Source organism: Musca autumnalis, unplaced genomic scaffold (genome assembly GCF_047663935.1).
Source record: "Musca autumnalis isolate F117 unplaced genomic scaffold, ASM4766393v1 scaffold_5, whole genome shotgun sequence".
In the NCBI taxonomy this organism is placed as follows: Eukaryota; Metazoa; Arthropoda; class Insecta; order Diptera; family Muscidae; genus Musca; species Musca autumnalis.
Window position 1 is genome coordinate 160,043,652 of NW_027412088.1, and position 144,179 is coordinate 160,187,830.

Sequence of the window (144,179 nt, forward strand, 5' to 3'; positions counted from 1 at the left end):
TGCTCATCCGGTGAGACTGGATAGCATTCACACTGATGAAGTTTCGCAAGCAGTCCACAAATACAAAGTTAATGCTTACTTACTTACTTAGTTGGCCCATTACAGAACATTTGTTCCATAGACCGAACTAAGAAAAGATCTCCATTCCTCTCTGTTTTTCGCTTGACTTTTTTGGAATAACGCGCCTTTCCATTTCTTCATCCACTTGTGTGCTCCATCGAAGCTTAGGCCTGCCGATTCTGCGTGCACCGCCATGTGGCATGTATTCATACGCCTTTTTAGCGGGTTCATCATCGCTCATTCTCATGATATGGCCTAGCCAACGCAATCGTTGCACCTCGATACGTTTAACTACATTCATGTCTTTGTATAGCTTATATAGCTCGTGGTTCGTACGACGTCGATATTCACCGTCAACGCAAATCGGCCCGTAGATCTTTCGAAGAATTTTCCTCTCAAACACACCAAGCACTGCCTTATCTGCTTGCGCAAGTACCCATGCTTCGGAGCCATACATTAGCACGGGTAGTATCAGCGTTTTGTATAGTGTTATTTTTGTTTGACGAGATGTGGCTTTGTTTTTAAATTGCTTACTTAATCCATAGTAGCATCTGTTGGCCAATACAATTCTTCTTCTTATTTCACAACTGATGTTGTTTGTTGTGTTTATGGCAGTGCCGAGGTAGACGAAGTCTTTAACTACCTCAAAATTATAGGTACCAACTTCTACGGTTGGTCCGAGCTCTATGGACGCTTTGCGCGTCGACACCATCAATTTGGTCTTTTCGCCGTTTACCGCCAGACCCACTTTCGCAGATTCTGCTTCGACCTTCCTAAAGGTATCAGTTACTTCCTTTACTGATCGTCCCATGATGTCTATGTCATCAGCATAGGCAAGTAACATGTGGCTATTGGTGTAAATTGTGCCATTTCTTTTGACATTTGCATCTCGTATTACCTTTTCCAGCAAAATGTTGAATAGGTCACACGAAAGGCTGTCTCCTTGTCTGAAACCTCTTTTGGTACAAAATTCTTCGGAGAGGTTCTTTCCAATTTTAACTGAGGACCTAGTATCAGTTAGAGTCATCTTACAAAGCCGGATGTGCTTTGCGGGAATACCAAATTCAGACATTGCATGGAATACCTTTGATCGGAGGGGACTGTCGAATGCTGCTTTATAATCGACAAAAAGATGAAATGTGTCGATCTGCATCTCTTGGGTCTTCTCTAGGATTTGCCGCAGGGTAAATATCTGGTCAATGGTGGACTTGCCAGGTCTAAAGCCACATTGGTATAGTCCAATTATCTCGTTGACCATAGGCTTTATTCGTTCGCACAGTATCCCCGACACTATCTTATAGGCAATAGGGAGTAGACTTATGCCCCTATAGTTGGAGCATACAGTCTTATCTCCTTTCTTATGGACGGGACATAGGATGCTCAGGTTCCAATCGTCGGGTACGCGTTCTTCCTTCCAGATGGTGCTAACTAGCTGATGCATACACCTTATCAGCGCGTCGCCTCCGGTTTTAAACAGCTCGGCTGGTAAGCCATCGGCTCCTGCTGCTTTATTATTCTTCAGCCGGTTGATTGCTGTTTTTACTTCATCTTGGCCGGGTGGTATACATTCTATACCATCTTCTGGGATTGGATCTGCGGTATCATCGTCTTCGCCACTATTGGATACCAGCAGATTGGAGAAATGTTCCTTCCATATCCTGAGCACGCTGTCTGTATCTGTTACCAGATTACCTTGCTGGTCTCTACAGGAGGATGTGCCTGTACCAAAGCCATCTGTTTGATGTTTCACTCTTTGGTAGAATTTTCGGACTTCATTCTGGCTCCTGTACATCTCGATTTTTTCACACTCCCGCTTTTCCATTTCTCTCTTTTTCTTGCGGAAAAGACGTTTCTCTTCTCTCCTTTTCTCCCGATATCTCTCTCGTGCGCTACGCGTTGCTACTGATTGTAAAGTAGCTCTATATGCCGCATTTTTATCTTCGGTAGCAGCACGACACTCCTGGTCATACCATGAATTCCTTTGTGGAGGTCTCTGGAATCCAAGTATGGATTTTGCGGCTGTTTGCATGGAGTGGGCAATATTTTGCCATTGTGTTGTTATGTTATCGGGACAAGGAGTGCTCGCGTTAAGCAATTGGGCTAGTTGAGTGGAATATGCTGTGGCTATCTGTTGTGTTTGCAGCCTATCGATGTCCAACTTCCGCGTTGTGTCTGTTCGTGCTTTATTTGCAACGTTTAGACGGGTACGTACCTTTGCTGCAACAAGATAGTGGTCCGAATCAATGTTTGCGCCTCGGAACGATCGTACATCCAACACGCTCGATGAATGTCTTCCATCTATCACAACATGATCAATTTGATTTCTTGTTTTCTGATCTGGACATAGCCAGGTGCCCTTATGAATATCGAGATGATTAAATCTGGTACTGCTAACTACCATGTTTTTTGCAGCTACAAAGTCTATCAGCCTCATACCATTGTCAGATGTTTCACTGTGGAGACTGAATTTCCCGACTGTTGGGCCAAAGATATTCTCCTTTCCAATTTTGGCATTAAAATCGCCTAGAATGATTTTAATGTCATGGGCAGGGCAACGGTCATATGTTTCTTCTAAGCGCTCGTAAAATATATCTTTGGTCTGTTCGTCCTTTTCTTCAGTGGGAGCATGAGCGCAAATAAAGCTGATGTTGAAGAATTTAGCTTTTATTCGAATTGCAGCAAGTCTTTCATTCACTGGGGTGAAGCTGGATACCAGATGTTTTAGTCTCCGACTAACTACGAATCCGCAACCAAACTCATGCTTTACGTCATGGCAGCTATAATACAGTGCGTCACCTTTAGGTGTTGTTGTGACGCCTTTCCCAATCCATCGTATTTCCTGTATGGCAGTAATATCGGCCTTGTACTTTTCAAGTACGTCTGCCAATGCGAAGACTGCACCTTCTCTATAAAGAGTGCGAACATTCCAGGTGCAGATTCGCAGATCATGGTCCTTAAAACGTTTGCGGGGTTCGTCAACTTTAGAGGGGTTTGTTTTTCTTTTCTTTCGTTTTTTCATAGTAGGCTGTTTTTTTTCTAGGAGAGGGTTACTAACCCGACGCCCAAACCCAAGTTTTTAACGTTCTTATGGGTGAACGCGCGGCACATGTTAGCTCACTACCTTTAACGGGTGTTAAAGGCAGTTCCCCAGGTGACACCACGGGGAGGTCAGTGTCCACTTGAGATGAAAGAGGGACCAAGATAAATCCTGGGCTTTGCCATGTTAAAACCGGTCAGGACCGTTCCTTGGTATCTTCCATCCCCTACGTCACCCAAAGTTAATGCAGTATTCGGAAAAAAGCCGCCATCCATCCCACCAGAAGAATGTCACAAATATGATCCGGACAATGCATCCGCTTCAATTCGTATTAGGCCCGGTTACCGCACGACACGCTGCTTTTGTTGAACTGCCCAGTTAAACCCACTCACTTGTCACCTGATTTTTTATGGACATCAAGTATATCAAGTTCCAAGATGGTCTATATGGGACAACACCTGTAATTTTATGGCAATTCGAAGATCGTTTTGAAAATTTTAACAACATTTCAAAAAATCCTTCCTTGAACGACTAAAATGCCTGGTAGTCACCATAAACATTGAAATGAATGACTCCCAAAATTAGATCAAAATCCAACATGTTAATGCCTTCTGCTACCTCTTCCACAAAAGCCCAACACTTGTGCACTTTAATTCATGTTGAAGACATTTCTCGTATCGCGTTGAAACTTCCGAAATGTTCCCATATATAGGGCCCTCCTTCATACACCTCAAAGAAAGAACACTTTTCGGACAATCTTCAGTATCCATTCAATTGTTCTACTAAATATGTTCGATTAACGGCAACTCTGCCCATGAACGACATTCAATCGAAAGATATTGAAAATTTGAATATTTGTTGCAATGACATTGAGTACTTGGTTTCATTGGTTTATCAGTCTGTCTGTCTGTCTCACTGTCTACTATGGGGCTTAGTGGCCTAAGATTCAGCTTTAATGCAAAAAAGAGAAAAAAAAAAACGAAGAAACTGCAGAGCACACAAATCATCAAATAGTTTTCAATGACATTTAGCAATTGTTCATCTGAACGAATGCCTTCAACATTTGCAGTGACTTAAGTAACTTAAAATCTGATGCCATCAATACACTTTAGTCAAGTCGGTAATGTCGAAAAATTCATCAGCGCTTTGCTTGCCAAAGACTACCAAGAAGAAGTAGACGGAAGAATGAAAGCCTTTTTGGCCACAAAACCTCTGCTGTCATCATCAACTGAAAACATCGATACCATTGACTCAAAGGCTTTTAAATTTGAAGTCTTGATTGTTGGCGGATTTTTCTCCTTTTTTTTCTTACAAGCATCAATTAGAAAAAATAAATGAAAAATGAAAAGCCAATAAGAAGAGAAAAAAAAAACATTTTTCTTAAACTTTGCCTCTATTGTTTCCTGACTGGCATGTCTTTCATTTTTTTTTTTGGTTTTCGTTAATCGAAAATTAGATTTTAGATAATGTTTGTTGGTAATGTTTTAACGACTGCAAAGACATTATATTTGAAGATGACGCCAAGTTGAAATTTTTCATTGGAAAGAGAATACAAGTTTTGGACGGACTGAGCGAGCTTATAAGAAATTACGACCACCCAGTAGTTGATTGTGAGAAAAGTTGTAAGAAAATTTGGAAATGATGTTTTATGCCTTTCAAAATAGGATAGGGATATATGTATTAGCTGCAATAGATTTTGATGTAATGTAGAGCTTGTAAGGTATTGGAATGCTCTACAGGATGTCAAATAAAGGATGCTTTACTTACTAAGTTGGCTCTCTACAGAACATTTGTCCTATAAGTCGAATTAAGAAGATATTTCCATTCCTCTCTATTTGTTGTTTTATTTCTCCAATTTAGAATACCGCGCTTTTCGCTCACTACTTCCTCTTGTCTGCTTCATTGAAGCCTAAGGTTTTATAAGCCTTTTCAGTGGGTTTATCATCGCTCATTCTTATGACATGGCCTAGCCAACGCAATCTTTGTATCTCTATACATATAACTATACCGATGCCGTTGTATTGGCAGGTTCAGCTCGTGGTTCATACGACGTCGATATTAACCGTCAACGCAGATTGACTTGTAGATCTTTCGAAGAAATTTTCTCTCAAACACACCAAGCTCTGCCTTAGCTGCTTGTGCAAGTACCTAGGCTTCGGAATTATACATTAGCACGGGTAGTATTAGTGTTTTGTAAAGCGTTTTTTTTTTGTTTGACAAGATGTGGCTTTGTTTTTACCTGCTTACTTAAGCCAAAGTAGAATATGTTAGCCAGTAGCAGTATTCTTCTTATTTCGCCATTGATGAAGTTTGTTGTTTTTATATCGGTGCCGAGGTAGACGAAGTCTTTTAATACCTCAAAATTATAGGAATCAACTTCCAATACAATTTCCAATAAAATTCTTCTTATTTCAAAACTGGTGTTGTTTGCTGCGTTTATGACATGCCGGGGTAGACGAAGTCTTTCAATGCCTCAAAATTTTAAGAAACAGCTTCCGCAGTTGGTCCGAGCTCTATGGACCCTTTGCGCGTCGACACCATCAACTTTGTTAATTGGCCGTTTACTGCCAGACCCACTTTAGCAGATTCTCCTTCAACCTTCTGGAAAGTATCAATTACTTCCCTTACTGATCGTCCCATGATGTCAATATCGTCAGCGTAAGAAAGTAACACTGCATATCTGCAACATTCTCCGGCAGAATGTTGAATAGGCAACACGAAAGGCTGTCTCCTTGTCTGAAACCTCTTTTGGCATTAAACACTTCGTAGAGGTTCTTTCCTATTTTAACTGAGGGCCGGGTATTACTTAGAGTCGTATTACAAAGCCGGATGAGCTTTGTGGGGATTCTAAATTCAAATATTGCTAGGAATACCTTTGAACGACAAAAAGGTGGTAGGTATCGATCTACATCTCATGGTTCCCCTCCTGGATTTGCCACAGGGTAAATATGTGGTCAATGGTGGATTTGTCAGGTCTAAAACCGCATTGGTATGACCCATATTTCGTTGGCCATAGGCCTTAGTTTGCAATGATATGCACGCCCACCTTGTATGCTAAAGGTCGTGGGTTCGATTCCCCGGCCAGGCAACATCAAACATTTTTCAGCGGTGGCAAAATACCCCTCAGTAATGTTGGCGACATTTCCAGAGTATTTCAGCCAAAGTGGTGTCTCTACAAAGTGCTGTCTTAAGACACGCCGTTCGGACTCGACTATAAACTGTAGGTCCCATATCATTGAGCTAATATGAATAGGGGTGCACTCATTGATATGAGGGAAGCCTCCCTTGTCCCTTCAGGGATGTTTGTGGAACAATTATAAATATAGGCTTTAGTCGTTCGCACAACATCCCTGACAGGCACTATCTTATAAGCAATATGAAGCATACTTGTGCCCTTGTAGTTTGAGCACACAAACTTACCTCCCTTCTTGTGGACGGGACGCAGATGGTACATACATCTTGTGCTGCTTTATTATTCTTTACCTCATCTTGGGCGGGCGGTATACATTCAATACCATATTCTAGGATTGGATCTGCGGTATCTTCGTCGTCTTGCTAGTGTTGGAGACCAGCAGTTCGAAAAAATGCTCCTTCTATACCCTGAGCACACTATCAGTAATCAAATTAACTTGCTGATCTCTACAGGGGGATTTTTTCGAATTCCCGATTTTCCATTTCTCTCATTTTCCTGGGAAAAAGACGTTTCTCCTCTCTCTCTTTTTATCCCGATATCACTCTCGTGCGCTACGCGTTGCTACTGATTGCAGACTAGCCCTGTATGCCGCATTTTTCCTCTTCGGTAGCAGCACGATACTTCTGGTCATACCATGGGTTCCTTGGTGAATGTCTCTGGTATCCAAGTATGGATTTGAGACTGTTTGCATGGAGTGGGCAATACCTTACCTTTGTGCTGATATGTTATCGGGACGAGGAGTGCTTTGGTTAAGCATTATTTGTGAATGCAGCTTACCGACGTCCCATTTCCGTGTTGTGTCTTTTTGGGTATGTACCTTTGCTACAGCAAGGTGGTGGTCCGAGTCTTTGTTTTCTCTTCGAAACGATCGTACATCCAGCATGCTCGATGAATGTCTTCCATCTATCATAACGTGTTCAATTTGATTTTTTTTTCTGGCCTGGAGACAGAAATGCGCCCTTATGAATGTCGAGAAACTTAAATCAGCCTCATACCATTGTCAGATGTTTCACTGTGGAGACTGAATTTCCCGACTCTTTCTTCTAGGCGCTAGTCAAATTAATCGTTGGTCTGTTCGTCCTTGTCTTCGGTGGGGGCATGTGTTGATGTTGAAAAATTTAGCTTTTATGAGAATTGCGGCAATTATTTCATCTACTGGGGTGAAACTGGAGATCAGACTTTTTAACCTCCGACCAACTACAAATCCGGAACCAAACTCATGCTTTTTGTCATGCCGGCTATAATAGAGTGCGTCACCTTTAGATGTTGTTGTAACGCCATTTCGAATCCATCGAATTTCCTGTATGACAGTAATGTAAGCCTTGTCCTTTTCTAGATCCTCTGCCAATGCGAAAACTGCACTTATAAAGAGGGCGAACATTCTAGGCACAGGTTCGCAGGTCATGGTCCTTAAAACATTAACGGGGTCAAGTTTGGAGGGGTTTTTATACCCTCCACCACAATATGGAGTGTAAAATTAAATTTGTCATTCCGTTTGTAACTCATCGAAATATTCGTCGGAGACTCTATAAAGTATAAGTATATATTCTTGATCGGCATAAAATTTTAAGTCGATATAACCATGCCCGTATGTGCGTCCATCGGTCCGTCTGTTGAAATCAAGATACAATTGAAAATGGGCAATGATATGGGACCTACAGTTTATCGCCGAGTCCAAACGGCGTGTCCTAAAACACCACATGTAGAGAAGTTTTACATAGCAGAAATGTCGCTAACATTACTGAGGGGTATTTTGCCACCGTTGAAAATTTGATGTTTCCTAACCGGGGAATCGAACCCACGGCCTTCTGCGTGCAAGGTGGGTGTGCATACCATTATACCACGGAGGATTGTTCTTATTCACTTCAATACAGTTTGAGGTGGAGGGTATAAAATGTTCGGGTCGGCCGAACTTAACGCCGTTCTTACTTGTTAACGTTTTCACTGGTATGTTAGCTCGCTACTTTTAGTGGATGCTAAAGGCAGCTCCCCATGTGACACCTTGGGTGGTCAGTGTCCACTTGAGATGAAAGAGGAGCCAACATAAATCCTGGGCTTTGTCATTCCAAAGCCGGTCAAGACCGGTGCTTGCTATATTTCATCCCCTATGGTGCCCGGATACTTTAAGTAAACATAATTGATATGAGAGAGGTGAAAACACTATTTCATATTAATTCTCCGCAGTAGTTAAGAACTCACGTTAAGGCATTTCATCAAACATATCATCTTTAAAAAAAAATTTCTTTGATCTCTTTTGCTCCTTTGTAGTCAATATTTCTTTGTGAAATCCCCTAAAAAATCATCCAGCATCAAAATGATCCACCATTATTTATTTAATTTAAGCTTCTCTTATCCATTTGTATCCAATTTTCTTTGTCAGATGCATATCCCTAACAAATATCCTCGTTCATCTAACACAATAACTTACCTTAGACCTTGATAAAGCATAACATGGAAGCGTATCATGCAAACACGTACAAACACAAAAGAGCATATGAATGGCTATTGATTGTATCCAAAGAGAGTGTGTGGCAAATGTGCAAGAAAAGAAACACCAAAATCCAAGGTTGTATTTTTGGGGATATCGATTTGCATAGCATCTACTATATTTTTATATTGACCCACAAGCGGAATAAGGTGAGTCTGACTGCCACGTCTTAGCATTGTTTCAACGTAATGTAGTGTCAAATTGTACTGCATTTACTACTCGTTATTTTTACTGCTGTTGTTGTTGTTGATTGTGACTGCTTTGTCTTTTCCTGTGAATTTGAGTTCCATTTTGTCGTCACTTTGTTCTGTTCTTTGCATTGGATGAACCTTCTGTCGTATTTATGCAACCGTCATGCGACAAAGGACGACAAAGTTTACTTTTTCCACGTAATAGTGTCAAATATATTTCACATTTTGCATTTCACATTTTGGCGGTTGTTGTTTTGTTTTTGCATTCCTCGTAAATGCTCTGTTCACCAGTTGTAGCTGATAGGGTAGCGGAGCTCAGTACATCTTATGTTGTCAATGCATCCCATTTAGTCCTTTCTACTTGTTCTGCTATTGTTGCGGCTTTAGTTTTGTTAGTTCATTCACAATTTCAAGTGAATATTTATTTTTGTCGATAACATTCGGTAAATACTCTTATGGGTATTCGTAAACACCTCTTATTTTTGCTTCATTTCTTCGCATTCAAAAGTAAGGAATATGTGTGCCATTTCATAAGAGAGTTTCTGGAATTGGCAGAAATTATCGAAATATTACAATTTATAAAAGTAATCGGAAGTGGTAATCTTTAAATCAGAACCGAACCAGAAACAAAGAGAAAACGATTTACAGTAGGTAGCTTACGATCGCCCACAACTTTTATTGGAAAGGAGGTGACGACTCCGTGGTTTCCCTAGTCAAACACCTATGCAGTGAAGAAAATTAAACCCGCTGAAAGGCATCAAGATTAAGCCAGCACGATCTTGATTATGGCATTACTGTTCTACAATTTGGAATTGATGAACCCTGGGCTGACGGCTGTGGTATTCTGGAACCTGAGTAAGTCGGGGTGGAACCTTACAGAAATGGCTTCCAGGCTAATGCCACAGTTGCCTCCGTCCCGTTAAAACATGGCAAGTCTCAAGGTACGTTAAATGCTCGTACCATTAATTTGGCAGTGTAGGTTTGGATGCACATTCCCGATTAACACGGATCTGGCTCTGAACGGGAGATTTCATAAGGGTCTCCCGTCAACCCTCGCATGGACCTAGAAATAGGGACCCATGGGATCTTCGCGTGACTGCACATTTTACGGGCGGAGATAGCGGCTTTGAGTTGGGGTCAAGAAACACAAACATGGCAGAAACACAAGGAGTAAACATTGGAGTCGATGAAACCCCAATGGCAAGCTGCTCCGACTTGAGAGCGGAAAATCTGCAGGAAGTATAGATTCCCCACTTAAAAGAAGTATGAAAACTATAAAATCGTCGTGTGGCAGTAATGAAAATGGAAAAGAGCCAAAAAAGTCACCTTTGGATGAAAATATGAGAAAACTTGGATCAAAAATATCGCAGCTGGTCCATTTTCTAAAATCAAAGTCAAACATCCATAAAGATATCACCTCAATGACCCGAGAACTACAGGCCTTATTTGTTAAAGTTGCCGATTATTGGAATAAAGTCCCTGAAAAGTGTCACATTACTCAGATAGTGAACCAGGAGGCCCAAACGGAAGCTTGGATAAAGCCACAAAACCTGGGAACCCCAATTACTTCAGCGCTAAAAAGAGGGCCTAAAACCCAGAGCCGAAAGGAGAACAGGACCAAACAGAAGAAAGAAGCCATTCAAAAGAAAAACGAGGAGCAAACAAGGAAAGTTATGCCTGAAGTTGGCCACAAACATATTGGAGACCAGGTTACCGAAGCAACAGAACCCACCTGGAGAAAAGTACTTCCGAAAGCTAAACGGAGAATGAAACCCAGCAAACCGGATGCCTTGATATACTTAAGCAGGTGAAAAGTGAACCAAAATTGGCTGTTGTTGGAGAAAACCTCAAGAACATACGAAAAACAGCGACTGGGGAGTTAATACTGGAACTAAATAAGCCATCGCATCATAAAACACATGAATTCAGAGATGCAATTAAGAAGAAGAGCGGCGGAAGTCCGATCGCTGACACATGAATTGCTTCTAGAAATAAAAGACATAGACGAGGTGTCTACTAAAGAGGATGTGCTCGATGCAGTTAAAGAAGTTTCTGAGAAATTTAGAAATTTAGCTAGAACTCGGTTCTAGCAAAACTTATTCTGGAAGAAGCGAAATTACGTATTGGATGCGCTGATTGTCAAACACGCGTAAAAATTCAAAAAGATGCTAAAGGTGCCTGAGCAATGGTCATCCGGCTGCAAAATGCGGAAGCGAACACGACAACTCAGGGGTCTGTTTCCGATGTGGGGGATCTGGCCATAAGAGGTCTACATGTTCCAATACCCCATGCTGCATGTTGTGTAAAAACACAAAAGCAAATCCGAAGCACGTAACAGGGTCAAAGGTATGTACCCAATATCAGCAGGCTGTGCGTCAACTCAAAACCTCACTATGAGACTGATGCAGTTAAATATGAATCACTGTAAAGCTGCACAAGATCTATTAAGGCAAACAGTCCAAGAACTAAGTGTAGACCTGGTAATAATTAGTGAGCAATATAGAAATATTGAGTCGGAGTGCTGGTCAAGCGATATCACTGGAACATCTGCAATTTAGTCTTTAAAGAACGCAATGCAAAATATACTAAGAGACAGGGTTTGTTCGTAGCAGGTGTGGCAATATACAGCTGCTACATTCCACCGAGGTATGATATTGAGCAGTATGGCAGAATATTGGATAAACTAACCAATGATGCTTCAAAATGGAACAAGGTCTTATAGCTGGCGACTTCAATGAGTGGGCAACGGAATGGAGGTGTAATAGAACAAACGAAAGGGGGCGAATACTACTGGAATAATTTGCCCGAATATATGTAATACTACTGAACTCACGAAATAGCCCGACATTAAGTCGAAATGGTGGAAGTTCAGTGCTTGATGTTGCTTTTGCCAGTACTAGTATGTATATATAGTCGCCTTTCTTGGCAAATTTCAGAAGCATACACACACAGCGACCATTGTGCAATACTAATGAGTCTAAGTGAATCTGCACCGATAAGTACTCGTGAACAAAATCCAACGGGTTGGAAGAGAACCCCCTTTAATAGAGAGATATTTAAACGGTCAATGGAAAGTATCGAGGAAATGGCACAAGAACTTGTCTCGCAAATAATCCAATCGTGCAACGCATCGATGAAAAGAGAAAACGGGGTTCAAATAAATCCCCAGTGTATTGGTGGAATGATGAAAAAGCCGAGATACGCAAAGACGGTAAACGAGCCAGAAGACGATTTGTAAGAACCCGCAATAGAGCTGAAAATTATTTACATCACCATATCCCCAATGAGAATTAAAAGAAACTCAAAGCTGCAGTACGCCGTAGCAAACGGAATTGTTTTCTGCGCATTTGTGACGAGCTTGAAAACCAGCCATACGGTCTACCTTATAAACTAGTCACAAAAAAGCTAAACATTTTCAAAAACCACGCACCTACAGAAGCTACAACGTTGAAAGATTTAGTAAATCATATTTTTCCACGCCAAAAGGTAACATCCTGTGAAACATTCGACCCCAGTGGATGCTTCACATTTCCACCTGTTACACTAAAGAAGATACAAATAGCCGCGTCAAAATTCGAGGACACAAAGGTTCCTGGTATAGACTGCATTCCTAACGCTGCAGTTAAAGAAGTTGTTGAATGCTGTGGTGATCAACTGCTACAGCTGTACAACTCCTGCCTGCGATATGGATATTTTCCATCAATATGGAAAAGGCAACCGTTAGTGCTATTACGTAAAGATACACCATCATCATATCGGTATGATCGATATATTTGGAAAACTTTTGGAGAGCGTAATACGAAATAGACTACAAGACCATGTTGAAGCTACGGAGGGCTTATGAAAAAGACAATTTGGGCTCAGGAAGAAAAGATCAACGGTGTAGGCTATAAAAGCGGTCTTTGTAAGAGCCGCAATATATGTTCAAAGTTGGAAGAAGGGTACAAAGGAATATTGTGTGGTTGTAACCCTCGATGTCAAAAATGCGTTCAATACAGCAAACTGGGAAAACATTGTGAAGGCCCTCATTGGCCTCAACGTCCCTCCCTACCTAGTAGCTGTAATAAAAGACTATTTTCTAAAAAGGGCTTTAATATACGATACAGGCGAAGGAGTCAAAGTACACAAAGTCACAGGAGGAGTACCACAGGGATCGGCTCTGGGACCGCTGTTGTGGAACATTATGTATGATGGAGTTTTGAGAATAAACCTACCATAAAGGTCAAATATTATCGGTTTTGCTGATGATATAGCTCTGGTGATAGTTGCAAAGACCATAGAAGAGGCGAAAACAGTGTCAGAAGCCACAATTCAAGTCGTAAAGTAATGGCTTAACTCATCTGGACTGCAATTAACAACATAAAACCGAAGCCATCCTCATAACAAGCCGCAAATATATGTAGTACATTGAAATACAAATATGTAACTGCATAATAAGAACAGCAGAAAGTCTATAATACTTGGGAGTTATGATAGATAACCGTCTATCCTTCAAGCAACATCTCGACTATATAAAGCTCAAGTCGAGTAAAAAGTGTGCAGCGCTATGTCAAATACGAGGGGATCTAAATATCTAAGGAGAAAGATGTTAGCAAAATCTTTGAGACACAAATCGTTCCTAGAGAAGATAAGTTCGGTGTATAGGCTTCTGGCACTTCGTGTGTATTGTGCGCACAGAACGGTATCCGATGATGCTGTATTTCTTATTGCAGCAATGACGCCGATCGACCTGTTGGCAAAACAGGCGAAACAAACGTTCGAATTACGTGGATCAACATTCAATGAAAGTGACATGGAGGCAGTCACAAGTCAAACCATGGTGGAGTGGCACACAAGGTGGTCGACATAAACAAAAGGCAGGTGGACGCAAAAACTAATTCTAAATGTTGAAACTTGGTGCAACAGATTTAAACTTCTACTTAACCCAATTCTTAAGTGGACACGGATGTTTGAGTTCATATCTATTTCGCTTGGGACTCGATAGCTCCCTTTCTGTCCGAAATGTGCAGAAGATATAGAGGATCCCAAACATGTGTTATTTGTGTGTCCTAGATTTAATGAGGAAAGAATGAACTTGGAGTGGCAAATTGGATGTTCAATAAGTGAAGAAAACATAATCCAGTTAATGGTGGAGTCACCGCAAAATTGGAATTATGTATGTGCATGTATTAAATCCATAATTTTGGAATTAAAGCGGCAAGATGCAATTAGAAGAACAATGTAAATTCTAGATGGATTCACTAGTACCGGTCCAACCCTACGAAGAAATGCTTTCATACGGCGCTACCATATGGATGGTGGAACGATGAAATGGGGTTATTTTGGCGTGTTAAAGTCTCGCACTCCTGGCAAATCAGGTAACCAGAGTCTTTCGATGATTTTTTCCCCAACGAAAAAAAAGATGGCAGTTCATATTTATATTGGATAATCTTAAACTCATGACCTACATTGGAAAATTATTTCGAAGGTGGGAACTGGTGGGCATCATGACTAAAACCTTAGGTCAAATTTAAGTATATGAACGAATTGGCATTACAAAATACACTAAGAAAACATATAGGTAACTGTAAAATGTAAAATGTTCCGACTTTTGGGGCTATTCTTAAGAACTCGTTCGAATGAAACAATAAATAATATATTTTTAAAAAGTTCTATGTCAGATGTTTTATTAAATATTTAACAATTTCATTTTTGGCCAATGGCTTGCGACCATTGTGCGTCGTAACTAGGGCCATTGTGACCATTGTGCGTCATAACTAGGGCCGCATACATAACATGTTGCCAAAAACTTAAAAACAATACCATCAGAGTTCTTAAACTACACTCATTCCAAATTTTGTGTGGGAGGTACCCGAAAGAGTGTTGCGATGTAGTCAACATTCAGACATCATCCGAGTCTGTAAGAAACAATACGATGTACAACGTTTGGACCAATAAGGTGTTTCCCGTCGAGAGTCTAGTTTGTACCGGCAGGTTTTTAGAGGTTTTGGGCCATTTTCTCAGATTGTATGGACGTGGCCACGAAAAAATTGCGCTATAGTGACAGGGCCCGCAAGAAGAATTTGTTGCAAAAATATTCAAAGTGATCCGAAACAAGCTGTTGAACTGTACTTTTCCAAATTTTATGTGGGAAGTACAAGAAAGATTATACCGATTTAGTCCGTATTCAAACCGGATGTATGCCTGGAAGTAATATTACCATATGTAAAGGAATGACCACTTCGATTACTACCTTCGACAGTTATCGACGCGCAATTTTAACGAAAATGCTTGAACTTTTATGGGAGGCTTTCTTAGAACTAAAACTAAGTATGGACAAAATTTTACGATACCCCAAATTTCAACAAAATTAGTTGATCGGTTCGTGCGCCAGCCAGACTGACGGACGGACATGACAAAATCGACTCCAAATTATCTAAAACAGATTTCGTCAAAGCGCCTCATTTCGATGAGGCACAAGTTCGGTGGTATTACTGTGTATAAACCCTCCTTAGCCTAAAGGCTGAGGGTATAAAAACGTAGTATTTCCAAAATTGAAAAGGAGAATATATTTTGTCCGACATTCGGGTAATTCTATATACACAATGAAATAATATTTATATTATAGACGTGGCAACTGCAAAATACTACTATGCACCTGATTTAAAAATTTCGACATTTTAAGGTCACGTGGGTGTCACCGGTTAAAATAAATAATGTGATCAGATTGTGTTAGATCGAAAACATTCATCAAGCGTCCTGGATCAAACAGGGAACCATTCTAATATAGCAAACAAAGTACGAACAGGCACAACACGGAAGTTGGAAATTGGGAAGCTGCAAAAAATATAGCCATAGCGTATACAACTCATTTGTCTAATAAATGCACTTTTGGTTCCCCCGCAAACGATAACGCCCGAATTTCAGTGGCTGAAATTTAGTTTCAATAAAATTTATGGTGTGGGGTATAAAAAGCTCGGCCTAGCTATTTGCATGGGCTGGGTAATACTTTACCACATGCTTTAATATTAAATCGGCACACGAAATCGAGCAATAGGGTAGGTTCATAATTTGGTCCCTTCGTTCAATAGGTTCCGAAGCTTTGTTGCAACATTGTGTTAATCCGAGTCAATGCCTACTCCTCGAATATATAGGAAAAGCCACATTTCAATGTCACAGCATCTCATTGTGTTTTTTTAATAAATGACTCATATATATTGTCATATTTTATTCTAAGCTCTATCACTCTCATTATGAAAATTACGAAAATTAATAAAAAAGGAGGACAAACTATACAATACATGTGTTTATAAATTGCACACACAGATGAATTGATCCGTAAGCTCCCAGCAAACCAAAATTCGGATGTATGAATTTTTTGCATAATTTGGGAAGAATCTTCAGACTGCAAAAAATCATTTTTATCTTCGTAAGGACATTTTTTCCAAGTAGCATCAGAATTTCGTACCGATTTCGGACAGTTTGGTTTGCTATGCTAATAATATTGCTCCCGTACTTTTGTGAGTATTTAGAGACACACACACATGACTTGGCTGTGCATACAAAGATAGTAAAATTTTTTGATACACTTCACTTTGTTAATGTTTACTTCACTTCCTTTTATGTGCATTACTGCTTTCTTGGTAACACAAAGTCACATGAAAAATTCACGTGACACAAAGCAACACACATATACTACCTACCATAAGTGAAAATGAACTACTATTAGATATTCATTTGCTTTTTTCTCTTCGAAAGATTCATAAGCATAAATGTTGTCATATTAGTATATATGTGTTTAGAATGTTGTACAATTTACAATAAATGTACGCAAATGAAAAACAAATGTAGAACACAGAGTAAAGTAAAATGTTTTAGAAACAATCGAAGTGTTGTTTTTGCAAAACCTGAAAGAGTGACTGATATTGGGAACAGCTCACTATGAATGTCGACAATCTCCTGCCAACAGTGTACAACGGACGTGCATTGTTGAATTGGTTGTATAGTTGGTTGGTTGGGTGCCTGGATGACTGGATGTTTGGTTGGCACTCCTGTTGTTTTCTTGTTACCCTGGCTGTGTTTGTAGTGCACATTTTTCACAACCATCATTTACAAAATGTTTTGCATACAAAACAAGGATATTGTATTTGGCCGGATATTTACTGTGGTATGTTAAAATGAATTTCGCTTTGATGCTCAAATTGTTTGATTATATGAAAATAGTACATTTTCTGCGTACCCACAATTCCACATTACAGGAAAACCAACAAGAAAATGTCAACACGTTGGTGTCGTAGAGGATGAAAGATATCAAAGAACGGTCTTGGCCGACTTTTACATGCCAAAACCGAAAAATTCGTCTTAGTCCCTCTCAAGCGAACGACCTCCTCGCGGTGTCACCTAGGGAACTTCCGTTAAAACCCCTTAAAGGTAGTAAGCCAACACGTGTCGCGTGTTCACCCATAAGAACGAAAACATAGGTTATGCGTCGGTTGTAACCCACTATAAAACATCCTAATATGAACAAGTAAAAAGTAGTTAAGTACGGCGTGGCCGAAATTTTTATACCCTCTACCATAAAATAGTGTAAATTAAAATGGAATTGTTTCCTTTTACAATTTTAGGTGGAAAAAATTTTCGACCTCGGATATCCCAAATGCCTAAATTATCTAATCTAAACCAGTAAGGAAAGGATCAAAGTCAGGCGGGGCCGACTATATGATACCCTACACCACTGTGAATATGTAAAATATAGATCGGAGCTATATCCAGATCTTAACCGAATTCGACATAATTTGGCACATTTATTTCCAGACCGAATTCAGTCACACATTCCAAACATCATTAAAATCGGGTTTATATAGCGTGTTTGGTGTAGAAAATACGCGAAATCGGCCGAAAATATATATGGGAGCTATATCCAAATCTGAACCGATTTCGATATAATTTGAGACACTTGTTTTTAGACCGAATTCAGTCAAACATTCCAAATTTCCTCAACATCTAACGTATATAGCGTTTTTGGTGCAGCAAATACGTGAAATCGGGCGAAAATATATATGGGAGCTATATCCAAATCTGAACCGATTTCAATATAATTTGGCACACTTATTTGTCGACCAATTTCAGCCACACATTCAAAACTTCATCAAAATTGGACGTATAAGATTGTTTGGTGCTGCAAATACGTGAAATCGGCCGAAAATATATATCCAAATCTGAACCGATTTTCACCAAAAGCAATAGCGTTCTTCCTATGGCTAAAAAAATTTTAGTCCCCAATTTTCAGCTGAGTCGGACAAAAAATGCGACCTGTACGTTGCGAAAAAATACATGGACATACGGACGGACGGACATACATAAATTGACTCAGAAAGTGCTAATATGTATATCCCCAAAAGGAACTATGGGTCTATTTCGTTTCCTTTTGTATGTTACATACAAATGTACAAAGACATAATACCCCTTACCACAGTGTGGTGTAGGGTATAAAAATGTTTTCAGGTGTAAGGTACCACCTACGGGGCTATATTTAAGTGTGAACCTATATTTACAATTTTTGGTGTAGAAGTTTTATATCGGGAAAATCGGGAGGTACCTGAACAGTTCAAATGTCAAATTACAGATTGTTCGATTTTTGGTGGAGGAGTTTCGTGACCACAAAGAGCCTTGAGTGTCAAATTACAGCTAGTTCGGTTAAAAATTGTACCAAACCCCCAAAATAGCAAAACATGGACTTATGTTGACGATTTTTAGTGGAGAAGTTTCGTGACCACTGAGAACCTCAAATGTAAAATTACAGCTAGTTGGTTAAAAATTGTAGCAAAAATATTCAAAATACCGAAAAACGGGAGGTACGGTTACGATCTATGCCTATAATTTTTGGAATATAAGTTGGTGATCACTAGGAACCCTCAATGTCAAATTATAACTAATAAGGTTTGAAAATTTTACTAAAAACGTCAAAATGCCTGAAATCGGGCGGTACCGTAATATTGGGGGGTACACCAAAACGTGGACCGATATAGCCCATCGTCGAACTTGACCTGCCTGCAAACAAAAGACGCATCTTCCCGAAATTTTAGCGTCCTAACTCCATTTTTGTGGATGCTAGAGTGATTACAACAGAGGGACGGACGTGCATAGATCGACTCAGAATTTTAACCTGATCTAGTAGATATATGGTAAATAACAAAAATGTTTTGCAATCGATGAATCCGAGTTTCACCCTTTCAGAATTCGCGAACTGTTTAAATATTCTATAAAGTATGACTACAATTCTTTAAAATGGAGTGTTTTAGGAGGGATCCCATAATATCGACCATTAAAATTAATTTTCGTGGAAGCTGTGTTGGCATCAATGTAGAAAAATGGGTAAAAATGGGTTGAAGCCCACAAGTTTTTTTATGTTCCCATGCGATTTCTGGCTTAACCTTACATTTTATAGACCTATTACCAAAGAATTAATCACAGAATACTCCATGGGCAATAAGATAGCTGTGTATGATTTTTCGATATATCCACTGCATCCACCTAAAACTGATGCTGACATTTTGAAGCCGGAATTTCCGGGTTTTTTGATTTTTTTTAATAATCCGGACGCGCAAGAAGATAATTTTCCAAACTCATAACACAATTATAGAACTCGTGATTTTACGTCGTTTGGTGCATATCTCATGAGTGTGCTTCTTACAGCATCCTAGTAATTGGAGTCGAAAGGCCAAAATTTCATGCGTGAATTTTCTTACAAAACATATTTTTTGCGTGTAAAATTTACAACTGTCATTCAATTTCCTTTGAAACCCGCGTGAATTTAGTTTTTTTACGCGACGGTTCTATTGAAGCCTTCCGCGATCGAATTCATCTACTAAAGCCGCGGATATAGATACCTTGAAAATCGGAAAATCAGCAAAAATATATTTTGACAAATACGCGTACTAAACCGCGATTTTCTTTAAAATTTTTTACATAAATGGAATCCTTTACTCGCGATTATAATATTTGCGAAAACACGTGTCATAAAAAACAGAGATACGCGAGTAATATGGGTATTTCGCCAAAAATTGAATGTGGAGGCACATCCGCGGTTTTTGAAGAATCTATTTGAAATAGGTGTATATTGACGTATTTTTGATGGGCGCTGATGAAACCGGATGCGCATCAAAATCGTATGCACATTGCGCGACTTTTACCAACTTTAAGGTTTTTTGCAGTGCATGATGCAACTAGCAGCACACAATGGCCGCTGACTGAAACATCGAAATATGCATAAATATTGAAAGTGATTGATTCGCTTTATCCAAAATCGGATGCGCATCAACCGACTTTAACTAACTCGCGAGTTACAGGCTTTTTAATTTTCATAACTTTTAAATGATAGTAATTTCAATATTACTCTTAATTTCCTATCCTTATAAGTAATCGCAGTAAGCAGTTAAGCTTTCACGATGGTAAACCATATATTTTGATAAAGTTTTAGCAGAATACTTTAATTTGTGTATTAGATTTTAGCGAAATAGTTGGATAACTTTCAAATATTTTTTTCTAATTTTTCGAAACAAACCAAAAAATATATTTGTAACAATATTTTCCAACAATGAGTTGTTTCTCTTTTGTTGTTGTTATAATATTCAATTTATAAAGCCAATGTTTATAATTTTGGTTTCACATTTTTTTACGCGTTGTCTAGTTTCTGTACGTATTTTTAATTTAGTTTTTAGAGGTTTATACGGACTCTGAGTTAGTATAATTTGAATTTATTGCCAGATTTTTTTAATTTTTTTGATTTTCCGCGAAAATAAAAACACATTTTGGAAATTTTGGTCCATCTACGGATGGATATCAAATGCTGTTACTGATATATGCTTACATTTTCTAAATACAAAAAATAAGAAATTTTAAAATATTTTTTCTTTTTAAGAGGATAAAAACCGCTATAACTTTTGCGCGCATAGGCAAATTTCGTGAACGCGAGCAGATTTGAAACCAGATTGTTTTCCTTTAACTCTATACCAAAAATCGTAGATGTGCTCGCGAAAATTTTTTTTTAATTTTTTTCAAATGGAATTGCAAAGGATTTTTGTTATTTGCCATATACTCTATAGGGTCGCAAATTAATGGTTCAATGCGTTACAAACGGAAAAACAAATTTAACATACCCTCCATATTATGGTGGTGAATCCCTCACTGAATGTTTGGAGGGAGAGAGAAAAGGTGCAAGTTATGCACTGACAGATGTTCTTGCAAAGTTATAAAGTACCGCCAAACAGGCAATGCGATGGATTGGGAAATACGCCACAACAACACGTATAGGTCTTATTTGGGTCTATGTCCTCACGGAAGATGAGGACGAATAGAACAAAGATAGAATTTACGACCGCTTAGAAAAAATATATGACAGGTGATAGGAAATTCATCACAATGAAACATCTTACAATCCCACGGCGGCCGATTATATGCACCGGATTGAATCGGAGGAATCTTCGATCAGTGCCCAGCAAAATTTGAAGGTAGGGGTTCCATGCGATGGCATCTTTTGCATTGATTTAAACGAAGTCGTGAAAGATCCGATCTTTTTATTAGCATTTGAACCAATGCAAAGGAAGTCGTGAAAGATCCGATCTTTTCATCAGCACTTGAACCCATGCAAAGGAACTCCTGAAATATCCGATATTTTCATCAGCATTTGAACCCATTCCATCGATCCTATAGAGATGAATTTAGTGTTTTTATTTATACACATTTTTCTAAATCACAATCACAACCAACGTTGTTAAAACTCTCGTCATAATGATAATGTCATTGCAAAGGGTTGGTGAAAATGATATGCCAAAGCATTGGTGGAAATGACATGCCAAAGCATTGGTGAAAATGACATATCAAAGCATTGGTGTAAATGACATGCTTTGGATCCAGAAATGAATAGCAGCTTTTGGGGTCCACGCTCATATAAAATTCATCGATGAAGATGCTAAAAAGATGAAATGCCAGATCACTTGCACCCATGATTGAATGGCATCTTTGGCATCGAACATTTTGCTGGGTGACCATCACCTTCAAATTATGTGTTGGTGTTCGTATTTTTTCGCCATGAGAGGGACAATATATCTCGGTAAGCCTATTCCGAGCTCTTTTGGTCTGCAACGCGATCGAGAAGAACACCGGGATCCCCGTGGATCTGTTCAATTCGCTAAATCCGCATCCATCATATGTCATCTTTGGTGAGGACTCCAGGACTACTGCGAAAGGTGCTACATTACTGGTTGCTGCACTAAGAGCATCTCCCAGCGTGTCTCCAACTTCGTTGTCGGAATCATCGTCGTATTCCGAATACGAAAACCCCCGCAATCGCCCCAACAACAAGCACTAGAGCATCTCCCAGCGTGACTCCAAATTCGTTGTCGTCGGAATACGGGACACCCCCGCAGTTGCATTGTTCTCTGGAACGAAGTCAGCGAAATCGTGGCCTTATCATTCAATGCGATCCAGGATCCACCTTAGCTTGCAACATTGAGATGGTTACAACGTTTTGCGGACGGATTGTACAAGAAGTAGAGGAGGACTTGCCTTTATTATACACCAGTATGTCCAATACAGACCTACCACTCTTGAGCTTGACACTAGTGACCCATTCATGAAATGTATGGGGATAGCAGTGCCTTGCGTTATATGCCCGACATTAGTTCGCTTTTGGAGGGCAATAACCGTCAGGTGCTAGGGGACTTCAATGATCATCATGAGCTTTGGTATTCAGCCCTTGGCAATGAGCAGAAGGGGTCAGGAATGGCAGAGAAAATTGATAGCTTGACATTTTGCACGGTAAAAGAAGACGCTCCTACGTGGATAAGAGGAGATTGCTAAGGCTCGCCAAACATTGCAATTGTGGCACCCGGTCTGATAAATATCATGTCCTGGCAACCGGAGAATTGTCTGGGACACAATCACTGCTCGCAACATACCTTCTGGTCGAATACCGAAAATCAGTCAAATTCTCCCACCAGATGCGACGGGATAAGGAAATAAGCGTGATGAGCTTCGTTGTATGGATCCTAAAGACTTAAGAGTTAGGAAACTTTCGTTGTAGTCAAGAGACTAGTAGGCAAGTATAAGCGACCATCTGAAGCATTGCAACATTGGTAGAGGATTGAGTAAATTGTGGGTAACGGTTAAATCTCTCTCGAATTCGTGAAATAATGGTGATAGAACGGTTGTTACTTTCAACGGCGTTATAGTAAGAGATCCTAAGAAGTGCGCATGTTGATAGGGCAAATAGGAGTGTGCTACTCCGTGGAAGAGTCCTCCCAGTCGAGAAGGTACCACCAACATTTACGATAAGCGATGTTGTAGACGTTATGCAGCAGTTTCCCAGTTGCCCAGTTTTAGCATGGATTCCAGAAAATGCATAGCATCACAATTGTATTGAACTTCATATCTACACATACCAGTGGAGGACTGAAACCGAACAGTTATGGTGGCTGTTGAGCTATCGAAGACATTCGATACCGTCAACCGTGCCAAGCTGTCAGAGGTTTTAGAGAAGACTTCGCAGTCCAAGACCAGTAGAGTGAAAAATAGAGTTTTTGTTTAACTGTTTAACCTCTAGCTCTCTGATATTCCACACCCTCCCGGATGATGTACGATTTAGGCCTCGGGTCCTATCGTCGATAACATATGTGATATTTAATCTCTACATAACTGAGTTAAGGCACTTATTTCGTCACACCACCACACTGTTCACCAACTGGACGGCTTAAAACTAGGCTCCCCCAGAACATTTTGGTTGATGGTGCATTAATTGCGACCATTAACTACCCTTAGATATTGGGTGAAACGTTGGAAAGCATGTATAATTCGTCCTCCCAAGCCACAGGTTGCTGGCAAAGAAACCTTGTTGACCTCTTATTAAGTAATTGGTCGCTTTGTGAAAAGCTAAGCGGCACCATTGTGGTATGCAAACCTTTGCGCTTAAAACTTGCCAGAATGCCAACCCGAGGACTGCAACAGGGTGCCTCCTCATGACACCAGTGGTCCAGCTTCCTGAGGAGACGAAGATTTTACCGTTACCACAACACAACAAGATGTTGCCGACGCCGTGAACATCCCTGTCACGATCTTGTGGACAGGCTTCCCTCACCCAGGCACGTCAGGAAAGATTTTCATTATCTGGGGAGATATGTCCAAAGTTTTGAGCGAGAACCTCTAGTTCATCGAGCCTATCAGGCAGGCTTGATTTGTCTGCCCAAATTTATGACATGATACCCAACACATGACCGTGGACCGCACGACAAGCTGCATTTGTTTAGCTGCTTAGCTAAACCACACACCTGTCTCCGGATTCTTTATGGACGAAGCCAGTTCAGTATAAAATAAAAGGAACCAAGTCGAACGAACATATTTGTCTTGCTTCAGTAACAACATTTTACAACGCAATGTGGCAAATATTGACTCGGATCACTTCCATGAGGCAGCAAGTACGTACATACCTAATTATAGAGAAAGGGAAAAGCGGGAATGTGAAAAAATCCAAATGTACAGGAGCCAGAATGAAGACCGAAGCCTTCCCAGTTTGAAAGGACATTTATATTTTTCGTTTTCATTCCCACTGTTAATATAAAAGTGTTAATAATGAATATCTGAATTTTTTGGATTGTATGTTCGCTTGCTCAGCTTCTTCTTTCTTCTCTGTTTTTTTTCATGCAAATGACACAAAAACAAGCTCAAAGGATTGAACGAAAAAAATGGAGCACGTTTTATCAGGTAATGTCCTGTGTAAGAATATATTGGTGTTTATTTGTGAAACATTCAAATTGTATATAAGTTCCGATATTTTGCCTTCCTGCCATTTCCATGGCCATTCTCAGTGGCATGGCAGAAATAGACACCGAGAACACGAAATACATTGAAAGGATAACAGTTTTATATAATGACCCATTCAAATGCTGAAAGGAATTTTGCTGGTTTGTAACATATTTCTTTGTCTACAACAACAGCAGCTGTTGCTGTTCATTGTAGTTTATGTTGGTGCATTTGACTTCTTTGGTCTGATTATGTGACCGACTAGCTGACTGGTTGGCACAACAGTTGACCTACTAAACCAAAATGATAATCAATATTTGCTTGGATTGTTTTCTTATTTAAATTATTGCCATTATAGGAAAAAATGTAGAAATCATTGTTGCACTCATTCTTGTAATTGTCGTCGTCGTTGTTGTATTCTTATCGGAGGTATGTTTGATTGCTGTTTGCAGTAGACAACAATTTTCAAAATAGCAAAGCAAAAAACGAAGTAACAACAGTAACGCCTGCCACAGCAACAATTTGAACTGTCATAATGACACTGCCACTTTTGCTTCGGAAAATTACAGTCAGTGACTAGCCATTGCTAAATTGTTGCCACACACAAATACAAGTAGTAGACGGGTAGCCAATCATTATGACTTGTGCCGACGATAATGGTTTGGAGGGGGTAAAAAGAGGTGGCTTCTGTTAAGTGGTGTTGCAATCAGGGTTTCGGAGTCGAGGTATTTTTGGCTCGACTCCGACTCCAGACGATTTTTTTTTTCACGACTCCGGCTCCGACTCCGACTCCGGGTCGACTCCGAGAGTGAATTCCTATACCAATAAAAATAAATAAAATGTGCACAAATTTTTAAATTGTTCCTATATTTTGGCCTATATAACTCTAGAACTCTAAGAAACCAATTGTCATATATTTGTGTAGCCGATTTCGAGAAAAAAACACAGCTTATTTGCTGCAAACAAAATAAAATAAATTGTTCCCATCCAACGCTTATACTAAGGCAATATTGTTCCGATCGACTTAAAAATTTGACCACATATTCTACCCCTTAAACTAAAATTCAGCGCCCACATTTTGAACTTTGGTGTGTAGTGGATAATTTTATATAGTTAATCTATTAATTGTATAGGTATTATAAATTCGTATCATAAATTCGTTGTTGGTCAACGACAGATTCATAACGCCATAACTCAGAAGTCTGACAAACGGCGATTCTTTCTTCTAGGATTCATTATATACTCAATGAGGGCTTTAGATGTAGACATTCAAATAACCGGATCTGTCCGCCAGGAACAGATATAGTTCATGTGTATCCGAGTGCAAAATTTACCGAAATACAGAAACATACTGTCTTTTTTTGAGAAAATAACGGGTAAAACTGATAAAGGACAATGAAAACGTGACAGTTTCGATTTCTTGGATATGGGAAAGCTACATTTAATTTTCGGTGGAACATTTTTGTAGAAAATTTCATTTTGTTTTACATTTTGAGTTCAAGAACAAAAAGGACATGGAAGGAACTGTGCTAGAAGGGCAGCATATTCGACAGAAAGGTCCCCAATCCTATTTATCTGAAAACATGCCATCTAAAATTGATGAAACTATATCTTCAAACAGAGATATAAATCTATTTTCTCAATGATTGATGGGGGTCAATCAAAAATTCATTATGTCATAACTCAGAAATTGCAGCTCTCAAATGGGCTTTCATTCTGAAAAGGAATTTTTCCACCCCAGATCTTGACTTTCGTTTTGTATCACAGGGTATTCAGTAAGATTTCCCATAGAGACCACCACCTTTCTAATAGAAGACAAGGATGACTTCTCAAAAACGAAGATGCCAATACCAATAGACCTTTGTGAGAAGACCAGTAAGAAAGAGGTTAAAGGTCCAATCTTAATACTATTATCATAGAACTTTACTTTTGTTTGCAAAAATGTAAAGAATCAATTTTATCAACAAAATAAAGATGAATAGACTACACTTCAGAGGATAGTAAATATCCTGTGAATGGTCTTTAACTTAGTATAATTAGCATTTGCATATATGTTTTCTTATACCTTTCTTTTAAAATAAATAATGATTTTTAAAAGAATTTTCTTGCTCCAAATTGAATGTTATATTTCTATAACGTGGAAAAAATTTTGCCCGGAGTCGGAGTCGAGTTATTTTTTTCGACTCAGACTCCGACTCCGACTCCAGCAAAATTGCTCGACTCCGACTCGTAGACTCCGACTCCGACTCCGAAACCCTGGTTGCAATAGAGACAATTTTTAGTAATTTGTTGGTTTTTCTTCTTGTCCTTTTAGATTCTTAAGACAACAAAAACTGAGAGTAATATATAAAGCTAGAACGGTGAGAACTGGACATACATATTTTTTGACTTATAGTGGAGAGTATATGTCGAAAGGAACACTGGAGGACTATATAGAATACGAAATACAGTAGGATTGCAGGGTAGAGAGAAAATTTTTGGAATTTAAGACAGAGACCCAAGTCCTGACAAATGTGCGAATGAGAGAAAAATACCTAATACCGCCTAACTCATGTCATCATTAGTCAAGTTTCATTAAACTGAAAACCTTCTAAGATCTTCTTTGAGTTATTCCATAGACAGAAAACCTCTTGATGTCTTCTGTAGACAAAATATCTCTTGCAGTCTTTTATAAACAGAAAACATCTTTATAGGGTAAAATCGGAAGATTTCTTGAGCTCTTATTTTGAAAAAGGGCTTCTTGCAGACTTACCTTTTTATAGCAGACCTCAAGATGTCTTCTGCCTATAGTTAGGTATTTGTCTATTGACAGTTTGTGGATAAGATGTGGTATTATGCCACATTTGAAAAAGTGATGTATTTTGGCCTGAGTATCAAACTAGGGTATTCAGTGTGCCAGGAAAGGAAATAGGCCTATTTAAATCTGGCCTTATATTTTCTTTGTGGTATACTTGGATAAGTGAAATAAACTACAACACACCTTTCGAACTGCCTCGCCAAACCTACTCATCTAACTCCAGTGGATCTGTGGTTACATCCCATTGAAGCAGCCACTTTCCTGGAACTGGAGATAGACCCAGAGCCAAATTGAACAGAAGAACGAACATACAAACATAATAATAAACACTGGTACAACAGCAACACTTGGTAAAGCCTCCATTACGTTTCCTGGATTATATTGCCCAATAGAGTTCTTCACGTTTTTAAAGATATAATAAATCAATCCATTCCGTATACTACTACACATTTTTTGAAGTTTAATGTCAAGCACATACAAAAAAAATAACATCGTATAAATGTCAAAAATCAAGGTGAAATTAAAATGATTTTCTTCCAAAATGAAAAAACACCCAAACAAGTTGCAGATTGTACAATTTATTTTTCTCTTTTCTTTATTGTTAAAAAAATACACACACACACATCAATCCATACACCACACTCAACATGATTGCAAGTCATCAAAATAATAGACTTTGTATACAATTGGGAGTTGATTAGTTAGTTAAACTGACTGAAACTGACATTGGAACCACACAATTTACGGCCTTGTGTAAGGGAATTATCAGATATTGTTGAACGTATCATGTTGACCAAAAACTCACACACACCACCTAAGAGTGTGTTTGTTTATTGTAGTTGAAATTGCATCCCGACAAACTGTCAATAAAAATATTGTTTATATTTTTAGGAAAGGTAAGATATTAGGCCATATCGTAAAACAATAACAGCAAATGCCATAAACTTCATAAGAGTTTTATCAAAACATACAAATTGTTTTAAATAGAGAAAATCTAAAAATGATTTCATCCGGATTCTATATAGGACCGCCCCAAAAAAGGTATATTTTAAGGACCTCTGTGTCTATGGTCATTCTTCGGAACGACTTAAATACTTTTTCATCATCAAAGCTTATAAAAGAATATCTGTACGGAAAGGCTCTAAAGTAGGGCTACAACACAAAAAAAAAAAACACGACAGTATCATGTGCGAAATTTTAGTTCGATTCGGTGAAAAAAGTTTCCGCACCTACTGCGATTACTAAAGCCCTTTGGATATTTTTTTCTATTTCAAAATTTTAATTTGCTTTGTTTGAAAAAATATTTATAGAAAACAAATACAATTCTCACAGGCAAAGTTATTAAAACAGTCTGTAACTTTCGCGATAAAAACTTCAAGTCAAAATCGGGAGGCCCGATTTTCACCGTAGACATATTGTTTAGTAGACATATTGTTCGTAGACATATTGTTTGTTTTTTGCTCAATTTACAATCTCAGGAATCAGAAACGCGACGCGCCCATTAAGACTGACTGAATGCAGTCTAAAAATATATGTGCCAACTTATATCGAAATCGGTTCAGATTTGGACGATTTCACGTATTTGCTGGACCAAACGATTTCGATGAAAATTGGAATGAGTGACTGAATTCGGCCTAGAAATAGATGTGCCAAATTTGATCGAAATCAGTTCAGATTTGGATATAGCTCCCATAAATATCTATTCAATTTTGATGAATTTTTGAATGTGTGACGGAGTTCGATGTAGATATAAGTGTGCCATTTTATATCGAAATCGGTTCAAATTTAGATATAGCTCCCATATATATTTTACATATTCACAGCGAGCCTTTCCCTACTGGTTTGTCCTTGAGACTGTAGGTCAACAATAAATCAGAGTAACTCAACAAATAACCCAAATGGATGCATCGATAGCTCCTTCTATTTTTGGCCACAGTTATTATGAATTTGCGGCATAGTCTACCACTACAGCTACGCAAAAGGTTTTTACGGACCATCATTTCGTTAATGGAGATACTAAAGTTATTCTTGCTTCAAATACCAGGTGACTTGAGGCTAACTGAATCTGAATTATGACACTCGCACTATAGAAATCAGGATATTTTTATATATCGAAGAAACAATAGAAGAACTAGACCAACATTAACGACACATTCTGTATTTTTTAAAAGAAGAAAGTTCTATGGGGCTATACCAAAACGTCCCAACGAAGACTAAATACCAAATTTCAGCCATTTAGAAAATTATGAAGCTAAAATCCTTAAAATACCGAAATTCGGGATATGCCGTACGATGGGGCTATATCAAAAAGTCAACCTGCACCAAGAAATTTCTAAACTAGAACCTTAAAAATACGGAAATTCGAAGAGCTATATTAAAACGTGGACCAATAGTTTCAAATCGGGCGGACGGACAAACGTACCTAGAATATATCTATCTGAACCGAATAATCTGAAATTTTCAGAGAATGTACAGCGATGGCCCCTGATGAAAGTAGGCTACATATCGATGCTTTACTTTCTCAAACTCGTACTTTATAAATATGCCGTTTTGACTTTTTCATATCAATCAATTGCTATTTTTGCGTTTTCTTACTGCAACGACTTATTATATCAATGTGTTGTCGCTATTCTGTAAAAATGAATAAAATGTATTCTCGTATCTCATTCACTCCTACTTTCGTAACAGCATCAAACTCGTATCTTAACTCCCAGGCGAAACGGCAGAAGCTAGGATCCTACAAATTTGAGCGAGGGTTTCTATTTGCGACTATGTGTGTGATAAGCAGGGTTTCGGAGTCGGAGTCTACGATTCGGAGTTGAGCAATTTTGCTGCAGTCGGAGTCTGAGTCGAAAAAATAACTCGACTCCGACTCCGGGCAATTTTTTCTACATTATAGAAAGATAACACTAAATTCAGCACACCATTTTTTTTCAAAAAACTTTATTTATTTGAAAAGAAATCTATAAGAAAAAAATATAAGCGAACGGTAGTTAGAGGACGATTCACAGGATATTTACTATCCTTTGAAGTCTAGACATTTTCATCTCTATATTGATTACAAAATTCATGTGGATAATATTTTTTAGTTCAATTGATCCTTTAATTTTTTGCAAGCAAAAGTATAGATCTATAACAATCGAGTTATAATGGAACATTTTACGTCTTATATACAAGTCTTCTGTGAAAAGACCTACTGATCTTCTTTCAAAGGTCTACTGGTTTTTTCATCTTGTCTGTTGTGAGAAATCATCCTTGTCTTCTATTAAAGGACCTGTTGGACTCCGTCGGAAGACATTGTGGTCTCTTCGGATATTCTACTGATTACACTGTGACACCAAATGGAAGTCAAGGTCTACACGCACAGAAAAAATATTTTTCGCTTTTGTTGGAACAAAAATATATGTTTTGGTTCCAAAAATGTATTTGTTTTGTTCAAACATTGTAATCCAAATCCAAAAATACCATCTTTTGTTCCAAACATAGAAAACAAAAACAACTTTCGAATTTCCGCAATATTGTTAAAATCGTTAACAATACCGATTGTAGGAACTATCATAATCTAATTTTGTTTACAAAAAGTATTGTCAATACAGAAAACCAGCCCAGAAATTTTTGATTTGAGTGCATATACTTCTCATATACACTTTTCGCAAAACTTGGATATAAATGTCGCGTATAATATTGCAATCATTGATGAACACAATACATGGTTTGCTGCATTGGCTGACAACAAAGACAAACAAAAAGCCACAAGAACCCACCACAACATAAGGAATAATTAAACACCATAACAAACATGAAAAGGAAAGAAGAATGAAACAAAACAGAAACAAATAAAAACAAGAGTCTCACAAGTACATACACACAAAAACAAAGGTAAAGGCAGCATGTCATACAAACACACCACAACTCACCAAAATTGTTTTTTCAACACGGCATCGAATAGCGAGAGAAGAGAAACAAATTTTCGAAGAAAAGAGAGAAATATTGTTCAGTTGACACAAACTATTTTTGGATTTACAATACTACATGAGGAATCCAACAATATGTTAACAATACATATTTTGCTCTTGGAATATTGTTGGATCAAACATATTTTTTTCTCTGCGTGTAGGGGTGAAAAATTCCCTTTGGGAATGAAAGCCAACGTTGAGTATATTAAGTAGGATCCCATAGCTGAATTTTCTGAGTTATGACGTAATGATTTTTTTGATTGGTTCCTAATAACTCCAGAAAAACGGCTTTATAGCTTTGTTTGACGATATTGTTTCATCATTTTGAGATGGCATGTGTTCAGTTAAATAGAATGAGGAATCTTTTTGTAGAATATTTTGACCTTATTTCTCAGTTGCTTCCATGTCCGTTTTGTTCTTGAACTGAAAAAGAAAAACAAGAAGGGCTATTCTACAAAAATGTTCCTCCTAGAATTTTATGCAGGTTCCAAAAATCGATATTGTCACGTTTTCATTGTCCTTTATCAGTTTTACCCGTTCCTTTATCAAAAAATCCGTATGTATATGTATTTCGGTACATTTCGTTGAAGTTATCACCTATGTATGAAATACGGATGGTTATTATGATTATGATTTTTTTACAACCTGGTATTCCTGTATCATATTCTGAAGAGCTTTTACTTAAGATTAGATAAAATCTTTATTATAAGATGATTCCATAAAAATCTAGTAAGGACATCAAAATCTAGAAAATCGTCGATCGAGTTTATTTTTCATCGATATGGGACCAGATTTTTAAGTCCTTGATAAGTCCACAAAATATATGACAAATGGTTTATTAATTTTCGAGCTAGAGTTGGCACCACAAAACACTTTTATAAAAACAGGTTTTCGAAGACGGCGATTTGTCAAAAAAAATTCGCATATACTTTTCAACAAAAAATTCGGAAAGCATATTAAGTTATACTCTTTCAAATGAAGAAAAAATCTACCAAAAAACGTTTTGTAGTTTCGTAAGTTTCACGAAAAATGGCTTTTCAACTGGCGGTCATCGTTAGTGCTCTAGAAGCACTGTAAAATTTTGCCTTACATTCATTTTTAAACCTGGTCATAAATTGCTTATAATTTTGACGGCATGCAGTTTTTTATTTGTACTGCTCTTCATTTTCACATATTTTCTAGAATATACTCGGGAAAAGTAAATCTGAAAAAACTGTCTGGGGTTTGAACCCACGTCCTTGAAAAACACAAGGAAAAAAGTGTTGTCACGGCGTGTTAGTGTTCAGAGCCAAACTCATAACTTTCAAAGACTACGCTAAGCGTTTGTCATGAAAACCATACAGTTGCTGAACAAAACATTCAGAGTTGTAAAAAACAAATTGCATTTGAAAGAGTAAAAGTTAGATGATAGCGAAGCCGTCCCACATCCGATATGTCTGAGGAGCCTTCTTTACCAAAAGGCGAAACATATCATGTCACATAGTGGTGGGTGTGTGGTTTCGAGTCGTCGGCTTTCCTTTTTCAGATGCATTATTGATCATAAAGCTTGATTTCCAACGAGAAATTATTAAAAAAAAACTATCTATGTTGTATTTTGATGCAATTTTTTAATATAAGATTCAGTAGAAATAATATAAATATTAATGTTACTTCATATTTATGTTCTGTAGTTGAGTATTAATGAATATTCTAAAGAATATGTTAGGAAAAACAAACATATTAGCCTATATGGGCCCAAATATAGGAAAGAGTTAAACATTTGTCCACCTTTATTCATTTTTAGTGGTATAGGAATTTACCCTCGGATTTTAGAGTCGTGAAAAAAACTGGCCTGTTGTCGGAGTCGAGCCAAAAATACCTCGACTCCGAAACCACGTAAAATTTAAAAAATTTAAATTGGGGACAGTCCCTAGATTTCTGAAATAATGATATTAGGGTTACTTTGTGTGTAGAGTTAAGATAAGGTGGTGATTGTAAGTAGAAGTACTGTAAGTAGAATAACTATCTGGTTCTAACTTTGGTATGTAATGATACTGGAATTCTAAAATTTAAGAATGCGAAGGATTCGGGGTTTGTTTTCGGTATTTGTACTTATGTGTGGAGTTAAAGGACTGAAATTTGTATTAAGGTCACTCACTGTTGGTGCTTTGAGTTGCGGCATGTGGATTGTGGGCAGTTATTCTGAAATTTAGTATTAAAGTCACTGTTGGCGTTCACTAAATAGTACTTCCATATAAGAACGTGTGGAGAAAAGTGTGGTCAATGGAGTAGTTTTTGTACTTAACTGTGAATGCAACAAACTCGTACCTTATTCATCAAGTAATAAATTAATGTAGCAAACCCATATTTCAAATATTGATTTATTTATTTATTAGGAGCCTAAAGACCAACTGTTTAAGTTAGAATTGATTCTACAACTTTAAATTGGACTTATGAATTGCATAGGTGTATTCGTTGAAATCTCCTCATGCCCATTTATTACACCCCTGTATGAGAGATTTCAACGAATATTGATTTGACAACCGCCACTTTTAGACATCCATGCAGATGTAAACATACAAAACATAAACGAGAAAGATCGATCGACCGCTTGAATCGCAAGCAACTTTTACTCGCGCTTTATCGTAAGCCTTTGTACATATCGTTGCACTTAGTTCTTAAAGGTAATATTGTTTACCAATAATAAACACCGGCAGTTGAGCCAAACCCTTTACTAAAACTATCGTGTTTTATTTACTTCTTTCTTTTCATTGTTATTGACGGCCATACGTACGCATTGGGCGTACTGGCTCCATTGGGGAGCCTCGATAACACTTGTTCCCCCAGTCTCTATAGTGCGGACTAAAAATTTGGTCGCTTCGAGACGAATAAACACCAACCAAGCCCACTTTATTTAGAAAATTATTAAACGGATTTTCATGAAATTTTCTGGTAATGTTCAAAGTTGTCCCATGGTGAAATAGAAAATATAATTTTACGAATTTTATACCATACACCACACTGTGTTAAGGGGTATTGTGTCTTCCTGCATAAGTTTGGAACATGCAAAAGGAAATGAGATAGACCCATAGTTAATTTTAAGAATCACAAACTATCTGTCTGTCCATGTATTATCTTAAACAAAGAGCAGGTCGCATTAATTGTCCGATTCGCATAAAAATTAGGTAAAATTAGGGCCTATTACATGTATTTCGTACACCATTTATGGAATGTTTGACGGAATTTGATGCAGAAAAAAATTTGCCAAGTTATATTAAAATCGGTTCAGATTTGGATATAGCTCCCATATATAGCTTCGTTCCAGTACTTTTTTAATAATAAAAGTGTCAAAAGAGCAAACTGTCGAAAATGAGTTCCACATACACATTTTTCCAAAATGTACGGAAACGGAAAAATGGCAGAAACGTCAAAAAACTGGAACAAACGTCAAAGTCGGCGAATCAACCAATCAGAATAATGTATTCGATGTACCAAACACAAAATTGGACAGACATTTTGAATAAATTTGTCAAATTCGACGAAATTTGGTCTAGAAAAACCCGACTTTTATCCTTTCTTTACTGGTTGTTAAAACGCTATAATTCAATCGCCTTGAAAATTAGTTTTTTTAAATCGCGGTTGCATTTCAAAATAAAGGTACTTCTTCGGGACAATATACCCGACGACTTCTACTTATTAAAATATGTTATATCTCTAAAACTACGGAACGTTTTTCATGAAATTTGCAGCACATATTCAAGGCTTGTCGAGGAAATGTATAAGGTAAATTTCACATTTCCTTTACAATTACATAGAAAAAAAAAAATTAAAAACTTTTTTTGCGAGCGCATCCGCCATTTTTGGTACATGGGTTACGAAAAAAATCGTGGTTTCAAATCTGTTCGCGTTCACAAAATTGGATGCTGCACTTAAAAGTTATATGCGGTTTTACTGTCTTGTAAAGAAAAAAATATTTAAAAATTCCTATTGTGTTGTAATATGAACATGTATATATGAATCGTTAGCAGCATTTGATATCTATCTGCAGATGCTAAAATAGTTGCTAAATTTATTTTTATTTTCGCGGAAAATCAGAAAATATTGAAGAAATCTTGGAATAAATTTTATTTATTCTAAATCAGAGTCCAAAAAATCTCTAAAAAAATGATTTAAAAATACGAAAAGAATCTAGACAACGCGTAAAAAAATATGAGACCAAAATTATAAAGATCGCGTTTATAACTTGCATATTACAGCAACAACAAAGAACGGAAACTTATTGTTGGAAATTATTTCAAAAATATATTTTTGGTTAAATACGAACAATTTAAAAAATAAATGTTGGGAGTTATTCTATTATTTCGCTAAATTTCGATCCAAATCCTGAAGTATTTTGCTTAAACTTCTACGAGAAAAGTAATTAGTCATCGTGAAAGTATATTTGCTTTCTGTGATAAGCAATAGAAATAAGAAGTAGAGAGTAATATTGAAATTACAATCAAAGAAAAAACATAGAAGTTAAAAACAGAATAATTCGCGAATTGGTTTAAATCGGTTGAGGTGCATGTGCTTTTCGGATACAGGTAGTCCATGTCTATCAATATGCATGGATTTTCCCATGTTTCATTCAGCGGCCAAAGTGTGCCATCAGTTGCATCTTACTATTCAAAAAAGCTTCAAGTGGGCAAAAATTACGCGATATGCATATGATGATAAGGTGCATCCGATTTCAATGGCCCCCTATTAAAAATACGTCAATATAAATTATTTTAGACAGATTCGTCAAGAACTGCGGATGTGCCACCGCATTCTATTTTGGGATAAATAGGTTTTACTCCTGAATCTTTGTAATTTGTGACACACCTTTTTGGCAAATATTATAATGGCGTATAAAGGATTACATTTATGTAAAAATAATCAAAGAAAATCGCGGTTCAATTCGCGGAGTTGTCAAAATATATTTTTGCAGATTTTCCTACTTTCAAGGTATCTATATCCGGCGTTTTAGTGGATGGATTCGACCGCGAAAGAGCTCATTAGATCCGGCACGTAAAAAAATAAAATCACGCGGGGTTCAAGGGTACCTGTACGACAGTTGTAAATTTTAAAGCCAAAAAACAGGTTTTTTCAGAAAATTTACGCACCAAATTTTCGCATTTGGACTCCTATTACTAGGAAGCTGAACGGAGCACACTCATGAGATATACATCGAACGACGTGAAATCGCGAGTTTTACAATCCTATAAACTAGTTTGGATTATTATCTAGTTGCACCCACTATTTATAAGAAAAATTCGAAAAACCCAGTTTTCAAAACTTCAAAATGTCAGCATCGATTTTAGGGGGATGCAGTGTATATATAGAAAAGTCATACATTAGAACCATGTTGACCAAGGGGTATTCTTCAATTCTTTCTTTGAGCTTATGTCTGAATTTTCCGTGGTTTGACCAGAAATCAAGAAAGAACACAAAAAAAAACTTGTAAACTTCAACACATTTTTACCCATTTTTTAATATTACCACCAACGCAGCTTCCACGAAAATTATTTGTTATGGTCCATATTATGAGATCGTGGTTAAAACACTTCAGTTTATATAAATATATTCATATTTTATAAAATATATTAACAGTTGGTGAACCTCAACTTCAACGATTGAAAAACTTTTTTGAATATTACCATATGTTTATGAGTTCCGGTAGAGGTGGGGTACCCGACCACTCCCACTTTTTATACCCTATACCACCCTGTGGTAAGGGTATTTTGTGTTAGTGCATTTGTTATATCCTTAGGGATATGCATAGTTCCTTCTAGGGATATGCATAGAATCACTTTCTGAGTCGATTTATGCATGCCCGTTCGCAAAGTACAGTTCGAATTTATTGTTCAATTTGGCTGAAAATTGGGGAAGATAATGTTTTAGCCTAATGAAAAACGCTATTGAAAATCGTGAAAGAAAAATTGGTTCAGATTTGGATATAGCTCCCATATATATTTTCGGCCGATTTGAAGTATTTGATGCACAAAACACGCTGTATCTGTCCAATTTTGATGAAATTTGGAATGTGTGATGAAATTAGGTCTATAGATAAATTGCCAAATTATATCGAAATCGGTTCAGATTTAGATATAGCTCCCATGTATATTTTCGGCCGATTTGAAGTATTTGATGCACCAAACACGCTGTATCTGTCAAATTTTGATGAAATTTGGAATGTGTTACGGAATTAGATCTATAGATAAATGTGCAAAATTATATCAAAATCGGTTCAGGTTTGGATATAATTTTTCGGCCGATTTTTGGTATTTGGTGCACGAAAGACGTTATATATGTCCGATCTCAATGAAATTTGGAATGTGTGACGGAATTTGGTCTAGAAATAAGTGTGCTAAATTTTATGGAAATCGGATCAGATTTGGATATAGCTCCCATATCATTTTCGCCCAATTTAAAGTATTTGATGCACAAAAGACGCTACGTATGTATAATTTTGATGAAATTTGGAATTTGTGACGATGTTTGGTATAGAAATATATGTGCCAAATTATATCGTAATCTGTTCACATTTGGATTTAGCTCCCATATATATTTTACCTATTCACAGTGGTGTAGGGTATCATATAGTCGGCCCCGCCCGACTTTGATCCTTTCCTTACTGGTTTAAATATATTATATGTTGAAAACTGATCGCCACGCCCACTTTTTCCCCAACGACGACTAAATACCAAATTTCAGCCATTTCGGTGGTGTATTGAGGCTAAAACCTCGAAAATACAGACAATCGGGAGGTACTGTGGACCTTTACCGAAAAATTTCAGATGGAACGTTTTATACCTCTACAAAGACGAACTACCAAATGTCAGTCATATCGGTGGGATACTGGGGACAAAGCCTTCAAAATACCGAAAATCGGGAGGTACCGTTCTATGGAGACTATATGAAGACGTGGACCTATACCGACAAATTTCAGGTGGAAAGTTTTGCACACCCAACGAAGTCTAACTACCAAATGCCAGTCATATCGGTGGGATATTGAGGACACAACCTTCAAAATACCGAAAATCGGGAGGTACCGATCTATGGGACGTGGACCTATACCGCCAAACTTCAGGTTGAAACTTTTGCACCCCCAACGAAAACTAACTACCAACTTTCCGTGGTTTTGGTATGATATTTAGGACACAGCCTTCAAAATTCTAAAAATCGGGAGGTACCGTTCTATGGAGGCTATATGAAGACATAGAACTGTATCGACAGATTTCAGGTGGAAAATTTTGTACCCCGTAGACTAAATACTAAATTTCAGCCATTTCGGCGTTACAATGAGGCTAAAACCTTCAAAATACCGAAAATCGGGAGGTAAACGTTCACGATATGGCCCACTTTCTATACGAAACATCCTAGGGGTAATAGACACTTCCATACCAAATTTACTTTAAAGGGTCTCAGAAGAATTTTTCGATGTGTTACAAACGGAATGACAAATTTAATTTTACCCTCCATATTGTGGTGGAGGGTATAACGAGTGGGAGTAAACGTTTTCAAGTTCAATGGACTATAACGAACATTTAAAAAACAGAATATTCAAATCGGTCCAGCCATTCTCAACTGATGCAATTAGCTACGTTATTTCATTTTAATTTATATAGGATTCAGGTGGACTAAGGGAACCACAAGATATGTACCTTTACAGAAAATCATCAACATATGTCCATGTTTGGGTACAGCTGCTATAAAACGGTGCCACATTGAATTTGAATTTAAGGCTACGATTTCTTACCAAATTAATCTAATTTTGGGTTCCTATGAACATAGGTATAGGCTGTATCTGTTGCAGATTTTTTATATTTAGAACAAATGCACCTAAATAACTAGAAGACCTTTTATTGTCATCCTCAAGACGGAGACCTGTTAAAAGTGTTCCACAGAGAGAAGACATTCAAGCAGAAACTCAAAAATCATATATTTTTTTTATTTTTTTCATTTTAAATGACGTCCTTTTAAACACTGAAGTGGCGCTGTATAACTGGATGTAATGACAGCTCTTGCCAACCAGTAGTAACAGGCAACAACACTGACCGGCTAACATTTCAAAATTTCAAGTGCAATGCTGTCTGTCTGTTTGTCGTTGCTATCTTGTCTTGTTGCTGGCGCTGTCTTTTGTCGCTTGGACTTGATGTTGGGATACTGTGTATTCCTCCAGTATAGACGGATGATGGTCATTTGGCTGAATAGTTATGGCATGTTGCCTATTGCTCCAGTGAACACATAGTTTTCCCTGTTGGTTTAATTTTTTTATAGTGTTTCTATTTTCAATTTTCTCTTAGCTTTAGGTTTCTTATTGCAGTGTTTTTATGTTTCTGATTTTTGTTATTGTTGGTTGCTTTGCTTTTCAAATATTTATTTTGATTGGTAACAGATTTATAAACGAAGACAGGTGAAAGGCTAAATTGTCAATTTGCAAGCCAAGCTGCAAGACCGAAACCGAAAAAATCAAGCAAACCAACACAAATTTAACAAGAAGTGGGCCAATATAATCACCAAAAAGACGTGGTAGTTTTGGCCAGCCTGTTATTTGGCAATAGAGTTTATGTTGTTGGTGTTGTTGCTGTTTGAAAATATTAACGTTGTTATGTATTTGTGGGTTGCCAGCACTCAAAAGCCTGGCGTTGTTTCATCTGTGGCTTTTTGTTTTTTCGTATATTTTTTTCTTCAATGGTCCAAAATTATAACATGGCTTATTTAAAGAGGTTAGTAGTAAATTTTCTATGGTATTTATATTGAGAAGAAGTTGTTGTTTGTGGGTTTTGAAATGGAAAGGAAAATTAAATGGTGTTTTGGGTACGTGCAGACTGTGTTAAGCCGTACAAAAGTAGGATATATATTTTGTTTTCAATCTTACTGCATTGAACTCGAAAAGGACTTTGTTATCATAGCTAAGGATTAGAGATTTTGTGATCACCTAAATTTCCACAACTGTAAGTGTCTATACAATAACATTGGTACAAGAAGTTTCAGCTGGTTGGTTTCTGATAACGTCTTTATCAGTCCTAGATTCCGACGAAATGCTGAATTTTCCCTAAATCACCTCCTTTTTCCATTAGAAACAGTCAGTCCATTGGATATTGTACATTAAATATTTGTATCTGATATATTGGAAAAGTCTCACTTGTCTCCTCGTGGATTTTGCGGAAACATTCACATCTAATAGATGTTTCATTACATGTATTCTAAACCATGCTCTATAATTGCCTCATCAAAATTTGAATTTATTTTTTCAAGATCTTACTACTAAGACCAATTTCCCTACGCACCTCGTGCATAAACACTAAGTCCATATACCCAGTGTAGGGTATAATGTTCAATATTAAATCTAGACACTATTTTACAAAGTCACTGGCGTCTAACTACAATACCATAATTATTGGAATACAAATTATAGACATTTAACTTTGATTATGACTTAAAATACAGTTTTAAATATTTCTATTTATTTCAGATAAATTATAAAAACAGTTGTTGTTATGATGTCTCTTTACCAAAACAGAAACCAAGGCACTCGCATAGCCTACAGTGAAGGGAATAGGAATGAAAACTTTAAAGTCAGAATCAGTTAAGCTTTAGGTTATGGCTGCTTCTTTTGCTTTTTCTATGGCAAAAAAGAAAAACGTTTGTATGAGGATTTCTTTTTGAAAATATTGCAAATTAAAAATAATTTCACAAATTCTCATAAATCTTAATAATTTTCTTAGAAATTTACCTTAGAAACGTTTATCCTCTCTCTATGAACGCAGTTAAGAAATGTGCATAACAAGAAAGTAATATCAATAAATTCCCATTTTGCGTATTCATTTTCATTAAAGCTAATTTGGTAGAATATGAAAAACAAACTCGTAGAAAATGTTTTGCCTTCTGCAAGGAAAGCAAATTATCAGGTAAATATTTTATGTTGGTCCTAAGATGTTATCACGATTACTTTGAAATAACTTTGGTAATTATTACAACAACATTGAGAAAATAGGTTTTCCAATAAATAACAAACAAATTGATAAGATACTTTCTAAATGGGTAAGAACCCAGCAAACCAAATGTCGGATGTCCGACATATCGAAACAATTTCGGAAGCAAAATCGTTCAGATTTCGTATCGATTTCTATACGATTTTTCGTTGGGGAATTTGTTCAGATTTCGTTCCGATTTCGGAGAAAATGTCGGAAGTAAATTTCCCTTCGAATTTGCTAGTGTTTTTCTTCCGATTTCGTTACGAATTCGGATCGATATGTCGGAAACAATTTTCCCTTCGCACAACAACCACCTTTTGTATATATCTAAAAGGTAACATTTTAGTCTGTTGTCGAAAAACAAAATGGTTGGTTATAAAATTCGCATATACATTTTTTAAATATTTTAAATATAAATGCAACATATAATAATTCAAGCTAGTGCTGATAGACTCAACATATTCGTACACAAAGTTTACATTGTTCTACTATAACTACAAAACGATTACAACAGTGAAAATCATTCGATATTTTTGAAATTATAATCTTCCAATAAAAAAAATTATCAATAAACAAGTAAGAAAAGTCTATAGTCGGACGGAGCCGACTATGGGATACCCTATACCACTATCCCTGGACAATCGCTCTCCACGGAACTTCTTTTCAATGATTGTGCAAATTTAATTATCAAATGTCAGAGATGTAATGTATAATACTTATGACCAAAACCAAAAAGTTATGACAAAGACACTTTTGTAGCAGGCAAGCTAAATTTATTTCACACAAACTAAAATGTAATGAAACCCACTTATGTAGTACTACTACTTCCGTTGTTTAACCGATACGTTATTGAAATTTTTACCAATTTCACACAAAAGTTTCAGTCCATTTAACCCGCTAAGTATTATCTGATCTTCACGTTGGTTTGTACGCTCTTTCTTCATCATAAACTCAAACTTTGTTTAAAATTTTGCGAGTTATTATTTTGACCTACAGAACCGCTACCAAATTGGTTAAAATTTTGTTTTTGGTCCATTTCATTCCCTAAACATTTTACTATCATCAGCAAAATCTAATCATTTCTATTCTGGCCCGAACCCAACCTTCTTAAAAAATTCGTTACAATTTTTAATGGACGGACGCACATCGCTAAATCGCTTTATCTCGTCGAGATATGAATTTTGGCATACCAAATAAGGGGACTAGGACGAATATTTCATGGTGTTACATAATCTTTTGGAGAGACAATATGTAGCATGGAATAAAAATGTGGTTCTCTACACAGAACCCATTATATATTAGTCAGTAGGTCCGTTATCTAGCAAACACTTTATTGCAATTTACATCAGAGGAAAAGTCAGTCGTTTTTTTCCATATGTAGGCTACTTTGCGAAATATATATGTCCTCAAGGAATTAAAATATCGACCAAAAATAAAATTTTTATATTTTTCATACATAAGTAATGGTCCATTTCACCCGCTAAAGAATATCAGATCATCATTCAAAATTGTAGGCATCTTTTTCGACCTATACTCTTACCCGGTGCAAAATTTCGTGACTATTGATGTATAGTTGCGACTTCTAGCGAGTTTGTTATTACACTATAAACAAATAACGGAATATATTAGGCTGTAACTCTGTTATCTGATCATGCACACCAATATAATTGACATCAATTCAAAGGTCAAGCGTTCCACTTTCAAGTATATCTCACTTGTCCGGAATGTCACTTCCAGGAATTAAGATATAAGCTGTATATTAAAAATTTTCACAATTTTCACACAAAAGTTTTGGTCCATTTAACCCTCTAAATATTATCCGATCGCCATCTCAAATTGCAAGCTTCTCCTTTGTGATATACTCTTACCTTATTTAAAATTACGCGTTGATCGGACTATTATTGAGACCTACAGAGCCGCTAGAAAATTGGATAAATATTATGTATTTGGTCCATTTCACCCGCTAAATATTTCACGATCATCACCAATAAGAATAGGGATCTATTCTGATCTGAACCCGACCTCCATACAAAATTTCGTGACGATCGGTCCATAATTGCGGCCTGGAGCGTGTTTACAATTTATAATGGACAGACGGACGGACGGACGGACGGACGCACATCTCAAAATCGCTTTATCTCGTCGAGATATGAAGATTGGTATACCACATTGGGGGTCTCCGACGAATATTTCGCGGTGTTACATGAATTTTTACCAAAACAAACTTATAATACCCTTTTCCACATTGTGGTATAGGGTATAAAAAGAGGCATCATAGAAAAAAATTTTCCTTCGATAATCATACGAAATTATTCCAAAATTGTTCAGAAACCTTTACGAAAGTTCGGAAGGTACCTCAGATTTTCATACGACATTATTCCGAAATCGTTCAGAAATCTGTACGAAAATTCGGAGGAAGAAATTCGAATTCCGAATTTCCCAAGGATTTTCTTCCGATTTCGTTGCGAATTCTGACCGAAATCGATCCGATTTCGCTCCGACAATTCGTTCCGAAATTATGTCAACCACTTCATACAGCTTTCGTTAAGATATCGTTACGATTTCGGATCAGATATCGGACGTAACGTCCGAAATTTGTTCCGATTTCGTTACGATATCGGTACGATTGGTTTGCTGGGAATGTGTATGTGTGTATGTATGTATGTACGCGTGTGTATGTCCATTAAAGTGTCTCAAAATTCAGACGTAGACAACATTTTTCCTTAACTGGATGGATGGAAACCCAGCAAACCAATCGTACCGATATCGTAACGAAATCGGAACAAATTTCGGACGTTACGTCCGATATCTGATCCGAAATCGTAACGATATCTTAACGAAAGTTGTATGAACTTTCGTAAAGATTTCTGAATAATTTTGGAATAATTTCGTATGATTATCGAAGGAAAAAATTTTTCTCTGATGCCTCTTTTTTATTGATAAATTTTCTTTGTTATGTTTTTATTGGAAGATTATAATTTCAAACAAATCTTAATGATTTTCACTGTTGTTATCATGTAGTTATAGTAGAACAATGTAAACTTTGTGTACGAATATGTTGAGTCTATCAGCACTAGCTTAAATTATTATATTTTGCATTTATATTTAAAATATTTAAAAAATGTATATGCGAATTTTATAACCAACCATTTGGTTTTTCGACAACAAACTAAAATGCTGCTTGTTAGATATATACAAAAGGTGGTTGTTGTGCGAAGGGAAATTTGCTTCCGACATATCGATCCGAATTCGTAACGAAATCGGAAGAAAAACAGTAGCAAATTCGAAGGGAAATTTACTTCCGACATTTTCTCCGAAATCAGAACGAAATCTGAACGAATTCCCCTACGAAAAATCGTACAGAAATCGATACGAAATCTGAACGATTTTGCTTCCGAAATTGTTTCGATATGTCGGACATCCGACATTTGGTTTGCTGGGAAGATATGCAGGAAAGCTATATCGAAATCTGAACCGATGTTTGCAATTTCTGTAGGGGTAATTTATGGGTCAAAACGATGTCCTTTAAAAATTTCCTATAAATTGGACAGTAAACATTTCCAGCAAAATGTTCGATGAAAAAAATGCAATTCAATAATGGTGCAAGTTATCTAGCGTGTCATCTTTTTAGCATCTTCATCGATGAATTTGATATGAGCGTGGACCCCAAAAGATGCTATTCATGTTTGGATCCAAAGCATGTCATTTTCACCAATGCTTTGGCATGTAATTTTAACCAATGCATTGGCATGTCATTTCCGCCAATGCTTTGGCATGCCATTTTCACCAACCCTTTGCAATGACATTACCATTTCGACGAGAGTTTTAACAACGTTGGTTGTGATTTCGAGTCTCCGAAAACATCAAGCCTATTGTAAATAATTTATTTTATATATTTAGAAAAATGTGTAAAATAAAAACACAAAACTCATCTCTATTGGATCGATGGAATGGGTTCAAATGCTGATGAAAACATCGGATCTTTCACGACTTCCTTTGCATGGGTTCAAATGCTGATGAAAAGATTGGATTTTTCACGACTTCCTTCGCATTGCTTCAAATGCTAATGAAAAGATAGGATCTTCCACGACTTCGTTTGAACCAATGCAAAAGATGCCATGAAATCACGTTATCGCATGGAACCCTTTCCTTCAAATTTTGTACATGAATTCCGAAAAAGTCCGATAAAGGGCATTTATGGTGATGATATATGTACCTAAAATTCTTCAAAACTGGCTGGACCGAATTTGATGAAATTTCGTATGTGAAGTTTTTAGGTCTGAGAATAGGTCATAAGTAGACAGCGGAAGCCTATGCAAATGCGTATATGCAAAACCATATGCAAAAATATATACAAGGATTTGTGGTCTAAAAATCCCACCGAAATGGCTGAAATTTGGTATTAAGTCTTCGTTAGGGGTATGAAACTTTACACCTGAAATTTGTCAGTATAGGTTCATGTCTTCATATAGCCCCCATAGAACTGTACCTCCCGGTTTCAGATATTTTGAAGGTTGTGGCCTCAACATATCACTTAAATGGCTGGCATTTTGTATAAAGTCTTCGTTGGGGGTATGAAACTTTCCACCTGAAATTTGTCGGTATAGGTACACGTCTTTATATTGCCCCATAGAACGGTACCTCCCGGTTTTTGCTATTTTGAAGGTTGTGGCCTCAATATAACACTGAAATGGCTGAAATTTTGTATTAAGTCTTCTTTGGGGGTATGAAACTTTCCACATGAAATTTGTCGGTATAGGTCCACGTCTTCATATAGCCCCCATAGATTTTCGATATTTTGAAGTTTATGGCCTCAATATCCCACCGAAATGACTGAAATATGGTATTTAGACTTCATTGGGAGTATAAAACTTTCGACTTGAAATTTGTTGGTATAGGTCCACGTCTTCATACAGAAAAAACTAATTACAAATATGAATATATTAATTTTTTGAAATATGTAGGGGATGGGGCGCATACGCCATTCTAGGAGTGTGGTGGGTTAATGTGAGAAATTTGTCAGGTTTAGGTTAAATTGTTTATTCCATAGATATACCACATTGTAATGTGAAGTTAAAATCGAATATTATGTTAAACGTATCTTATTTCATAATATTATGATTTTTCGATTTGATTTAAGGTACCTTCTTCAGTCAACTGCTCGAATCAGAATCATTTTTGATTATTCAATGGAAAATATGTCCCGTTTTCGTATAATGTTGATATCTAAGGAAGAAGTATGGTAAATTACAGTTTTAGAGTCAGGATATGCTAATATTTTTACCAAAAATAATATTTGAAAAAACGTTATTGGTGTCGACTGGAGAACCAAGTGGAGACATTTTTTGACCAGTAGGAACACTAAATGCAAATTTGGGACGAATTTGTCGAGCCCCGTTATATAGAACCATTTCAAAACGTAGACCCACATATGTCCACAATTTTTGGTAGAGAAGTTGAATGACCACTAGGAACCATAAATGCCAAATTTTGGGACGAAAATGTCCATAGAAACTGCAACTGCAATCAAGCGGCAGCGTTAATAACGGGTGATTTTATCTAGGGCTGAGGTAGGCTCAGTCGCTGGCAGGGTCGGCCAAGGACCCACAAACCTTAAGTAAACACGAGTGTTTACAATTTTAATCTTTATTGTGAACTCTTTGAGTTTGATGATCGAATAATATATGTGTGTGTTAGTTATTAGTTGAGTTCGTTTGTGTGATATTCGGCACTGGCTCGGTAATCGTCTTGTGTGGCTCGGCTCCACACTAATCGGTTTGCTGTCGGCTCGGGGCAGTCGGGTGACTTCGGATCGGCAGCTGTAGGGGGTGGCTCGGCTCTAAAAGACTAGGGTTGCTGTCTGCTCGGGGCAATCGGGTAGCTTTCGGCTCGGTAGTTGTCGGATGTGGCTCGGCTCTACAAGACTCGGCTTGCTGTCGGCTCGGGGCAATCGGGTACCTTTCGGCTCGGCAGTTGTCAGATGTGGCTTGGATCTACACGACTCGGCTCTGGGCAATCGGGCGGCTGTCAGCTCGGCAGTTGTCGCATGTGGTTCGGTAATGCTTTCGGGTGGCTGTCGGCTCGATGGTCGTCGTGTGTATGACTCGACTCGATGGCATTCGGGTTGCTGTGGGGGAAAGAGGTCAGTCAATATTTAGGAGCTGGCTATGAGCATTGAGCTGGGTATGAGCGTTGAGCTTGCTAAGAGCTTAGAGCATGCTAAGAGCTTGGTGCTTGCTAAGAGTTTGAGCTTACTAAGAGGCTTAGAGCTGACTAAGAGCTTGGAGCTTGCTAAGAGTCTAGAGCTTGCTAAGAGACTTGGAGCTTACTAGAGCATGGTAGAGTTGTGTAGTTCGGGAACGAACTAGTTGCGAGGAACTATTTCGGACAAGGAACTATTGTAACTATAGCCGGCTCTTGCATTTATATAGTTCCTTTAGTTCATATAGTTCCACCCGTGCATATAATTCCTTTCATTTTCTTCTTTTAATTCCACACTTACTTCGATCTTTCACTTTCGTTTTCCTAATCATTCAGACGACGCCACATTTTTAACAATGTGAATCACATCCTCGTTACATCGCTTCAATTTACGTATTTATTTTTATGGCAATTTATCCACCAAAAGATGAAAACGAAAAAAAAAGATTCGTTAAACTAATTCACTCTCGGAACTATTTGGAAAGAAGGAAATGAAAAGAACGACGAAAGAGAACGATTCATTGAACTTTATCGCTCTCGGAACTATTTGGAACTATATTAAGGAACTAGTTCCTTTTGGGAAAAGGAACTGGAAAGATCGATCCGCTCCAGGAACTAGATTACCCAACTCTAGAGCATGGAGCATGCTGAGAGTTTGGAGCTTGCAAAGAGACTGGACCTTGCTAAGAGACTGGAGCTTGCTAAGAGACTTGGAGCTTACTAGGAGCATGTTCGAATCGTAGCTAACGAGTAACGAGACTGCGGACGAGCCACACGTCTTGTCGTACTTTGTCGGCTGGTGATCAACTTCTTCGGTGCATAAAACTGAAATATACATTCGGGTGGTAACACAAAGTGAATGAGAATTATTATACTGCAGTGATTATCGTTAATTACACCGAAGTTAAATTTGTCCACTATGCTAACTGTGTAGTGGTGGTTGATGGTAGTGAATGCATGTATAAATACATATATGAAACGGTCACGTTACACGTTATATGGGGCCTATTCCAAAACGTGGACCTAAATCCATAATTTTTAGTGGAAACGATTTTTGACCACTAGGAACCATAAATCACGTTACAGCTAATTATGTCATAATATGTAGCTACAGACGTACATACATACACACTTTCCCATACACATTCCGAAGGGACACGGGAGACTTTTCTCATATCAAGGAGTGCTCGCCGATTCATATAAGCTCAATGATATGGAATCTACTTTTTTATCGCCAAGTCGATTGTTGGAAAGTATGATGTCTTGCCCGGGCATGCAGAGCATGTTTTAGTGAAGTTATTTCATAACTTTAAACCTTAAACTGCCAATTACATCCAGTTTGGGCCGAAATATTGATAACAACTTTACTTTGAGCGGTTCCGTTATATGGGGGCTATGCCAAAACGTAAGTCGATATTAGGGGTGTCTTTTTACTTACTAAATGTTGCTGAAACATTTTTTTCCGCAACTTTTCCTTTATACAACTGTCAAAATCTGCAACATTAGTAATAATTATTACAAATTATCACGTAAAAAGACACAGCTATTGTTCATCCTCTAGTTTTGTACCTAAATTCAAGGTGCCTTCTTCAGTCTTCTTCTCTTTGTGAATTTTAAAATTATTTTTGATTATTCAATGGAAAACATGTCACTTTTGTCTAAGGAATAAGTACGGTAAATTTGAGTTTTAGGGTCCGTTGATGAATGTCCCATATCGATGGCGAAGCTGCCCCATGGGTGGGGAGGCTTCACCACTTTTTAGACATTTTGTAAATTCTCAAAAAAATATTTAAAAAACAAAATTAAAATCGTTTATATATATCAAAACATATAGTCAAGATATACTTATATTTTTACCACAAATAATATTTAAAAAAAAAACTTTATTGGTGTCGATAGGAGAACATTTTGAACAAAAACTTGGCGAAGCCGCCCCATGTTCGGCTAAAACCTTGAAAAAAAAAAACAAAAATCTGGCGGCAAATTTCAACACCAAATGGAGACATTTTTTTGACCAGTAGGAACACTAAATGCTAAATTATATCAAATTTGGGACGAAAATGTCGAGCCCCGTTATATGGGACCATTCCAAAACGTAGACCCACATATGTCCACAATTTTTATACCCTCAGCATTTATGCTAACGAGGGTATATACCTCATCGAAATAATAGACCCCAAGTATGTTTAGACGAAATGTGTTTCAGACAATTTGGAGTCGATTTAGCAATGTCCGTCCGTCTGTCTGTCTGGCTGGTTGGCTGGTGCGCACGATAACTCTCGAACGGATGAACCGATTTGGTCCAAAATTTGGCTTTCGCAATGTTTTGTCCAACCTTAGTTTGTGTTATATCGGTCCACTCCTTCCGGTACCTCCCCCACAAAAGTTTGAAAATGTTCGGAAAATTTGTGCGCACGATAACTCTTGAAGGGAGTTACCGATTTGGTCCATACTTTGCACATCGTGATGGACTCAATCGGTCCACGACTTCGGGTACCTCCCACACAAAATATCGGAAAAGTTCAGCTTAGGACCTGCTCTCGAATCGTTTTAAGTGTTGTTGTAACAAATTTTATTCACGGTCCCCCGTACGGCGGTATAAGTTTCATCAGGGGCAAAACCATACTTCCTGAGAAATAAGCCTGTAAAATTCCAAAAACCCCTAAGACACGGTGTGGAGCGCAAGCTAACTCTCGAACGGATCTGCCGATTCTATCCAAAATTTTGCATTCATAATGTTTTGTCCAAACTTAGTTTAAGTTCGAAGATAAGCCATATCGGTTCACTCCTTCAGGTACCTCCCCCACAAAATTTCAAAAATGTTCGGAAAAATTGTGCGCTAACACTTGAAGGGAAGGACCGATTTAGTCCATACTTTACGCATCCTAATATATCTACCAGATATAGATAAGGTTTGAATATGGACTATATTTGTCCATTCCTTCGGGTACCTCCCACACAAAATTTCGGATAAGTTCACTTTAAGACCTGCTCTCGAATCACTTCGATTTTTGTTGAAGCAACCTGCATTCGCTGCCTCCATTACGACGGTAAACGTTTTTCAGGGGCAAATCCATTCTTCAAGTAAATATGTTGAAACCTTTTCTTTTTTGGGAAGCCTGTGCTCTTCCCGGAAATGTCTATACACAAAAAGTGTGCGGTAAATTATCATCTGACGGGCTTTCTAAAACTTTTTGGCTTTATAGAATCCCGAATTTCCAATGATATCGTCTATTATAACGTCAATAGATCAGTTGTACTCACTTTGATACGGGTCCGACACTTACGCTCATATGTTTTTCGACACCCAGACTTCTGAGTTTTTCTAATAAATGATATAACTGCACTCTGGACTCTGAATTTTATTAAATCGAAAACTTAAATGTCAAGAAATTTCCATTATTTCTTAAGTTTCTGACTTTAGCACCCATGCTTATGCCTCTCCCCGAGACCCACCACTCCCCCGATGAAGTACGAATGACTGTCATCAGTTTTAAAATTTTACTCGCTTTAAAATTCCCAAAAAAAGAATAATTCGAATCATTAAAAACTGTATTTTACAAAATATTGAAGATTTTTAAATTTGGCTCAGTTGCATATGATTTGGCCATTAAATTTTAAGGCCTTTTATTTATGTTTTCATAATTCTTGTTGGATATCGTGTCAAAACTTTTTAGTTTCTTATACTTGAAGCATTGAACTATAAATAACTGCAAAAAATACCTGAATTGTCTTTCAAAAAAATATTTTACAGATATTATTCTAAAACGTGTAATTTTGTTGCAAATGTATTGGCCACCACTGAATATTATTATATTCGTATTATATTTTGGTCTTATAACTCCAGTAAATTTTCACACTCACGTCCGTACTACTATCTGCTGGTTCCCGCTAGGAGTCGCATTTTCTCTTTAATAGAATTAAGACAATTTCCTTTGAAATTAAATTAATGTAGAGAGTAAAATTTAAACCATTTGAAAAATGTTTAACCAATTTTGTACCTACCCCAATGTATTTTCATTGATATATTATTTTCAAATTTTCTGGTACTTCCGAACATGTTTTAAATAATATCCGAATTAAATGAAACAATATTTCTACAATACTATTCAATAACTTCCTCTATAGATTTAAAGATAAAATCCAATAAAAGAGTCTTCCTGTTTTATTGCAAACAATTCACATCATAAACGCCCACAATAAAACAGTTGCGACATTTCAACCGAAGGGTAAGAGGCGAACAAAAATATCTCAACAAATATTACAAAATAAAGGTATCAAATTAACCGCTAACGATTGACAGGAAAACGCTGTCCAAACATATCACAATATCATCTTGAGGTATTAAAGCGATTATTCTCACACACAAGATTTTTGAAAATGACGTCTAAATTGAAAGGGAATTTAACCTTAAAGGCATTCAATGAGCATGCAGACGCCTGGACGGACATCACTCGTAGCAATAAAACAAAGATCCTCCATCCATTGTTGAAACAAAAAATTGTCAACTTAATTTATAAAAATGCAACAGGTAGTTATAACGATACACCGGAGATATCTTTAACATAACAGCAACAACAAAACAGTGATTTAGATAAAAATATCAAATAACATTTAAAGGGCACACACAAATAAAAACACGTCAACACATCTTCCTTTCGCATCCACACCACATATCACTTGAGTATTTTGGGGTTCTTTTTTCAGTTATGTCATGTTTGTTGTTGTTACGAAATTTTTGATAAACTTCTTGAATTTCCTTGAGTTGCAAACAAAAAACTAGACACCCTCTGCCAAAAAAAGTCATCTTAAAAATTCCTTAGCTACCAGATTCACATGGTTCTCAGACTAGTTTAGGTTTCAATGTGACAGATATTGAATTCATTGCCGTCTTAGGATTTTTTCTTCTACTTTTGGCCTGTCAAAATGATATGAGGCGTAAAATATGCAATCTTTGTTTAAATTGTTTTCACACAAACGCCATCCACACCTGTCATTCTGTTTCCCCCTTTTTTGGCAATCTGTGATATGGTGTAACAGAGGTTCATATGTGGGTATGTAATGAAATATGAACTGTGTATGGGAAATTTATATATAGGAAGACGTTTTATTTAACAACGTTGTACGTATATTTGGCAATATTGAGATGTTTTACATGTTTCCCGATGCAAGCTTCTTATTGGCTTCTATATATAGGAATTTAAATGAGAAAACTATGATCGTAATTACTTACTTAGCTGTCCCATTACAGAACATTTGTTCCATAGGCCGAACTAAGAAAAGATCTCAATTTTTCTCTATTTGTTGCTTCGCACTCTGGAATACCGCGCATTTTCATCTCTTCATCCACTTGTTTGCGCCATCTATTCCTCGGCCTGCCAATTCTGCGTGCACCGCCAAGCGGTCCGTATTTATACGCCTTTTTAGCGGGTTCATCTTCGCTCATTCTTATGATATGGCCTAGCCAACGCAATCGCTGCATCTCGATACGTTTAACTATATTGATGTCGTGGTTTATGCGACGTCGATATTCACCGTCAACGCAGATTGGTCCGTAGATCTGTCGAAGAAGTTTTCTCTCAAACACGCCAAGCACTGTCATGTCTGGTTGCGCAAGTACCCAGGCTTCGGAGCCATACATCCACACGGGTAGTATCAGTGTTTTGTGGAGCGTTATTTTTGTTTAAGGAGATGTGGCTTTCCTTTTAAACTGTTTACTTAAACCAAAGTAGCATATGCTAGCCAATACAATTCTTCTTTTTATTTCACAACTGATGTCGTTTGTTGTGTTTACGGAGTTCCCGAGGTAGACGAAGTCTTTTACTACCTCAATATTATAGGAACCAACTTCCACAGTCGGTCCGAGCTCAATGGACGTATTGCGCGTCGACACCATCAACTTGGTCTTCTCACCGTTTACCGCCAGACCCACTTTAGCAGATTCTCCTTCGACCTTCATAAAGGTATCAGTTACTTCTTTTACTGATCGGCCTATGATGTCTATATCATCAGCCTAAGCAAGTAACATGTGACTATTGGTGTAGATTGTGCCACATCTTTTTACGTTTACCTCTCGTATAACATTTTCTAGCAGGATGTTGTAGAGATCACACGAAAGGCTGTCTTCTTGACTGAAGCCTCTTTTGGTACAAAACTCTTCGGTCAGGATCTTTCCTATTTTAACTGAGGACCCCGTTTCAGTTAAAGTCATTTTACAAAGCCGGATGAGCTTTGCCGGGATACCAAATTCAGACATGGCTTGGAATACCTTTGAACGCAGCGGGCTGTCGAAGGCTGTTTTATAATCGACAAAAAGGTGGTAGGTGTCGATCTGCATCTCTTGGGTCTTCTTCAGGATTTGCGGCAGGGTAAATATCTAGTCAATGGTGGACTTGCCAGGTCTAAAGCTGCGTTGGTCGTTCGCACAATATCCCTGACACGATCTTGTAGGCAATAGGGAGTAGACATATGCCCCTATAGTTAGAGCATACAGTTTTATTTCCCTTCTTGTGGACTGGGCACAGGATACTCAGGTTCCAATCGTCGGGTACTCGTTCTTCCTGCCAGATGGTGCTAACTAGTTGATGAATACACCTTATCAGTGTGTCTCCTCTCGCCTTTTGAACAGCTTGGCTGGTAAGCCATCGGCTCCTGCAGCCTTATTATTCTTCAGCCGATTTATTGCTGTCTTTATCTCATCTTGGCTAGGCGGTATACACGAGAATGTGCCTGTACCAAAGCCATCAGTTTGATGCTTGACTCATTGGTAGAATTTTCAGACTTCACTCTGGTTCCTGTACATCACGATTTTTTCACTCTCCCGCTTTTCCATCTCTCTCTTTTTCAAGCGGAAAAGACGTTTCTCCTCTCTCCTTGTAAAGTAGCCCTATATGCCGCATTTTTCTCTCCGGTAGCAGCACGACACTCCTGATCATACAATGGATTCCTTGGTGGAGGTCTCTGGAATCCAAGTATGGATTTTGCGGCCGTTTTCATGGAGTGGGCAATACTTTACCATTGCACTGATATGTTATCGGTATGAGGAGTGCTTTGATTGAGAAATTGGGCTAGTTAAGTGGAATACTTTGGCTATCAGTTGTGATTGCAGCTTACCGATGTCTAACTTTCGTGTTGTGTCTGTTCGTGCTTTATTTGCAACGTTTAGACGGGTGCGTACCTTTGCTGCAACAAGGTAGTGGTCCGAATCTATGTTTGCTCCTCGGAACGAACGCACATCCAACACTCTCGATGAATGTCTTCCATCTATCACAACGTGATCAATTTGATTTCTTGTTTTCTGATCTGGAGACAGCCAGGTTCCCCTAATGGATGTCGAGATGTTGAAATCTGGTGCTGCTGACTACTATGTTTTTTGCCGCTGCAAAGTCTATCAGTCTCATACTATTGTCAGATGTTTCACTGTGAAGACTAAATTTTCCGACTGTTGCGCCAAAGATATTTTCCTTTCCAATTTTGGCATTAAAATCGCCTAGAATAATTTTAATGTCATGGGCAGGACAACGGTCATATGTTTCTTCTAAGCGCTCATAAAATATATCTTTGGTCTGTTTGTCATTGTCTTTAGTGGGAGCATGAGCGCAAATAAAGCTGATGTTGAAGAATTTTGCTTTTATTCGAATTGTAGCAAGTATTTCATTCACTGGTGTGAAGCTGGAGACCAGGTATTTTAACCTCCGACCAACTACAAATCCGCAAACAAACTCATGCTGTATGTCATGGCAGCTATAATACAGAGCGTCACCTTTAGGTGTTGTTGTGACGCCTTTCCCATTCCATCGTATTTCCTGTATGGCAGTAATGTCGGCCTTGTACTTTTCAAGTACATCTGCCAATGCGTAAAATGCACCTTCTCTATAAAGAGTGCGAACATTCCAGGTGCAGATTCGCAGATCATGGTCCTTAAAACGTTTGCCGGGGTCGTCAACTTTAGAGGGATTTGTTTTTCTTTTCCTTTGTTTTTTCATAGTAGGCTGTTTTTTCTAGGGGAGGGTTACTAGCCCTGCACCCAAACCCAAGTTTTTGAAGTTCTTTAACGGGTGTTAAAAGCAGTTCCCCAGGTGACACCACAGGGAGGTCAGTGTCCACTTGAGATGAAAGACGGATCAAGATAAATCCTGGGCTTTGCGATGTTAAAGCCGCAAAGCTCATTCGGCTTTGTAAAATGACTCTAACTGACACAACCTTTCCGAAGAGCTTTGTACCAAAAGAGGTTTCAGGCAAGGATACATCCTTTCGTGTGATCTTTTAAACATCCTGTTAGAAAAGATAGCCACATGCTGCTTGCTTATGCTGATGATATAGACATCATGGGACGATCAGTAAAAGAAGTAACCGATACCTTTATGAAGGTCGAAGTAGAATCTGCTGAAGTGGGTCTGGAGGTAAACGGCGGGAACACCATGTTGATGGTGTCGACGCGCAATGCGTCCATTGAGATCGGACCAACTGTTGAAGTTGGTTCCTATAATTTTGAGGTAGTAAAAGACCTCGGCACCGCCGTAAACACAACAAACAACATCAGTTGTGAAATAAAAAGAAGAATTGTATTGGCCAACAGATGCTACTTTGGCTTAAGTAAGCACTTCAAAAACAAAGCCACAACTCGTCAAACACTGATAATACCCGTGCTGATGTATTGTTCCGAAGCGTGGGTACTTGCGCAAGCAGATAAGGCAGTGCTTAGCGTGTTTGAGAGAAAAATTCTCCGAAAGATCTACGGACCAATCTGCGTTGACGGTGAATATCGACGTCGTATGAACCACGAGCTGTATCTGCTATACAACGACATCAATATAGTTAAACGTATCGAGATGCAGCGATTGCGTTGGCTAGGCCATATAATAAAAATGAGCGATGATGAACTCGCTAAAAAGGCGTATAAATTCGAGTCACATGGCGGTGCATGCAGAATTGGCAGGCCAAAGAATAGATGGCGCAAACAAGAGATGACAAGGCGCGGTATAACTGAAAGCGAAGCACTAAACGGAGAGAATTGGAGATCTTTTCTTAGTTTGGTATATGGAACAAATGTTCTGTAATGGGCCAGCTAAGTAAGTAAGTAATTTTTTGAATTATAAGTTAACACAGTAAGCAACTAAACTTTTGTGACGGTAAACCATATTTTTGATAAAGTTTTTGCAGTATGCATAATTACAGTGTTTGGTATCTTCTAGACTGTTTTTAAACCCTGCAAGAATTTGTTGTCTCGTTTTGTATCACAGTGTAATTTACCGTCTCCTAATGGAGTTTTAGTAGTATGCATAATTACAGTTTTTAGGATCTTCTAGGCGGCCTAAAGAACGATGAAATTTGTTTCCTGTTTTTAAACCCTGCAAGAATTTATTGTCAAGTTTGGTATCGCAGTGTAATATGCCGTCCCCTAATGCATTTTAATAAACAAATATATATATTTAGAAGAATATTTGTTGCATCCGTTTCATCCTTAATCCAACTTTACCAATCCCTTTGGTGTCCATAAACTCTGTAATGCAATCCTTTTTATATTTTCCACACCTTTATTTACAAGAAACAGTATTTAACGAAGAGAAAAAACTCTGTTCTCAGGAAATATTAAATGCACTAACGCTTTTTATTTGCTCAATATATCAGCACAGGGATAAGCATAAATTAAGAGAATTTCGAAAAAAAGAAGATTCAAATATTTACACATTAATTTAAGACATTATTACAGCAGACTTAAGGAGGATGTCACACGAAACTTAATACTTTTCCTGTTGACTCTGGGCATACACTTATCCATGTTTACGCACAGACTCAAGCATTTGCACTCCTTTACACTCTTTCTTTCCCAGATAGTGTTAATGCAATATGCATATGAATGTGCATTTCAGATATCCTTATTATCGTGTTTTTTCTCTATGCTCCGCTTTTTCTCATGGGCGTTAATAAAAAGTGTTTCTTTTTTTCTGTTGATTTTATAAAATATATTTTTTTTGTTAGAGGGGAAAGGAGTCTACGCTTAAACTAAGGACATTTTATCTTTTGCGCGATTTTGTATCACGGTTTCATTTATAAATTGTGTGTTTGGATTGTATGCCTTGAATCCTTTTAGCGATAGAGAATCAAAGTGTGTGAGTGAGCATCTGTGTAACTTTCCACTTTATATTTATTTCGCATTCATACTCATCGTATAACAATTTAAATTGAGCGTTTAAATTAAACGAACCATTTCAAGTCAAAAGCGATACTTATGGGGTATATTTTATAACTAGTTTTTTATTTTGCGCAATTTGTGTAGTTTTTTGTTAGAACCCACCCTCAAAGCAGTGTAAAGTGCATTTAAATTTATCAAACAATTCCGTAAATGAAATATTCTACTATTGAGGTCACAGATAAAGATAGTTGGGGTGTCATTGAAGATTGTTCTTGTTTCAGCTTTTAAAGGAAATATAAGTTGTAGTCTATAACGTTTTTAAAAAAGCAGCACCGTCTTCATAAATGTAGCTTGCTGCTTTAATACGGAAAAATACTTTCTATAGTTCAAATAAATGGTTCAAATAATAACAATCACGATCATTTTAATTTGATTAACACTATGATAAAATATTTAATTCAATTAAGTAATGATTATATGAGAACCGATGCCAAAATGTCCATACTTCCGTTTATATCTCATGGAAATAATAATTTGTGGACGTACATATATTTTCGGTATTTTGCAGGTTTTACCCACATCCTAGGCAAAACAGCTGTTGTTTGGCTTTTCTAAGTTTCTGAGGTCAGAAGACTTACCCTAATTAAAATAATGGTTGGACTGTCCCAAAAAATCAAAGATTCTTAATAGAATTGCTGACCATCAAATGTTTTCCATTTGATCAAATAACCTTAAATATGAAATTTTATAGCAATCGGTTGACGTTAACGTATGAGGCGAAAGATTCATTTTCACCAAATCGCTCTACAGGCCACATCTATTATCTTCGCTTCGAGAGTTATCGTGCGTACCTGGCAAACAGGCCACACAGACTACGGATTGTCTGTAACGGGGTTGGTCTTAACCACCGACGTAGCCAGGGGGGGGGCCCGGGGGGCCCGGGCCCCCCCCGAAATGATTTTCGTTCCCATAGGATATTAGCTTATGTTACACATTTTTTTAATTTTTGAGTAAAATTTTAAAATGTTTTAGATTTTTAAAGAAATATGTAAAGTATTTGGGTCAACTACATTGGTTTACTTATTGAAAGTATGAAATAATGAAGAAGTTAGGTTTTTTGAGCAATTTTCTGCATAGTTGTTGGTAAGTTTTAAGGTGTTGTTTAAGCGTTTAATAGTAATTTTAAGCTGACTCTAAGTGTTGTTGAGTTCAGAACAAGATGTTTACTGTCTTGTAAACAATATCTAGAAAAAACATTCTTGTGGTCCTTATTCTTTATTATGTTTCAGATTTGCAAAAAAGAACTATACCAACCATTTTTATGATAAAACTTCTGTTCCACCGCAGTCTCGTTCGTTGAGATTATTAGAAACTAGTAAATGTCTATTGACAAAAAAGGATTTTTCTGTCGTACTTTTATGTTTTGTTCTACATTTCGAATGTTAATAAAACCAAGATTAATGAGCTTGAGGTCAATATTTATATTTTATTTATTGCATATTATTTCCAATATTTCGAAATTACATTGAATTTCAACTTCAGGGATTTTTTTCTGTCGATTACACTGTGCAACATTTTGAATGTGATCTTGTGCAAACAATTCGAACTGATTTCTTGAAAGTACAGACCCAAACGACAAGAAACCTTAGTTGGGTTTTGTTGTGCGAGATCCAGCTCGGATTTTATGGCCCCATCTAAACATGGTTAAATATTGAGTTTTTAAAGAAATTCGGCGCTATATCTCTGAAACCAATGCGAATCTTCTTCTGACCTCTGAAGCAAATTTGTAGATAAGGACAAGAATAAAATATTTGGAGAAATAATGAACTCGAAAAACTGCATTTATTGCCTCAAATTTCAAAATATATGCAAAAATTCCACAATTTTTATACATCTCGAACCGTATCTCCACAACCGTTAATTTTTCTGAATATTTTCCTTTGGAAAAAATATTCCCTGGAATGTAATACACAACTCTTCAGAACATATCATTGTTGTAAAATGCCTCTATGCTGTTGTTTTCAGTACATTTTTCAACGACGATTTAATAAAAATGTCAATAAAGTAGTGAAATCCGAAATGCGAGAATAGACTGTTGGCGTGAACTGTGTTTGAAATACGTGTTGTAAAAGATATGATGCAAAATACCGCTGAAACAACATGAAGTAAGCATTTTAGAGTTTCAGAATGTTCTTAAGAATTGTTGATAACTTTATTTGGAAGATTTTTGCAAAAGGTTACTTGGTTCAACTCCCAATAGTTTAGCCATACTGACCAGAATTTGATGCCGTAGATGGAGTTTTTCTTATGTGTTTTTTCAGAAATAAGTTCTACTAGTACAGGGCTACAATATTGCTAAAGACAGCAAGGCCAAATTCCTATTCGTTTCTGAGATAAAGGCCTGATAAATGCAAAAACGTGTAGATTTAGCCCGGTTTAGATGAGGCCTTAAAATCCGCACTGGATCTGACAGAACAAAACCCTACTAGGGTTTTTGTAGTCTAAATATGTATTTTCAAAAAATTCATACTAGAAGTTGTTTGCATTTTCAGTGTTGCATAGTGTTTACTCTTTGAATTGTATTTTGGGAATTATGGATGCACATTTGTAGAAATGTTCCTTTTTCCTGCTTTGACAAAGGACTTTGTGACGACAAACGAAATAAAAAAAAAACTGACCGGAAACAGATTCCCTTCTTCGTCGAAATCTCAACAAGAATCAGTCGGCTTTGCGGACAGGAATATACCCTAAGTCTGTGTAGGGGCCACACAACCAAAATCCTTTAACCCAAAGCTATGTATTACGAGATTTTCAGAATTGTGTAGCCATTTTCGGACGTATGAACTTGGCGACAAAATGTGGACTATATCATTGATCACAAGTGTTGCGGAGAAGGTACGTGAAGAAATGGACCGGACCGACATAGTTCATTTTGGAAGTAGATTTAATTTTGGAAGTCATTCCTTTTAAAAGATTTTGCTCCCACCAGTCATTTCAGTTCGCCACAGAATATTTTTCAGTTTTTTTGTTAGGAAATATGGACTTGCCGACAAAAAACACAATACCGTTCTAAACACAAGGAATACCTTCAGTAAACATTTCTAAGCATCCTCAAACAGACCTTAAACTGCATTTAACAACTATTTTGATAGTTTTTGAAGGATGTACCGCAGTATAAGGTTCGAAAGTTGTCGTGCGCACCAGTCACTACACATGACGGCCGTAGGTGTTCTTTACAGCTTTCGGTCCATTTTCTCTGAAAGTATGGACTTGCCCCTGAAAAACTTGTACTGTAGTAATAGTGGCCCCGAGAACACTTGTTGCAAAAAAGGAAAGCGTTTCCAGAGAGGTATTTTTATAATTTATTAATTTATTTATATCATATTTTTACTTATAACTAAATTATTAGCAAAAAGAAAGTGAAGCCATGACTACTTAGGTCTTCAGATTACACTTATCCACTTATTTATTGTCAAGAGAGGTCTTAAACTGCACATCTCTGAACATTTTTGAAATACTCTGTGGAAGGTTACCGAAAGAATGGATTGATATTGTCCATCTTCGAATTTGATCAAAATTTGGACAAAATAAAACGAAGGCCAAATTTTGGACCGATCTGTTCGAGAATCATCGTGTCCTCCACCAAGACGGACGAACATAGCTAAGTTTTTCAAGATTTCTGAAACAGATTTCTTCCAAACATACTTTGGCCCTAAAACCATTTTTTCGATGAGGTTTATTTTGACTAAAGGCTGAGAGTATAAAAAATGTAGATTTGGAAACATTTTGTTCATGGATTTTTGCTAAAAGAATGTATACATTTATTGATCTTGGATGGGACGCCAGAATTTCATTTTAAAATAATTCAAGACTGGTTGCCAGTTTTCCTAGCGATTAGGTGCTAGAATTTCATGATTGATAGACTAACTATTGCTCAGAATATTTTTTTATCAAGAAAACCACTATCGGCCTTCAGAAATTCTTTGTGATAAGATCTACCATTGGAAACCAAAATATCTTTAGGGAAATAACGATAGTTGGTTTCTTTATGACAATAAAAACGATTGGACACCTGAACTTCCGACCATACCATGACCATACTCTGGAGTGGAAAATTGAAGCCTGAAACAAGGGGAAATTGGCCAAGAAATCTTACGCCATTTTAATTAAAAAATAGTAATGAAAATTATTTCATCAGTAAAATAAGCCTAAAATAAAGTTTAAATCATTGGTAAAAAAGAAATTTTGGCTAACATTAACTTTAAAAATTTTGGTCAGGTGGGCCCCCCCCGAAATGAAATCCTGGCTACGTCCCTGGTCTTAACATATGAGAAACATGTTTATACCTTCCACCATAGTATGGAGGGTATATTCAATTTGTTTTTCCGTTAGTAACGCATTGAAATATTCATTTTCGACCCTATATAGTGTATATGTATGTAGATTTGATTTCTAGATTTGGCTGAAGTCTTAGTCGATCTATACATGTCCTTCTGTGGTAATCACTCTAGCATCAAGTCAAGTTCGAAGATTGGTTATATCAACCCTCGGTCTGGTATAGCTCCCTTATAACGGTACCGCCCTATTACAATTACATGCAAGTTTTTATCGATTTTTTCTCACAAATTGGGTGTTACTTAACAGTTAAGATTCAAAAGGTCAGAAAATGTCTCCACCAAAATTGTGGATATAGGTCCACCTTTCGGAACAACCGTTGCCCTTAGAAGGAGTACCGCCCAATATCAGGTATTTTTAAGTTGTTATCAACATCTTCAGCTCAAATTGGATGTAATTAGTTATTTCGAAGTTAGTTAGTTCGAAGTGGTGAAAACGCGTCTGGACTAACAAATTGGGACATACGAGGGCGGTTCGGAAACTTCTTAGCCTATCAATGAAAGTGAATAGTTAGTTTTTTAAAAATATTTTTATTTTTCAATATAATCGCCTGAAACTTCAATACACTTAGTCCAACGCTTCTCTAGCAATTCTATACCTTGATTAAAATAGTTTTCCTCAAGGTCTTCAAAATAGTGGTATACAACTGTAATTGCACCTTCATTTGAGGTAAAACGCTTGCCAGCAAGGATTTTTTAGATTTGGGAACAAGTAAAAGTCACTGGTCACAAGTCACGTACTTTAATTCGTTGATTTTAGCCATTGTTAAAACACTCTTGTGGGCTGGTGCGTTGTCTTGATGAAAAATTATTTTTTTGTGTTGTAAGCCAGGACGTTTTTCTCGAATTTGTACATTTAAATCCAAAAGGTTGCAATAGTACTCTGAATTTATTGTTTTACCCTTTTGCAGATAGTCAATCAATAAAATACCTTTGAAGTCCCAAAAAACCGTTGCCATAACCTTACCAGCCGATTGAATTGTTTTTGCCTTCTTTGGGGCACTTCCTCCAGCTTCAGTACATTGTTTGGATTGTTCTTTTGTCTCTGGGGTATAGTGGTGGATCCATGCCTCATCAACAGTTATGAAACGACGCTTAAAATCCATTTTATTTCGCTTAAAACGATCCAAACAAGCTTGAGAAATGTTCATTCTTATGCGTTTTTGATCGACTGTTGCAGAAAGCTATTTCATCTGTAGTTCTTCATGCAAAATTAAATGGACTCGATCATTTGAGATGCCCATGATATTAGCAACTTTTATTCGTCGAGCATTTAATACCATATCATGCACTTTGGCTCTTTTTTGAACACCTGTTTCTATATGAAGGAGTTGCCAGATCGAAATAAAATTTAACATGTGTTCATAACAGAGATGGAAGTTTTCAAAACACTTAACTTTGTCTGTTTATACCGCGCTTTTTGTGCTAGGCTAAGAAGTTTCCGAACTGCCCTCGTACATACGTCCACGTTTTGGAATAGTTACCGATTTCAGGAATTTTAATGTTCTTATCGATGCTATTGACCCAACTTGGCAGGTAAAATTTAAATTTGGTATTGAAAGTTGGTTATATTGGTTCACATTACGATATAGCTCCCATAGAACGGTACCTCCAGATTTTCGGTATTTTTCAAGTTTTAGCCTCATTATTTCACCGAAGTGACCGAATGGTATTTCGACTTCATTGGGGGTATAAAACCTTCACCTAGAAATTTGTCGGTATAGGACCACGCCTTCACATAGCCCCCATAGGACGGCACATACCGATTTTTGGGGTTTTTAAGGTTTTAGCCTCATTATCACACCGAAACTGAAAATTTAGTCTTCGTTTGTTGGTCGGTATAGGCCCTCGTCTTCATATAGCCCCCGTAGAACTTACCACCCCATTTTCGGTATTTCGAAGGTTGTGGCCTCAATATCCACCCGAAATGACTGAAATTACGTGTTCAGTCTTCATATGTTGTGAGCTTATTGAATACATCAAACAACTGTCTTAAAATATCAGAATTTCCCCTTAAAAACGTTTTTTGGCCGAATAATGTCAAAAACGGCCCATTTTTTTTTGTAAAAAATCGAATTTTGACTTCCTCTTTTCACCATTTTTTTAAATTGATATTTTTATACCCTCCACCATAGTATGGAGGGTATATTAAGTTTGTTTTTCCGTTTGTAACGCATTGAAATACTCATTTGCGACCCTATAAAGTATATATATTCTTGATCAGGGTAAAATTCTAAGTCGATCTGAGCACGTCCGTCCGTCCGTCCGTCCGTCCGTCTGTGGTAATCACTCTAGCATCCACAAAAATGGAGACAGGACGCTGAAATTTTGGGAAAATGCGTCTTTTGTTTGCAGGCAGGTCAACTTCGATGATGGGCTATATCGGTCCACGTTTTGGTATAGCCCCCATATAACGGTACCCCCCGATTTACGGTATTTTGACGTTTTTAGCTATATTTTCAGACCGATTTGGCTATAATTTGACATTTAGGGTTCTTAAGTGTCAATAAACATATATAACAAAACTTGTGGACATAGGTCCACGTTTTGGTATAGCCCCCATATAACGGTACCCCCCGATTTGCGGTATTTTGACGTTTTTAGCTACATTTTCAGACCGATTTGGCTATAATTTGACATTTAGGGTTCTTAAGTGTCAATAAACATATATAACAAAACTTTTGGACATAGGTCCACGTTTTGGTATAGCCCCCATATAACGGTACCCCCGATTTGCGGTATTTTGACGTTTTTAGCTACATTTTTAGACCGATTTAGCTATAATTTGACATTTAGGGCTCTTAAGTATCAAAAAACTTATATAACAAAAGTGGTGGACATAGGTCCACGTTTTGGTATAGCCCCCATATAACGGTACCCCCTGATATACGGTATTTTGACGTTTTTAGCTACATTATCAGACCGATGTAGCTATAATTTGACACTTAGGGTTCTAAAGTGTTGATAAACTTATATATTAGAAGTTGTGGACATAGGTCCACGTTTTGGTATAGCCCCCATATAACGGTACCCCCCGATATACGGTATTTTGACGGTTTTAGCTACATTTTCAGACCGATGTAGCTATAATTTGACATTTAGGGTTCTTAAATGTCAATAAACTTATATAACATATGTTCTGGGCATAGGTCCACGTTTTGGTATAGCCCCCATATAACGGTACCCCCCGATTTACGGTATTTTGACGGTTTTAGCTACATTTTCAGACCGACTTAGCTATATTTTGACATTTAGGGTTTTTAAGTGTCAATAAACATATATAACAAAACTTTTGGACATAGGTCCACGTTTTGGTATAGCCCCCATATAACGGTACCCCCGATTTGCGGTATTTTGACGTTTTTAGCTACATTTTTAGACCGATTTAGCTATAATTTGACATTTAGGGCTCTTAAGTATCAAAAAACTTATATAACAAAAGTGGTGGACATAGGTCCACGTTTTGGTATAGCCCCCATATAACGGTACCCCCTGATATACGGTATTTTGACGTTTTTAGCTACATTATCAGACCGATGTAGCTATAATTTGACACTTAGGGTTCTAAAGTGTTGATAAACTTATATATTAGAAGTTGTGGACATAGGTCCACGTTTTGGTATAGCCCCCATATAACGGTACCCCCCGATATACGGTATTTTGACGGTTTTAGCTACATTTTCAGACCGATGTAGCTATAATTTGACATTTAGGGTTCTTAAATGTCAATAAACTTATATAACATATGTTCTGGGCATAGGTCCACGTTTTGGTATAGCCCCCATATAACGGTACCCCCCGATTTACGGTATTTTGACGGTTTTAGCTACATTTTCAGACCGACTTAGCTATATTTTGACATTTAGGGTTTTTAAGTGTCATTAAACTTATTTAACAAAACTTGTGGACATAGGTCCACGTTTTGGTATAGCCCCCATATAACGGTACCCCCCGATTTGCGGTATTTTGACGTTTGTAGCTACATTTTCAGACCGATTTAGCTATAATTTGACATTTAGGGTTCTTAAGTGTCAATAAACTTATATAACAAAATTTGTGGACATAGGGTCACGTTTTGGTATAGCCCCTATATAACGGCAACCCCTGATTTACGGTATTTTGACGTTTTTAGCTACATTTTCAGACCGATGTAGCTATAATTTGACATTTAGGGTTCTTAAATGTCAATAAACTTATGTGACAAAACCTGTGGACATAGGTCCACGTTTTGGTATAGCCCCCATATAACGGTACACCCCGATTTACGGTATTTTGGCGTTTTTAGCTACATTTTCTGACCGATATAGCTATAATTTGACATTTAGGGTTCTTAGGTGTAACTAAACTTATATAACAAAAGTTGTGGACCTAGGTCCACGCTTTGGTATAGCCCCCATAAAACGGTACCCCCGATTTACGGCATTTTGACGTTTTTATCTACATTTTCAGACCGATTTAGCAATCAATTGACATTTAGGGTTCTTAAATGTCAATAAACTTATATAACTAGTGGACATAAGCGCACGTTTTGGAATAGCCCCCATATAACGTTACCGCCCGATTTCAGGTATTTTGAGAATTTTACCAACAAGTTTTAACCGAATTATCTGTAATTTGAACATTTGAAATTCTTAGTGGTCACCACACCTCTCCACCAAAAATTGTCAAGAAAGCCCCCATATAACAGTACCTCCCGATGTTCAGTAATTTTATGATTTTAGCTACAATACTAAACCGAACTAGCAGTAATTTGACATTTGAAGAACTTCAAATGGTCGCAACACCTCTCCATCAAAAATTGTCAACATAGGTCCATGTTCGGATATAGCTCCCATATAACGGTACCTCCCAATTTTCAGTAATTTGGCAATTTTAGCTACAATATTAAACCGAACTAACTGTAATTTGACATTTGAAGGTTGTAGTGGTCACCACACATCTGCATCAACAATTTTCAACATAGCCCCAATATAACGATACTTCCCGATTTTCGGTACTTTGAGGATTTTACTTAAAATGTTTAACCGAACGTAGGTCCATGTTTTTGTATAGCCCCAAAACAAACCTCCCGATTTTCCGTACCTTAGCTTTATTTTTTGGACGAACTTTCTGTAATTTGAAATTTAAAAGTCAACAAAAATTCTGCAACAAAAATTGTTCATTTAAGTTCATATTTTCGTATAGCCCAGATACCTCCGAACTAGCTGTTAATGACATTTGAAGTTCCCATGTTATGTACAAATTTTCGGTATTTTGAGGATTCTAGCTGCAATTTTTAACCGAATTAGGAGTTATTTGATATTAAAGGCTCCCTTCAAAAACTGTCAACATAGGCCCATGTTTTATTATAACCCCTATATAACAGTACCTCCCAATATCTAGCCCACCAAAAATTGTCAACAGTTAGATATAGGCACCATAAAAAAGGGCCTCCCGAATGAAGTACATGTACATCATCTGACATTTTAACGTACTCACTTAAAGTTGGGGACAGGAATGAATATTTTATGGTGGAGGGTATGAAAAGTTCGGCCCGGCCGAACTTAATGCTTTTTTACTTGTTAAAAATGTCTCCGTTCAAAAGAAAGATTATTAGGTACTTAATAAGCCCACAAAAATATATGATGGTCGGTCCATTCGTTTTCCAGCTATAGCCAACTCCGCAAAATGCTTTGTTAAAAAAGGGGGTAACACCTGAGTGAGGTGGTCACTGAAAAAGTGAATAACATTTTCGTCTATTGTTGCCAACAAAATTTTGTTATGTTGCATTCGTTGTAATTCAATGACACTTAACAGTGGGGAAGGTTTGTCTTGTTTTGCAAAAACTTTCGTTAGGTTTGTGTGAGATTGCCAAGGGAAGACTTCTCATTGAAGTTTTTTCTTTGGTCACGCTTATACTTCGAGCTGACGTTTGATGTTTGGGTATAAAAAGTTGTTTGTTGAAGAAGTTATCGAAAAAGAACTTCGGAGAAAAATATCCACAAACAAGAAACAAGGGAACTGATAAGATTCTGGGGCGGGAATCGAAACTATAGTCTTCCCTGCATACCCGTTGGCGAACAATGACAAATTTTCTCAACTAATAAATTAGTTGTTTTTAAATATTAAAACAACAACAATGGGTTTAAGCCATACTATTTAAAAACAAGTAAAAAAGCGTTAAGTTCGGCCGGGCCGAACTTTTCATACCCTCCACCATAAAATATTCTGAACTAAAATGGAATAATTAGTTTTCATTCCTGTCCCCAACTTTAAGTGGGTACGTTAAAATGTCAGATAATGTACTTAAAATGCTTCATTCGGGAGGCCCTTTTTTATGGTGCCTATATCTAACTATGAATGTTGACAATTTTTGGTGGGCTAGAAATTGGGAGGTACCATTATATAGGTGTTATAATAAAACATTGACCTATGTTGACAGTTTTTGATGGGAGCCTTTAATGTCAAATAACTCCTAATTCGGCTAAAAATTGCAGCTAGAATCCTCAAAATACCGAAAATCGGTACATAACGTGGGAACTTCAAATGTCATTAACAGCTAGTTCGGAGGTATGTGGGCTATACGAAAATATGAACTTAAATGAAAAATTTTTGTTGGCTTTTAAATTTCAAAAGTAAATTTCAAAGTACCGAAAATCGGGAAGTATCGTTATATTGTGGCTATGTTGAAAATTGTTGATGCAGATGTGTGGTGGCCACTACAACCTTCAAATGTCAAATAAGTTAGTTCGGTTAAAAATTGTAGCTAAAATTGCAAAATTACTGAAAATTGGGAGGTACCGTTATATAGGAGCTATATCCGAATATGGACCTATGTTGACAATTTTTGATGGAGAGGTGTTGTGACCACTAAGAACTTCAAATGTCAAATTACTGCTAGTTTGGTTTAATATTGTAGCTAAAATCATCAAATTACTGAAAATCGGGAGGTATCGTTATATGGGGGCTTTATCAATACATCGACCTTTCTTGACAATTTTTGGTGGAGAGGTGTGGTGACCACTAGGAATTTCAAATGTCAAATGTTCAAATTACAGATAATTCGGTTAAAACTTGTAGGTAAAATTCTCAAAATACCGAAAATCGGGAGGTACCATTATATGGGGCTATACCAAAACATGGGCCTATGTTCATAATTTTTTCGAATATAAGTTTTTTGGTCAGTAAGAACACTAAATATCAAATTATAGCTAATTCGGACTAGAAATGTGACTTAAAACGTCAAAATACCTGAAATCAGACGGTAACGTTATATGGGGGCTATTCCAAAACATGGACCTATGTCCACCAGTTATATAAGTTTATTGACATTTAAGAACCCTAAATGTCAATTTATAGCTAAATCGGTCTGAAAATGTAGCTAAAAACGTCAAAATGCCGTAAATCGGAGGTACCGTTATATGGGGGCTATACCAAAACGTGGACCTATGTCCACAACTTTTGTTATAAAAGTTTATTTACACTTAAGAACCCTAAATGTCTTTTCATAGCTAAATCGGTCTGAAAATGTAGCTAAAAACGTCAAAATACCGTAAATCGAGGGGCACCGTTATATGGGGGCTATACCAAAACGTGGACATATGTCCACAAGTTTCGTTATATGAGTTTATTGACATTTAAGAACCCTAAATGTAAAATTAAAGCCACATCGGTCTGAAAATGTGGCTAAAAACATCAAAATACCGTAAATCGGGGGGTACCGTTGTATGGGGGCTATACCAAAACGTGGACCGATATGGCCCATCATCGAACTTGACCTGCCTGCAAACAAAAGACGCATTTTCCCAAAATTTCAGAGAATTTTGGTGGAGAGGTGTGGTGACCACTAAGAACTTCAAATGTCAAATGTTCAAATTACAGCTAATTCGGTTAAAACTTGTAGGTAAAAATCTCAAAATACCGAAAATCGGGAGGTACCGTTATACGGAGCTATAACAAAACGTGGACCTATGTCCACAAGTTTTCTTATATAAGTTTATTGACACTTAGGAACCCTAAATGTCAAATTATAGCTAAATCGGTCTGAAAATGTAGCTAAAAACGTCAAAATATCGTAAATCGGGGGGTACCGTTATATGGAGGCTATACCAAAACGTGGAACTATGTCCACAACTTTTGTTATATAAGTTTATTGACACTTAAGAACCCTAAATGCCAAATTATAGCTACATCGGTCTGAAAATGTAGCTAAAAACGTCAAAATACCGTAAATCGGGGGGTACCGTTATATGGGGGCTATACCAAAACGTGGACCTATGTCCATAAGTTTTTTTATATAAGTTTATTGGCACTTAAGAACCCGAAATGTCAAGTTATAGCTAAATCGTTCTGTAAATGTAGCTAAAAAAGTCAAAATACCGTAAATCGGGGGTACCGTTATATGGGGGCTATACCATAACGTGGACCTATGTCCACAACTTTTGTTATATAAGTTTATTGACACTTAAGAACCTAAATATCAAATTATAGCTAAATCGCTCTGAAAATGTAGCTAAAAACGTCAAAATACCGTAAATCGGGGGGTACCGTTATATGGGGGCTATACCAAAACGTGGACCGATATAGCCCATCATCGAACTTGACCTGCCTGCAAACAAAAAGACGCATTTTCCCAAAATTTCAGCGTCCTATCTCCATTTTTGTGGATGCTAGAGTGATTACCACAGACGGACGGACGGACGTGCACAGATCGACTCAGAATTTTAACCCTGATCAAGAATATATATACTTTATAGGGTCGCAAATGAGTATTTCAATGCGTTACAAACGGAAAAACAAACTTAATATACCCTCCATACTATGGTGGAGGGTATAAAAACATTACGATCAATGGTGTCCTCCTAGCAAACCAAAACCGGAAGAAATATCCGAGTTCGGACCGAATTCGATCCGAAAGTCGGAAGATACATCCGAGTTCGGATGCAAGTTCGGTCCGAACTCTGACCGAAAGTCATATGGCGTGTTCTCCGACCGAAATTCGGATGAAAATAGGAAGTTTTTGCAGACTTTCGTTTGAGAGCTTCCACCATGAGAAAGAATATATTTATTGAGGCTAAGCGACAAATTATTTCTAGTTTTAAGTGCATTTCTAAATAAAACATGGAAACTTAATTTATTAAATTATTTTTTATTTTTAACTTTTTAGTAAATACATTTGTTTACCACTGAGGCCGAAAATTTAGATAACAACTTTAAAATGCCTGAAATCGTGTAGTACCGTTATATAAAGGCTATACCAAAACCTGGACTCATGTCCATAATTTTTGGTGCGGAAGTTTCTGTACCATTGGGAACTCCAAATGCCAAGTTACAGCCAATTCTGCCCAAAAATGAAGATAAAATCCTTAAAACACTTGAAATCGGGCCGTACCGCTATATGGGGGCTATACCTAAGCCAACAATTTTTGGTGGAGAAGTTTCTGTACCATTGGAGACTCCAATTGCAAAGTTACAGCCAATTCGCCCAAAAATGAAGATAAAATCCTTAAAACACTTGAAATCGGGCCGTAACGCTATATGGGGGCTATGCCAAAACCTGGACCTATGTCCACACTTTTTGGTGGGAAGTTTCAGTTCCATTGGGAACCCCAAATGCCAAATTACAGCCTATCCGGGTTAAAAATGAAGATAAAATGCTTAAAACAGTTGAAATCAGGTGGTATAGGGGGCTATACCAAAACCTGTACCTATGTCAATCATTTTTAGTGAGGAAGTTTCTGTGCCAATGGAGGGTCCCATTGCCATGTTACAGCCAATTCTGCCTAAAAATGAAGATAAATCCTCATAATACTTGAAATCAGGTGGTACCGCTATAAGGGGGCTAAACCAAAACCTGGACTTATGTTCACAATTTTTGTATCAATTTCTGTGTCATTGGAAATCCCAAATGCCAAATGGCAGCTAATTAGGGCAAAAAATCAAGATGAAATCCTCAAAATATCTGAAATCGGTGGTACCGCTGTAGGAAAATGGGCCCATATTCATGTATTGTCATCCAAATCTGAAAAGGGTGCAAAGTTAAAGTTCGATTGGTCAACTGCAACTGCGTTCAAAATTAGTTACTAGTTTTGAACTAAATCGGGTGGTACCGCTATATGGGGGCTATAGGAAAAAATGGACCCATATTGAATTTTGTTTCATATTTATGTATTGTCATCCAAATCTGAAAAGTGTGCAAAGTTTCAGTTCGATTGGTCAACTTCAACTGTGTCAAAAATGAGTTACCAGATTTGAAATGCAAAATGAAACACCGTTATAACACTGTGAAATGGACCAATCTTTGTTTTAGTTTCAGTCTAGGAATGATTCTTTAAGCTGAAATTCGAAAACATCGCCCAGACGAAACCGCTGAAGCTAGAAAGTTGAAATTTTACTGTGGGTTGCTTTTAGTGTGTAAGGGTGAGATAGGCCTGGGTTTTTGGAAATTCGTTTTAGAAGAGTACGAAAAGTACTAAAATGTACTAAATATGGTACCCTTAGTATTCGCACACGGGAAGAGCTAGAATTCTGAAATTTGGAACGATGGTCACTGATGGAGAATTAGAAACATATACCAAAGGGTTTTTTGAAATTCGTACTATAAGTGTACGAAAAATTACTAAATTTGGTACCAATTGCATATTTTGAACGGATATAGGTAGAATCTTGAAATTTGTGTTTATACCCTACACCACTATGTGGGGAGGGTATTATAAGTTAGTTTTGGCCAAAAAGTTTGTAACGCATCGAAAGAATGGCCATAGACCCATACTTATATATACCAAAATGAATGTCTCGACGAACTGAGTCGATCGGGCTATGTGTGTCCGTCCGTCCGTCTGTCCATCTAAACGTTGTAATCACGCTACATGTCGCAATTTTGATCGGATCGTCACGAAATTTTGGATGTTGATGGGGGTCCCGGAGGGGAAGAAGCCTATTGATTTTGGTGATGGTTGGATAATATTTAAGGGTCGGAATGGGCAAAAAACTTATTTGGATAAAAAGACAACGTTTTTTTTCAAAGCGAATAACTAGTTGTTCTGTGGCCACTAGAAGTTGAAAAGTAAGGTGAAAAAAAATCTATTTTTAGAACAGTTTATGTAGAGAATTTGTTTTTAAGTTCATCGCACTTCTAACTTTTATTTTACTTTATTTCGCTGTCTGCTCGAATTGAACCCACGAACCCTCTGATTTCTGGCCGAAGACACTACACACTGTGCCACGCACACGTATATTAAGGGTTGCTTAAGAACTTAAATGTGCAGTGAACATGTGCACCACGAACTGTTATTTTTAATTAAAAAAACTCGCGTGCCGACGCTGAGCGTTGAACACACGACCCTAGGATTTATAGTCGGACACACACACACTGTGCACCGTCCTCATTACTTAGTGAGGAGTAAAGTAAGTAGGTTTGCCTTGTAAATTTTTTAAGGAGTAACCCATTACTTTTCAGATTACTTGTAATGCGAAAAGAAGCTTGTTTACATTACTTTGTAATGGGTTACGTAATGACTAACGGATACGAATTTTTGCTGGGAAGCATATTGATGTTGGTGATGTCGATAGTACTCAAATATAAAATTAAATATTAATTATTTTGGTTCAGTTTGCCTTAAGTCATTTGGTATAAAAGCCAGATAGGTGAAAACTTTCGTATCTCCATAAAAGAAATATTTTCGAGTGAAAAGGTAATGCACAGAGGTAGTGGTGTGGGGTATCACATAGTCGGCCCCGTACTGACTATAGCCTTTTCTCACTTGTTTTAATCAAGGCTAGAAAGTAATGTTGATATGTGGAAATGGTTTTTGAAATTCGTACTCATGTGTACGAAAAGTACTAAATGACACTAAATTTAGTACAACTTGGATTTGAGTGAACGTATAGAGCTGGAAACTTGAAATTTGGAATTAAGATTACTGATGGAGTGTAGGATTGAGATATGGCGATAGTTTTGGAAATTCGTACTTATGTGTACGAAAAGTACTAAATGGTACTAAATTTGGTACTATTTGGATTTGATGGAACGAATAAAGATGGAATCCTGAAATATTTAATTATGGTAACTGTTAGAGTATGGGATTGAGGTAGATTTGGAAATTCAAAATTATTTGCACAAAAAGTACTCAACGGTACTAAATTTGGTACAATTTAGACTTTTGAGAACGAATGGAGATGGAGCCATGACATTTGGAATTAAGATTACTGTTGGAGTGTAGGATTCAGGTAATTTTGGAAATTCGTACTAAAAGTACTAAATGGTACTAAATTTGGAACAATTTGGATTTGCGTGGACGGATAGAGCTCCTGATCTGGAATAATTATGACTGTTGGTGTATAAGTTTGAAGTAGTTTTGAAAAATCGTACTTATGTGTATGAAAAGTACTAAATTTGGTACAATTTAGATTTGGGTAAATGGATAGAAGTGGAATCCTGAAACTTGGAATTAAGATTACTGTTGGAGATACTGAGGTGTTTTTTAGATTATCGTGCTTATGTGTACGAAAACTACTAAATGGTAATAAATTTGTACAATTTGGATTTAAGTGAACGGATAGAGCTGGATACCTGAAATTTAGAAAAATGATTACTGCTGAAGTTTAGTATTGAGATAGGGAGGTGGTTTAGGAAATTCGTACTTATGTGTCTGAAAACTACTAAATGGTACTAAATTTGGTACAATTTGGATTTAATTGAACGGATAGAGCTGCAAACCTGAAATTTCTGTTGAATCCTAAGATTGAGGTATGGGGGTACTTTTGTAAATTCGTTCTTATATGTACAAAAAGTACTAAATGGTACTAAATGTGATACAATTTGGATTTAGTGTTGTAGTGGAGGATTAATATAGTTAATAACATTCGTACTTTCGTACGAAAAGTATTAAATGGTACTAAATTTGGTATATGAATGGAGGTGGTATTCGGAAATTTGGTATTATAGTTGCTGTTGGTGTGTTGGGTTGGGTTGAGATATGGTTGTGGTTGTGGATATACGTGCCATAAATGTACGAAAATTACTAAATGACACAGAAGTTGGTTGAAATTGTTGGTTGAATTGTGTAAAGGGGTAGAGATGAAATTGTGAAGTTCGGTTGGCGTTTAGCGTGGAGAAAGGAGTATGGTTTGGAAATTTGTATTTTTGTATTCGAAAAGTACAACGATAATTGGTTTTGTGAGAACAGATAGAGCTGTAAATGAGTATTGCGCTTGGGATCTAGTTTTAAATATAGGTAAAGGTATTCGAACTGTTTTTAAATGAAATTAAATATCAATTAAAATAGGTATTAGTACATCAAAATTTTCAGTATCCACATTTTCATATATAATATTGCTTATTTGTATATCATTCCCTTTCCGCATACGAAGTATGTATTTGTAGACGAATTTCGGGAGCCTATTGTTTTATAATCGCTATATTAGCTAAACTTATGAGTGCATCGGTTTGCAAATTAATATTCGAGACAACAGTGATTGTGCCCCCGATCAAGAAAAACGATATTTACAAATTTCCTTAAATGGTGAGATTCAACGGTCCATCAGCCATGAAAAACTAAAATATATAAGTCTCAATAAGCGACAGAATTCGACTTAACCATTTTTTTAACTTTTATAATTAGATCGCTTTAGGATAAAGACAGGGCACATTGACGATAATAAATCAATGGGCGAAAAATCCGACAAAGTCCGTAAGAGAAAAGAAATGTTACAAATCTGTTGATAAAACTAAAATTCTCCTTTTTTATGTTTGCCTTATTAAGGCGAAGGTCATTTACAGTGATATTTAATTAATTCTCTTTCGATTTGACAATGTATCGAAGAAGTGAGGTAGAAAATACCTATTTTTGAATTGTCAAGCATTAAGTACATAAAAAGTTGTCATTAAAACTCATTACGGCCAGCAACGCGGACCGGCGTCTGCTAGTTAGAAATAAATATGTGTTAGCAAATTCTACAATACCGGTATGATGGGTTTGTTTTTTACAGTGTTTTATTTACCTTGCTTTGGTTCGTTTAGTTAAAATTTGGTAAGTCATTTTTAACACAGTTGCAGTTGACCAATCGAACTGAAACTTTGCACACTTTTCAGATTTAGATGACAATACATGAATATGGAATCAAAACCAATATTGGTCCATTTTTATAGTGTTTTAACGGTGTTTTATTTAAATTTTATTTCAAATCTGGTAACTCAATTTTGACACAGTTGCAGTTGACCATTCGGACTTTGCACACTTTTCACATTTGGATGACAATACATGAATATGAAATTAAAACAAAGATTGGCCCATTTCACAGCGTTTTAACGTGTTTTATTTAAATTGCATTTCAAATCTGGTAACTCAATTTTGACATGGTTGCAGTTGACCAATCGGACTAAAACTTTGCACACTTTTCAGATTTGGATGAAAATAAATGAATTTGAAATCAAAACAAATATTGGTCCGTTTTTACCATTTTTACAGTGTTTTTACGGTGTTTTATTTAAATTGCATTTCAAATCTTGTAACTCAATTTTGACACAGTTGCAGTTGACTAATCGGACTAAAACTTTGCATACTTTTCAGATTTGGATGACAATACATGAATATGAAATCGAAACCAATATTGGTCCATTTTTACCATTTTTACAGTGTTTTTACGGTGTTTTATTTAAATTGCATTTCAAATCTGGTAACTCAATTTTGACACAGTTTGGATGACAATACGTGAATATGAAATTAAAACAAAGATTGGTCAATTTTACAGTGCTTTAACGGTGTTTTATTTAACTTGCATTTTAACTCTGGTAACTCATTTTCCACACAGTTGCAGTTGACCAATCGACCTGAAACGTTGCACACTTTTCAGATTTGGATGACACTACATGCATAAGGGCCCAATTTTTCGTACAGACAATTAAAGTTGTTTTAATAAAACATTAAAACAACGACTATGGGATTAAGCCTGACTATTTTGAAAAACAAAATAAATATTTAAGTTTCAGTGTTTTCTCTCAAATGAAACGCTTGCATTTGAATTATAAATGGTGGTAAAATTAAACGGCAAGCGTTTTATTTGAGAGATTCCATCATGAGAAAGAATATATTTATTGAGGCTAAGCGACAAATTATTTCCTAGTTTTAAGTGCATTTCTAAATAAAACATTGAAACTTAATTTTTTTAAATTATTTTTTATTTAACCCTCCGTCATGCACATGTTCCGATACGTACGTAGCGCATGTATCTGTCCAGATACAGTATGTATTTCAGTACATTTATACGAAAAATATGCTATTTTAGTGATAATATTATATTCTTGTATTGAATACTCCACTCAAACAATCGACAGTTATCACGCCAGGCAGATATATATTTTCACTTTTTTTGTTCCTAGTACATGCTTAACCCGTGTAAAAAATATGAGAAATAAAACAAAAAAAATTGTATTTTTGTGTTTACTCGTAATGTCAAAAATATAACAAGAATTGGTATAAAGTTCATTTCAATTAAATTTAGTAGTTATAAAGTAAGTTTCAATTAATTCTTAATTAAAAAAGTCTCACAAAGCTTCAGGTAAGCACCTAAAACATGTATAATCTGATTTCGAATGTTGTAGGCATACCGGATTGGAGCAAAATGTGTGTGTATCTGGTCAGATACATGCGCTACGTATACGATGTATAGATGAAAAAATCTACATAAATTTAGATTGTTGTTGTTTTTTTAAAGTGTTTTTTCATAAAACGATACCTTACAATATTTGTAGAGGGTACCTGGAGACTCAAGCCCCTAGCTAAATCAGAAATATATTTAAATCGCAGTTGAATTCGTAAAATATCTGGCCAGATACATGTGCATGACGGAGGGTTAAGTATATGTTTTGAAAATGTTAATTTGAGAAACAAACGTTCACTTTTTTATTGTCCGTGTGAAAAATGTTTACACACACAATTACAAAAGTGATTCACACCGCCTAGCCCTGTATTAAAGCATTCCTTGCAAGCAACAACTATCGCAGAAGTGACTTAAGCGTGTTGCCTAAGCGATGAAAACAGTCGCGGCGATAGACGCGGAAGTCACCATGAAGTGACCTTAGTTGTGAAAAAATGTACCACGCTCGCGTCACTTCGTGGAAGTCACCTCGGTGACGCTTCTAGAAGATCATTACCGCGATAGTACTTGGAATTACTAAAAAAGTATTTTTGTATTTTTATACCCTACACCACTATGTGGTAAGGGGTATTATGTGTTAGTGCATTTGTATGTAACATACAAAAGGAAGCGAGATAGACCCATAGTTCCTTCTAGGGATATACATAGAATCACTTTCTGAGTCGATTTATGCATGTCCGTCCGTCCGTCCGTCCGTCCGTCCGTTCGCAACAAATGCGACCTGTATGTTGACCGATTTCGCTGAAAATTGGGGAATACCATTTTTTTAGCCGTCGGAAGATCAAGTTCGAAGATGGGATATATCGGTCCACGTTTTGGTATAGCCCCCATATAACGGTACCCCCCGATTTACGGTATTTTGACGTTTTCAGCTACATTTTCAGACCGATTTGGCTATAATTTGACATTTAGGGTTCTTAAGTTTCAATAAACTTATATAACAAAACTTGTGGACATAGGTCCACGTTTTGGTATAGCCCCCATATAACGGTACCCCCGGATTTGTGGTATTTTGACGTTTTTAGCTACATTTTCAGACCGATTTAGCTATAACTTGACATTTAGGGTTCTTAAGTATCAATAAACTTATATAACAAAAGTTGCGGACATAGGTCCACGTTTTGGTATAGCCCCCATATAACGGTACCCCCAATTTACGGTATTTTGACGTTTTTAGCTACATTTTCAGACCGATGTAGCTATAATTTAACATTTAGGGTTCTTAAGTTTCAATAAACTTATATAACAAAAGTTGTGGACATAGGTCCCCGTTTTGGTATAGCCCCCATATAACGGTGCCCCCCGATTTACGGTGTTTTGATGTTTTTAGCTACATTTTCAGACCGATATAGCTATAATTTGACATTTAGGGTTCTTAAGTGTCAATAAACTTATATAACAAACGTTGTGGACATAGGTCCACTTTTTGGTATAGCCCCCATATAACGGTACCCTCCGATTTGCGGTATTTTGACGATTTTAGCTACAGTTTCAGACCGATGTAGCTATAATTTGACATTTAGGGTTCTTAAATGTCAATAAACTTATATAACAAAAGTTGTGGACATAGGTCCACGTTTCGGTATAGCCCCCATATAACGGTACGCCCCGATTTACGGTATTTTCACAGTTTTAGCTACATTTTCAGACCGATTTAGCTATATTTTGACACTTAGGGTTCTTAAGTGTCAATAAACTTATATAACCAAACTTGTGGACATAGGTCCACGTTTTGGTATAGCCCCCATATAACGGTACCCCCGATTTGCGGTGTTTTGACGTTTGTAGCTACATTTTCAGACCGATGTAGCTATAATTTGACATTTAAATTTATTAGGTCTATAAATAAATGTACCAAATTATATCGAAATCGGTTCAGATTTGGATATAGCTCCCATATATTTTCCCCCCGATTTGGCGTATTTGCTGCACCAAACACGCTATATACGTCCGATTTTGATGAAATTTTGAATGTGTAACTGAATTCGGTCTCAAAATTAATGTCCCAAACTACATCGAAATCGGTTCATATTTGGATATAGCTCCCAAATATATTTTCGGCCGATTTGACGTATTTGCTGAAAACACGCTATTTACGTGCAATTTTGATGAAATTTGGAATGTGTGACTGAATTTAGTCTAGAAATAAGTGTAACAACTTATATCGAAATCGGTTCAGATTTGGATATAGCTCCTATGTATATTTTCGCCCGCTCTGTCTAATTTTGATGAAATTTGGGATGTGTATATATATGTATATAAATCAGTTCAAATTGATACATATCTCCTATATTTTACATATTCACAGTGGTGTAGGGTATCATATAGTCGGCCCCGCCCGACTATGATCCTTTCCTTACTGGTTTTCTATTAATTTTTTTATTTTTTTCTATTTATTTTTTTTTAAAGTACGCTTTTAGAGAAATAGGAATTTCTGCCAATATTAATTTTGTCATTCTAAAAATGTGATTATGTTTTGTTGTCTGGCTTGGGACTAGAACCCAGACCTCAAAAGTGCAAAACGAGCATGCTTACCACTGCACCGCCGAATCCAATAAATAATCATCAGATAATGCTATAGGCATCGTTTGTGTAATTCACCAACGATCGTCTTTTATCTTCCTCGGCGTGTCTCCGGAGTGACGTCTTAGGCGAGGGAGTGAGAAACTCACATCCAAATGCTGGCAGGGTTCTCATGGCCATCACCAAACCTTTTGTATTTTCTGTCCTTCAGTTCTAGCATCAAAGTTTAAGACAATTATTAATGACACTATGACCAAATTCACCTGGAGCTTATGAAGCAAGCATTTCGCACATCGTTGCACACACACACAAACGCTTGCATCTGCGACATATTTACGTATGTGTATCTTTTTGCAACAACTATCATAAAATGTCATACGCTAATTGGCGTAAATATGCTTCTGTTGTCGCTTCGGCGGGTTTTCCTGCTCTCCTTAAGTATATTCTCCATACACGGTGATGACAATATCCGTATGTTAAACACAATAAGTCTATTCAGTGTTTGCACATAAAATATTACTGCTTACTACTTAAATATCTACTACTCTCCCCCAATGCCAAATCATTATGGCAGCACCGATAGCGGCAATGCTAATGATGTTTGTTCGCTGACCAACTTTCTCGTTGCCGTTGCTGAATACACAATACTTAGCCATAAGCTGGAGCATACTTCCTAACATGGTGGCGCAAAAATTTTCCTTTTTGACTAAGTCTTTTGATATTTATGAAAGATTCCTAGAGTTCTCGTTTGTCCGTTGCAAATGATGTTGATGTTGTTCTTGTTGTTGTTGTGCTTTGTTACCAAATCTGGGTTTTTGTTTGTTGCCATGGTAAACAGCATCAGTATAGCTGCAACACTTGTTCTTAGCTATGTTTCAAAGATTACTCTTGTTGCATGTGGCGTTTATGTGTATGTTAAAGAGGAGCGATAGTTGCTGTTGTTGTTGTTCCTGCTGCTGTTGCTCACTTCTTTTTGCATGTTGTTAACAAGGTAAAATGATTTCTTAACATGTTGCCACTAGACAGACATTAAGATTTGTTCTTTTACTCTCTATATTAGTGTAAGCATGAGGTCGTCGTCGTAATAAATGTTCAACAACAAAAATAAAACAGAAATGTTGTCGCTTTGTTTTTGTTGTAGAAGTTTTTCGTTTAGATTTGTGGCATCTGTTGTTATGGACGTCCGGTACCCTACAGCAGGGATGGAAAATTCAGTACAATAGTACTTTTTTTCAGTACCATTTCACTATAAAAAGTACCGAAGTACCCCCGAGGCCAATTCAGTACCATTTCACTCTAGACCCACACGTTCAAAAATTTTATGAAAAACTTAAAATGAACAATTCACAACTTTGCTTTCAAGAAAATTATACCAAGTTACGGGTAGACTAAAAGACTTCACATCGAGCGGTACCGCAGTACCTTCCAATCGGAGAACCTAAAATACCTCTTCTATGGGGCGTATATTAATTCTCTACAGGAATGTTTTACCCCCATATCGAATAAAAATACCTAATTTCAGTCATTTCGATGGGATAATGAGGCTAAAACCTTTAAAATATGGAAAATCTGGTGGTACCGTCTATGGGGGCTATATTAGAACGTGGACCTGCACCGAAAAAAATTCTGGGGGAAAGTTGTGTAGCCCAAACCAAATTTCAACAGCTTTGGTATCAAACCTTCAAACTACCGAAAATCGTGTGGTACAATGACCTTTGTTCCCATACAAATTACCATGGAAACAAAGATCTCACTGTGGGCACGGGTTAACGTTAACCGAACGCCATAAAATTTCATATATAAGGCTTTTTGGATCAAATGGAGAAAATTTAGGCGGTAGGCGTTTCAAAAAAATTTGGTCATTTTTTGGGCCGCCCTATTATATCTAAAAATTATATATAAAAATCAAATGTCGTTCGTTGGTAATGGCATCAGTTGAGAATGCATCAGTTCTAAGAAAAGAAAATTTGACCGCCCCCACTTTTACGCCCACTTTTTTTATACCCTCCACCATAGTATGGAGGGTATATTAAGTTTGTTTTTCCGTTTGTAACGCATTGAAATACTCATTTGCGACCCTATAAAGTATATATATTCTTGATCAGGGTAAAATTCTAAGTCGATCTGAGCACGTCCGTCCGTCCGTCCGTCCGTCCGTCCGTCCGTCTGTGGTAATCACTCTAGCATCCACAAAAATGGAGACAGGACGCTGAAATTTTGGGAAAATGCGTCTTTTGTTTGCAGGCAGGTCAAGTTCGATGATGGGCTATATCGGTCCACGTTTTGGTATAGCCCCCATATAACGGTACCCCCCGATTTACGGTATTTTGACGTTTTTAGCTATATTTTCAGACCGATTTGGCTATAATTTGACATTTAGGGTTCTTAAGTGTCAATAAACATATATAACAAAACTTGTGGACATAGGTCCACGTTTTGGTATAGCCCCCATATAACGGTACCCCCCGATTTGCGGTATTTTGACGTTTTTAGCTACATTTTCAGACCGATTTGGCTATAATTTGACATTTAGGGTTCTTAAGTGTCAATAAACATATATAACAAAACTTTTGGACATAGGTCCACGTTTTGGTATAGCCCCCATATAACGGTACCCCCGATTTGCGGTATTTTGACGTTTTTAGCTACATTTTTAGACCGATTTAGCTATAATTTGACATTTAGGGCTCTTAAGTATCAAAAAACTTATATAACAAAAGTGGTGGACATAGGTCCACGTTTTGGTATAGCCCCCATATAACGGTACCCCCTGATATACGGTATTTTGACGTTTTTAGCTACATTATCAGACCGATGTAGCTATAATTTGACACTTAGGGTTCTAAAGTGTTGATAAACTTATATATTAGAAGTTGTGGACATAGGTCCACGTTTTGGTATAGCCCCCATATAACGGTACCCCCCGATATACGGTATTTTGACGGTTTTAGCTACATTTTCAGACCGATGTAGCTATAATTTGACATTTAGGGTTCTTAAATGTCAATAAACTTATATAACATATGTTCTGGGCATAGGTCCACGTTTTGGTATAGCCCCCATATAACGGTACCCCCCGATTTACGGTATTTTGACGGTTTTAGCTACATTTTCAGACCGACTTAGCTATATTTTGACATTTAGGGTTTTTAAGTGTCATTAAACTTATTTAACAAAACTTGTGGACATAGGTCCACGTTTTGGTATAGCCCCCATATAACGGTACCCCCCGATTTGCGGTATTTTGACGTTTGTAGCTACATTTTCAGACCGATTTAGCTATAATTTGACATTTAGGGTTCTTAAGTGTCAATAAACTTATATAACAAAATTTGTGGACATAGGGTCACGTTTTGGTATAGCCCCTATATAACGGCAACCCCTGATTTACGGTATTTTGACGTTTTTAGCTACATTTTCAGACCGATGTAGCTATAATTTGACATTTAGGGTTCTTAAATGTCAATAAACTTATGTGACAAAACCTGTGGACATAGGTCCACGTTTTGGTATAGCCCCCATATAACGGTACACCCCGATTTACGGTATTTTGGCGTTTTTAGCTACATTTTCCGACCGATATAGCTATAATTTGACATTTAGGGTTCTTAGGTGTAACTAAACTTATATAACAAAAGTTGTGGACCTAGGTCCACGCTTTGGTATAGCCCCCATAAAACGGTACCCCCGATTTACGGTATTTTGACGTTTTTATCTACATTTTCAGACCGATTTAGCAATCAATTGACATTTAGGGTTCTTAAATGTCAATAAACTTATATAACTAGTGGACATAAGCGCACGTTTTGGAATAGCCCCCATATAACGTTACCGCCCGATTTCAGGTATTTTGAGAATTTTACCAACAAGTTTTAACCGAATTATCTGTAATTTGAACATTTGAAATTCTTAGTGGTCACCACACCTCTCCACCAAAAATTGTCAAGAAAGCCCCCATATAACAGTACCTCCCGATGTTCAGTAATTTTATGATTTTAGCTACAATACTAAACCGAACTAGCAGTAATTTGACATTTGAAGAACTTCAAATGGTCGCAACACCTCTCCATCAAAAATTGTCAACATAGGTCCATGTTCGGATATAGCTCCCATATAACGGTACCTCCCAATTTTCAGTAATTTGGCAATTTTAGCTACAATATTAAACCGAACTAACTGTAATTTGACATTTGAAGGTTGTAGTGGTCACCACACATCTGCATCAACAATTTTCAACATAGCCCCAATATAACGATACTTCCCGATTTTCGGTACTTTGAGGATTTTACTTAAAATGTTTAACCGAACGTAGGTCCATGTTTTTGTATAGCCCCAAAACAAACCTCCCGATTTTCCGTACCTTAGCTTTATTTTTTGGACGAACTTTCTGTAATTTGAAATTTAAAAGTCAACAAAAATTCTGCAACAAAAATTGTTCATTTAAGTTCATATTTTCGTATAGCCCAGATACCTCCGAACTAGCTGTTAATGACATTTGAAGTTCCCATGTTATGTACAAATTTTCGGTATTTTGAGGATTCTAGCTGCAATTTTTAACCGAATTAGGAGTTATTTGATATTAAAGGCTCCCTTCAAAAACTGTCAACATAGGCCCATGTTTTATTATAACCCCTATATAACAGTACCTCCCAATATCTAGCCCACCAAAAATTGTCAACAGTTAGATATAGGCACCATAAAAAAGGGCCTCCCGAATGAAGTACATGTACATCATCTGACATTTTAACGTACTCACTTAAAGTTGGGGACAGGAATGAATATTTTATGGTGGAGGGTATGAAAAGTTCGGCCCGGCCGAACTTAATGCTTTTTTACTTGTTAATTTTCAATATTTATCATTTCTACAAAAACTACCGAACCAATATTCCTGAAGTTGCCAGGGAATGTACAGGGATGGCCCCCGGTTAAAATAGGCTACAAATTAAGTTGAATTTCGGAAGGGGAAGAGTACTTCCCCTATACCCTATTTCTATAAAAATGCTATATCTATATAAATAAAATACAAATGTCGTTCGTTGGTAGTGGCATCAGTTGGGAACGGCTAGACCGATTTGGAAAATTCTTTCTGTGAAATGTTCGCTATAAACCGACTTAGGTTTTTATGCATCACTTTTTCAATTTTTATCTTTTCTACAAAAACTACTGAACTGATTTTTCTGAAATTGTCAGGGAATATACAGGGAAGGCCGGTTAAAATAGGCTACAAATTCAGTTGAATTTCGAAAGGGGCGGGGTACTTTCCCTATACCCTATTTTTTAAAAATGTTATATTTACAATTATTACGAATGTATATATTTGGAAGTTAATTTTCGAGACAATTGCGGTTGTGTCTCCGACCTTACACACATTGTTAAGGACCCAAAGACTTGACCATACCCACTTTTTAAAATATGTTATATCTACAAAACTACTGAACCCATTTCCCTGAAAATGGGATGGCCCCCGGTGAAAATAATATGCATATTTTATTGAATTTTGAAGGGGGCATATTTAAAAACGGCTTATCTTTATGAATAAAAATCGAACTTAGTTTTTTTATGGAAAGAAAAGTTTACCACGCCCACTTTTTTCAATTTTCAATTTAAATCTTTTTTTCTAAAAAAAAACTACTGAAATTGTCAGGGAATGTAGAATTGCAAATAAACTTTAGAGCCACATGAGATAATTAAAATGACATAAAATTTATTTCTCACTATTTTTCTTTAATTCTGAGAATCGTAATAATGCACAATGGTTCCAAATCCAAATTTTCTGGCCAAAACTATTTTAACGTCCATTTTGTATTGAAATTAATTATTATTTATAATAAACGTGTACAAACAGCAATTCTTACGTTTTATCGACCAAAATGACCAAAAACTGTCAAAATTTGTTGAACAGGGTGGTACCGTTGTGTGGGGTCTAAACCAAAACATTGACCTATGTTAATAATTTTTGGTACTAAGGATTCATATCTTCCAAGAGGTCAAAATACCAAATTTCAGCCGAATCGGTCATAAAGTGTCGCTAAAATGCACAAAGTATCTAAAATCGGACGGTACTTTTATGTGGCGGCTATGGCAAAAAATGGACCTATTTTCAAAAAAATTATACATAATTGTTTTCTACACTCTGAAACCCTTAAATATGAATTTTAAGGAAAATCGGTTAATAGTTGTGGGTATTACCGTTCTATTTCAATTGGATACTACGTACAGTCACAACAGGTATTTATAAAAAATTCTCCCATCTTAAAATAGAAAAAGCCACTTTATTTTAACTGTGGCAAATTTGAGCACGATTTGACTTCTGAATTTATTAGTACAGACCCCCTGCTATCTTTCAAATTCGATTTGGAGGTGGACAAATTTGGACATTTTTTTAAAAGTTTAAGTATATTTAAAAAATAGTTGTAAAAAATAATTTTTAATATATATATAAACATGACTTTATTACGCCAATTTTACAAATTTCATCGTTCTGTTTGTAAATATTATGAAAGTACTCATTAACAGCTTCCCGATTCATAATAACTTTGGTCTCACTTCTGTATATGTATTTGTGCAGCGACGATATACAACAAAAATTGTATATTTTACAGCACAAAGTCTGTTTTATTTTTACATAAAAAAGTGCCAACTTTGGTTCTGCGCCAATCAACGAATACTAACGTTATTTACAAAAACTAATTATTTTCAGATGATTTGATGTGTTTTTTATTATTCTGTGCAAAAAAAAAATAAAATTTTGAAACTTCAAAAATAGGGTTTTGGCCAAAAATTTCCTGATTGAAACCTATGTGTAATGTCGTAAACGCTTTTATTCAAAAATATAATTTTTTAACAAGAAACAAAATGACTTTTTTTAATATTTGAATGAAATAAACGTTTTTATAGTTATTAGTAGGCTTATATTTATTCACTCGTGTAACAAAAATTAATTTTTTGAAAAATAATTTTTTTTCATTTCCTATATTTGTTCAAAAAATTATTTTTTTTAAATCGATTTGTGCGTAAACTTTTTTATATTTCAATGGAATAAACGATAGCATAGTGATTAATAGGCAAAAGTTCAATAATCCCTGCTACAGGAAATCACTTTTGAGGAAAAAGTCAAAAAGTCATAACCCTATTGGACATATGTATATAGCGAGTTTGGTGCATAAAAAACAGCAAATCGGCCGAAAATGTATACAGGAGCTATATCCAAATCTGAACCGATTTCGATATAATTTGGCACATTTATTTCTACCGAACCGATTTCGATATAATATGGCACATGTATTTCTAGACCAAGTTCAGTCACACGTTCCAAATTTTATTGAAAGTGGATATAAATAGCGTGTTTGGTACCTCAAATGCATGAAATCGGCAGAAAATATATATAGGAGCATATCCAAATCTGAACTGATATTGGCACATATATTTCTAGGCTAATATCCATCACACATTCTAAATTTCAGCGTAATTGGACATATATAGCGTGTTTGGTGCATAAAATAAGGAAATCGGCCGAAAATATATGTGTATGGGAGCTATATCCAAATCTGAACCAATCTCGATATAATTTGGCACATTTATTTCTAGAACAAATTCCGTCAGATATTCAAAATTTCAGCGAAATTAGACATACATATCGTGTTTGGTGCATAAAATAAGGAAGTCGGCCGAAAATATATGTGTATGGGAGCTATATCCAAATCTGAGCCGATTTTGATATAATTTGGCACGTTTATTTCTAGACCAAGTTCCGTCACACATTCCAAATTTCATAGAAATTGGACATAAATAGCACGCTTGGTACATAAAATAAGGAAGTCGGCCGAAAATATATGTATGTGGGAGCTATATCCAAATCTGAACCGATATGAATATAATTTAGTAAATTTATTTCTACATCAAATTCCGTCACACAAAAATAATTTGGAGATTGTATCTGCAATAGTTCTAAAGATATTTGCATACAAAATCTAAATTTTTTGAAGGTAACTCCGGTTTTGATGCTATATCTCCAGATCAACGCGAAATTTCAAAAAATTATATAGCCTATTTTCATTCCAGGCCATTTAGCAATGTACCCTAAGAATTTCAGTAAGATCTGTTTTGCGGTTTTCGATTTTAGCATCTTCATCAATGAATTTTATATGAGCTTGGACCCCAAAAGATGACGTTCTTTTCTGGATCCTAAGCATGTCATTTTAACCAATGCGTTGACATGTCATTTCCACCAATGCTTTGGCATGTCATTTCCACCAATGATTTGACATGTCATTTTCACCAATGCTTTGATACGTCATTTTCACCCATGCTTTGACATGTCATTTTAACCAATGCTTTGGCATGTCATTTTCACCAACCCCTTGGCATGAAATTTTCATGTCTTGTTTGGAAAATGGGAATGCTGTATTGAAATATGGTTTTCATGAAAAACAAAACTCTTTATTAATTCAAACGAATTCATGAAATAATTACAATTAATTTATCAGTTTAGTTTTTCAAAAGTTTACATCCAAAATTGCAATGTAATCACCACCGCTGCAACGCAAAAGATTACTTCCTCCGATCTCCGCAACTGATATTCTTTCATCTTACAAAAGGTTTTTTCAATTATCTTCCCATCACCAGTTCAGATTTCGACATGGACTCCAAATGCACTCCTTTAAGTATTTTTCGTAAATTACTTTTATTTTATAATTTTGTTATTTTATAACAACATTTTGGTAATTTATACTCTTTTGTTTAGTGACGGAAATATGTAGGGATCTGAAACCCGGCTTGCTTTAGGGATCTCTAAGAACAAAATGTAACGAACGGGGAGGAGAGACTTTTTATGGAAAATACCATTTATGCTTAATTAATTTATTTTTAATTGTTTCTTTCCAAAAGTAGTTTCTTCTTTATTTTCAGATTCTTGCTCCTTTTCGTTTCGGACTTTTTTTTCAAATTCCAAGAAGCGAGATTTGATTGATTTCATTCTATGTCAGATTTAGAACAGACAAGGGAACTTTTAAAATAGCAATGTGTGCAGTCCGATTCTATTTTTAGCTCGATGGTTGGGACTTGATATAATACCAATTGTTTAGAAGTTTTAGTTGTTTGATATGCAGGAAATGTAAGACAACATCACGACGACAGTTCTAACAACTTTGGTCTGTTCCAGAAACAAGAATCTACTTATTTTTACTACGATAACAATTTTTCCTTTATGTTATCGGAAAAAATAGTAAAAATTAGTAGATTTTTGCAGTACTGGAACATACCAAAATGAAAATAAACAGGTGTGTAAATAAAAACACAAACATCATCTCTATTGGATCGATGGAATGGGTACAAATGCTGATGAAAAGATCGGATCTTTCACGACTTCCTTTGCATTGGTTCAAATCCTAATGAAAAGATCGGATCTTCCACGACTTCCCTTGAACCAATGCAAAAGATGACATGAAATCACGTCATCGCAAAGAACCCCTTCCGTCAAATTTTGCTGGGTATATATATATATATATATATATATATATATATATATAGATAGATAGATAGATAGATAGACTAGCTGAACCCGGCGCGCTTTGCTGCCCCGACTACGATCAAATATAATGGAATGCCATAATTATATTAACGTTTTTAATATTTTAACGAATAAGTATGGGAGATATGAAGGAGTTATATCCCTTTTCAGGGTTGTTATGGAGCTACTATGGTATTTTTTTAAGTTTCAGGAGGTATCACTCCTCCGAAAGCCTTTCCGCCTATAAGTATTCCTAATGATTTAGATATATCATAATAAAACATAAATCTTAAGAAGTCTCTCTAAGATATGATAATTAATAGCCTTGGTCAATTCCTTCCCAACTATAAGTACTTCTGTAAATAATGATGACTTCTACTGACTGCTAAGTCTTCAAAATTTCATTGAAATTGAACATACGTAACAAAAACATTAAATCGACCGAATTCCTTCAATTCCTTCCCAACTATAAGTACTTCTGTAAATAATGATGACTTTTACTGACTGCTAAGTCTTCAAAATTTCATTCAAATTGAACATACGTAACAAAAACATTAAATCGACCGAAAATATATATGGATAGCTATATTCCTATATGAACCGCTCTCGATATAATTTGTCATATTTATTTTTAGACCAAATCCCGTCTAACATTCACATTTTGTGCATAAAATATAGAAAATCAGTCGAAAATATATATGGGAGCTATATTCTAATCTGAACCGATTTCGGTATAATTTGTCCCATTTATTTCTAAAACGAATTGCGTCACGCTTTCCAAATTTCAGTGAAATTGGACATATGTAGTGTGTCCAAATCTGAACCGGTCTCGATAGAATTTGGCACATTTATATTTGGAACAAATTCCGTCAGACATCCCAAATTTCAGCGACATTGGACACATATAGCGTGTTTAGATCAACTACAGAAAATCGGCCTAAAATATAGATAGGAGCAATATCCAAATCTGAACCGATTTCGATATGTTTTGGCACATTTATGTCTAGACCAAATCCCGTTACGCATTCCTAATTTCACAGAAATTGGACATAAATAGCGAGTTTGGTTCATAAAATACAGGAAATCGGCCGAAAATATATACAGGTGCTATATCCAAATCTGAACCGATTTCGATATAATTTGGCACATTTATTTCTAGACCATGTTCTGTAACACATTCCAAATTTCAGCGAAATTGGACATATATAGCGTGCTTGGTGCATAAACTACAGAAAATCGGCCGAAAATATATATGGGAGCTATATTCAAATCTGAACCGATCTCTATATAAGTTAGCACATTTATTTCTGGAGCAAATTCCGTCAGACCCTCCAAATTTCAGCGAAATTGGACATATACAGCGTGTTTGGTGCATAAAATGTGGAAAATCGGCCGAAAATATATATTGGAGCTATTCCCAAATCTAAACCGTTTTCGATATAATTCGGCACATTTATGTCTAGACCAAATTCCGTTACACATTTCAAATTTCAGCGAAATTGGACATATATAGCGTGCTTGGTGCATAAAATACAGGAAATCGGCGAAAATATATATGGGAGCTATATTCAAATCTGAACCGATTTCGATAAAATTCGGCACGTTTATTTCTAGAACAAATTCCGTCAGACCCTCCAAATTTCAGCGAAATTGGACATATATAGCGTGTTTGGTGCATAAAATAAGGAAATCGGCCGAAAATATATGTGTATGGGAGCTATATCCAAATCTGAATCAATCTCAATATAATCTGCCACATTTATTTCTAGAACAAATTCCGTGAGAAATTCAAAATTTCAGCGTAATTGGACATATATAGCGTGTTTGGTGCATAAAATAAGGAAATCGGCCGAAAATATATGTGTATGGGAGCTATATCCAAATCTGAATCAATCTCAATATAATCTGGCACATTTATTTCTAGAACAAATTCCGTGAGAAATTCAAAATTTCAGCATAATTGGACATATATAGCGTGTTTGGTGCATAAAATAAGGAAATCGGCCGAAAATATATGTATGTGGGAGCTATATCCAAATCTGAACCGATTTGAATATAATTTGGTTAATTTATTTCTACATCAAATTCCGTCACACATACAAAATTTGGAGATTGTATCTGTAATAGTTCTAAAGATATTTGCATACAAAATCTAAATTTTTTGGAGGTACCTCCGGTTTTGATGCTATATCTCCAGATCAACGCGAAATTTCAAAAAATGATATAGCCTATTTTCATTCCAGGCCATGTAGCAATGTACCCTAAACATTTCAGTAAGATCTGTTCAGCGGTTTTCGAGTCTATAAGGCACAAACAAAAAAACAGACAAACAAATTTCAATCTATATATATAAAAATGGTGTAAAAAATGTATAGTAATTCATAAAATGAGAACGGCTAGGCCGATTTCTGTAAAATTTTTTGTCAGTTATTCGTATTTTCGAGGAGAAGGTCTTTACGGAAGAAAATTTTGGAAAATCTCTCTGGAAAAGTCGGAAAATTGGAAAAATCGAAAATTGAGTTTTTGTATGAAATTTTATTCCTTAATAGCGAGACGAAGTTCGCCGGGTCCGCTAGTTTTATATATATAGATGAATTTCGGAAGAGGTGGGGTAGTTTCCCCATTCCTGTCTTTTAAACGCTATATGTATAAGCCAAACTTATGATTATATCGGTTTCAGCATACATTTTGGTAGGAAAGGAAGTTGTGTACAACGTGGGAAAGTATTTGGAGCCAAAATACCGGACCACGCACAGTGCGAAATTTGGGAAGTTTAGTGGAACTTTAAGGGATTTTCAAAGTTCATGAAATTAATTAAACTTTTATTGAATTCGTTAGCTAAGTACTCCACTGCAAATGGTCCATACTCAGTTTGCCGATTTACTCCACCAAACGACTTAAAAATGCACTTAAAGTTGCATTTTTGTTTAATAATTTTTTTTGTAAGAAATGTTTTTTTTATTTCATTAAAAAAATGGAGTAGCGCGGACAAGTGGCAAGCCAGTATGCCATGATTTATTTTTCTTAATATTTTACAAAGCAATTATCATATTTTACACCTTAAAAAAATGCAAAAAACCCTTATTGTTTTCGTGCAATTTTAGTCGGAAAGAAGTGATTTGTTCAAAATTATTATTTTCCGTGGACATTTCAAAAGTGAGTTCCGTACATTCACGTGTTAAGATATATATAATCTGAAAGATTGGATTCTCCTCTGTTCTCAAAGCTATAAAACTGCTGCGGTATCGCGCGGTCTTTGGAGATATTCAAGATTTTCTAAAAAGACTTCGGGAATTTCATTCAGTTGCATTTTCCAAAAGTGGAAGGTAAACGCTAAAATGAACGCCATTGTTGACTGTGTTTTGAAGAAATGGACTCACCAATTCTAACAATGATAATTTCTGTAGAAGCCTCTCGCAATTTTTCATAGTTTTGACGTCTAAATGTTGGTGATTTACATATAATGCAACATTTTTAGATCCTGTGGTGCAAATACCAAAATACGTTAAAAATTGTAATGCAGTGCAGACCTGAACTTGATCTGAAAGACATTATTAACAAATTTAATGGTATAGACCCGCTGAATAGACCAATAAACATTATAGATACAAATGAAAACAAAAAATATTGACATTTTACTCCTTAATAGATGTGTAGGGTTGTGGGGCTTCACCCAGAAGTGGACCTATGTTGACAGCTTTTGTGGGAGGAGGTTTTTTATTCGCTAACATCTTAAAATTTACATTTGCATCAAAATCGGCTGCAATTTTTGTCTTTAACCTTTAAAATACCCAATATGAGGGAACCCGGCATGTGGGGGCTATTCCAAAACGCAAACCTATATTTATAAATATTTTGTACATATAAATATTTTGTACATAAGTTTTCTATCCGCTAAAAACTCAATATACCAATTTGCATCAAAATCGATTGAAAAATGAATGTAAAACCTAAAAACGGCAGCCACCGTTACATGAGCGCTACAGGAAACCGCGGGTCTATGTGGCTCAATTTGAGCCCCACACTGTCCACTTATATAAGAAACATTTGTACAAAAATTTAGGAATCTACACCTTTTCCTTTAAAAGTTATTAGTAAAGTTCCGCTAAAGTTCTCATATTTTGCACTGTGCAACGCCCACTTTTTTAATATATTATGTCTTGAAAACTGATGACCACGCCCACTCTTTTCAAAACATTATTTTTCCAAAACATTTTCAGAAAATGTTCAGGAATGTCCCGTGGTCCAAAATGCTATATATTTGTAGACGAATTTCGGGGCCTATTGTTTTATAATCGCTATATTTGCTAAACTTATGAGTGAAACAGGGTATATTAGGCTGTAACTCTGTCATCATGTACACCAACACAGTTGACATCAATAGAAAGAACAAGCGTTCCTCTTACAAGTATAGCTTGTTTGGCCGGAATGTCTCTTCCAGGAATAAAGATAAAAGCTGTATGTTAAAAATTTTTACAATTTTCACACAAAAGTTGTGGTCCATTTAACCATCTAAATATTATCTGATTGTCATCTCAAATTGCAAGCTTCTTCTTTGTCATATTCTCTTACCTTATTTAAAATTTCTAGGGGATCGGACTATTATAGCGACCTACAGAGCAGCTATAAAATCGGATAAAAATTATGTTTTTGGTCCATTTCAGCCGATAAATATTTCACGATCATCACCAATAAAAATAGCGATCTATTCTGATGTGAAACCGACTTCCATACCAAATTTCGTGATCGGTCCATAATTGCGGCCTGGAGTTTGATTACAATTTATAATGGACAGAGGGACACACGGACGAAAGGAAGGACGGACACACATCTCAAAATCGCTTTATCTCGCCGAGATATGAAGATTGGTATACCACATTGGGGGTCTCCGACGAGTATTTCGCGGTGTTACATGAATTTTTACCAAAACAATATCCTTTCCACATAGTGGTGTGCGGTATAAAAGGTACCTTTTCAATGAAAAAAGCACCATTTTATTACTTTTTGAAATTTTTAATTTTGCATCCCTGCCCTACAGGTTGTGCCTGGGGTACAGAATAGAGCATCAATTCGATCATTCTGGACTGCAGTGCAAACGGAAATGTTTTTCGCACCTAGCTCTTTAAGAGTGGATATCTTGAGAATATTCTATGGCCAATGATGAGCTCTGTAAGCGTGGATTTCTTAATAACATTTTGCGGATTTGTTAGGAATATTTTTAGAGCCAGTACTGATATCTATAAGAGTGGATTTCTTAAGAATATCTTCTAGACTTTACTGACCTCTTTAGGCATCTCTTTCTTAAAAATATCTTCAAGACTTCACTGACCTCATTAGACGTGGATTTCTTAAGAATATTTGCGTTTCTGTACTGAGCTCCGACATAGGGGATGAAAAATAACAAGGAACTCAGGACCGGCTTTAACATGGCAGAGCCCAGGATTTATCTTAGTCCCTCTTTCATCTCAAGTGGACACTGATCTCCCCATGGTGTCACTTGGGGATCTGCCTGTAACACCTTTTAAAGGTAGCGAGCTAAAATATGCCAAGCGTTCACCCATAAGAATATTGAAAACTGGGCGTCGGGTTAGTAACTCTCTCCTAGAAAAAGCAGCCACTATGAAAAAACCAAAGAAAAGACCGAGATATTTCACCACTTTTTCCTGTGGAAGTTCAATTTGATTCATCTGAACTGGCGGACAATTTCCGTGATTTAGTAACATGGGTGGATTTGGTCATACCAATGCTGCTTTGGACCTGGCAAGTTCACCATTGATCAGATATTTACCCTGCGGCAAATCCTGGATAAGACCCAAGAGATGCAGATCGACATCTACCACCTATTTGTCGATTATAAGGCAGTCTTCGACAGCCCCCTACGCCCAAAGGTATTCCAAGCCATGTCTAAATTTGGTATCCCCGTAAAGCTCATTCGGTTTTATTAGATGACTTTAACTGATACTAGGTCCTCGGTTAAAATAGGAAAGAACCTCTCCGAACAGTTCAGTACCAAAAGGAGACAGCCTTTAGTGTGACAAGGAGACAACCTTTAGTGTGAACTCTTCAACATCCTGCTGGAAAAGGTTATACGAGATGCAATTGTCAAAAGAATTGGCAAAATCTACAGCAACAGCTACACGTTACTTGCTTATGCTTATGACTTTGACAACATGGGACGATCAGTAAAGGAAGTAATACCTTTAAGTAGGTCAAAGGAGAATCAGCAAAAGTGGGTCTGGTGGTAAACGGCGAAAAGACCAAGTTGATGGTGTAGACGACCAATGCGTCCATTGAGATCGGAACAACTGTTGAAGTTGGTTCCCATAATTTTGAGGTAGTAAAAAACTTTGTATACCTCGGCACCGCCAAAAACACAACAAACAACATCAGTTGTGTATGGGCCAACAGATGCTACTTTGGCTTAACAGATGCTACTTTGACTTAAGCAAGCAATTTAAAGACAAAGCCACATCTCGTCAAACAAAAACAACGCTTTATAAAACACTTATACTACCCGTGCTAATGTATGGTTCCGAAGCCTGGGTACTTGCGCAAGCCGATAAGGCAGTGCTTGTTTGAGCGAAAACTTCTTCGAAATATCTACGGGCCAGTCTGCGTTGACGGTGAATATCGATGTCGTATGAACCACCAGCTGTATCTGCTATACAACGACATCAGTATAGATAAACGTATCGAGATGCAACGACTGCGTTGGCTAGGCCATATCATAATAATGAGCGATGACGAACCCGTATAAATACGGGCAACATGGCGGTACACGCAGAACTGGCAGGCCGAGGCTTCGATGGAGCAAATAAGTGGAAGGGATTCGGTCCAAAATTTGATCTTAGTCATATTTTGTCCAAACTTAGTTTAATTTCGAAGATGGGCAATACCGGTCCACAACTTCCGGTACTTCCCCCAATTTTTAAACAATGTCAATAAAATTGTATGCACGATATCTATTGAAAGGAAACCAATTCGGGCTGCCCGTTTGCTCTACTAAGGAGAATAGAAGATTCACCTAGGTCGCACTTATTGCCGAATTACACGTTGACTATCCCATTATTGTAAGCTACCAGATGACTTCAATCGAGAAATCTACCATTGTCTCTGTTCATGTTAACTAATATAAATAAATCAATATAAATATTTATATGCACACTGTTTAGCCCCAAAACATGCCTAGGTACATGAGGATAATTCTTTTTTCATTAACAAACCTTTACGAAACAACATCGCTTAAGACATCCTAAAACTCCTTTATAGCTCCTCCATCGGTCACTACATATCGTCTTCTAACTCTTTTTTGTTTCCAAATCTATTTTATTTTATATCAGTTGTCGTTCGTTGTTTGTTCACTTTTTTATTATCTATGATTCTTCTGTTTTATTATGTTTTTCTCTATTTGTTTTTTCAACAAAATAGTTTGTACAAGTGTAAGTTGCCTTGTACCATGAGCTTGACCTGATTTATATTGAGATATAAAAAGAAGAAATATACCACAGTGGCTGGCTGTTGGTTTGTATGACTTGCTGAGTGAATTTCTGACTGACTGACTGACTGACTGAATATATGCATATCAAATGCAATTATAGAAATTTTCTTTATCTAGTTTAGTTTAGAGATACGTTTCCCCTCTCTGTCTCTCTCTGCAACCTTCCTTCCTGTGTGATATGAAGGTGCAGTTGCCATAGTTGTTGTTGTATTGTGAATTTAGTTTATAATGGAAATTAGTTAAATTTAGTAGAGAATTTCACTCTGAAGTCTGTGAAGGTAGTTGTGTGTGTGCTTCTGTTGTTGTTTTTGCTGCTGTTATTGTACATTGTTTATCGTTGTTGGTGGATTTTATAGTAGATTTTCTTTTAATGCTGAGCTTTCTTATACGAAATAAGAACAATTTTTGTGATTGCAAACACCGAGAGTGGTGCATCCATTGGATGGCTATCGTTTGTGCATTTTCTGTTATTCACCAGAATATTATGGAAATCTGCAAAAAGATTATTTTAATGAGATATTTATGAGAAGCATAACGAATGATAATTTACAATGAAAATACATATAAATAGATCAGGTTTCATTTGAAAAAAGGTCATTTGTGTACAATGTGAATGGTGTAGAGGGTGTTTTTTGGGAGTTGGTTACTAACGCTCTAACAACTATTCAGTTAATTTGTTAAAATATAATAAGCATGTTTTCAAATTATACTTTTATCCTGCTTGACTTGTTTAGTAATTAAAACAATATTGCAAATTCTATGGAATATTTGAGAATTCCTACTTGAAGAAGATTATTTGGTAAATCAGTTTTTATTCCCTCAGGCTTATCACTAACGAGGTGTATTAGGAAGGCCCAAAAAATAATAAAATTGTTTTTTATACCCTAATCCACAATGTGGAAACCGTGTAATGTGGAAACCGCGTGTCATGTAACACCGCGAAATATTCGTCGAAGACCCCCAATGTTATATACCACTTTTCATATCTCGACGAGATATAGAGCGATATAGCGATGTGTGTCCGTCCGTGCGTCCGTCTGTCTATTATAAATTGTAATCAAACTCCAGGCCGCAATTATGGACCAATCGTCTCGAAATTTGGTATGATAAAATTGTTTTTTATACCCTACTCCACAATGTGGAAACCGCGTAATGTGAAAATGTGGAAACCGCGTGTCATGTAACACAGCGAAATATTCGTCGAAGACCCCAATGTTATATACCACTTTTCATATCTCGACGAGATAAAGCGATATAGCGATGTGTGTCCGTCCGTGCGTCCGTCTGTCTATTATAAATTGTAATCAAACTCCAGGCCGCAATTATGGACAAATCGTCTCGAAATTTGGTATGGAGGTCGGTTTCACATCAGAATAGATCGCTATTGTTTTTGGTGATGATCGTGAAATAATAGAAATGGACCAAAAACATAATTTTTATCCAATTTTGTGGCGGCTCTGTAGGTCGCAATAACAGACCGAAATTTTAAATATGGTAAGAGTATATGACAAAAAAGTAGCATGCAATTTGAGATGCCGATCAGATAATATTTAGAGGGTTAAATGGACCAGAACTTTTGTGTGAAAATTGTGAAAAATTTTGATATACAGCTTATATCTTTGCTCCTGAAAGACACATTTTTCCCTCGTGAGTTATATTTTGAAAACGATCTTTTGACCTTTGCACTGATGTCGATTGCGTTGATGTACGTGATCACTGATCAGATAACAGAGCTACAGCCTAATATATTCAGTTTTGATGCAAATTGCAATAATGTGTCTGCTAGATAACGGGCCTACTGCCTAATATATAATGTCTTTTGTGTAGAGGACCACAATTTCCTGCCATGCTACAAATTGTCTCTAACATGACAGAGAAATATTCAGTTCAGTTGCCAAATTGGATTTTGTATACAAATATTGCAACATGGGGTAGCCTTGCCACCTATTTTATACCTCAGAATTTAGGGTAAAGGGGATACAAACAAAATACGACCAAAGATGTGCCTCATCGAAATATTGGTTTTAGACCCCAAGTACGAGTATGTTTGGACAAAATTCGTTTCAGACAATTTGGGGTCTATTTAGCCCTGTCCGTTCATCTGTCTCTCTTAATGTCTGGCTGGCTGGTGCGCACGATAACACTCGAACGGATCTACCGATTAGAACCAAATTTTATACATCGTAATATTTTGCCCAAACGCTGTTTAAGTTCGAATGTAGGCTATGTCGGTCCACACCTCCCCCAAAAAAAGTTCAAAATTGTTTTCGAAAAATTGTGTGAATGATAACTAGCGATGTGAGCAATCGATTTGTTCCAAACTTTCCATATATTATTATTCCTTCCAGATATAGATCGGATAAGACTATATCAGTCCACACCTTAGGGTACCTTCCACACAAAATTCGGAAAAGGGAAATTTAAGAGTCTTCTCGAATCGTTTTGATTTTTTTTCAGCAGATTGTACTTGCGCCGCAAATCCGCAAGATAACCCTTAAGGGGATTTTCTGATTGGTCGAAACTTTACACATCGTATTGTTTCATCCATTCATGTGTCAGGTTGAAATATGGAGTATATCGGTCCGTCCTTCGAGTACCTCCCAAACAACATTTGGGAAAAGTGCAGTTTGAAGACCCGTATCGGATCTATTTGATTTTTTTTTTTTTGTTTGAAGAAGGTTATTTTCACGGTCTCTATTCTGGTCCCTTTTCCGGGGTAAGTCATATTTCCTGAGATAATAGTCCAGAAGTTCCAAAAACCTAACTTACTAAAATTGATTTGGTATAGCCCTATATTACGATGCCTACAGATTCCACGTATTTTGAAGCAAACTCGTGTTACATAATAATTATATTTTTATACGGCAGAGGCTGAGGGTATATCACCGTTAGCACAGTTGACTTATACTATCTTCTTTGCTGTGTAATTGAATATGAATAATTTTGGGATTTATAAATTGCATGCTAAATTTTTAAATTTCTATTCATTGTTAGTTATTTCTACCGGTATATAATATATTTTTGATATCACGATATATGCCCACAATGAACTATTTTCGAAGAATATGTGAGGTATAAGTGCAAATTTTGGACGATAGATCTTCAATAAACTCGCAATTTTCCCAATTATCAAATATACTAACTTGCATGGTATATATATTTATTTATTTTATGTGTATTCCAAAAAGGAACCTGATATTCAAAGACAATTTGAAGATGTATCAGGAGGGGCTAATCAATTTGAATTTTCCAATTTTCGAATATTTTTTAGAAATGTAAAATTTATATATTTTTCCACAAACATCCCAGTAAAGACAAGGGAGGCTTCTCTTATATCAATGGATTCATATTACGTTATTGATATGTGACCTAGCTTTTATGACCGAGCCCGAACGGGGCACAGTGGTGCCGCTTGGGGTTGAGCTAGGATGATGAATTTTTGTACAAGTACTTATGAAGGCATAGGAATGAAAAATACCAACTTTGGTCCATATCGGTTCAGATTTGCATATAGCCCCCATATATATCTTTCCCCTATATTGCTATTACTCGGTCAATTTTAAAAGAATAGCCTTCAAATAAAATATCTGATATTTTCTTAGGTCCCTAATCAGTTTTACCGATTTTGATAAAAATAGGTTCAGATTTGGATATAGCCCCTATATATCTTTCCCCGATTTTGCAATAAATTGGTCAATTTCAATTGCGTATCGTTCAAATTTAATATGCGATGTTTTCTTAGGTCATTGATAAGTTTTATCGACTTTAATAAAAATCGGTTTTGATATAGTCCTTATACATCATTTTTCGAGTTTGCTATTACTCAGTAAATTTTAATTAAATAACCCTCACATTTAATATGCGATATTTTCTAAGGTCCCTGTTCAATTTTACAGATTTAAACAAAAATTTGTTCGGATTTGGATGTAGTCCCCATAAATAACGGTAATTTTGTTTTAATATTCCTTCTTAAATTAACTGCCTCGAGTTGCCACATAGTTCGTTTGATTTTGAAATAAATTTAATGAAACTATAGTCATGTTTATACTAACGGTTTTCTATTTCGATTTATTTGACGTGAAATGTCCGAAAACATATCAAAATAGTGGTAATTAGTATCGGCAAAATTATTTCAGATTCGAGCCTTTTTAAGTTTTTTTCGACAACGTATTAATAAATAAAAAATAATTAAAAAAAATAAGTTTCAGTGTTTTATTTAGAAATGCACTTAAAACTAAAAAATAATTTGTCGCTTAGCCTCAATAAATATATTCTTTCTCATGATAGAATCTCTCAAATAAAACGCTTGCCGTTTAATTTTGCCACCATTCATAATTTAAATGCAAGCAAATTATGAATGGTGGCAAAATTAAACGGCAAGCGTTTTATTTGAGAGATTCTATCATGAGAAAGAATATATTTATTGAGGCTAAGCGACAAATTATTTTTTAGTTTTAAGTACATTTCTAAATAAAACACTGAAACTTATTTTTTTTTTATACCTTCCACCATAGTATGGAGGGTATATTAAGTTTGTTTTTCCGTTTGTAACGCATTGAAATACTCATTTGCGACCCTATAAAGTATATATATTCTTGATCAGGGTAAAATTCTAAGTCGATCTGAGCACGTCCGTCCGTCCGCCCGTCCGTCCGTCCGTCTGTGGTAATCACTCTAGCATCCACAAAAATGGAGATAGGACGCTGAAATTTTGGGAAAATGCGTCTTTTGTTTGCAGGCAGGTCAAGTTGGATGATGGGCTATATCGGTCCACGTTTTGGTATAGCCCCCATATAACGGTACCCCCCGATTTACGGTATTTTGACGTTTTTAGCTACATTTTCAGACCGATTTGGCTATAATTTGACATTTAGGGTTCTTAAATGTCAGTAAACATATATAACAAAACTTGTGGACATAGGTCCACGTTTTGGTATAGCCCCCATATAACGGTACCCCCCGATTTGCGGTATTTTGAAGTTTTTAGCTACATTTTTAGACCGATTTAGCTATAATTTGACATTTAGGGTTCTTAAGTGTTAATGAACTTATATATTAGAAGTTGTGGACATAGGTCCACGTTTTGGTATAGCCCCATATAACGGTACCCCCCGATTTACGGTATTTTGACGGTTTTAGCTACATTTTCAGACCGATTTCGCTATAATTTGACATTTAGGGTTCTTAAGTGTTAATAAACATATATAACAAAACTTGTGGACATAGGTCCACGTTTTGGTATAGCCCCCATATAACGGTACCCCCCCGATTTGCGGTATTTTGACGTTTTTAGCTACATTTTTAGACCGATTTAGCTATAATTCGACATTTAGGGTTCTTAAGTATCAATAAACATATATAACAAAAGTTGTGGACATAGGTCCACGTTTTGCTATAGCCCCCATATAACGGTACCCCCCGATATACGGTGTTTTGACGTTTTTAGCTACATTATCAGACCGATGTAGCTATAATTTGACATTTAGGGTTCTTAAGTGTTAGTGAACTTATATATTAGAAGTTGTGGACATAGCTCCACGTTTTGGTATAGCCCCCATATAACGGTACCCCCCGATTTACGGTATTTTGACGGTTTTAGCTACATTTTCAGACCGACTTAGCTATATTTTGACATTTAGGGTTCTTTAGTGTCATTAAACTTATTTTACAAAACTTGTGGACATAGATCCACGTTTTAGTATAGCCCCCATATAACGGTACCCCCCGATTTACGATATTTTGACGTTTTTAGCTACATTTTCAGACCGATGTAGCTATAATTTGATATTTAGGGTTCTTAAATGTCAATTAACTTATATAACGAAAGTTGTGGACATAGGTCCACGTTTTGGTTTAGCCCCCATATAACGGTACCCCCCGATTTACGGTATTTTGACGGTTTTAGCTACATTTTCAGACCGATTTAGCTATAATTTGACGTTTACGGTTCTTAAATATCAATAAACTTATATAACAAAAGTTGTGGACATAGGTCCACGTTTTGGTATAGCCCCCATATAACGGTACCCCCGATTTACGGTATTTTGACGGTTTTAGCTACATTTTCAGATCGATTTAGCTATAATTTGACATTTACGGTTCTTAAGTATCAATAAACTTATATAACAAAAGTTGTGGACATGGGTCCACGTTTTGGTATAGCCCCCATGTAACGGTACCCCCCGATTTACGGTATTTTGACGTTTTTAGCTACATTTTCAGACCGATATAGCTATAATTTGACATTTAGGGTTCTTAAGTGTAACTAAACTTATATAACAAAAGTTGGGGACCTAGGTCCACGTTTTGGTATAGCCCCTATATAACAGTACCCCCGATTTACGGCATTTTGACGTTTTTATCTACATTTTCAGACCGATTTAGCTATCAATTGACATTTAGGGTTCTTAAATGTCAATAAACTTATATAACTAGTGGACATAGGTCCATGTTTTGGAATAGCCCCCATATAACGTTACCGCCCGATTTCAGGTATTTTGAGAATTTTACCAACAACTTTTAACCGAATTATCTGTAAATTGAACATTTGACATTTGAAATTCTTAGTGGTCACCACACCTCTCCACCAAAAATTGTCAAGAAAGCCCCCATATAACGGTACCTCTCGATTTTTAGTAATTTGATGATTTTAGCTACAATATTAAACCGAACTAGCAGTAATTTGACATTTGAAGTTCTTAGTGGTCACAACACCTCTCCATCAAAAATTGTCAACATTGGTCCATGTTCGGATATAGCTCCCATATAACGGTACTTCCCAATTTCAGTAATTTGGCAATTTTAGCTAACTGTAATCTAACATTTGAAGGTTGTAGTGGTCACCACACATCTGCATCAAAAATTTTCAACATAGCCCCAATATTTTACTTAAAATTTTTAACCGAAAGTAGGTCTATGTTTTGGTATAGCCCCAAAACAAACCTCCCGATTTTCCGTGCCTTAGCTTTATTTTTGGACGAACTTACCATATTTTGAAATTTAAAAGCCAACAAAAATTGTTCATTTAACTTCATATTTTCGTATAGCCCAGATACCTCCGAACTAGCTGTTAATGACATTTGAAGTTCCCACGTTATGTACCGATTTTCGATATTTTGAGGATTCTAGCTAAATTTTTTAGCCGAATTAGGAGTTATTTGACATTAAAGGCTCCCATCAAAAACTGTCAACATAGGCCCATGTTTCATTATAACCCCTATATAACAGTCTCTCCCAATTTCTAGCCCACCAAAAATTGTCAACAGTTAGATATAGGCACCATAAAAAAGGGCCTCCCGAATGAAGCATTTTATGTACATTATCTGACATTTTAACGTACTCACTTAAAGTTGAATATTTTATGGTGGAGGGTATGAAAAGTTCGGCCCGGCCGAACTTAATGCTTTTTTACTTGTTTTAATTATTTTTTATTTTTAACTTTTTAGTAAATAAATTTTTTGACCACTGAGATCCCCAAATGCCGAATTACAGTTCATTTGAGCAGAAAATGTAGATTAAAATGCTTGAAATTGGGTGGTACAGTTATATGGATGCTATAATAAACCTTGACCTACGTCCATAATTTTTAGTTGGGAAGTCCCTGGACTATTGAGAACTCCAAATGCCAAGTTACAGCAAATTCGGGCTAAAAATGAAGACAAAATCCTCAAAATACCAGAAGTCGGGTGGTGCCGTTATATGGAGGCTATAGGACAAAATGGACCCATATTGGTTTTGGTTTCATATTCATGTATTGTCATCTAAATCTGAAAAAAGTGCAAAGTGTTAGTTCGATTGGTCAACTTCAACCGTGGTAAAAATCAGTTATCACATTTTAAAAGGGGGTCAAGTTAGACACCGTAAAAACACTGTAAGAATGGACCAATATTAGTTTTGATTTCATATTCATGTATTGTCATCCAAATCTGAAAAGTGTGCAAAGTTTAAGTACGATTGGTCACCTGCAACTGCGTGAAAAACGAGTTACCAGATTTGAAAAGCAAAATACCGGAAATCGGGTGGTACTGTTATATGGGGGCTATAGGAAACAATGGACCCATATTTGGTTTGGTTTCATATTCATGTATTGTCATCTAAATCTGAAAGGTGTGCAAAGTTTTAGTTCGATTGGTCAACTGCAACCGTGTTAAAAATCAGTTACCAAATTTGAAAAGTGGGTCAAGTTAGACACCGTAAAAACACTGTAAGAATGGACCAATATTAGTTTTGATTTCATATTCATGTATTGTCATCCAAATCTAAAAAGTGTGCAAATTTTAAGTTCGATTCGTAAACTGCAACTATGTGAAAAATGAGTTACCAGATTTGAAAAGCAAATTAGATAAAACACTGTAAAACCGTGTAAAAATGGACCAATATTGGTTTTGATTTCATATTCGTGTATTGTCATCCAAATCTGAGAAGTGTGCAAAGTTTTAGTTCGATTGGTCAACTGCAACCGTGTTAAAAATGAGTTACCAGATTTGAACTAAACACACACCAAGGCAAGTTAAATAAAAGACTGTAATAATAATAAAAACACTGTAAAAAAAAGGAGGCAGTCAAACAAAGTGAATTGCTAAACTGAGGCAAGTCAGGAAACTTGTATTTTTCGTACATACTGTTTATGAAAATGTGGTTGCGTCTCAAAGAATCGGATTTTGTCGGATGTAATTTTTGCATAATTTTATTCGAAAGGGATGTCTGTTTCATGTACCAAATGGACGAAGCTGCAATTTGCTGCAATTTTTAGATACACCCCATGAAAGAAGAAAGAAGAAGAAATTCATGAGTGATGTATAACATGATATTGCGTCAAGCAACATAACGGTATTTTATATATAAACTTTTTTGTTAACAAAACGGAAGTCTATTTGCCACTCTTTAATTCCCAATTCAAAAATTTTAATATTTCTAATAACTTGTTTAAATACAGTTCATGGAACATGCGGTCCTTTTTTATATAAATTGCAATGTCAGCTACCTACGTATTGTCTATGTTGGAGGAGCTATAACTTTATGGTAACACCATATATCGACAAAATTCTTTCACGATTGTCCTATTTAAAGTGTTATCAATAAAATAAAACCATAAAATTATAAAATAGTCGAAAACACATTTTTCGATTTTTGTCCACTGGGGCACCGTTGTGTGGCGTGTCCATAGTTGCCACTTGTAGAGAAGTTTTTCATGGCTGAAATACTCAGGAAATATCGCCAACATTACTAAGGGATATTTTGCCACCGTTGACAATTTGATGTGAATCAAACCCGGACATTCAGCGTGCAAGGCGGTTGCACATAGCTAATTCCTACAGGTTGTGGTGTAGGGTATCACATGGTCGGCCCCGTCCGACTATAGCCTTTGCTTACTTGTTTTTATTACAACAGGTTGCACTCAATGCTCCTATCACGATGGTAAAAGTTTTTTGAGTGATAAGTCCATAGTTCTCGAGAAAATGACAAAAAACCCTATGGTCAGCAAGTGTAGTGGCTGGTGCGCACGACAACTCTTGAACCGAATACTGCGTTGGTACACACTTGGCATATCGTAAAGTTTCTTCAAATCCTAGATACAATTTGAAGGTGGTGCTTATAGAACCACTTCTTCCGGTACCTCCCCCACAATATCGCACGACATCGAATAAACGAAGCAACTGATCTCGAAATACGGTGACCAAACTTAGTTTATGTTCAAAATTGGGCCCGATCGTCCAATCCATGGGGTACCACCCATTCAAGTTATTCTGATATATAAGTTTTTTGATAAGAAGTGTTTCAATTAAGACAGGCTAAGGGTATATCTCAGTAATGTTGGCGACATTTCCTGAGTATTTCAGCCATGTAAAACTTCTCTAAAAAGTGGTGTCTTAGGCACGACGTTCAGACTCGGCGATAAACTGTAGGTCCCATATCATTGAGTTAATATGAATCGGGGTGCACTCATTGATATGAGAGAAGTCTCCCTAGTCCCTTATGGGATGTTTGTGGAACAATTTTATTATTAAGGTATACTTTTTTACTACTTTCCCTTACTTGTTTACAATAGGTTTGATATTGTCGGAGACTCGAAATTACGACCAAAGTTGTTAAATACTCATCGTAATGCTGTCTTACATTTCCAGTATATCAGACAAGTAAAAATTCTTAACAATTGGTGTTGTACGAAGCTCAAATAAAAGGAAAGCCCCAAACATCGAGCTAAAAATAGAATCGATATGCACTTTATGATATTACAAAATAGCCCTTGTCTGTTCTTAATCTGACATATAATGAAATCAAACCTCGCTTCTCGAAATTTGAGCAAAAATACGAAACGAAATGGAACAAGAATCTGAAAAGAAAGAAGTAACGATTTTTGGAAAGAAAATATTCTAAATTAACAAGTAAAAAACATTATTTTCGGTACCCCAAATCCCTAAATTTGGTCAAAAAAGTATATAAAAATTTCTTCAACCTGCTGGTACCTTTATATGGGGCATATATCAAAAAAATAGACCTATGTGGACGATTTTTGGTGACCGCTGAATACCTCAACTGTCAAAGTACACTTAGTTCGGTTAAAAATTTTAGCTAAAATCATGGACATGAATGTTGACGGTTTTTGGTGGAGAAGTTGCATGACCGCTGAAAACCTCAAGTATAAAATTGCAGCTAGCTCGATTAAATATTGTAGCTAAAATCCTCAAAATACCAACAATCGGGGGTACCGTTATATGGGGCTATATCAAAACATTGATCTATGTTAACCATTTTTGGCGAAGGAGTTTTGAGACCACTGAAAACCTCAAGTGTCAGCAAGTTCGATCAAAAACTTTGCTAAAATCCCCAAAATACCTTAAATCAGTAAGTACCGTTATATGGGGTTATACCAAACCGTGGACCTATCTTGATAATTTTTAGTGGAGAAATTTTTTGGTCATTGTGATCCTCAAATGTCAAATTTCAGCTAATTCGATCAAAAACTGTAGATTAAATACTTTAAATCGGTAGGTGTCGTTATATGGGGCCTATACGAAAACGTGGACATATCTCCACCATATTCGGTGTAGTTGTTTGACCGCTTGAAACTCCAAGTGCCCAATTTGAGCCAATTTGGGCGGAAAATGTACCTAAAATACTCAAAATACCTTAAATCGGGGTGGTACCGCTATATGGGCCTATACCAAAACGTGGACCTATATAGCCCATCTTCGAACTTGACCTACCTATGGAAAAAAGACACTCGGGTGCAAAATTTTGCGGACGCTATATTGATTATAACAGTTCAATTTGGATGTAATTTGTCATTTAGGGTTCGAAGTGGTCAATAAAACTTCTCCTCCAAAAATATAGTATAACTCCATAGCACAAGATTTCAGGTGTTTTGAAGTCTTAATCTACATTTTCGACTCAAATTTGATGAAATATGTAATTAGTAGTCCCAGTAGTTAGTGCCCACCACAAATTGTAGAGATTGGTACTTTCGTCATTTATTTTAATTCAGAATATTTTATGATGCGGGTATACCAAGTTTGTCCACGCCGAAATTAACGCTTTTTATACCCTCCACCATAATATGGAGGGTATAATTAAATTTCGAAATTTTCATCGGAGATCCTATAAAGTATATATATTCTTGATCAGGGTAAAATTCTAAGTCGATATAACCATGTCCGTCCGTCTGTTGAAATCAAGATACAGATCGCAATTTTTAAGGTAGAGCTTTGTAATTTGGTATAGAAGTTTCTATTACTCCCAGTACACAGTGGATCCACTTGTATGGAGAAAGTGGCCAAAAATATTTCCCGTGTAAATATCAAGCTAATGCGCTGGTAACAGCTTTGTGCTCGTGCGAAGAGTGTTTTAAGAAACCACGAGCGTAACATTCTCCCCCCTTTCCCCTCTGGAGGGGGTATACGTAAGAATTGTTTTATGCTGTTAATACAAAATGACAAAGGTCCCGATTATCTTATGATGCAAGAATAGGCTTGGGGAAACAAAACAATCTTCAAAGCAACATAAAATCCAACCAATTTAGCGGATTAAAAAAATCAACATTTTTGGTTGAAAATTGGTAAAAATTTTAATATAGATCTTATAGCGTTCTTCCTTGAAGGCACGTACCGCCAACTTAAGACAAATTTGGAAGAAGATTTCTTCATCTTGCGACTGATACCAATTATGTTAATGTACGTGGTCAGATAACAGAGTTATACGCTAATATATTCATATAAACCCTATTCTAGGGTAGCTTTAGTCAGCGGCCCACCATTTATAGTCTGGCACTAGATGGCAGCTGATTTTAATACTGAATAATCTTAAACCAATGAACTACTTTTGAAAATTATTCCTGAGGTGGGCACTGGTGGGCATCATGACTAAAACCTTAGGTCAAATTTAAGTCTATGATCGAATTGGCATTACAAAATACACTAAGAAAATTTGCAGCTAACTAGAATTCCACAACACACTAAAACACTATTTTTAATGAAAATTAAGCTATTACCTCCCCCTTTAAAATGCACTATAATATTTTGCTATACCTATTAGTTTCGCGATATTTTGAATATATTTACTTACACTTAAAATATAGGTTGTACTGACAAAAAATATTAGTCAAATGTTCCGACTTTTGAAGCTATTCTTAACAAGATCGCGTTCGAATGAAACAAAAATTAATATATTTTTAAAAAGGTCCATGTCATAGTTGCCAAAGTTGCCAGATGTTGTACCAAAATTTTTACATTAATTTTTTATTTTTGGCCAATGGGTGGATCCACTGTGCAGTAGTCCCAGTAGTTAGTGCCCACCACAAATTGTGGAGATTGGTACTTTCGTCATTTATTTTAATTCAGAATATTTTATGATACGGGTATACCAAGTTTGTCCCCGCCGAAATTAACGCTTTTTATACCCTCCACCATAATATGGAGGATATAATTAAATTTGTCATTCCGTTTGTAACACATCGAAATTTTCATCGGAGATCCTATGAAGTATATATATTCTTGATCAGGGTAAAATTCTAAGTCGATATAACCATGTCAGTCCGTCTGTTGAAATCAAGATACAGCTCGCAATTTTTAACGTAGAGCTTTGTAATTTGGTATAGAAGTTTCTATTACTCCTGGGATATTTGGTATTGCAAATGTGCTATACCGGTCCACGTTTTGATGTAGCACCCATAGAACGGTACCACCCGATTTTCGGTATTTTGAAGTTTTTAGCCTCATTATTACATCGAAATGGCTGAAATTTGGTATTAAGTCTTCGTTGGGGGTATACAATTTTCTCCCAGAAATTTGTCGGCATAGGTCCACGCCTTCATATAGCCCTCATAGAACGGTACCTCCCAATGTTCGGTATATTGAAAGTTTGTGGCCACAGCAACCCACAGAAATGTCTGAAATTCGGTATTTAGTCTTTGTTGGGGGTAAAAGCCTTTCAGACTGAAATTCGTCGGTATAGGCCCCCGTTTCGATATAGCTCCCATAGAACAGTACCTCCGATTTTTGTAATTCTGAATATCCCAATGAAAGACTGACATTTTTATTTAGTCTTCCATGGGATTATAAAATATTGTTGAAATTTGGTATTTAGTCTTCTTTATAAACGAAAGGAAAATAATTGTTCCATTTTACTTCAATACAACTCGCGTTTCTTGTTAATATTATGGTGAGGTCTTCTGTCAGATGTTCTTTCTAGGCGCTGATATATCTGATATATGTATCTTTGGTCTGCACGTCCATAATTTCGTTTGAGGCGTGGATGCAGATAAGACTAATGTCGAATAATCTGTTGTCATATTTAAAGCTAGCCAATATAGTTACAGCGGATTCCACTACCTCCCATCTGTATATGAGTGCTATTGAATATCCAATATACGCATCCCCGAAGGACACTTGTTTCTAGTTGTCTATACTTCTAGAACGCTTTGGTCTAGCATTTCCAAACTAAAATTCTTTTAGTTTTTATACCCTATACCACAATGTGGAAAAGGGTATTATAAGTTTGTTTTGATAAAAATTCATGTAACACCGCGAAATATTCGTCGGAGACCCCCAATGTGGTATACCAATCTTCATATCTCGACGAGATAAAGCGATTTTGAGATGTGTGTCCGTCCGTCCCTCCGTCCGTCCGTCTGTCCATTATAAATTGTAAACACGCTCCAGGCCGCAATTATGGACCGATCGTCACGAAATTTTGTATGGAGGTTGGGTTCCGATCAGAATAGATCCCTATTTTTATTGGTGATGATCGTGAAATATTTAGCGGGTGAACCGGTCCAAAAACATAATATTTATCCAATTTTCTAGCGGCTCTGTAGGTCTCAATAATAGTCCGAGCAACGAGTAATTTTAAATAAGGTAAGAGTATATCACAAAGGAGAAGCTTGCAATTTGAGATGGCGATCGGATAATATTTAGAGGGTTAAATGGACCAAAACTTTTGTGTGAAAATTTTGAAAATTTTTAATATACAGCTTATATCTTAATTCCTGGAAGTGACATTCCGGACAAGTGAGATATACTTGAAAGTGGAACGCTTTACCTTTCAATTGATGCCAATTATGTTGGTGTGCATGATCAGATAACAGAGTTACAGCCTAATATATTCCGTTATTTGTTTGTGGGGTAATAATAAACTCGCTAGAAGTCGCAATTATACATCAATAGTCACGAAATTTTGCACCGGGTAAGAGTATAGGTCGAAAAAGATGCCTACAACTTGGATGATGATCTGATATTCTTTAGCAGGTGAAATGGACCATTACTTTTGTATGAAAAATATAAAAAAATTATTTTTGGTCGATATTTTAATTCCTTGAGGACATATATCTTTCGCAAAGTAGCCTACATATGGAAAAAAACTACTGAACTTTCCTCTGATGTAAATTGCAATAAAGTGTTTGCTAGATAAGGGGCCTACTGCCTAATATATTATGGGTTCTTTGTAGAGAACCACATTTTTATCCCATGCTACATATTGTCTCTCCAAAAGTTTATGTAACACCACGAAATATTCGTCCTAGACCCCTTATTTGGTATGCCAAAATTCATATCTCGACGAGATAAAGCGATTTAGCGATGTGTGTCCATCCATTAAAAATTGTAAACAAGCTTAAGGCCGCATTTATGGACCGATTGTAACGATTTTTTTAAGGAGGTTGGGTTCGGGCGTGAATAGAAATGATTAGTTTTTGGTGATGATCGTGAAATGCTCAGCGGATGAAATGGACCAAAAACAAAATTTTAACCAATTTTGTAGCGGCTCTGTAGGTCAAAATAATAACCCGCAAAATTTTAAACAAAGTTTGGGTTTATGATGAAGAAGAAGCGTACAAACCAACGTAAAGATCAGAGAATACTTAGCTGGTTAAATGGACTGAAACTTTTGTGTGAAATTGGTAAAAATTTCAATAACGTAGCGGTTAAACAACGGAAGTAGTAGTACTACATAAGTGGGTTTCATTACATTTCAGTTTGTGTGAACTAAATTTTCCTTTCTTGCTACAAAAATGTCTTTGTCATGCTAGATAACTTTTTGGTTTTGGTCATAAGTATTATACATTACATCTCTGATATTTGATAATTAAATTTTCACAATCATTGAAAAGAAGTTCCGTGGAGAGCGATTGTCCAGGGATAGTGGTATAGGGTATCCCATGGTCGGCTCCGTCCGACAATAGACTTTTCTTACTTGTTTTTTTAAATTTTTTAATGCATGTACATACCTTTCAATACCTCTAAGGCTTCTTTAAGGTCAATGTCGCCCACATGGAAAAAAGTTGATGATTATAATGCACATAATCCTGTCCCTCCTATTGCTGAACTAATAGCCTTTAATGATTTAAGCTACCAGCATTGAATGATTTTAACCATTAATTAATGGATGCCATGCCAATGGGTACTGCTTGTGGGTAGTTTTACACATTCTTCTGCAGCATTTGAATTATTCTCTCTACCATGGTACTGCTGTTCTGTTTTCTGCTTTGTGTTGACCTCGAATGTTGGGAAAAAGCTTTTCGTTTTTCCTGCTTCTCCTTCAACCTTGTCTTTGCAGCAACAACGTCAGCAGTAGTTTTACAATGACCATCGGCACATAAAAACACACATCGTTAAAAACACCTGCTTTTAATTTTATGTAAAATTTCTACTTCTGTTTCGTCTTTGGCCAACAATGTTGGTGTTGTTGTTTTTGTGAATTTCCATACAACAAAGCAACATGAGCTTGTCCGGGTCATTTTTCTTCTTTTGCCTCCAGTTTATTTTCATAATAATAGTCCCTTTATTTCTGCATTGCCCTCTGACAATGGCCAATGGTCGGTCCTATGGCCGGCCAGTGAGTCGTCTGGCAGGCGTTTGTTTGTTGGCTGCTTTTGAGGGTAATGTCAGTTTTGTTTTCATTCTTTTTTCGATATAGTTTTTTCGCAATGCAAACTGGGCCAATAGTCGGTTTAAGACTTAAAGCTTAACCTGGTCGAGGTTAAAGACAATTGCATTTTATAATAATATGTATAACGAAAAAGTTTACTGAAAAAAACCTACTATTACAACAACTACTGACAATGCGCTGTTGTTGCCTCTTAACGTCATTTATTGAGCTACCAATGAATTTTGCCTAGCCAACAATTCCAGCCCCTTTACCTTTTGGCCATTCGTCCGGCCAGCCAGCCTGTGTCTGTTTAATCAGCCAGGTATATTTTTTCTCTGTCTCTATAAAGTTGGTTATATTATCTTTGCCCTGTAAAAAATGCCATAGTTTCAAACTATAACCCTCGCTTGGTTAAATGGTTATGGTCGTTGGTTTGGCCACTTCGTAATAGCAACGTACCACAGTCAACGCCACCACCACGACCAACAGAACCCCATAGTCTGGTATTAAGAAATTGACAAATGGTATAATTATGTGTTAAGGAAGCAGCAGAACCCAATAATTAAATACCAGCGAGCAAAAGAAAAATGGTTTAATCGGCAATTTTCCTCTGTTTCGGTTTTGACTGAATGTGTTGGAGGGGAGACCATGACAATAAATGCCCAAAGGTGAGAATTGAATTTGAATTTTTTGATTTAAATCACCGGAAATCGGCATAAGATAATAGAGGTAACAGTCAAACTATCAAAAGGGATATATTATTAATCTGTAACGAAAACGAAATTATTGTGCTCAAAAAATAACACCTTCCATTTTCATTGGGAAAGCAGGTTGTGGAAGCTAAATGGAAATATTTATTCATATATTTGGTTAGATAAGGTTTTCAAAATTATGAGTAATACTAACAACCAAAACAGCCCTTAAAATTTACATAAACGATAATTTTGTAGTGGACCAATATATATTATATTGAAACAATGTTACGATATACAAATTCTGCACAAAATCGGTTACTTGTTTTGGCACCAGAAACACGGCTTGAAAAATGTGGATGCACTCCAAATTACCTGAAACGATTTAATCCTTATATACATAGGGTCTAAAATGAGTGTTTCGATTAGGCTAATTTGTATTGCCTCCGCCATAATATGGAGGGTATAGTTAAATTTGTCATTCCGTTTGTAACACATCAAAATATCCGTCGCAGACCCTATATTATTGATTGGCATATAATTCTAATTTGGTATGTCCGTCTGCCCGTCCATCTGTCTGTCCTTAAAATCAAGATACAGCTTGTTTCTATTACCCCTAGGATGTTTGTTATTGAAAGTGGCTATATCGATCCATGTTTTGATGTAGCCCCTATAGAACAGTACCTCCCGATTTCTTGTATTTTGAAGGGTGTGGTCTCAATATCCCACCAAAATAGCTGAAATTTGGTATTTCGTCTTCGGGGGGAGGTAATACTCTTTCCATGAATCTAGTCTTCATGTAGACCCACATAGAATGGTCCATCCCGATTTTCAATATTTTAAAGCTTGTGGTCTGGTCTGTTCAAAAGATAAGTTCTACATGTTAAGGGCTACAATATTGCAAAAGACAGCAAGGCCAAATTTTTGTAGTCCAGTATGTACTTTCAAAAAATGCATACTGGAAGTTGTTTGCATTTTCAGTGTTGGATAGTGTATACCGCCGATATGGCAGAAATGTAATATATACACGAAGGAAAAAAAGCCTCTCTAACATACATACATATGCACGGCGCGAATGAACTAAATTGAAATGAAAGGTGCTTACACCGGGAAAGTTTTTCGGATTCTATAACTACAATGTTTATAGATGAGAAAAATCAAAAAATAAAAAATCGATGGAGGGCTTTTTAAATTTTTAGGGGTTCTTAAGGTTTCAAGATTTTGTTTGGAAACCGCAAGTCCTATGGAAATGGGACTAAAAAAACAGTGAATATTCTCTACCAGATTGACATTTATGATATTTTCGAAGGTTTTACCTTTTTTGAGATATAGAAGTTAAAATTTGGACAATGCTCTAACTGTATCGCCTCCTTATAAAACAATATCATGCACTGTGCGCCTTAATTTTAAATGGAAACCTCTTACACCTTGGAAGTTTTTGCGGATTCTGAAACATAGATGAGAAAATTCACAAAAACTAAAAAAAAACCGATGCACAGTGGTTCAGAAATCGATTTTCCTGGCCAAACCCTCCATTTTTTGTTGTCACCGATTGTAATTTTATATAGGGAATTCGATAGTAAACAAACTTAAACTAAGGAAAACAAAAAAATTAGATAAAAATGTTAGAAGGTGTGGGCGTGGCATGCACCTAAGACGAAAAATATTTCCCAATTTTGGAAAATACGTAATTTTTGCAAATTTCTGGAGAAAGAAATTTGCTATTTCTCGAAAACAATAACAAATATTGTTTTCATTATCGTTTTGTTAGGTAGGTAGGATTGTTGCCTTTAAGTGTCGGTTTAATAAATTACCGTAGCGTTTACACGAAATTAGCTATTTTATTTTTCCTCAGGTACTAAATTTTACTGAAATTCCAAGTTTAGGGAACTATAACTTTTAGGGAACAGCTTGGAACAAAGTTCCGTTTTCACAGAATGATATTTTTGTACACGTCTCGTTCCGTCCGCTTAACACTTTTTTAATTTTTTTTGTAATTACATGGGTAAAAATGTGTGTGGTTTTCCATACCGTTTCCCAAATAAATTATAGCTTTTCCACACAAATTTACATATTTTTTAATATATGAGTTTTTTATAAGAATTTTGTGAAAACCCAAGGAGTTTTTTTTTTCGATTTTGATTTTTTTCCTAAACATTTTTTTATAATTTTTTGTATTTTTATGGTTTGTTTATTGGTGTTTGACCTTTTTTAAATAGTTAGAACATATGAAAAACTCAAAAACACTGATATTTTGAAGCAAAATATAAAAAAACCAAATTTTTAACTTGACCTTTGATCGCTAGACCAAACTTGATGGTTTTTTATGTATCAGAAAGTGTTATCTGTCGAAAAAAAAATTGTGAAAATATCTCCATCCGTTCAAAAGTTACAGAGTTTTGACCAGGAGAAATTGATTCTGAACCCCGCTGGAGGAATTTTTAAATAAATCGAGGTCAAGGTCACATTTTTATGGTTATTTAGGTTTTCACGATTTTGCTTGAAAACGACAAGTCCTATCGAAATCGGGCTAAAGAAAATTTTGTAGCTGTGAAATAGCTCTAGATCTATGATTTATCTTTGGATTTACCGTTTTTGACATATAGAAATTCAGGTCATATTTTTAGGTTTTTTTGTTAGGTTTTCACAATTTTGCTTGAAAACGGCAATAAGCTGTGAAAATGTCCTACAAGACTGGCTTTTGTAATTTTTATCTAGGATTTACCATTTCTGAGATACATATGTATGGGGATTTCTGAGTGAAATTGGACACTTTTTCAAGATGAGGTTTTTGATTTTCTTTATTTTTTGCTGTGGTGATGCTGTTGATTAACAAAACATTTTAGTATATTTTCAGATTTTTTTTGACTAACGGTTCCAGAGATATCGCGCCTTGAAAAAGTCAAATTATGTAAAAACTACATGCTATGTAATACTCATAACTTCTTTAATATTGGTCCAAATTGAAAAAATCTTTTTTTGTATGTTTTGTTGTTTTATCAGCTATTAAATAAAAAATAGCGAAAAATATTGCACAGTGGGCTTGGACACTATTTTCGCGATTTAATATTTAAAATCAATTTTTAAAGATGTTCGACCCCTTCGATTTTCTTTAAATTTTTTTGTATTAAACTACGTTCAATTACAACAATTTTAAGTCCTATGTGGTAATGGGATTCGGACGATTACTATTTTTTCTGAATTTTTTAAAATTTGTCAATTCAATTTTTCCTTTAAACATTTGTCCAAAATTTATTATTTTATTAAAAAAATTAAAAGTTTCACTTATAAATATTTGTTTTGATTTTATATTTATGAATTTATCTCAAACATCTTAAAAACTGCGTCATTTTTCGATTTTGAAAATCCATCAGCGAAAATTCCATTAAAGCCCACTGTGCATGCTTTTTCTATTTCTTATGATAAATATATAATATATAATGATAAATATGTACTCTTAGCTTCAAAAATACAGGAAATACAAATTTTGGACAAAGGTATTAAGGAAAAATTGTATTGACAAATTTTAAAAAATTCAGAAAAAATAGTAATCGTCCGAATCCCATTACCACATAGGACTTAAAATTTTTGTAATTGAACGTAGTTTAATACAAACAAGTAAAAAAGCATTAAGTTCGGCCGGGCCGAACTTTTCATACCCTCCACCATGAAATATTCATTCCTGTCCCCAACTTTAAGTGAGTACGTTAAAATGTCAGATAATGTACATAAAATGCTTCATTCGGGAGGCCCTTTTTTATGGTGCCTATATCTAACTGTTGACAATTTTTGGTGGGCTAGAAATTGGGAGGTACTGTTATATAGGGGTTATAATAAAACATGGGCCTATGTTGACAGTTTTTGATGGGAGCCTTTAATTTCAAATAACTCCTAGTTCGGTTAAAAAATTTAGCTAAAATCCTCAAAATATCGAAAATCGGTACATAACGTGGGAACTTCAAATGTCATTAACAGCTAGTTCGGAGGTATCTGGGCTATACGAAAATATGAACTTAAATGAACAATTTTTGTTGCCGAATTTTTGTAGACTTTTAAATTTCAAATTACAGAAATTTCGTCCAAAAAATAAAGCTAATGTACGGAAAATCGGGAGGTTTGTTTTGGGGCTATACAAAATTATGGACCTACGTTCGGTTAAACATTTTAAGTAAAATCCTCAAAGTACCGAAAATCGGGAGGTATCGTTATATTGGGGCTATGTTGAAAATTGTTGATGCAGATGTGTGGTGACCACTACAACCTTCAAATGTCAAATTACAGTTAGTTCTGTTAAAAATTGTAGCTAAAATTACCAAATTACTGAAAATTGGGAGGTACCGTTACATTGGAGCTATATCCGAACATGGACCTATGTTGACAATTTTTGATGGAGAGGTGTTGTGACCACTAAGAACTTCAAATGTCAAATTACTGCTAGTTCGGTTTAATATTGTTGCTAAAACCATCAAATTACTGAAAATCGGGAGGTACCGTTATATGGGGGCTTTCTTGACAATTTTTGGTGGAGAGGTGTGGTGACCACTAAGAATTTCAAATGTCAAATGTTCAAATTACAGATAATTCGGTTAAAACTTGTTGGTAAAATTCTCAAAATACCTGAAATCGGGCGGTAACGTTATATGGGGGCTATTCCAAAACATGGACCTATGTCCACTAGTTATATAAGTTTATTGACATTTAAGAACCCTAAATGTCAATTGATAGCTAAATCGGTCTGAAAATGTAGATAAAAACGTCAAAATGCCGTAAATCGGGGGTACCGTTATATGGGGGCTATACCAAAACCTGGACCTAGGTCCACAACTTTTGTTATATAAGTTTAGTTACACTTAAGAACCCTAAATGTCAAATTATAGCTATATCTGTCTGAAAATGTAGCTAAAAACGTCAAAATACCGTAAATCGGGGGGTACCGTTATATGGGGCTATACCAAAACGTGGACCTATGTCCACAAGTTTTGTCACATAAGTTTATTGACATTTAAGAACTTCAAATGTCAAATTATAGCTTCATCGGTCTGAAAATGTAGCTAAAAACTTCAAAATACCGTAAATCGGGGGTTACCGTTATATGGGGGATATACCAAAACGCGGACCTATGTCCACAACTTTTGTTATATAAGTTTATTGATACTTAAGAACCCTAAATGTCAAATTATAGCTAAATCGGTCTGCAAATGTAGCTAAAACCGTCAAAATACCGTAAATCGGGGGGTACCGTTATATGGGGGCTATACCAAAACCTGGACCTAGGTCCACAACCTTTGTTATATAAGTTTAGTTACACTTAAGAACCCTAAATGTCAAATTATAGCTATATCGGTCTGAAAATGTAGCTACAAACGTCAAAATACCGCAAATCGGGGGGTACCGTTATATGGGGGCTATACCAAAACGTGGACCTATGTCCACAAGTTTTGTTAAATAAGTTTAATGACACTTAAGAACCCTAAATGTCAAAATATAGCTAAGTCGGTCTGAAAATGTAGCTAAAACCGTCAAAATACCGAAAATCGGGGGTACCGTTATATGGGGGCTATACCAAAACGTGGACCTATGTCCACAACTTTTGTTATATAAGTTTATTGACATTTAGGAACCCTAAATGTCAAATTATAGCTATATCGGTCTGAAAATGTAGCTAAAAACGTCAAATTACCGCAAATCGGGGGTTACCGTTATTTGGGGGCTATACCAAAACGAGGACCTATGTCCACAACTTCTAATATATAAGTTTATTAATACTTAAGAACCCTAAATGTCAAATTATAGCTACATCGGTCCGATAATGTAGCTAAAAACGTCAAAATACCGTATATCGGGGGGTACCGTTATATGGGGTCTATACCAAAACGTGGACCTATGTCCACAAGTTTTGTTACATATGTTTATTGACACTTAAGACCCCTAAATGCCAAATTATAGCCAAATCGGTCTGAAAATGTAGCTAAAACCGTCAAAATACCGTAAATCGGGGGGTACCGTTATATGGGGGCTATACCAAAACGTGGACCTATGTCCACAACTTTTGTTATATAAGTTTATTGATACTTAAGAACCCTAAATGTCAAATTATAGCTAAATCGGTCTAAAAATGTAGCTAAAAACGTCAAAATACCGCAAATCGGGGGGTACCGTTATATGGGGGCTATACCAAAACGTGGACCGATATAGCCCATCATCGAACTTGACCTGCCTGCAAAGAAAAGACGCATTTTCCCAAAATTTCAGCGTCCTATCTCCATTTTTGTGGATGCTAGAGTGATTACCACAGACGGACGGACGGACGGACGGACGTGCTCAGATCGACTTAGAATTTTACCCTGATCAAGAATATATATACTTTATAGGGTCGCAAATGAGTATTTCAATGCGTTACAAACGGAAAAACAAACTTAATATACCCTCCATACTATGGTGGAGGGTATAACATAGACAATTCTAGGCTTAACTCTAGTTTAGTAAAAACTCTCCGATTTTTTTGAAATTTTTTTCCTGAGGTAGATAGTTTTGCGCTGATCACGGAAATGTATAATTTTCTTGGGGGACGGGCCCTTTTACCCGGTTATTGGACCCGAAAGTCCGGGTATCTCTGGATCCAGAGAAGGTATTACAACATATAGCACCATTTTGGAAAGGTTAAAGTGCGAGCTATAATCTGACATACATTAAGCGGGCGCCCATAATGGACCTATTTTCGACTTTTTGAGGGTTTTATGGAAAAATCATGGAAAAATCAGTTTTTGGGTTATATCACCTGACCACCTGAAAATAATCCCATCATGACCACTTGTTGGATAGGTATTTCCATAAGCTTTCGAATGATACCCATTTTGCAACAATCGGTTCAGTAGAGCCGGGTCTAACCCGGGTTTTGTACCCGGACTTTCGGGTCCAATAACCGGGTCCGTCCCCCAAGAAAATTATACATTTCCGTGATCTGGAAAAATTTTCAAAAAAAATCGGAGAGTTTTTTTTACTAAACTAGAGTTGTTCCCAATTCTATATAAAAAGGCAGGTTCTGAGGCGGCTGACAACATTTGTGGTGCAACATCGACTATTAGACATTTTATGGAATCCTTAGAGAAGACACGGCATAATAATTAGTTAGAATGTTGAAGGGTTATTTGGCAAAAATTGATTGCGAGATTTTTGCAATGTTTATACGGCTGTAATGTAAGAAAATTTAAGGACATTTTATTTATTTATGCTTATGTTTATTCTTTTCAATTCTTAGATGTTGAATATTCAGCAAATCACCTAATAAAAAGCGAAGTGCAGCAGAAGAAGAAATATTTTAAGCAAACAACATCGACTATTAGACATTTTATGGAATCCTTAGAGAAGACACGGCATAATAATGAGTTAGAATGTTGAAGGGTTATTTGGCAAAAATTGATTGCGAGATTTTTGCAATGTTTATACGGCTGTAATGTAAGAAAATTTAAGGACATTTTATTTATTTATGCTTATGTTTATGCTTATTCTTTTCAATTCTTAGATGTTGAATATTCAGCAAATCACCTAATAAAAAGCGAAGTGGAATCTTGGGCTTAGCCCTTTATAAAGATAAAAAGACTGTAATACGCAATTTGTACTTTTTAGTATTTACATAATTATATGTTATTCTTTAATAAAATATACTACTTAAACAAAAGTATAAGTTCATCGTCTTATAAAACACACTATATAGCCTTTTAATCTATAAAAAGTTTAAAATAGACCAAAAAAATTAATAGTGAACAATTTGGTACCAATGTCTCCATATGACCCTTAGTGTACTATTGACTCACTACCTCCAATGTCTCTATTGACTCACTACTTCCAATGTCTCTACTGACCCACTACCTCCAATGTCAACACATGATTCCCCAGGAACTACTGACTTACTATTGACATAATAGTTCCATTGTCAGTACTGACTTTCGAATGACACGTTCATACAAAATGTCTATAGGAAATAACATTAGTTGTCTACAGTTTGTCAGTAGTACTGTTGACAATGTCAGTAGTAAGTCAGTATAGATTCACTATTGATATTTCCTACAGGGTTATTTTTTCTAAGATTTACCATTTTTGAGATATATAAGTTTTAGTTGGCATGGCATTGTTTTATAAGGAGGCGATACAGTCAGTGCATTGTCCCCATTTCAACTTCTATATCTCAGAAACCTGCGAATATATCGTAAAGGCTAATATTAGGGACAGTTTTCACTGCTACAATATTTTCTTTAGTCCCATTTCCATAGGACAAAAACCCTAAAACCGCGAACTTTGACCGCGATTTATTTATAAAGCCTTCCGGCGATTTTTTAGCTTTCTGATTTTTCTCATCTATGAACATTGTAGTTTCAGAATCCGCAAAACCTTCCCAGGTGAAAGCTCCTTTAATTTAAAGTTGGTTAAGGCGCACCGTGTATGTCCTAAACATACATTTGTTTGCACCGAAACTCTATTTGTTCGCACCCAAACATATATATGTTTGCAACTCATTTAAAGGAAAAATATTTGAAAACGTCTTATTTATTTTTATGAGAATGGTGGTGGTTGTTTTTTTATTGAAATGCATAGAAATACCAAACACAAAAGCAACAACAGACGCATAGGTACATGGTAAAAATGAAATTTCTTTTGCAATTCCATTTGAAAAAATTTAAATTTTTTTGCGACCACATCTACGATTTTTGTATAGGGGTTAAGGAACAATTTTTGGTTTCAAATCCGTTCGCGTTTACAAAATTGGCCGTTGCGAGCAAAAGTTATAGCAGTTTTTATTCTCATTTAAAGGAAAAATATTTAAAAATTTCTTATTTATTTTTATGAGAATATGTATGCATAAATCGCTAACATCATTCCATGCCTATTCGTAGATGATTAAATATTTAGTAAATTTATTTGTATTTTCGCGAAATATCAACAAATAATGAAAAAACCTCTAAGAAATAAATTAAAAATATCTACAGAATCTAGACAATGCATAGAAAAGTATGAATCCAAATTTATAGAGATTGGGTATTTAAAGTGCATATTATAGCAACAACAAAGGACAAAAAACGTATTGTTAAATTACACGCAGAAAAAAAATTCAGCAAACATATAATGTGTTTAGCTGCAAACATAAAATATGTTTGGATATGAACAGTCCCTAACATAACATATGTTTGGATCAAAACATATTTTATGTTATAATATATATTTTTATGTTAGAACATATATATGTTTGCTGCAAATTATGGTAGAGAGACCGTTTTTTCCTCCGTGTAATATTCCAAATGTATTTTTTGGTTTGATTAGAAAAATAAAAAAAAAGTATATTTGAAAGTTCTCCAACTATTTCGCTGAAATCCCATACAATAATTAATGCATACTGCTAAAACTTCATCAAGAAATATTGTTTATCATCGTGAATGCTTAACTGCTTAACTTATAAGGAGTAATATTCAACTTACAATCATTCAAAAAATATGAAAATTAAAAATACTGTTATTCGCGAATTAGTTAAAATCCGGATACAGCAAATAAATCTATTTTAATATATTTACATATTTCGGTGTTTCACTCAGTGGCCAAAGTGTGCCGTCAGTTGCATCACACAAGGTAAAAAATGCGCAATATGCATACGCAAAATACGTCAATTTACACATATTTCAAATAGATTCTTCAAGAACCGCGGATGTGCCTCCACATTCTATTATTGGTAAAAGACCCATATTACGCGTAACTCTGTAATTTATAACATGCTTTCGCAAGTATTATAATCGCGCATAAAGGATTCCATATATGTAAAATTTTTCAAAGAAAATCGCGGCTTAGTACGCGAATTTGTCAAAATATATTTTTAGGAGGGTTGGCCTTTTTTTTGGGATGATGACTTCTATTTTGTTTTTCAAAATAGTCAGGCTTAATCCCATAGTCGTTGTTTTAATATTTTATTAAAACAACTTTAATTTATTAGTGGGAAAAAATTGGCGATGTTTACCAAGGGGTAAGGCAGGGAATACTATAGTTTCAGATCTCGCCAAAGATCTTCATCAGTTCCCTTGTTTCTTGTTTTTCAACAAGAAACTTTTTATACCCAAGTGTCAATTGCTAGCTCAAATAGATACGTGCGCAAGAAACACTCTGATCGAGAATTTCTTTGGCACTACCTAAACTCTAGCAACTTCTCTTGCAAACAATCATTCCCACTAATAAATTAAAGTTGTTTTAAAAAAATATTAAAACAACGACTATGGAATTAAGCCTGACTATTTTGAAAAACAAAATATATTTTTGCTGATTTTCATATTTTAAAGGTATCTATATCCACCATTTTAGTGGGTTGATTCGAACGCGGAAGAGCTCACTAGATCCGCCGCTTAAAAAAAACTAAATCCACGCCGGATTCAAATGAAATTGAATGACACTTGTAAATTTTACATGCAAAAAATAGGTTTTCTAAGAAAATTCACGCATCAAATTTTGGACTTTGGAATCCAAATACTAGGATGCTGTAAGGAGCACACTCATGAAATATACACTAAACGACGGAAAATCAAAAGTTCTGTTATACGATTATGAGTTTTGAATATTATCACGTTGCGCGTCCAGATTTCTAAAAATATTAAAAAAAACCCGAAATTCCGGCTTCAAAATGTCAGCATCAATTTTAGGTGGATGCAGTGGATATATCGAAAAAATAGTATCATGTTCCCATGGAGTATTCTTTGCTCAAAGAAATAGCATAGATCTCTGAAATGTAAGGCTACGCCAGAAATCGGAAGGAAACATAATAAAACTTGTTGGTTTCAACCCATTTTTTTACATTGATGCCAACACAGCTTCCACGTAAATTAATTTTAATGGTCGACATTAGGAGATCCCTCTTAAAACACTTCATTTTAAAGAATATCAGTCTTACTTTATGGAATATATTAACAGTTCGGGAATTCTGAAAAGGTGAAACTCGGATTCATTGGTTGTAAATAATGTAATAAAAAAGATTAATTATAAAATATATATCGTTGTTTTATTACACAACTAAATAAAATAAACACATTCTCCTCACAATTGGAATCATCAACGCACAGAAAAAAATTGTATCCATCTGATAAAAAAATTCAAAAATCTGATTAATTTTTAATAGATTTTTTTCCGATAAAAGAAATGTTCATATTCACAATCGTCGATAAAAAATTTGTAGTTTTCATTAGAAATTATTTTGATAAAGCAATTCTCATATTGACTAAGAATTTTGTTGAATTATATATTTTCAATCGATAAAATATTTTTCATATAAACAAACTGGTTTATCGATTTTTTAATTTTTATTCGATAAAAAATTGGTAAAAATCAAAGTAAATATCGATAAAAATATGTTCATATTTAAGATTATATTGTTGATTTTTAAGCTAAATACAAACCCAAAAGCCACAAAAAAAGATAATACACACAAATTTATAAATGGTGGTGGTTGCTTATTTTATTGTATATAAATAATGTATAGAAATTTCAAACAGAAAAGCAACAACAGACGCTAGGTACATACACAATTACGTACAAGAAGTACCAAATGAAACGGAATGAAACAATTTATAACAAAAGTAAAAAGTAATAATTTAGCGTCACACTTGAATTTAAATAGAAGAAAACAAATAAAACACTTTTAAATATAAAATACAGGAATCTCGTTGAATGCTTCTCGTTAGTTATGAAATAAAACAAATCATCAGCGGATACATCATATTTCAAATATATAAAATAGTATTACCGTGCAATTGCTTCTTCGTCCAATAAAGTATTCCCATTCTCTTTTTCCCGATTTTTGGATTCAATTACAAATGTTGGTTCCAATCATAAAAGGTATAAGCACCATTATTTACACGTTAAATCTGATTTATTTTCTCACTTTTCGAACTGATGGCAGCGAACGTCTTGAACAAACAAACTGCCACCAAACTGTTGATTGAAAAATAAATGCTTCTTGCTTTACGCTGCAGTTTGTTTTGGAAAAAAATTATGTAACACCGCGAAATATTCATCGGAGACCCCAATGTGGTATACCAATCTTCATATCTCGGCGAGATAAAGCAATTTTGAGATTTGTGTCCGTCCGTCCGTCTGTCCATTATAAATTGTAATCAAACTCCAGGCCGCAATTATGGACCGATCGTCATGAAATTTTGCATGGAGGTCGGGTTCAGACCTGAATAGACACCTATTCTTATTGGTGATGATTGTGAAATATTTAGCGGGTGAAATGGACCAAAAACATAATTTTTATTCCATTTTGTAGCTGCTCTGTTGGTCGCAAAAATAGCCCGATCGCCTCGAAAATTCGAACAAGGTAACAGTATATACATATATGGGACTGAGCATATTTTTGGCTTCTGATTAAATTCCAATTGACATATATCATATATGCAAATATTATTAAAATATTAAATATTTATTTTATATGCAAAATGTATAAATTAAGCATATGCAAGTATTATTTTTTGCATATGCAAAATTTATTTTACATATTTTCGTATCCAATAAATATTTCAATAATATCTTCTAAAATGTTTATGTGTACATTTTTCTGTTTAAAATTTTCTTCAGACAACCTTCAAAATGTCGAAAATAGGGAGCTATCCGAAGGCCTGGACCTATACCGATAAATTTCAGGTGGAAAGTTTAGTACCCCCAACCAAGACTTAATACCAAATTTCAGGTGGAAAGTTTTATACCCTCAACAAAGACTTAATACAAAATGTCTGCCATTTCAGTGGGGCATTCAGGCCACAACCTTCAAAATACCGGATATCTGGTGGTACTGTTCTGTGGGAGCTATATGAAGACGTGGACCTATACCGATAAATTTCAGGTCGAAAGTTTTATACCCCCAACGAAGACTTAATACAAAATTTCAGTCAATTCGGTGGGATATTTAGGCCACAAATCCACCACTTGTAGAGAAGTTTTTCATGACTGAGATACTCAGGAAATGTCGCCAACATTACTGAAAGGTATTTTGTCACCGTTGAAAATTTGATGGTGCCAGGCCTGGGAATCGAACCCGGACATTCCGCGTGCAAGGCGGTTGCACATAGCTAATTCCTAGAGCTTGTGGTTTAGGTTGTCACATGTTCGGCTCCGTCCGACCATAGCCTTTGCTTACTTGTTTGATTTTTCTTAGCATATTTAAAATATGAATGGTGGTTTGTCATTCCGCCTGATTCCAATTAAATCCGACTTAAATAACCTAGTCAGGATAATTTTTGAAATCTAAAAATTTAATATTAAACATCTGCCTCAGTGATTCCCCTATTTTACGACCAATTAAATACATTTAATGTGTAGTTGTTCTAAAGAAAACACAGACACACTTCAAAATCTTAAAAAATCGATTTCGCATCAATAAATTTCATATGCAGTTAATATTATTTTTGTAAATTACAATGATTGTCCTTTGTCCGGTGACCGATCGACCGACCACACCATGGTTCATTGCCCAAAGTCTATACTACAAAAGACCACTTACCGTTACTTAAAGTACGGACAATAATGTACTTATGTTCATACATGCAAGGCAGACAACATGTTGAAAACAGAAAAAAAAACACAACTGAAAGAAAATAATGATAATTGCCTTAAAACAAATTATTTACAGAAAAAAATAACGCGAAATAAAAATAATAATGCACAGTGGAGGACATTTCATTTTTTTTAAATAATAATAATAATTATATTATTTTTAAATAAAAATTTTGAAGACATCTAATCCCGATTCATTCAGTATATTTTCATTACGAAATAACCAAATAATATCAGTGTCATTCCGCTAGGCTCAATGGGAATTGAGCTCTTATAGGGGATATTTGACTAGCAGATAATAGGAAAGAAAATTTCTTTCTGATGAGTATATACCAGAAAAAATTTGCGGTTATTCTACGGAACACTTTGGTGAGGATCAAGGAGGCGCAGCGAGCTAATATCAAATACTCCACTCTGGAACTTTTGGTCCTTTGTGCTAATCCTAGATACATATTTGGAGTATAGTTGCCACGGCGAAGGGTAAATTATTTCGGGCTATTGCACTGTGAAGATTATTGAAATAATAGGGTAAATTAAGATTAGATGAGCTTGCGAAAACTTTTGCAAACGTTAATAGTGTAATGGGATCTACATCCAATAAGAAAGATAGAGTATTTATTTAAAATCTGTCAAGTAATCGCAACAACAAAGGGCACCACATAGTCTTTATTAATCCACATCCAATATTTTCGTCATCCATTATTGAAGATAGAGACCTAACCATGTAGTGATCTGAAACAATGCCCACCAAGGTGAGGCGATTTGAACACCTTATTGGGCCTTTCGCGTATCTGATTCCTAAGTCCACATTATCGAACCGCTTTGGCTAAATTTGGTATAGTCCGAGTAGATCCACGATTAAATATAGCCTCATAATACGGTACCGCGCCAAGCTCACAAGGATTTCATTTATTAGAAGCAGGGATTTATTACCAGGGGCGAAAGTGAAAGTTTCTGTGTTTATGAGAGCTTTATGGAAAAAAAACCAGCTTACGAGGGGCACTAAAAACCTTCTAGCCTAGGCAACACGCAGTGTCGCAAGATGTCATTTGACATTTTTTGGAAAGTTTGACAGAGTTTAGTCTTAGCGCACTCAGGGCAGTTTGACATACGACCATGTTTTGGCGTTTTTACAGTGACTTGAAAAAATCACTTTGCAAGAAAATGGAATTTACTTGTGAACATTTTCGTCCAATAATTTTTTCACAACTTTTGATTATGGATAATCAAGGCAAGAGTGCATCGACCAAATTTAATCTTTGTATATTGATAAAGGGCCATCCTAAAGCACTATAAAAAACTGGTTTAATGAATTCAGTCGTGGACGACACTCGCAAAAAATAAAACGAAGGTCGTTGGGGTATCCCAAAATCGGCCAGAAAAAATTAAGCCGTTCGTGAACGGATAATGCAGGATCGCATTGTCATATACCGTTAGATAGAGGCACCCTTCGACATTTCTTCCACTAACTAAGATTTGATATTGCATGAACACCTGGCCGCAAAAATGGAATTTTCTCGCTAGATTCAGCAAAATTGGCCAATCGCTCAAAAAAGGCTCTTGTAGATTGATGCAAGGAAATTGTGAATAAAAACAATCGCGGTGCTTCACACGACATTTATGAGATCGTCACAGACGACGAATCTTGGATCTACGCTTAGGAGCTCGAAACAAGACAGGAATCGACCGTTTGGGTCTTGGAAAGCGAGCCAAATCCAACGAAACCTTTTCAGGGAAGAAGACCTTCGAAGCAAATGGTCGCCTGTTTCTTCGACAAAACTGACCGTGTGGAGACTAAACGGCTTGAGAAATATAGGACGGTTAATACTGAGTGTTACACTACAATTTGTTTACCTGAAGTCTCCTGAAGAATTCGAAAAACGAACAAGAGAAGACTAATCGTTCTGCATTATGACAATGGGAGCTCTCACACATCGATTCAAACCAGCGCTTGGTTGACCGGACAAAACGTGGAATTGATGGGCCATGCGTCGTACAGCCCTGACTGGGGATCCAATGACTTCATCTGATTCCAGCACATCAAGAAAAAAGACGTGTTCGCTCATTAAAGCCTTCTGCAGTTGTCTAATCAGTCGATCACTTGTTCATCCTCTTCAGTGCGGATTGACTATGACTTGGTGTTTGAAGGTCACCGTCAACTTCCATCTCAGCCTATCGGTTGAGATTATTTCTTAGGGTAGCTGATAAGTTTGGTAAGGACTACCACATCTTCTTCACTTCGTCAACCGTGCGCCAATATATTCTCCTGTAACTCCTACACGCAAAAAAAAAACGGCCTCTCTAACATATGCCCCAAACATATTTTGCAGCAAACATATATGGTAACATGGGGCGCCTTCGCCACGTTTTTGTTCAAAATGTACTCATACCGACACCGTTAAAGTTTTTTCAAATATTATTTTTGGTACAAATATTAGCATATCTTGACTATAAGTTTTGATATATAAATGGTTATAATTTTGTTTTTAAAATAATATTTTTGAGAATTTAAAAAATGTGTAAGAAGTGGCGAAGCCTGCCCACCCATGGGGCAGCTTCGCCATCGATATCGAACATTCTCCAACGGCCTCTAAACTGTAATTTACCATACTTCTTCCTTATATATCAACATTATGCAAAAAAGGAACATGTTTTCTATTGAATAATCAAAAATTATTTTAAAATTCACAAAAAGTAACCGATTCTAGCGGTTAATTGAAGTAGGTGCCTTGAATTTAGGTACAAAAATCATAATATAACTAAAACAAGATACGTTTAGGATAATATTTGTATTTAACTTCATATTATAGTGTGGTATGTTTATGGTATAAAGAATTTAAGTTAAACATGACAAATTTCTAACATTAACCCACCACTCCCCTATGATGGCGTAGGCGCCCCACCCCTTACATATTTAATAATATTAATATATTGACATTTGCAATTGCTTTTTTCATGCGAATTATTGGGATTTATATTCTTCAGTAGTTGTCCTCTAACGGTATAAAATGTGTTTTTGATATCACAAAAGGTAAAGAAGATATCACAAAAAATACCTACCATAATTATTTTTCCCAATACCCTGAAAACACAAATCCGCGTGCGTCCGCTATCATACCTATGACACAACTACCAACTTTTGGGAGATGATCGATCTTCATTAAACTCACAATTTTGCTTTTAACGGATTTTTTCTAGCACTTGTATTTTGCGAGAAAATCGGCGCTGGCGTAGCCGCCCCAGTGGCGAAGGCGCACCATGTTACCATATATGTTTGCAACAGTCCCAAACATAATATATGTTTGGGTCTGCAAACAAATATATGTTTGGGTGGAAACAAATATATGTTTGGGTGCAAACATATATATGTTTGGGTGCAAAGATATTTATGTTTGGGTGCAAAGATATATATTTTTGGGTGCAAACAAAGATATGTTTGGGTGGAAACTATTTTATGTTTGGGTGCAAACATTTTATATGTTTGGGTGCAAAAAAAAAACCCAAAAGGCACAAAAGAAAAACAAACACATGCACCAGTGGGCGCTTACTGAAAGCAAGGGAGCGTAAAATTCAATGTAAAACACTTTAAAATATGTGCTCACTTGCTCTCAGTAAGAACTCACTGGCTATCTCTATAGTATACACAAAAATGTTGTGGTTTTTTATTGAAAGGCAAAAGAACAACAAACACATAGGTACATACAAAATTCCGAAGAAATACATAACACACTTTAATAAAAGAAAAACTGATTGAAATAATTTGTAAATAGTCACACTTTTAAAAAGGAAAAATATATAGAAACGTAGTTGAACGCTTATCCTTAGTTGTGAAATAAAACAAATTGTCCTCATAGTTGAAATCATCAGCGGGGAATCGACATCTAGAATCAAATGAATATGTAATGTAATAAATAAATATGGATATGCCATATTTCAAATATACATAAGTACATATGTATGTAATTACCAATATTAAATGCGATTTCTTCCTTGTCCAATAAAATATTTCCATTCACCTTATTGATTCAATTATAAAATTTCCAATTATAAAATGTATTGGGCATTTAATTTACTAAAAAGCACAATTTCTTTAGGAAAACACAAAACACTGATTTATTCACTCACTTTACCGTCTTGACTCTACAAAGGCAACTAAAACACAGAAGAAAGAAAAAAATATATTTCATATCATTTCTTCTTCGCTAGCTAATTTGGTTAACAACAACAAAACAAGAAACACACGAGTTTGACGCATACTGGTGGCATGTATGCGTCAAACTCGTGCCCCCTTCTTCGCTTCTACGTCTTCTATTATACAATACCCACAGCAGCGAGAGCACTGTTATTACTCTCGTTGACAAACATCCTCTCTCCACCCATGAAAAAAATGTTCTAACATAAAAAATATGTTTTACCCAAACATATCAAATTGAGATATGTTACAAAATGTTGCAAACATATATTTGTCCGGACCCAAACATATTATGTTTGGATCCAAACATATATTTGTTTGCAACCGGTCCCAAACATATATTTGTTTGGATCCAAACATATTTCTAACATAAAATTTTCTGCGTGTAGATCCAGAGATCCTCTGTTTCACACCGAGTACAGAGAATTGCACATCTTATGATCCGAGAAGCCGAGAAGGAGAATGTATTCTCCAGATAATTTCCAATTTCGTATATCAGAGTAATTCATGTTGGTAAGCGTTGTAACCGCCTCGACTGAGATGGTACTGAAGTTACCAAATCATACGAGGTCGTCACAACTGGTGCGACTGCCAGTTTGCCGCCTTCCTGAAGTGAACATTTGCATTCATAAAGGAATCAAGTGATTCTTTGATTCCATTGTTAAGGTCTCATCTGCCAGGAGGATTTACATATCTGAAATAACCGATCGATCGACTATTAGTAACCAATGGCATTCACTGATGCATCAGCGTTGTTGACGACCGCTACTTCTAGTCAGGCGTCACACTGCTTTATCATCTTTTAGGCCTACGTGGTTTTCATAAGGACCTGCCCATTGAGGAGACTTCAGTTTCCCACTAACGTTTAGCTTCTAATCTGAAAATCGTTCATAGATGTTGAAATCTTATGACAAATGAGTATATTCTTTTTGCATCCCACTGATGGCGAAATATGCTGTAGGAAACATATGTATGTCCCCAAATTCAAGCCAAACATATTTGGCAACAAATTTTACAGCAATGATCCCTCGAGCCGGCCACATCTCAGTTGAAGACATAAGTCTTGAATTTCTTAGATGCCTCAAGACATATCCAAATGTGTCCAGATTTTAAATCTTTCAACCATTCTTTACCCCAATGTGTCTATACGGCATTGCTAGCCCAAACATCATTCAGCTAACGGAATGCGAACAATTCGTTGTGCGTATATACATTAGGGTTATGACTTTTTGACATTTTTCCTCAAAAATGATTTCCTGTAGCAGGGATGAATGAACTTTTGTCTATTAATCACTATGCTATCGTTTATTCCATTGAAATATAAAAAAAGTTCACGCACAAACCGATTTTAAAAAAATTATTTTTTGAAAAAATATATGAAATGAAAAAAAATTTTTTTTTCAAAAAATTATTTTTTGTTGCACGAATGAATAAATATAAGCCTACTAATAACCATAATAACGTTTATTTCATTCAAATATTAAAAAGTCGCGAAAAAAGTCACTTTGAAAAAATTTTAAATTTTTTGTTTTTTGTTAAAAAATTATATTTTTGAATAAAAGCGTTTACGACATTTTTACGATTCTCAGAATTGAAGAAAAATAGTGAGAAATAAATTTTATGTCATTTTAATTATCTCATGTGACTCTAAAGTTTATTTTCAATTATATATATGTTTTCAGTGACTTCAAAAAATTGTCCATAATTTTGATAAATTCAAATTTTAAAATCATTTTGTGCGTGAGGTTTTTTCACCGAATCACCTTATAATTAAGATTTTATGTAATCTTATGTCAAAACTCATCACGCTATGATACAGGGATATGAGGTTGTAAAAAAGTCATAACCCTAATATACATATGTTGTTTTTTACACTCACGCACCACGCAAATCGAGCGTCGGACAAACCGACCAACCAGCGAACACAAATTGTATTTGCAGCAGTAAATATAAATTAAATAAAACTTTTAATATGCATTTAAATTTTTATAACACATTAACTTTATTTAAGTGTTGGTTGGAAACACTTTTACAATACAGCGTGCGACGTTACATTACACGTGAATCAACGGGTTGTATAGATGTACATACGCATTATGGGGATATGGAGGTAGGTATGCCGGTATGTCAGACAGACGAACATCGCTCGCTGGCTGGCAACATGCCTGGTCAACAACACCAACATTATGCGGTGCATTAAGACAGAAAGGAAAACAAAAGCATGCTCACGGGAACGACAACAACAAATGCGTTTGTGTCTGACACTGCTTCTGGTGATGTTGGTTGGTGGTGGCAGTCCAGTGATGGCGTTGATGATGATGTTCTTTCTCCACCATTCAGCGAAGTTGTCGGTAGGTCGTCGTCGTCATCATATTCGCACAAAAGAACAATAATAATGACAGACTTCATAACAGACAATATTTTGCAAACGTTGTTGTTTTTCTTGTTGCCTTTGTTTTTGGGCATATTGCGTTCATGTTTTTTTGTTTTGTTCTTTGTCGTGTTGTTAATGTTACACCCAGCCGTCACATATTATATTGTCCAGTATAGTGACCCTAAGACCAGCACATGAATGCACTCAGCCGTCCATTTAAATCATTTCGAGTCATTCCAGCACTGCTGTACAACTAGATAAAAAATGCACACACACAAACAACGTGGCAAGTAGCTGCTTTGATGCCATAGCTGAGCTTAAATGTTACAGCAGTCACAGGGTTAGCAGTGAGGTCTGCTCCTGAATGCATGCATTTAAGCAGAGCTGTAAAATAGTTTTAATTTTTAAACATATTTTGTTCTTCGCATTCTTTTAACACAAAACCCATTTTGTACTAAATTAAAAAAAAAACACTATGAGTGGAGCTGTAGTATAAATATTCAAATGAGAAATATAATAATAGGAACAGTGCTCGGAAACCAAAAAAACCTATAGAAGCATCCTTTCTTTGAGAAAGGGTCTATAGAATCTCTATAGAAGCACCCTTTCTTTGAGAAAGGGTCTATCGAAGCACCGTTTCTTTGAGAAAAGGTGTACAGAAGCACCGTTTCTTTGAGAAAAGGTGTACAGAAGCACCGTTTCTTTGAGAAAGGGTCTATAAAAGCACTGTTTCTTTGAGAAAGGGTCTATAGAAGCATCCTTTCTTTGAGAAAGGGTCTATAGAAGCACCCTATCTTTGAGAAAGGGTCTATAGAAGCATCCTTTCTTTGAGAAAGGGTCTATAGAAGCACCCTATCTTTGAGAAAGGGTGTATAGAAGCACCCTTTCTTTGAGAAGTCTATAGAAGCACCGTTTCTTTGAGAAAGGGTCTATAGAAGCACCGTTTCTTTGAGAAAGGGTCTATAGAAGCACCGTTTCTTTGAGAAAGGGTCTATAGAAGCACCGTTTCTTTGAGAAAGGGTCTATAGAAGCACCCTTTCTTTGAGAAAGGGTCTATAGAAGCACCCTTTATTTGAGAAATGGTCTATAGAAGCACTCTTTCTTTGAGAAAGGGTCTATAGAAGAAGCACCCTTTCTTTGAGAAAGGGTCTATAGAAGCACCCTTTATTTAAGAAAGGGTCAATATAAGCACCCTTTATTTAAGAAAAGGTCTATATAAGCACCCTTTATTTAAGAAAGGGTCTATATAAGCACCCTTTATTTAAGAAAGGGTCTATATAAGCACCCTTTATTTAAGAAAGTGTCTATATAAGCACTCTTTATTTAAGAAAGGGTCTATATAAGCACCCTTTATTTAAGAAAGGGTCTATATAAGCACCCTTTATTTAAGAAAGTGTCTATATAAGCACCCTTTATTTAAGAAAGGGTCTATATAAGCACCCTTTATTTAAGAAAGGGTCTATATAAGCACCCTTTATTTAAGAAAGTGTCTATATACGCACCCTTTATTTAAGAAAGGGTCTATATAAGCACCCTTTATTTAAGAAAGTGTCTATATAAGCACCCTTTAATTAAGAAATAGTCTATAAAAGCACCCTTTATTTAAGAAAGGGTCTATAGAAGCACCCTTTCTTTGAGAAAGGGTTTATAGAAGCACCCTTTCTTTGAGAAAGGGTCTATAGAAGCACTCTTTCTTTGAGAAAGGTTCTATAGAAGCACCCTTTCTCTGAGAAAGTGTTTATAGAAGCACCCTTTCTTTGAGAAAGGTTCTATAGAAGCACCCTTTCTTTGAGAAAAGTTCTATAGAAGCATTCTTTCTTTGAGAAAAGTTCTATAGAAGCATCCTTCCCCCTTTTCTTTTAGAAAGGGTCTATAGAAGCATCCTTCCCCCTTTTCTTTTAGAAAGGGTCTATAGGACCACCTTTTCGTTAAGAATGGGTCTATAGAAGCACTCTTTCTTTGAGAAAGGTTCTATAGAGGCACCCTTTCTCTGAGAAAGTGTTTATAGAAGCACCCTTTCTTTGAGAAAGGTTCTATAGAAGCACCCTTTCTTTGAGAAAGGTTCTATAGAAGCATCCTTTCTTTGAGAAAAGTTCTATAGAAGCATCCTTCCCCCTTTTCTTTTAGAAAGGGTCTATAGAAGCATCCTTCCCCCTTTTCTTTTAGAAAGGGTCTATAGAAGCATCCTTCCCCCTTTTCTTTTAGAAAGGGTCTATAGAAGCATCCTTCCCCCTTTTCTTTAAGAAAGGGTCTATAGAAGCATCCTTCCCCCTTTTCTTTTAGAAAGGGTCTATAGAAGCATCCTTCCCCCTTTTCTTTAAGAAAGGGTCTATAGAAGCATCCTTCCCCCTTTTCTTTTAGAAAGGGTCTATAGGAGCACCTCTTCGTTAAGAATGGGTCTATAGGAGCACCTTTTCGTTAAGAATGGGTCTATAGAAGCACATTTTCGTTAAGAATGGGTCTATAGAAGCACCTTTTCGTTAAGAATGGGTCTATAGAAGCACCTTTTCGTTAAGAATGGGTCTATAGAAGCACCTTTTCGTTAAGAATGGGTCTATAGAAGCACCCTTTCTTTGAGAAAGGGTATAAAGAAGCACCCTTTCTTTGAGAAAGGGTATAAAGAAGCACCCTTTCTTTGAGAAAGTGTATAAAGAAGCACCCTTTCTTTGAGAAAGGGTCTAAAGAAGCACCCTTTCTTTGAGAAAGACGCATCCTTCCCCCTTTTCTTTCAGAAAGGGTCTATAGGAGCACCTTTTCGTTAAGAATGGGTCTATAGAAACACAATTTCTTTCAGAAAGGGTATAAAGAAGCACCGGTTCTTTCAAAAATAAATATTACTCTTATCTCTTCCACAACTATTTTGGGACTACTAAAATGGAACGTATAACCCATGCTCTGTCAATGATATTAAAACCACTTTAGGCGAAGTTAATGCTAAAATTTGAAAGGAAAATATAATTTGTCAACTTTCATTCGAACTGTTGACACATGTCCCCACTAAAAATTGTCACTGCTTACCTCATCGTGACACTGTTTCAGGTTCATAAAACATAGAACATTTATGTTGCAGCAGACAGTGTTATGCCTGTACAAGTGTTATGTGGACACAACACATGAGCATCATGGCGCACAAACGGTGGCGTGTTTCTCTTGTAGTCAATGTATTCCAACAACTGTAACACCAGCACCAGCCAGTTTCAGCAGCAACAACAGCCACAACAACTCTCATCTGTAGTAACAACACAACGCGTCAATTTTCTTGTTCAAGTTCATGTTTTCAATTTATGCGTTATTTTGCATTTATTTATTATTATTTTCAGTACATGTTTAAATATCTATTTGTCTGTCTGACTGCTTGCCTGTTTGTCCATTTTCTATTTTGTATGTCGAACTACTAACAGTGGACGATGACTTAAAGTCAGTTTGGTGGCCAGTTGACGTAAGTGTTTTATTGCTGATAGTTTGTGTTTTATTAGCTGCTACAATAAGTGGTCTGAGCGAGTGCGTCACGCACTTACACTTGCAAGCAACACCACCAATGTTCAGCTTTAATGGTGAGGGTCCGCTCTTAATGACTATTACCATTGCAATCACAACAGTTTGATTGCGCCGAACTTAACGCCGTTCTCACATGTTTTTTAATAAAATTTTAATAGTAATCACTCACTGAAGTGATGCATTATTCATTGTTATATTCCTATTACTCTATGTACCAAATATAACAGATGGCATATATTTTATATTTTATTTTCAAAAACCTTGACCAAAAATCATGAAAATTGAAAACGTTGTTTAGCGTTACGTAGAGCTATTTTTAGATTTTTTTTTTCATCTGAAAGGTCATACCTTGAGTTACCTTCTGAAGTTTTTCTGTTGAAAAATATTGCATAGTTTTCAGACAAATGTCCACTGTTTTTATTAAAGCAATTTGCGGTGTCCACTGTAGTTCGAATACGAATAAAGCTACCAGCATATATTTTTGTGGGATCATTACGAACCCAATAGTGTTGTCCTTTAGCGAAATTTCCATTTAAAAAAATTGAACTGTTTTAACTTTGATCTTTATATGTTTTTGTGGGATTATTATACATATAAAAATACTTAAACGAGACTTAAAAAAAAATTTGACGGATTTATGGCGAAAAAACTATCATTTTTTTTTAGTTAAAATCGAAATTTTGATTTTGACAATTCACAATTTGTTTAAAAATCGATATTTCTGAAATTCGTTTCACGTGAGTACAAGACTATTATGTTCCTAATGATCCCACAAAATCATATGCTGATCGGTTTATTCGTTTTCGACCTACAGTGGGCACCGCAAACTGCTTTAGTAAAAACAGTGTTTCTTAGGCGGCCTTTTGTCACAAAATTTTTAAAGTTTTTAATCATAACGGTCCACGTTGTGGTATATCGCAGAATTTTACAACTTCAAAAAATTGTCGAAAATCTTAGCCTAATTTTTAAGAATATCGGCTGTAATACAGATTTTGGGATTTCTTTTAGTTGAAGAACGTCCATGCAGGAATTGCATAATATATTTCCACGTTTTAATCCAATCCCTATATAACTCTATTCGCGAGTAGGTCGAATAGAGTTATGCAGGGGTTTAATGTGTTGGAGGGTACAGTTCGACCCGAATATAACGCGACTTCTATGAATAAGACTGTAGATAGGACTTCTATATCAGGCTAGTGTGTCGATAACCAGTAGTGCGATTCTCTAACTCATTTTTTGAGTTACCGACAAATGTCGGTAAAATTAAAATGCTTATAATTTCGGTAGTTAACGATATTATTCGGTAAGTTAGCTACCAATAAAAAGTAGTCGTAAAGTTCTACCGATAGCAACAATGTTGTCAACTTTTATTCGAACTTTTCATTCATAATTTTGCGTTTTAATGTTACCGATTTTTGTAGGTAACTCAAAAAATGTGTTAGAGAATCGCACTACTGAGAATATAATATTCTATTATGTCATAAAAATTCTAACCCCCTGTTTATGTATGTCGCACGGAAAACTGTACGAAAGGAAAGCAGCCACTCACTTCCGTCTAAAAATGCGTTCATGTATTTTGCAAACTATCGTGCGACTGCCGTTACGTATCATATGCGAAATACTATTAATTTGAATGTACATTTGTACAACTATGTTCCATAAATGACCCAATTGTTCGGGTAACTAGGGAATAACTAGCAATTTTGCTGGCTACTGGTAAACACCCCTAGTTACCACCCAATCTACTCGCAATGTTATAGACTGGTGAATTTAACATGGGGATGTCATAGGAAGGGGTCTATAGTCTCCTCACTGCATTACCAGTAACCACCCAATTCGATAGTCGTATGAAGGCAATTGTCTCTTCATTGCATTACCAGTAACCAGTCAATTCGATAGTCTTCGGAAAGCCAGTTGTCCCTTCATTACATTAACAGTAACCAGTCAATTCGGTAGTCAGAAATTATAGCCAAAATTACTAGTAGTTTGAAGTCAGATAAATGGGTAAATGCATATATGTATGCATTAGCCACACTTTATTTTATTGCATGTTGTGCAAAAATTTTACAAATGACAATACAATCTTGTATACTTATGGATATGACAGGTCCATCTTGATCCTTGATACTGGAACTAAAGCGTTGCTACTTGATACAGCGACTTATGTTTACTTGGTCCTTGGAATGTTTTTCTAGTGTGTCCTTCAGATCATTCAAAAGTTCCTGAAATAAAATGTATACAAGTTTAATGAAATGACGCGATAATGTATTCCGCCAAAATAGATACCAATACTTACCACAGGTATATTATAAATATTCTTCTTAAATTGTTCATCCTTTCTATAATTTAGCTCGTAACACGTTCTCTTTTTGGCATCTTAAATTTTTGCAAAACAAATACGTTTTTTAATTATGAATAAACAATATGACAGAATATTTTTTATACATATGTATTTAAAAAAAGAAATAATGTCGAAGAGAGATTACAAGAGAGAAACATTGTCGATTACACTATTTATCGGTAGTCTATAAAGTAGTCAATATATTACACGCCGCATTAAATGTAACTAGTGAGTTGACATGATAGGCAGGAAAACCCATTTCCAGTGACAAAAACAGGCTATAGGCTATTTTGTGTGCCATTTTTGGGTGTAAAGTAACTAGGATCAAGTAGTAACTAGCTACATAACTATGCCAAAGTAGACAATTGCTATTTATTGAACAACTGGGGAGAGCCAAATGAGAAATGATAACAAAATCCACATATACATACAAACATTGGAATATGTGTGATTTGTTTTGTTTGAAAAATAAAAAGTGTCGGTATTTTGAATTATTTTATTTTATTGATTTCTTCAAAATAATGAATGAAACCGCCATTAGAACGTGTCTATAAAATATTTATTTTGTTTCAAGAATATGTTGCATAAATTTGTTTTAAGATTTTCGGTGTTATTCGCGAGTTTATGTTCTACTCGGCAGGTACAAAGCAAGTGAGTGATTTTGACATTCTCTTTCTATAAGAGACAGTCCTTTCGAAATACATAAACCCAAATTCAATGGAAAAGGGTACGTTTACGTGTTATTTCGTATGGGTTGTCGGTCGCGTAGATTTTCGTTTCGAAGACGTCTACATGAACAGAAAATGATTTTTTTCCACTTCCGAAGCGCAAAAAAACTTTCGGTCGACGTACATGAACAGGCTGCCAGCCAATTAAAAACTTCAGAAATTTAAAATCGGGCGATACAGACTACGACACATAGACTTCGAATCCTTCTTGCAGTACTGTTTGAGACTACAAAACTCATGCTTGGGCTTTGACAAAGCATGGACGAGATCAGAAACTAATCGGCAAACACTTCTCTAAATCCTAAAAAAATGCTTTAAGTCGGAAAAATTCAATTATTGTTGTTCCGGCTGTATTCTCTACTTTTAATATAATGTTACAAAAGAAGCCTTATAATTTGTTCGTAATTCTACGAGTAGAAGTTTTTATACTCGACGGCAATTAACACTTTGCTGGACTCAGTTCTTGCAATTTATTGGAATTAGAATTTAAATATTTCCTAAGTTAAATGTATGAGCTCAAATGTTGCATAGTTTTGACAAATAACAATTGATCCTTATTGAACCCCACATAATTAATCACTAAAATAAGCAAATTAATCAGCAAGGAATCTACTTATGAAATTGACCACTTATGAAATTGACCTCTTATGAAATTGTAAACGGAAGGAAACGAACTAAAAAATCATTAATTTTAATTTCTGGAAACTATGTAAAAAATGTATGAAAGCCGTCTTTTCCGACAGATATGTGCCCTCAGCATGTGTGAATTTTCGACTATGAACAGATCGAATACCAAACAAAACCAAAATATTTTCCCCGACTTAGTCCATTTTGGCAATGGATCTTATTTTGAGAGTCAACCCTTTCGATAGTTACCGCGCCCATAAGCTATTTTAGTTGGTCACCGTTGTTTTTAGAGCTTTGTCAGGAAGCATGGACTCGTCCACGAAAAATAGTATATCGCTGTAAACAAGACTACAAAACGCCCTAAAGATCCTCGAACAGCCTTTAATCTCCAGTTATGTTGAACTTGTGTGAGGGAGTTACCTTGGTGTAGTTTTGGAAGTAATTTTACGATATTTGAAAGAACTGATATAATCCATATTAGTTTGAATGTATGTCTGGAAGAAATATTGCGATGTGCAAAGTTTAGACCGAATCGATTACTCCCTTCGAGAGACATTGTACGCATCATTTAAGCGACAAATTTTGAAGTTTTATGGGGAGGTACTGTTATGACTTGAATTTAATTTGGGCAAAATATTACGAGATCCAAAACTTGGACCAAATCGGCTGATCCGTTTGAGAAACATCATGCGGTTCAGGCCGCCACACAAACAGAGATACAAACGGACGCTGCTAAGTAATTACAGCTTGTCTGTAACAAATTTCGTCAAAACATATGTGGAGTCTAAAAACATTATTTCGATGAGACACATTTGTATTGTATAAAAGTGTATATAATTTCGTAGCCCTAAAGGCGGAGGGTACAATTATACTTAATTGATGATAGAGAAAAAATGAAGTGGCATAGAGCAGATTTTAGCAGTTTTTGACGCACAAACATTTATTTTTCTTCATTATTTTCCCCTGCAGTTTAGGAAAAAATTTGTCTAAAATAAAGTAAATTTGTTGAAGGCATTTTATCCAATAGACATTTTTTCATGAACTTGCATTCCCACAATACTGAAGTGGTTTTTTTGTATAAGGATGAGTGTAAAGCTCGAGGATCGAATATGACATAACAAACATTGAGTATATTCATTACGGGATTTGTATTTGGTAGTGGAATGATAAGACATGAAGAAATAATTCAGATTTCATTGGAAGTTTCTCTCAAAAAGAGCATACACTCAGAGAAGAGATATTGTTGGAACAATCATATTCTAAGAACAAAATAGTGTATTTTAAAAATCTGAAAATATATATTGTTGTTTCAACCATATATTTTTTATTAGGGAACATGATGACACAAAATATATTGTTGCGCCAACAATACATATTTTAAGAATTTTAAAATACACTATTTTGTTCTTAGAATATGATTGTTCCAACAATATTTTTTCTCTGCGTGTACAAACAAACAATTTGTACATTTTGATGTACATTTTCTGTTCAGAAACTTCAGAAAAATATAAGTTTTCATTTGAAATCTTCAAAAATACAAAAATTTTATGAGAAAGAAAAATGTAATAACATGTTACAGTAGCGTAACTAATGTTGTTCGACCAAACCCTGCCTTGTGTTGCTGTACTGAAAGAATCTCTGTCTCCTCATGTAAATGGTCCACTGAAGACATGAGGACGCACCCTGTTGCAGCTCTCATTGCGACATTCTGACATGTTTGAATATCTTTGCATCGCGTTGCACTTATAATCGCATAGTTTGTGGTCGAAATTTTGCTACCATCGACCATGACATTCAGCTAAGTTCTAACCTCTGCCGTCCATGTGGTGAAAAGAGTAGCTGAAAATTTAGTGGCGAATATTTCTTGCGTGGAAGAGGTGGTAAGATCAGTTAAATAGGACTTCAGCCTTTCACAAATGATATCAGGTAAAGTTTTTGACGCCAAGATCATACAATCATCGGCATACGTTACGATCTCAATTCAGTCTGGGGGGGGCGGAATACAGCAAAGTTTGAGGTTAAACAGTTCCGGAGATATCACTCCACCTTGGGGAACTCCCTGTTTCACTCTACGGGGCTTGGACTTCCTGTTCCTGAATTCCACTTACGACTGGCATAAATACATATAATTTATTATCCAGCGTTTCAAACTTGGCCGGAAGGTTGTCTGCTCAATATCCTAGCTTGACAGTATCAAAGGCTTTTAATAAGTCAAGCGCCACCATCACTGTTCTATCACATGGCTTGCTCTGGTTGAGTCCTTGACCAATATGTATGGAGATGACGTGTGCTGTTGTCGTGTTGTGTTGCTTACGGAATCCATGCTAATGATCGAAAACTGGATAGATAAATCCACAAGGTCTTTGCTACAGGCGACAAAAGCGAAATCGGCCAGTACTATTCACCTTGGCTTCAGCAG